The sequence below is a fragment of the Corylus avellana genome, chromosome 6 (assembly GCF_965113065.1).
Source record: "Corylus avellana chromosome 6, dhCorAvel1.hap1.2, whole genome shotgun sequence".
NCBI lineage: Eukaryota > Viridiplantae > Streptophyta > Magnoliopsida > Fagales > Betulaceae > Corylus > Corylus avellana.
In genome coordinates this window covers 28745733-28883808 of record NC_142495.1, presented here as the reverse complement: position 1 = coordinate 28883808, position 138076 = coordinate 28745733, and the positions used below count along the sequence as shown (strand labels likewise).

Here is a 138076-nt window from a genome sequence, read left to right as displayed (position 1 = left end):
CGTCCGAACGAGATCGACATGTAACAGGAGATCAAGTTTTAGTAGCCGAGCCACTCGGTTGGAATTGGTGTTCGCAGAGGGTTAGGGCGAAAGTACTTAAGTATATTAGTCTATTTCAAGTATTTCAAATCTAGCTAGCTACTCAGGTTGGAAGAATCGATCGTTTGGATATTGACCAAACGAACATGTTTGATACAGAAATATAAGAAGCCACATAATTGCTCGATCGGATGCATCAAATTTGATTGGGCATCATTTGAATGGGTTAGGGAATGAAGAAACAATATAATGAAGGAACGTATACCGCCCAGATGTCTTCAATCTCATACCTCTCTTTTATGGGAATTTCTGAGATTGAGAGCTGATCTTAAGCGGATTCTAGCTAGATATTTGTACGTGTTCTTTTTTGGGTAAGCTATGGGTTTTGAGAGGGATGGTTGATCAGTTTATGATATATTTGTGTTTTTGTTCGGGTGGTTTCTCAATGTCAAATAAAGAAACAAAGAAACAATTGGAATGGGTCTTGGGACCCTTCAAATGTTTGATGAGCACGAAGGTTCTAGGCCTCTAGCCCCTCCGTCAAGACATTCTTCCAAGCCAATTGGCACAATTGTGCAAATCCTAGTCACGTCAGTGAGATCTCTTAACAAGTGAATTTGCTTGGCATGCATTTGTGTCTGTCCAGAAAAGCCATTGGCCCTTCGATATATGTGTGGTCCTTTCGAGTTTGCATTCTGCAAAGGAACTTGGTCCATGCACTTTGGTTGGTTGGAAAGCATGCACATAGCTTTTGCTGCTGTCATCGTGCTTCCTAGCTCCTTGCTGGTCATATATCCAAAGTAACCTTCTTTCCCTTTTTTATTTTTTTTATTTTTAGCGTTACAAAATAAATAAATAAATAATATATATATATATATGCTTCTGATCCATTCCCCAAAGGGTTATATATGCAAGCTAGCAAGGAAATTTTGGAAAGTATGGATAGAGGAATCAAAGGCATGGCCAAATGCAGGAGGGGGGGCCATGTGAAGAATTCAGATCTAGAGAGGATGTTTTTTTCCTTTTAATGCTTCACTACCTAATCCTTATCTTTGAGCATAAATACTATATATCCAGAACAAATATTCCATATCTAGAGCATGATAGGAACACATGCATGCATGCTTTGTGCACCACCTAATTAATTTCACAAATTTTTTTTTTCTCTGTTAAAATATATACCACATCAGACAACTATATATTATCGCCATATTAAATATTATCACTAAACCAAGACTAAAATCATCATATTTGCCAGCTTAATAAGACCGAACACATGAAATATTTAAACTAGAGCTGCTATACATGCTTAATGCTTCCGCTAGCTCCTAGTAAGAAATTATTTCATTTGTCCTTTTCCATTTTGTTTACTTTTTTTCTTCTTTTTTTTCCAATTTGAAAAATTGATGGATGCAAGCCCTCTTCGTTTTTTGGTCTTTTATTATTATTTTTATTCTAATTATGAACATAAGGTGCAAAATCCATGGCAAGTATCAATCCATGTCCTTTTCCATGTGTTCTCCTTTGCTCTATCATCGCTAGCGATATGGGACATGCGTGTTTCTTGAGTGGCCTCTCTCATTTTCATTCTTCTATCCCTCTCATTGGGAGATGAGAATTTTATAATTTTTTTTTTTCTCAATCATAATATTGGGCATATGCCACAGGCCACCAGCAAGGCATAACACACAAGAGCTGCCGAAAAAGAGTTGAAGCTGGGGCTGAACCCGTTCCATAAAAACAAAAGGCTATGAGCATCTTTGTTGAGGAATAGGGATATAGGAAGGACGATTCCACGACTTAGTCTGGGCCTCCTACTTTAGCCAGGCTTTTTACTTAGCTTTTTATGGTCTTTCCTAGAATGAAAGGAACTCAGAATTTCATGTCTACCATGAACATAACATGTAGGTTTAGGGGACAAAGACTTGAAGAAGAAAAGCAATGACAATTAAAGAGGGTGCCATATTCCATTTAGGACCCATTTCTTTCTAAAGGAAGGTTTTCAAGGACTTGGCTTAGGCACTAAAACTTGAAATTAAATTTGGACCCTTGAAAATGTTATGGAGAGAAACACTTAGGCAGTCCACCAAAAATATATTAATATGTATACACATTGAGAGAGAAACACCTAAGGAATCGACTAAGAGTACATTAATATATATATATATATATATATTTGAACGCCACTTTAACCCAAAAGCTTAAGTTAATGAACTTGTGTCCACTTAGGTATATTAATTACTCTTTATATTTATATTTTCTTAATATGGAACACAAGACTCATACGCACACTCACAACAAAAAAACTAGAGAAGATTTCCTCCTTCTTTTAAATTTTTTTTTTTTTTTTTTTATAGCACCTAAGTTAAATCCTATCTAGAAAAAATTAATTGTGAACTAGCAATGAGAAATTGGACAAGAAGTTAAAATAAAAACAAAAAGCATTTTATAAAGAGTGATGCAACATACTACAACATCATTTCATTGTGCTAATGTGATCGTGGTGTTCTTTCTTTGGAAGGAGACGCTCTTCTAGTGGTGTTAGCTATTAATAACCCTTCTCTTTTCTCTTCTTGGAATTTTGCTAATTGTATTTCTGATATTAGTGTAGTTTTAGCTCATTTTCAAAGTTGGAATGCTTTGAAGGTTTTACGTAGTGCCAACTTTCGGGCACATGCTCTAGATAAATGGGCCGCTTCCCATCTTGTTTTTGGAAGCATTCCCACAGGATCGCCTATTCTCTCTTCCATCCGGATCAGAAATGGGAAAGATCCTCTCTTGTAGTCCTTTTCCTTCATTCAATTAAAAAAAAAAAAAAAAGTGATCGTGCCTATTTGTTTTTCTAATTATGCTCAATAGTATTCAATTCTGCTCAGTGGGCTTCTTCTTTATCCATTAGAGGCCATTGGGCTAGTAGGCAATATAATAGGAGGTGCTTTTATTGAATTTTTTTAACCTACTATCTTTATAGGGTGATGTTGCTTTTTAAATCCATGTGACACCGGTTAATAGGCCCAATTCTCAAAATGCTGACTCAATGGGCCTTTTCCCATACTGTTTAGGCAATTGAAAACCGGCCATGAGTCTTTTCTGTTCGATTCAACGGGCTTAATTACACGCAGTTTTTGTTGAAACCTAAATGGGCTTTCAGTCCAACTCCAATTCATACAACGTGGCACTTGGACCTAGCAGGCGTCAATTAAGTATGGTGTAAATTCATTGTACCAATTCCCCAAATGGATGAGGATGTTAGTTATTAGACTACTTAAATTTCTGCTTAAATTTAAGTAGCCTTAAAAATGAGGATCGTAGATCTCACCTATTATGAACACATGAATCCTGCATTATAAACTGTTTTGAACAAATGAAGTCCACAACTCCCTGATTTAGGCCGGACCAATTTTACATTCTAAACTGTTTTGAACAAATAAAGTTTACAACTCTCTGTTTTAAGGAAGAGTAATACTATTTAATAAACTGGCGATTAAAATTGTGCAAAATGGCCTACTGTCGCCTACCAACTGAGTACCAGTGGGCATTGAGGGTGTTTGGTAGCCTATTTTTTAATTTTCAATTGTTCTTAAGTCTCAACCATAAAATTTCTCTCATCTCTTCTTCTCACTCTCAGTCTCAGCTATCTCATTGCATGCAGCTCATACAATGATGATGACCTAGTACTCAGCCAAATGACGATGACCTCAACGGCTCAATTCCGCTCTTTGTCTCAGTCACTTTCACTCTCTCAAACTCACGCCATGCACACAACCCTCACTCTCACTCTCTAAGCTTTTTTTAAAGCCCATCTTGACTACCGACCGTTACTATCACCAACTTAACGATTACGAACGGAGATGCTATTATTTATTTGTTGGAAAAAAAGTCTAAAAATTAATAATTGAAATAATATTGCTTAAAAAAAAAGAAAAAGAAAAAACTAATTTTTTTATTTATAGGTCATCCCAATTATTTAAGAGTCCTAGACAACAAATTAGATAGCATTAGTCCATCCCAAATCCATAAACTTGGGAATTCTTGGAGGTGGTTTCTATGGCTTGCCTACGACACAAGTAAACTACTCCCTCAGTAAATTAGCACAATTTCTGGGGTAATAATGGAGAAGGTACATTTTTGGTCCAAATGAAGTCAACGTAGTGGGTACATCTTCCAATAAAACGACGCCGGCTCGATCTTTTCAACATTAAAGTCGTTCTGTAGAATAGGGACATGTCTGTCATTTCAAAAAAAAGAGTCCGAAACATTTGCCCATCACGACTCGGTTACAATTCGTGCCCATTTGCGGTTAGGCAGGTAGGTAGTGCCGTAGTGACAGAGTAGAGAGAGAGAGACCAAAATTGAAAACAAACCGAGCCGAACGAGACTGACAGTACCCAAAAAGCAAAACCGGCATGAGCGAAGAAGAGCAAGCCAAATGCGGCGGCGAGTCGGCGGGACCCGGAGACGGCGAGGGCGTGAGCGGGAGGGGGAAAGTGAAGGGACCGTGGTCACCGGAGGAGGACGCCGTGCTGAGTAGTCTTGTGAGGCAGTTCGGGGCCAGAAATTGGAGCCTGATCGCCCGTGGAATCCCCGGCCGCTCCGGCAAGTCGTGCCGCCTCCGATGGTGTAATCAGCTTGACCCCTGTCTCAAGCGCAAGCCCTTCACCGGTAATCGCCATTACCTATATATGTAGTATGTATATCAGTTTCCGTATTGCGGGGTTCTTGTTTATTTATTTTTGCGAAGGCGGTAAACCATATTTTGGTGTTTGGGGTTTGGAATTTGTTGAAGTTTTTCTTGGCATACAGAGTTGGGTGTTGGTTTTTCGTTGTTGTTTTGAGGTGTTTGGCATACAGTCTATACAGAAGTAGGATGCTTCGCTGTTTTGATGAGGGACTCAAGGAGTCAATTAAGGAGGTACCGTAGTGTCGATGATGGCAGTTAAATGAAACAATGGAGAATTGAAAGAAAGAAAGAACTGTTGGTGTCTGGTTAGGTTTGAGGTTGCAAGGAGAAAATTAATTGCCTTTCAATTATGGTTTGGGTTGTAGTTGTTCATGTATCTTAATGGTCAAGAGACATAATTTTATATTGGATGTCCACATGAAAAGCACATGTATATATGATGACAGTGCTGATTCGAAGTCAATGCAAGGGTGGCCTTGGTCTCCAAGCTCCGCTGTAACTTTCTAAATCAATGACGACACAGCTTCCAAAGGTGTGATCCCCATATGAACTGAATTACCCGTGTTTTAAGTATAAGTTTGTGCATAAATCCATCTTAAATGGAACTCCTAAATAAAATAGCAGACTTTGAAGTGAATGATGGTGTAATTTTTGAGTGCTATCTAGTTTAGATCAGAAGCCGAACTTTTAGTAACTGATAACTTATAGAGTCGTATCAGAACCAAAGCAAACCATGGACATTGAATTTTATTTTTTTTCTCGTGTTTGTGGAAGAACGTTGACATGGTGAAGAGGACAATTATTGGATGCAGTCAAACTAAATGCTGGATAGCAGGACAGCTTATAAATCACTTCTGCATTGGATTGTATGGATGTAACCGATATCAGATAAAAGAAAGGAATAAACTTGTATGTAATGCCTAGTAGGTCTAGAATGTTGGGTGTATACTTATGATTGTTGTTGATATTTATTCAAAATTTCAGTGTATGTTGGCATACAACATAAAGACTTCCCATTCGTGATGGTAAGAATATGACTAGGTTATATTAGGTGGTCTCAGATATAAGTTGGAGGTATAATTGGTAGGGAAAGAAGGTTATCAAGGGCCCCTCATAGTCCTTCATTCTCAATTCGCAAGATAGTTTAGTATGGTTGGACTTCACAAGATATATAGTTTGAAGGCTAGGATCTATATTTTGGAGAAATAGTTGTCAGAATGGCTCATTGTGTCCATGATCATCATGATGGCTTAACTAGCTCTGGAAATTTCAGGGTTGTTCCCAATCATTTTCAACTGTTGCAGGTCTCATGTTATTGCTTATTGTTTATTGTTTATTGTTTAATTATTTCATATATGATATAGAAGTGTCCATAAACTTTTGTACACAGGCACTCATGTTCGGGGGCACCATGTTATATATGATATGGACACTAAGTAAACTTTTGTTAGAGGCACTAATGTATTTTCATGTTTTCTGTCTGCAATAATTGATCTCATGCTCTTCTTTTTTCTAGATATTTCTCATGATTACTTATCAAAAAAAAAAAAAAAAAAAAGAAATATTTCTCATGATAGATATATGTTTATTTCATAGCATACATTGAACTATAAATCTGTAGGTGAGATAGGTGAGAATCACGAAATTATAGTTCTATAGCAGGATTTTTTCCTGGTATGGGGCATTTTCAGCTAAGTTGTTCTTGCATTCTGCTCCTCTCTTTTTAAGTCTATTGCCTTACAAAGCCTTATAACCAGAGCTTGAAGTTTGCCAACTAAGTTTACTTGCAATACCTTTAATCTAGGCATTCATGTGAAGGATGGGATTTTTTCAGGTTGATAACTGGCATTGAACCTTTAGTTAAAGCAATATCAGCAAAAACTTGTAGCCGATTCGCGATTTTTTTACTTCGTCAAAAATCATGGGTAATTAGGGTGGTTGGCCAATTTTTGAGTTCGGTTATTTGTGTTATGATATCACAAAGCATTTGTCAAAATGAGGGACACAACGGTAGAAAGGAGAAGCCAATCTTTTGTACCTCCCCTGTAATTGGTCTTTGTAGGAACAATCTCTGCAGGCTGCTGTTGAGTAACTATATCTCTTTAATTTTTTTTTTCTTTGTTTTCTTTTTATTATTATTATTTTTTGTCTTTTTTGCTCAGTCCAGCTGAATTCGATAACCACTTGTTCAGTTGCAGGCATCAAGAAGATAAAAGTTCATATAAAACAATTTATCTCAAATTGATAATGTTGTAATTTTATTCCATTTATTAGAAACTGACCAGAATATACATATTAACATAATATATGTGCCTGTGTGCGTGCGGCCGGCGGGCGGGCGGGCATGTGTGTGTTCAATATATTGATGCTACTGAGTTTTCTTTTGAGCTTTCATAATTTCATTTTTCCTAGTTTTGCAGTCCTGAATTCATATAAACCATTCTCTTACTCTGTCCTATGAAAATGCTTTTTCATATTTTCATTTTTCCTAGCTTTCGTGCGTTCTTCCATTATGCACTTATTTTGTAAAATTTTCTTTTATTTAAGGCCGTCCTACCCATTTTCCAGTTGTGCAATGTGGTTCATACCACAAACCAAAAAAGAAAAAGAAAACTCATGGTAAATGAATGTAATTTCAGTGGTAATGTTTCTGTTGAGGTGTAAGCGGTTTTTAAATCAGAAGCCAAGCTTCCCCACCCCCCCACTTCCTTTTTTTTCTTTCTTTTAAAGTCATAAAGGGGTTCAAAAAAGCAAGCTTGTTAGCACGACTGGACTTAAATGTTTAATTCGTAGAAAATAGTGTGTTATCTTTATTTTTATTGTTATATCCAATGAGTGAGTTATCTTTATTATTAGAGTAATGCTAGAAACCACATTTGTATCCCACGATTATCACACAATGTTGACATGGTAATCTCAATCAATCATTATTAAAAATAAATAAAAATAAATTCCAAGGGTTGTTAGGAATGCCACGTCAGCAATGCGTGATAATTGTGAGATAAAAATGTGATTTCTAACATTACTCTTATTATTAAGTAATATGCCATGGAAGTAAGCTTGCAGTTTTTATTATTCTTTTTGTCTTTCTTATCATAAATGTGATGCATATGTTCTGCACTTCAATGGATTCTTACGAACTTGAATGGCTGCAGATGAAGAGGATCGAATTATAGTTAAGGCCCATACGATTCATGGAAACAAATGGGCTGCAATTGCAAAGCTCCTTCCTGGTAGAACAGATAATGCAATCAAGAACCACTGGAATTCTACACTAAGGCGCAGGTGCACAGAGCTTGACAGAACAAGGGTATCTTCAGAAGAAACTGTATCAGTTGGGGTTATCGATCCATTCAATACCCCGGAAGGAAAAGATGTCCCATTGCTTGATAGACCCCAAACGTGTGGAGATAAATTTCAAACGAAGGAGGGTCATTTTGTTGGTGAAGAAAGAGAGAATCAAGGAAGAGATATCCCAATGGTGGATACACCCCACTCATGTGGAGAAAAATTTCAAACAAAGGAGGGTCATTTTGTTGGTGAAGCGAGAGAGCGTCCTACTCTTCCTCGTCCAGTGGCACGCGTTAGCGCGTTCAGTATTTATAACCCTCCTAGTGGGCCAACCCATTCTGTGTTTTCAAGGACAGTTCCAGCTCAAGGGCCATTGGTCCAAGCTTCCAAACCAGAGTTTGGGATCTCCAAATTCCTTGAAGATGTTTATGGTGAGCCAATGGTTCCTTCGCAATGCGGCCATGGCTGCTGTGCAGATGCTAGTGCTGGGGGTCATTCTCATAGCTCGTTGTTGGGGCCTGAGTTTGTTGAATATGTAGAGGCTCCATCTTTTTCTAGTCATGAGTTGATCTCCATAGCTACAGATTTGAACAATATTGCATGGATTAAGAGTGGCCTTGAGAATAATGGCGCCAGAATGCCAGACATCACGGCAAGCCAGAGAGTGTCTGAAATGGCGGCTGCAGCCCCTCAGACAGGAACATTTGAACAGAGTACAAAGAATGACCATGTGTGTGTCGAAGAGGGACGGAACAAGTTAATAGGCATGATGACAGAAATGCTATCCACCCAGATGCCTAGGCAAACATTTGCAGTTCCAGCCGAAGTTGAGGGCTTGAGCTAAAACTCATGGCCAGCTGTCTTTGTCTTTTTGCACTATTATCAAATTAGTGAGTTGTGACAATTATAGATGGCGGGGGAATCAGTTTTGTGAAGAGGTTTCCTCATTCCAGGTGAAGAGATGAATACATTTTGGTTGACAAAAATTCTGACATGTTTCTGAAAATATATTCCTCCTTGATCCACTAAAGAAATGAAACCCGTATATAGCAGTTACTGAAATGTTTATGCTTTGTTATATATATATATATATATATATATATATATATATATATATGAAACTCTAGTCTAATATATATTATGTTGGAGGTTTCTCCTACCGCGGTCCAACGGACTCCATAGCTCTGTTTCTTTTCTCTTCAGCCGTGGGGACTTCTAAAGTCTATATACAGTGGCGGATCCAGACAATTCATATTGGGGGTGCCGCTAAAATTTTTTTGGCGTCTTAAAAATTTTTTTCACCCTAAAAATTTTGTAATTTACACAATATATGCATCACAAAAAAAATATATACATAAAAATTCATAAATATGTGCTCAAATTGATATATTAGAAATGTAACATGTCGGCACTATATCAAAAAGACAGAAATACAAAAAAAAAAAAAAAAAAAAAAAAAGTGTCTAGAATTGCACTTTACGTTCTCTTAAAAGTACAAAATCATCAAGTATCGAATTTAAATCAAAGCTCTCAGCAATTTCCCTTTCAATATAGAGAAATGAACTATTTGCAAGAAAATCATCCTCAATTTTGTTGCAAAGTCAAAGTTGTGTTTTAACAATTTTTATTGCTGAAAATGCTAGTTCGGTAATTACTAAGATATATTCTTCTCTTAATTTGATCAAAGCCTAAAGAGGCTAAACAATATCATAACACAAATATAACACTTCCAGAATAAAAAAAGTAAGCAGATTCTTACACCCTAAAACACAAAAATCTATACTTTGCAGTTCATGACCACCCACGAAATGATAAAAAAAAAATGCAAAACTCTACTTCTCTCCCAGTTGTGTTCACCATCAGTCTCCTAGCAGCAACTTGTATTCATATATATATATATATATATATATATATGAAGGTTTTATTATTGAGTTCTTCTTCTACTAACTATTTCTTCTTATTTTCTTGGTGTGTATATAAGATCAGAGCGCCAACATGCAAGTGGCCACAGAGCAGGGAAAAGGAAAATTTTTTTAAAAAAAAATCGTTGGCACCCCCAACCACCAACGTGGCTCCGCCACTGTCTATATATATATATATTACCCGGGCATTCATAGATGGTTCTGAATGACATAATGCTAGATAATATATTTTTATTTTAAATTTTTTTAAGATTATTTATATACCACGTCATTCTTGTTTAATGAAATAATAATAAATAGTTAGGCCTTGTCTGGGAAGCAAGATTTTCCACCTCAATCTCAAATTTTTTCTAAATTCAAGTTTGGCAATTTTTAAAACTCAATTCAACTCAACTCAAAAAATTTCCACTTAACTCAAAAATTTTCAACCCAATTAATAAAAATTATAAATAAAGATTGAAAAAATAAATAAATAAAATAAATAAATAAATTTAGGGTAGCCGAAACACCCCAGGTGGTGGCTGGGCCACCCCAAGCCCAACTGGGGTAGTCCGACCACCCCTTAATATTTTATTATTTTTTAAAACTTCTTATTATTATTATTTTTAATTAAATTTAAAATATATGTAATATTTTATTATTATTTCTATCAATGGGACATATGTTTCATTTATGACCTTAAGATCTTTCTAGAGATCCTAATTATTAATTGGATATTCTCCAATCCAAAATGGATCAGAGAAAATCCTCCACCGTGTTTGACCCACATTCCTTCGTGGGCCATAGGTCGAATAATGAAGGTTGTTGATAGAGGACAATTTTCAATCATATTTGCTTTAACAAAAGGAACATATATAGCAATTCTGACATCATATGGGGACATAATTAATGGCGTTGGAAAGCTCATTTAGAGGGTTACAAAGTCATATTTCATTAAGTTTTTCTAATTCAAATGTTTACTGAGTTAAAATAGACCGTAAAAAGAAAATTGAAAAGCCGTACAAAATTGCTCGTATGTTGTTTATGTTTGAACAAGCTTTAAAACGAGTTGACAAAATAGCTCGTTCAATAACTCATATGAAGTTGGGTTCAAATGAGTTATTCATAGATGCACTCGTTTAAAGTTGGGTTAGAACGAGCTGCTGTGTGAATTGAGAATTCATGTAAGAATACGAGGAAACCATAGTTAGGTTCAAAAAAGCCTCTTACATGTTCAGGCAAGCTCCAATAAATTTTTGTAAACAAACTTTTATTTGAGCGTTTTCTTAGGTTCAGGAGTCTAGGTAGTATAAATATATGTAATGGCTATCTATAGCCTTAATTTATTATGTTATTTTGACCAGTTATCAATGAAAAACACTTTTAAGAGTGGTTTTCTTTTCTATCCACATTAAATCCTTGATATATTTGCCGATAGTTAAGAGTAGTAATTACTAACGTTCCTGCTCTGCTATAACGCGCTTTGGACGAATTTTTTTGTTGTTTAGCCCACAAGATCTCCATCAACAATTAAATAATTGATGCAGTGCAACTTGACTTTGATATCAATTAATGCAGCGTGTCGTGATTAGTTTGCCAAGACAAACAAGATAAGAATCACAACTCTTCTTAAAACTAATAATCAATCAAGGATTTAATGTGGATAGAAAAGAAAACCACTCTTAAAAGTGTTTTTCATTGATAACTGGTCAAAATAACATAATAAATTAAGGCTATAGATAGCTATTACATATATTTATACTACCTAGACTCCTGAACCTAAGAAAACGCTCAAATAAAAGTTTGTTTACAAAAATTTATTGGAGCTTGTCTGAACGTGTAAGAGGCTCTTTCGAACCTAACTATGGTTTCCTCGTATTCTTACATGAATTCTCAATTCACACAGCAGCTCGTTCTAACCCAACTTTAAACGAGTGCATCTATGAATAACTCATTCGAACCCAACTTCATATGAGTTATTGAACGAGCTATTTTGTCAACTCGTTTTAAAGCTTGTTCAAACATAAACAACAGACGAGCAATTTTGTATGGCTTTTCAATTTTCTTTTTACGGTTTATTTTAACTTAGTAAACATTTGAATTAGAAAAACTTAATGAAATATGACTTTGTAACCCTCTAAATGAGCTTTCCAACACCATTAATTATGTCGCCATATGATGTCAGAATCGCTATATATGTCCCTTTTGTTAAAGCAAATATGATTGAAAATTGTCCTCTATCAACAACCTTCATTATTCGACCTATGGCCCACGAAGGAATGTGGGTCAAACACGGTAGAGGATTTTCTCCCGTCCATTTTGGATTGGAGAATATCCAATTAATAATTAGGATCTCTCTAGAGAGATCCTAAGGCTATAAATGAAACATATGTCCCATTGATAGAAATAATAATAAAATATTCTATATATTTTAAATTTAATTAAAAAATAATAATAAGAAGTTTAAAAAAATAATAAAATATTAAGGGGTGGTCGGACCACCCCAGTTGGGCTTGGGGTGGCCCAGCCACCACCTGAGGTGTTTCGACTACCCTAAATTTATTTATTTATTTTTTCAATCTTTATTTATAATTTTTATTAATTGGGATGAAAATTTTTGAGTTAAGTTCAAATTTTTTGAGTTGAGTTGAATTGAGTTTAAAAAATTGCCAAACATGAATTTAGAAAAAATTTCAGTTTGAGTTGGAAAATCTTTCTTCCCAAACAAGGCCTTAATATTTCTCTTCCTTGTAATAACCAAGGTATTGCACTAGGATAAAGCAGCCCGTATAAGAGTTTGCTTTATGTTTTACCTACTCAAATAAATATTTGGACAGCCCAAAAAACTCGGGCCGGACAAACTTTTCACACGGGGCTGCCAATAGGAAAGTCATATTGGACGGGATCCAAATATGTCCTTGCACGTGATCTAAATACTCCATACTATATGTATTGTGACCTTTGCCCCTTTTATTTTTTATTTTTAGTTGTGACCTTTGGCTTGTTTCTCTTGGTAATTGAACAATTAAGTTGTTGATCTGTCTAACGCCACTGTGTTATATGGCAGTGACTACTGACGAGAATGTATAAATTAGGATTTTTTTTTTTTTTTTTTTCCTTATAAATTAGGAGGTAAATTAGTCATTGTACACCTCTGCAACATGCAAATTGAAGAAGTCAAAATTACCCTCCATATATTATTTCGCATGGGCAAGATTAACCTTTCACAACGTACAGTAGGCAGCTTACATCAATAAGATCACTTAAATCGGGAACCATAGGATGGATGACGTAATCACAAACAAAAAGCACTGAGGAAGACAGAAAAATCTGCTTTTGACACCTAATTTAGACCTGTGCTGTCTGAGTCGCTGAGAAAAACGAACAGTGTTTTAGAGTCATCTCGATCAAGCATTTCGCTAATACCCACATTCTTTTTCTGCTTTTTATTCTATCCTCACGATGATTTAGCAGCCCCTCAATCATTATGCCCAAAAAGAAGAACAAACAAAGGTTAAAAAATTAAAAAGAAAGAGCAGCCATGTTGTCTTTACTGTTTAAAAAAATGGAAAAATAAAGGAAAAGAAAAGCTTCAAGAACATAAAAATTCTCAAAAAAAAAAGAAAAAAAAAAAAAAAGGTTCTCTGTCTTTCCTAAACTCTCTGCAATTTTATTTTATTTATTTATTTATTTATTTTTTACGTTCCAGTACTGTGTCTGCATAATAGTGCACTATTTTCTCTATAAGATCTTTCTTGATCTTTTTTGTTTGTTTGTTTTTTTTTTTTTTTCTGTCTACTTCTTCCAAGTCCTGTCCAGGACTGACACACAACACAGAGAGAGAGAGAGAGATTACCTACCACAAATCCAGGAAAGAGTACCCCAGTTGTTGTAAACCCGACAAAATCACCTCAGTTTTGCTTACTGAGGTGAAGAGAAACTCAAAGAGAGCTTCTTTTTCAACCTCTGCAATTGTGGGCATTAATGATCTCAGTCTCAGATACCCATTACATGAAGATTCTATTTCTGGGTCTTGACAATGGCAACCGTAGAGAAATCCCATGTTGTTGATGTAGAGGAAAGTGGTCGCCGGACATCCGGTTCCGGCGGCTGTGACCTGTACTCCGATTTCGGCGATCGGTCCGATGAGGAGCAGAGGTGTTCGAGCGGGTCCGGGAACGAGATTGTGGGGGTGTCTGATAAGGAAAGCGGATCCTCTGTGTCAGAGTGTTCTGCGGAGGTGGATCTGGAATGTGGGGTACCAGAGATTAAGCTACATTTGGCAAAAGTTGAGAGGGATTGTAGAATTTGTCATCTGAGCTTGGATGCAACCAATCAGGAATCTGGGTTTCCCATGGAGTTGGGATGTTCTTGTAAGGATGATTTGGCTGCCGCCCACAAGCAGTGTGCTGAGGCTTGGTTCAAGATCAAGGGAAACAAGTAAGTTGCTATAGTCGAAAGAGAGACAAAAAAAAAATAAAAAAAATAGAAAACGAACATTGTCATATATGTTTTGAAGATGTTGGTTCTTGGTAATTTTTGAATTCTCTCGTTTCTTCTGGATATGATCAGAAAACGTGCTATCTTTCGTATTATTAGTTTATTCTGGGTATTGTGAATTTTTAGAATTGTTTTGTACCTTGGGGTTCTTAGTGTTTTGTTAGTTTCTGCAATTTGGTTGTTGAAATGAGATGTGGATGTGCTTATACTGAAATTGTACTTAAATTTGTTATTTTTACTTGGGGATTTTTTTCATATTTGGGAGCCGTGCTCTCGTTGGAGACAGTGTTTGTGTAAAGTTGTGATATTTGGAGTGTCTTGACTTAGATATTATTGGTGAACTTCTCATCAAAATTGGGCGAATATTTGGGGCTAATGCAGGCAAAGGGCCATGCTTAATGCTAGGAACATGATAATGGGAAACCTAATTAGAATGAAATCTCGTCTTTTGAAGATTAAAGCAAAAGTTAATGGTAGATTATGCTGCGCAGAGAGAATCAAATTAATAAAGCAAAAGTAGAAAGTGCATGGTCGTCCTGTTCCTAGCCGTGGAAATGATTCTTCACTGTTCTTTGTCCTCATAGTATTTACATTAGCAGACATATTGCATCTCTCTCACTCCTTTTCCATCTCTTTATTTCCACTGGACAAGTTGGAGAATGTTGATTTTCCTGATAGATTGGCTACGTCATTCTGATTCCTGGTTTTCTCTTTGTCAAACTTGAACTATTAAGTATGTGCCCAGCACAAAGAATTTTATGATGCATGCCCGCCCCTTTTTTTCCCAACTGTAGGCAGGCACTATCAATTGTCCGCCTTTTGATATCGATGTTGTTCAATAACTTCTGTGAAGAAGGATCACCCAAACAAAGTGGGTTGTCCAGAAGTTCTAGTTTAATAACCTGGGCTGGTTGTTGGCATGCCAGTATGGAAATGCTCAGTATTTAGCCTATATGATGCAGTCTTTATATAGTATTTTCTAATTTGACCTTTCAGAAACAGTGATGATAGCTTCCTGCTCGGCAGCATTATTTTAGCTCTGCTCCAATTTTGGAAACTCGAGACATAAATTGACACAGACTTTTCTCCTGGTGTTGTAAAGCATCAAGAGCTAAAATGTCACGTGTTTTCTTAGGTTTATCCTACTGAGTTCCCATTTGGTAATTCAAATTTGTTATGGTCATGATTTAGTAATTCACCTTTTGTTTTCCGATCATGAAAAAGTAAGTACTAGCCATGATCTTATGAACTTTCATCTATATTTGTGAGTAGTGGAATGCAGTCTATGGTATCTTAATGACCTCATTGATTGCTTTTTTGGCGTCTTTGCTTGTGTGTGGTTGTTTTTTTTTTTTTGGTGAAAATATTTTGCAGAACCTATGTTCAATTTGACTGGGTTGGTAAAACGCAAACACGCTAAAGTGTTGAGGTGTTCGATACCCAATTAAAAGAAACTTTTTTTTCATGGGTTGGGTTGGTTCAAGATGTTTGAGTTTTTCTAAGATGTTACTTTTGAGATTGCAACGTATTTTATGGGTTTATTTGTTATATAAATGTTCTTACCGAGTTTTGAGTACGAAAATATCAGATTTTCTGGTACCTATGTTTATATTGTTTTCCTTCTTAGAAGAAAGGAGTGGTGCTTATTTGTGTGGATGGGAGACAGGGGATTGACCATGCTTATGGATATGATTGGACCTAAATTCTCTAGTGATTTCTGAAAATGGTTTTCCTTTGAAACAAATGTAACACTATGAGAAAATTCTGTGGGTCATGGAGAACATCTCAGGAGGCTTGTTGAATTGGTGGTTGGTGTTGTATCCTACTGCTTTGTTTTGCATTGTTTTCAGAAAGTAGAAACTCTTACCCTCGTAATTGTTTCAGATTGGTCTACCTACAGCATCATGTTTCAAAACAAAATGTGAAGATGTTATACCTTCTTCTTCTTCTTTTGGAATAACCTCTGTATATTCTATTTCTCTCTAACCGTATACTAATCTTCTTTCTAATATATAATTGCAGGACCTGTGAGATCTGTGGATCAGTTGCACGCAATGTTGCTGGTGCAAATGAGGCTGAGTTGATGGAGCAGTGGAACGAGACAAATGACGCAGCAGCAGCAGTAGCAGCAGCACCCGTGAACCCAACAGAGACTCGAAACTTCTGGCAGGGTCACCGGTTTCTGAATTTTCTGCTTGCTTGTATGGTCTTTGCCTTTGTAATCTCTTGGCTCTTTCACTTCAATGTACCCTCATGAAATCCCGCGACCAAAAAAAAAAAAAAAAACCTGCATTTCTCTCGGGTCGATGATTGAGAAGCAGCAAGCAAAAGCCTATTGCTCTTCCCACTTGCACAGGTACCCGCATCTCCGTACTTGGAGTTAGTATCTCTCTATCTGCTTGATGTTTATACTAGTAGCAGAGCTTCTTCAGACTGTTGTGTAATTTATGTTGTGTTATCCAAAACTGTATCATGTTACAGTTGTACCTTATTTGCTTTGTTATATTTGTATCACAATGTAGTCTTCTCAGTCTCTTCTGTGATCTAGAATTTGTATTGGGTAAACCAGCTGGATGGTTGCATCAATTACGTTTTGTTCAACTAGATTAATACGCGTCTATGAATATCGTGCTCTTGGTATACTCAAGTTGAAGAGACTAAGCAAGCAAATGTTCTTGAGACTTTTTCCGGCCCTTAAAATTTCTGCACCTTAGCATTAGCTAATGTTCTTATTACAGGGCATCTGGACCACCAACTTGGAAAAACTTATAATTGAGTCGAGGTTGCAATGGCTTGGCATTGAAGAATTCCAAATAAGCTCATTTACTCACGAAGAACGTTAGGATTACATACAAATTTAACAAAAAAAAATTTTACAACATAATTGAAAATGAGACAAATTCAACTTTTGAGTAACCCAATTATATTGTGTCACTTCATGTTGTAAGCCTAACATTTTTCTTAGTTCTAATGGGCTTTTCCTAGATTGTTAGAAACATAGTTTACAAGAAAAAACAAAAATACAGACATGACTCACATGGTTAAGGGTGGCAAAGTAAGATTAGGTGACATTAAAGAGAAACACCATAAGTCTCTGTATCATGGTCTGAGTAGATTATATGTGCTCCTCAGCTCATGTTTGGTCGTTGCACGAGTGGCTACCGAAGAACATGCCGCGATTTGCGGTCTTCATACTGATCTTCCAGATCCAGAGACAGCTCGTGATGGGTATTTCAGGTTAGTCATTCATCTAACTTGACTATAAAGTAGAAATCAATGATTTATTAGGAATAGAGTTAAATGTTTTATATACTCAATATTTATACGAAACAATTCTGATGGTTATTTCTGTAGCTAGTGAAATATATTAGTTACTAAATATTTAATATTGTATTATTGTCAATATCATTCCCTTTGCTGGTTAGTGGGTGATCACTCATAAAATGTCCCTCAGAAAAAGTAAATTAATTAATTAAATTAGTAAAAAAAAAATTCGTAGATAACTCATTTGTCATTATCATATTGACCATTGATGGAGGCGCGTGCTTTGCTCATGAATGGCATACAAAAAGAAACTTATTCTATGATAACTTCTTTGTTTTTTCCCCCCTTTAATCTTCACTATTCCAATTGTGTACTTACTAATTTGGTATGATTACAAGAATAGTGGCAATTATCAACTTAATAAAAAATGTTTCACTATTACAACATTTACCACAATTTATAAATAGATGTGATAATGTCACGTCAATTACAATCAAATTTAATTATTTAATAGCCGTTATAATAAGTATTATATGGATAATCTACTTGAAATTGTCATAATCAAAATCAAAACTAATTATTTAATAAATTACATAGTAAATTGTCATATAAGTTTGTAAAATATTTGCAATTACACTGTATTCACTTAAAACCTAGCTATCAACCAAAAATAACTTAAAAATATTAAGTTGGAGTACTATTAGAACTACTATAACTTTTACTATAAGTTTCTTCCAAACTAATGTGGCAGTTCATGTTGCTCTTACGGTGTCAACCACTAAAAATATCAAATTTTTCTATTAAATTTTGTTACTTAATTTATTTACGGTTAAGGTATTGCCACGTAAATTTATTAAAAAAAAAGAATGATAACAAAAGCTGTAGTAACTCATATGTTTTTCATAATAAAATTCTAGAAGTGTCTTTGGTTTAACACTAACTTATTTATTTGTCATATCTTACTTTATTTATCATATCTTACTTTTCATGGCTTTTAGACTGTTATTTATTCTACTTCTTACTCATTGATTATTGAATTTTTAAAAACAGAATAATAATGTTGGGGTCCAATGGCACAAATCGTCCAGCTTTGGGTTGGCACTAACCTTTATGTGAAACATTATAAATCTAGATTTGCAAGAGTGGCAAAGATAGCATTGCAATATCTTGTCCCGGGAATCGCATGTAACAACAGATCTAGCTATTACATCCCACCGCTTTACACTTCTGTTGGAAGTACTGATTTTTGTATTCAACTTCTAACGAATTGAGGTTGCTGTTCACATGATAGTTGTTAACATCCGTAACTTAGCAATTTATATTTCACTTAACAACTTCTAACAAATTGACATGATAGCCTACTTAATGCTTAACTGCTTACCATGTTGGGATAATTCACGTAATACTCATTTCTCAAAAAAAAAAAAAAAAAAGGATTGCCAATTTTTAAGGATTTGCAATAAAAGTTATAAAAGAAAAAAAATGTTATACACGACACTTTTATCTTTTTTTGCTAATGTAACATTATCAGTTGTATTATTGAGAATGCAACATCACCTTGGTAGAATAAAAGTAAGATAATTAAAAATGTTATTTATAGCCTTACTCAAAAATTATAATACCGATAGAAATGACTTCAGCCTCCTTCTTTTTTTTTTGTTTTTTTTTTTAAAAAAAAAATTAAAAAGGTTGGAGGGGGAGGCTAATTGTAGCTATCATACTTGGACGTAACTATAGTAGCACTAACCCACGAGGCGCTGCTCAGGATAGACTTAGACGGTGAGAACCGCAAACACTTCCTTAAGACTAACCGAGATAAGTTAAGGAATTTCTATTGCGGGAGTCGAACCCAACTCTAATGTATCTCCAAACTCATGTAGATTTTCTTCAAACCATTGAACTACCACCTTTGGTGGTAAATGACTTCGGCCTTCGAATTAATATATATTAAGAAAAATAAATCTAAAAAAATCTAATGGGCAGAAGTTTATAGCATGAGAACGTGCTGGACATGATTGGAAACGATGATTAAAGGCGGTAGGTTCTCTTCTCTGTTGTGGCTCCATTAGATACGTGGCAGAACCCGAAGACGTCGTTCAATTATATTAGGGGAATGAATTAAGAAGCACCAGCTAATGCGGCACGGCAATTGCAAAGCAATCAGATCGAGTGTCGTCCTTCTAACCACCATGCCTTGCAACCTCAATTAAAATGTCGGTTACCATGCTCCGGCAATCGGACATGTATCGCCGACATTTTCAATGTTAAATCAAAGGTTGTATTCTTCTTATCCATTAAATGCGTGAGAGTTTGCGTTAGATTTTGCTGCTGTCAAAGTAGCAAAGTGCCACCCACAACCGTAGGAGACACATTTACCAAAAAGAATATATGGAGGGGAACATATATGTCCCTCCGTAACTGAGCCCTCTTTTGCTTTTATCCTTTCCCCTTTTTCTATAATAAATAAAAAATAAAGATGCTTCATTTGCCATAACAAAAAATTAATATTGAAAAATAAAATGATTAAATGAGTATTCAAGTTATTTTGTCACCGTACGTAATCTGTAAGGTGAGCCATTTAAATCCATCGTTTAAAAGTCTACCCAACAAGCGTTAATCTTGGAATTTGTTAGGAGCTTGAAAATTCAACAACAAATGGAAGATAAAGCCAAATCTTGATAAAGATAGAATTAGTTTTTCAAACATGTACTCAAATCAACAAGAAGAGTACTAATCACATGTGAGTTTAGCATTTCTTTTATAAAAGAAACCAGAGACACCCACATGATTTAAGGGCAGAAAATACAAGATAATGGGAGTGATTAATTAAGTGTCTGTAAAAGAATTAAATCAATCATAGTCATTATCATTGAAAAATTGTTATTACAATTAAATAAATAACGAAAGTTAATGGTATGGTGGGGGGTTGAGAGAAACCTTACTTTAAATTACGAAAAATAATTTTAATATGTGTTAAATCTTTTAATGAAATCTAATGAGCCAATTTTATATATAATTTTCTAAAGAGAGAGAGAGAGAGAATGAGAGAGCGTGCAAACACGACATAGACAAAGCGTACCACGTTTACATAGGGGGCCATGGTCGGTTGGTGATTTGCACCAGCTGAAGACCCATCCTCTCTCCGATCCCTTTGAATCTAAGACTCTCTCTCTCTCTCTCTCTCTATAGCATTCACCAGTAGTATAGCTAGCTGCTCCCAAGCAAAACCCACATCACATTTTCTTTGAAACTCTGCGATCGATCGATGAGGAAGCTCTGCCCCAACTATGATCGTGAAGATGGGCTGGATACGGTTCTGGAGGTCCCAATCCCAGAAGAAATGTTCTCCAACAAGAGCACCAACAGGTCATGGCAAAACATGAAGTCGTGGATGAAGCCAAACACTGAAAAATCGCACCATTCCATGACAACCGTCTTCGGAAGCCGGAACGCCGAGATCCAGCTCTTGCTTGGAGTCGTCGGAGCCCCATTAATCCCTCTTCCTATCCGCTGCGATCACCAGCCCATCAACCGCAACATCAAAGACCATCCTATTGTAAGCACAAGATTATACATTATGTTAAAGTAAAGTTATTTTACAGATTTTAATACAAAATTTAATGGGGTGGGCTTGGGCTTAATTATGATATTATGCAGGAGGCTTCGATGGCGAAATATATAGTGCAACAGTACATAGCCGCAGTAGGGGGAGAGAAGGCGATAAGTTCGATAGAGAGCATGTACGCGATAGGGAAGGTGAGAATGGCGGCATCGGAGTTCTGCGCAGGAGAAGGGAGCTTGAACAACAGTAAGGTGGTGAAGGTGAAGAGCGTGAGACATGGGGGTGGAGAGATGGGAGCTTTTGTACTGTGGCAGAAACGGCCGGAGCTTTGGTGCTTGGAGCTCGTCGTCTCCGGGTGCAAGATTAGCGCCGGGAGTGACGGCAAGGTGGCTTGGAGGCAGACCCCTTGGCACCACTCTCACGCCTCCCGTGGCCCACCTAGGCCTCTTCGCCGTTTCTTACAGGTAACCCCACCCACCTCTTTCTTTCTTTCTTTCTTTTTTTATTTATTTTATTTTATAATTTTAACAGATTAAAATTAAGGCGTATATCCATTTAATTAAATTAAATTAAAATTAATTGGGAAAACATTTTAACGAATTCGCGTGGTCGTGTGCTTTCATTGGCTATCTGGGCTAATAGGCTTAGCTGGATGGTACAGTCAAACTTTCAAAGCTGACAAAGTTGAAATGGCCTGCCAATAACCAATTCCACGTTCAGGCGTTGTAATTGGGGAGGATTAATCTCTTTTTTTTTGGGTCGGAGTTCCATGTTCCTCGTTCGCGCCAACCAATCAACTTTTCCACGTTGTATGGCCCACTTCAAAGTGGGGCCTAGCCCACCAAAGATTATAATGTTGTTCACTCGATCTCCACCTACATGTGCTATCTTTCTCCAATTGTATTCTTCGCCCAAGTTCTCAATTTTTTTTTTTTTTAAGTTGAATCCCTTAGAGTCAACAAAACAATCTTAATCAATGTTTAACTTATTAGGAAAAAATAATAAGCAAAAAGTCCAACAGCATAGTTTTTTCTTTAATAGCCTAAAAAGGAGAAATGAGAAACAAAGAAGTCCACGGTGGTTGGTCTATCATTCCGTTAAAAGTCTTCTTAAAGGGTCAGATGGTGGCCTATATGGATTAGTATTCTTTGAGCTGGCAAATTTTAGTTTGATCACTTACCTGTATTCAAATTTTCTTATATAATTTTATACTTAGATTGTGCTAAGTGAGTTTAATAACTCTCTTTTTCAAGCTGTCAGAATTTTTGTTAAATCATCCTCCAAGTAAATTTGAGGATACTTTTTAAGGTTTGGTTTGAGTGCTGGCCCATTTAGGCAACAACAGGCTGTATCAATAGCACGGGCCTATTGGACCCTACAATTTGGCCCAGATTTATTTCAAGTTTCTAAGATCTACCACTCTCACCTACATGCTTTGATGCTGTCATACCCACCATTCTTTTCTTGAATTTTTTTTTTTTTTTTGTGATAGAATTGTTATTCTCTCGTACAAATTACTCATATATGCGTGACACTCAACAGGGTCTTGATCCAATGTTCACAGCAAATTTATTCTCCAATTCTGTCTGCATTGGCGAGAAGGCAATCAACGATGAAGACTGTTTCATTCTAAAACTTGATGCTAAATCCTCAACACTAAAAGCAAGAAGCAGCAGCAACGTGGAAATATTGAGGCACACGGTTTGGGGCTACTTCAGCCAAAGAACAGGCCTCTTGGTCCAACTAGAAGACTCTCACCTCCTCAGAATCAAAGCCACTGGAAATGACAGCATCTATTGGGAGACCACCATGGAGTCATTCATCCAAGACTACCGAACCATCGACGGCGTCAACATCGCACACGCCGGCAAGACCTCGGTTTCTCTGTTCCGGTTCGGTGAGAGCCCGGAAAGTCATTCTAGGACCCGCATGGAAGAGGCTTGGAGCATTGAAGAAGTCGATTTTAACATAAAGGGTTTGTCCATAGATTGCTTCTTGCCTCCTGCTGACCTAAAGAAAGAGGAGGAAGGATGTGGTGTGACGACTAATACAAGGTTGCCATTAAAGATTCGATCAGCTTCTTCTAAGATTAGTTCCTCTAAGGTAGTTGCTCTCAATGTTGAAGACTCGGACAACATTTACAGTGATCTGCACGAAGAGTCATGAATATGTTTCCATTTTGTAAATACACCATCACATGATACATGGCGCAATTTAGTTGTTATGTATAGGTTTATTGTTGAGGATTTAACATGAGAGACCATCAAGGTATTGGTGTACCATGAGATCACATACCCATCATGACATGCATGGTGGTATATATGTGCAACTGCATCTATGGTTTTTGATCATTCCAAAAAATCAAGATTATGATGTTTTCATGATCTCATGTCGATAATGTAAGAGCTATTATATAATATAAGAAATACCTTCATTATGAAGAAATGTGTTCAATTTCATTCTTGCTAATTATTCTTTTATTTATGGGGAGAGGAAAGCAGAAAAGATATATGTGAATTAGAATCCCTAGTTGGCTTACAAATATTGGTTTGGTTTCAATTGCTTGATCAAAATTATTTGTTGTATTTGGTAAAAATCCATCAAAGAGTAAGGAAAGCATATACAACTTATTGAACATAATTCCAAAGAAATGAGGATTTCCTACAATTAAATGTTTGAATTTCAATAACATTCAAACGATTCACAAAAATAGTTGCAGCTATGTAACATGTGGGTCACCCATTCAAAACAAGTAAGGCCATGATTTTAATATATGAATATAGTACCAGCATATTATGATTTATAGCAATTTGCACTAACAATTTGCATTGTAATTGTGAGAGAATTTATTTAAAAACGAATCATCTTTATTTTATTTGAAATAGAGATGATTGAATCCTTATCCGGTCTACCTATTTGAATAGGTGATTAGACACCTCAAAAACTTATTTGGACAAATTAATTAGTTCCATATTAATTTATCTTAAGTGTTACCAAAATTCATAACAATTTTGACGGCAAATTACTAGAAACTGCTGTCGATATACACTAGAAAAACCCAATGTAGCTTCTCGAAATTTCAGGAAACTAATGGGAATTTCTGGTATTAATCACAACCGTCGGATGGGCACCTCAGCTTCTCGAAAGTTCCAGAACGAATCCCGTAGAATTATCTGGAACCATCACTCCAAGTATAAGAAAGTTCCCCTTCGCAACCCGAACCGTCGAATCAAATTGCAAAGAAACCGCTTTCCCAATCCAAGATAATTCTCAATTAACAATGTCGCTGGTTCCATCGATCTTCGGCCGCCGATCCAACGTGTTCGACCCGTTCTCACTGGAGGTTTGGGATCCATTCGAGGGCGGCTTCCCCTTTTCTTTCCCTCAGCGCTCCGATTTCCCCTCCCTCTCCGCCAACGAGACGTCGTCGTTCGCGCACGCGAAGGTGGACTGGAAGGAGACCCCGACGGCGCACGTGTTCAAGGCGGACGTGCCGGGGCTGAAGAAGGAGGAGGTGAAGGTGGAGGTGGAGGACGGTCGGGTGCTCCAGATCAGCGGCGAGCGGAGCAGCGAGCGCGAAGATCAGACGGACACCTGGCACCGCGTCGAGCGCAGCAGTGGGCGGTTCTCGAGGAGGTTCAGGTTGCCGGAGAACGCCAAGGTGGAGGAGGTCAAGGCCGCCATGGAGGACGGGGTGCTCACCGTGACCGTTCCCAAGGTGGAGACCAAGAGTCATGATGTCAGGTCCATTAACATTTCTGGCTAGTCTATACTGTGTGCCGAGTGCGGTTGTCAGGGCTTGGGTTAATGGTAAATAACGGTTGGTTTGGTGGGTTTTATGTAATCGTCGACTGTGTTGTGAAAATCGAAGTCTGGTTTGTGATGTAAAATTTCTTCTATCATATTAATACATATGCTTGTGTTGTGTTCGAATTTTAGTATACTTTATTATGTGAAGAATGAATTCCTTTCCAAGATTAATTGATTAAAATGAAGGAGCTAAATTATTAACAATGGCGGAATGATGGGTCAAATAAGAGGAGAGAGTCAATCCACTGTAATTCTCTGCCTAGTTTAAGGGTGATTTAGCGAAGGCACTCCTGCAAAACGTATTTCAAATACTTCAATACTTGCATATAATTGACGGGATAGACAAATCTCAGCATTGCGATGTGTACTTCTGATGCAATGTGAATGTACTACGCACTTGAAGAAGATCTGCAATTCTGCTTTTCTATGCCACTTGATGCCTCCCACCACTCTCCGCTCTTAAGCCATCTGTTCACCATTATCGGCCTCTGCTACACCCATCGCTATCCCCGCTCGCCTTCTGCTCGTAGATGTTTGTAATTGGATTGTATGTTTTGTAAGCAAATTTTGTGGCCGATGGAATCAAGGGCTTGTTGACAGCATGAAGATGAAGTTATCTTTGTTAGGAGAGTAGCTTTTGGAATCAGCTTACCTTTGTTGTATGCTTGTATTCCTATTGCAATTCAATTCCAAATTACCTCCATTTTCCTATTTTCATTATTATTCCGAATTAGAGCTTTACAATTCAGAGGCATCGATCTGCCCCGCGAGGTACACACCAATCACCAATTTAAAAACTATCATTATTAAATTTGGCTTTAAGAGAACTCTAAAAAAGACTCTTAACAGGACTTATAGGCTCTGTTTGCTAATGCCCAAAAAAAAAAAAAAAAAAGGGGCCTTATATTATTTTACATTAAAAATTATAGTTCCATACCACTTCCTTACAGTTACTCCCCTAACTCAGGTTCCCAAGAGATAGCTCAATCCGCTGGAGACCACGTCTTATGAAGTGGAGGTCACTAGTTCAAATTTCTGAACATGTAAAAAAAAAAAAAAAAAAAAAAAATACCCCCCTAACTCAGGGCAAACATAGCCGTAGAGTTACTCCCCTAGCTCACCCAACTTCGCTCCTCTTCAGCGGCTTTGCGGCCGAATCCACCAGACACCCAGTGGTTCTCAAGTTTGCGCAGAGTTGGTTCAATGACTGGCACTGCCGCACTGCGCTCGGTATTATTCTAAGCAAATCGCCCTCTCAAATTGTAGGGAGCAGATCCCGCTCTAAATTACCCCTACAAACAGCTCAAGTCGTCCTTTTCTTGATCGGTGGGCCAAGGCCCAAACATCCCAAAGACGCCCATTCTCTAAAAAATATTTCTGAAGACTTTTTTTTTTTTTTTGCAATTTATTGGTGGAGTCCTGTTTTTTTTTTTTTATATAAGCTATTGGTGGAGTCCTGTTATAGGCTATCAAGAGTATGCAAAAGTATGATGTGACTTTATTAAAAAAAAAAAAATTGTAAAAAAATCTCTCATCCTAATTCTGTAGATTTTGTTTTCCCTTTTTTTAAAAAAAAAAATTTAATGAGTTAATATTTAGTTTCCAATGTCTCAAAATTTATTTTTATTAAAAAAAAAAATTGTAGAAAAATCTCTCATCCTAATTCTGTAGATTTTGTTTTCGTTTTTTTTTTTTAAAAAAAAATTTAATGAGTTAATATTTAGTTTCTAATGCCTCAAAATTTATTTTTAAATTTAAAACTAAAACTTAAATGTGGAAGATTAACCATTTAGGGATGGTATCACTTAAAATGAATTTTATTATCATAAATTTAGCACTAATATCTCAAATTTAATGTTAATACTTCAAATTTGATCTCAAATTTAGTATAAATACTTCAAATTTGAATCTTTCTTTAATATCTCTCTTGAAAAAAAAAAAAATTAATTCTTTCTTTAATATCTCTCTTGAAAAAAAAAATAAAGAGGTGTCTGACACTTGCTGCCGAAAATCTCAATTCTTATTGGTGATACTGATTCCTGTGCCCCACTTTTCTTTTCTTTTTTTGTCTTCTTTTTTTTTTTTTTTTCTTTAATGTAATTTTTCCCCTTCCTTGTTTCCTTGGACTTGCTGTTAAAATAAAAATAAAAACTAATTTTTTTTTGGTTTTGAGATGGGGTGTAAAAAGAAATTAGTACTCGCATATATTTATATATTAAAAAAAAAAAAAAACCATTACAATACGGAGAGGAAATGAAACTTGGTGATACATAGAGTGCACCTTACACACATACACAGACAGTCGATGCTTGCTTCACATACAAAACACGCCCACATATAGTCTTCCTTTATTTAAGATAGAAAAAGCTCAAAACAGAACCAGATCGAGGCACCAAGAGAACATACACCATCATGCATGCCTTGTATAGTCTAGCCCGAGATCTCAATAGACTTGACCTCAGGCTTCTTCTCCTCCCCCTTAGGCACCACCACTGTGAGCACGCCATTCTCCATGGTAGCCTTCACCTGGTCAATCTTGGTATTCTCCGGCAACCTGAACCTCCTCACGAACTTTCCTGTGACCCTCTCAACCCTGTGCCACTTGTCGTTCTTCTCCTCCTGCTCTTTGTGCCTCTCCCCGCTTATCTTCAGCACCCCACCGTCGTCGACCTCCACCTTCACCTCTTCCTTCCTCAGCCCTGGAAGATCGGCCTTGATAATGTGCGCTTCCGGGGTTTCTTTCCAGTCGATGCGAACGTTGGCAAGAGCAGAGGCTTCCCGCGACGCGGAGGAAGCGTTGCTCACGAAAGGGATGCCCTCAAAGGGATCCCAGACGTCTAGAGAGAAGGGGTCGAAGACGTTGCTTCGCCGGCCGCCACCGAAAAGGCTGAGCGCCATCTTTTTAATTAACTCACTCTTAACGGATTCTGTTGATATTGTTTAGAGAATATTTGAGCTTAAACGCAGTTGGTGATGGTGATGGGCAAGGCAGAAGGAAGTATATATACAGCTCTTGAAATCAGATTCTGGTACATTCCCGGTGGAAGTGGAAATTTGGAAAAGAGTTCTGTAAGCTTCTAACACCTTCTCCAAATCTACGTGTCTGTCCCACGTGTCAGTCACTCAATATGTCAAACATAGCCTACTACCACGTGCACGACCAATTGCCCAATTGTCTTCAAGGGCTCGGCCCAAGCAGGACATTGATGGGCTGTGTAGACCATAAACATTAATTATATTTGTTACGGACCAACGGTAACACCTTGCAAATTAACACCGCAGTTCACAATAATGAAATGAACCAACTAATTTGTTAAATTAATAAGTCGTGTTTTTTACTTAATATTTTATTAATTAGAGATAATTTTACTTAAAACTCTTGAACTACCGGTCTATCACGCATTTTAAGAAGACTCCATAAATTTAAAAAATTCTCAATTTCACCATCTGAACTTTTAATTTGATGCAATTGATCCCTCCGTCAATTTTTGTGGTTAAACCCTAACAAAAGTCATTAAAAAGATCAAATAACCCTTTAATTTTGTTTATTTTTTTTATTTGAAATTTTATAAAAGTATCAAGTGTATAACGGTCAATCATTTCATCAATTTCAACATCAAATTAAGAGGTTTTAAAATTTGGGAGGGTCTTTTTAAATCGCATAGTGATTTAGTGGTCATTTGTGAAGTTTTTCCTATTAATTATTAACTGCCATATCATTTTATAATGAAACTCCTAACAACATTCATTAGATTTTTTGTTATAAGTTTATTATATATATATATATATATATGAAGTAATTACCTTTTGCCCACATAAACTATGTACAGCGCCTTGACACTTTTCTCCCATGAATTACTAACTATGACACTTGACCCCATCAACCTACCGTCTTATGACAAAAAAACCCTATTCCGTTAGTCAAATGGGTTAAAATTGACGGTCAACGGTCATGTGCAAGTCATATGCCATTTTAAATTTTTTTCTTCCACTTTTGCCCTCACTTCAAACAAATAAAGTTAATATGTTAATTTAGAGGGTATAAGCGTCATTTTCTTGATCTGAAGTGAGGGCAAAAGTGAAAAAATAAAATAAAATTAAATGGCATATAGCTTGCACATGACCGTTGACTATCAATTTTAACCTTTTTAACTAACGGAATGAGGCTTTTTGTCATAAGATGGTAGTTTGATGGGATCAGGTATCATAATTAATAGTTCATGGGGAGAAAGTGTCAAGGTACTGTAGTTCATGAGAACAAAAGGTAATTACCCCTATATATATATATAGTTTATGTGTTACTTGCCTTCAACACTAAAATGTAGACAGTCACTTAGCTATTAAGTGACACTCAATTTCATAAAATGCAGATGATTACGTGACTTTGTAAAGAGTTACAGTAAGAACTGATGGTACGCAAACAATTTTTAATTCCAATTAAATGGGTTTTATCCAATTGGTGAGCAACATCAAATTTCGATCATTTCGATTCTTTTAATGTTGGAAATGGTACGTAGTATTGATTTAAAGTTTTCAAGTCATGCAAAATACATGGATCTACGAATCCGCAAGTTTTCCTGCTTGCTGCATGCTGCTCATGAACATCGTATGTAGATCGCATTTCCTTCAAATTCAAGTAGAATTAGTTTTTCTTTCTTGATCAGGTTTAAATAGCTCACTTTGATAAGATAATTAATGGAGCCTGGAATTGAAACTTGAAAGCATACATAACTGGGAGTTTAATTTCCATGGATCACAACCCTGCTGAACCACATGTACATGTACTCGTCTTCCCCTTCCCAGCCCAGAGCCACGTAAGCAGCATGCTCAAATTCGCAGAGCTTCTCTGTTTAGCAAACCTCAAGGTCACCTTCCTCAACTCCCATTATATTCACGATCGCCTCTTCCGTTGCACTGACGTTGAAGCTCGTTTTGCAAACTATCCCGGATTAATCCGCTTCAAAACTATACCCGATGGGTTACCAGAAGACCACCCACGCTGCGGTCATGACCGAGTTAGAGAGATGTTTGAATCGACAAGAGCTGTGACAAAGCCACTCTTCAGAGAGATGATGGTCTCTGGCGAACTGAGCTTGGGAAGTAGTACTTGGTCGCCGGTGACCTGCATTGTGGCTGACGGAGTAATGAGTTTTGCTATTGATGTGGCCAAGGATATCGGAATTATGAGCGTCGCTTTTCGTACCATTAGTGCTTCTTGCTACCGGGCTTATTTTAGTATTCCTCGACTCATTGAAGCAGGCGAGCTGCCCTTCCAAGGTATATATGTTGGTAGAGTTCCACTCCCAATATATATATATATATATATATATATATATATATATAGAATTTGGGAAAACTTCATTTAGAACTTTTAAATTACCAAGCATTTTGAGAAGAATTTTCTGAATTTTAAAAATTCTTAATTTCATTTATGAGCTTTCAATTTTATGCAATGTACTCCATCAATCAATTTTTTGCGTTAAACATGATTAAATTACATTTATAGTCATGATTTTTTTTTAATAAAATTTCAAATTTACCCTTGTGAAAATTTAGGGTATTTTGGTATTTTTTGTTAAAGTTAACGTTGCAAATTGACGGAATGGGGTATATTGCATCAAATTGAAAGCTCATAAGTGAAATTGAGAGTTTTTAAAATTTGAAAGAGTCTTCTCAAAATAGATAGTAGTTTAAGGGTGGCATAGGCCATAGCCCCCTCAATTCCTATGAACAAAAAGTTTTTAAAGTAAAAAATAAAATAAAATTATAAGGTACTGGCCCTTAGGAGCAAATTTTTATGGCCCCTGGCTCCCTACCCATAATAATTTTTAACTCGGTTCCGGCTATCGGCCCTTCAATCTTGTTAATTGGGAGATTAATAACTAATATCTTTGAAGAGTCTTTTTGTGAGCTCATAATATAACATGCGAATGCGAAGACATTATACAACCCAAAAGTTTAAACCTATATTAAGTGCTTATAGTTATTATTTCCAACGTAAAATTCTAATGTTTTTTCGCGCTCACACGTATACCCGACAAATCTTTCTGCTAAGAAAAGCATGAACAATTAATTGTAGGAAACGTGGACATGGATATGCCAATAGAGCACGTGCCCGGTATGGAGGGCTTTCTACGGCGCCGAGACCTCCCAGGATTCTGCCGGAGCAGCAACCTGGCCGACCCGATTCTCCAATTTGTTATTAGTGAGAGCCAGCATAACGCCAGAGCCGACGCGCTCATAGTCAACACGTTTGAAGACTTGGAAGCTCCTGCACTCGCCCACATACGCACCCACATCATCCCAAACACCTACGCTATCGGACCGCTCCACTCGCATTTACAAACAAGACTCGGAGGCAAAACGGCTGTCTCTTTATATACTCTTTGGGAAGCGGACAAAAACTGCCTGACGTGGCTGGACACGCAGCCCTCCAAATCAGTCGTTTACGTAAGCTTTGGAAGCGCTGTTGTGATGACGAGGGACCAGCTCTTGGAGTTTTGGTATGGTTTGGTTAATAGCAAGAAACGGTTCTTGTGGGTCATGCGGCCAGACTTGGTGACCGGAAAAGACGAAACGCCGATTCCGGCGGAGCTGCTGGAGAGGACGAGTGGGGTAGGGTGCTTGGTGGACTGGGCCCCGCAAGAGGAGGTACTGGGCCACCGAGCTATTGGCGGGTTTTTGACCCACAGTGGGTGGAACTCAACCTTAGAGAGCATAGTGGCTGGAGTGCCTATGATTTGCTGGCCTTACTTTGCGGATCAAATGGTGAACAGTAGGTTTGTGAGCGAGGCGTGGAAGCTTGGGGTGGACATGAAAGATTTGTGTAATAGAGGGATTGTGGAGAAGATGGTGAATGACCTGATGGTAGAGAGGAGGGAAGAGTTTGTAAGATCAGCGAATGAGATGGCTAGGTTGGCAAGAGAGAGTGTGAGCCGAGGTGGGTCCTCGTTTTGTAAATTGGACCGTCTGATCAAGGATATCAGGATCAATAGCCAGCGAGCCTCTAAGACAAGCATCATATTTGATGTTAATTACCCTTTCAATCTTAATCGATCATAAATAAAAGCAGGTCTTTGTTGTAATTAATCATTTGGAAGTTTCTAATATGTGCTTTTATGCTCAATATATAGCAACTCCAAGGCCAAAAAAAAAAAAAAAAAAAAAAAACAATTACTAATTTTTATTAAAAAAATAACACAAAATATTTTAGAAAGTTCAAGATTTAATTACAAAAACAAAGGATTTGTCATCCACTTACCATAAGTACATCACTCCCTCATACCACAAGTGTCTTTAATTACCAGGACATGATGTGCTTGATCAGACGGTTCAAAGTACATCACTCCCTCATGATGCGCTTCCCATTGACATGAAGAGTTAAGCAGGTTTTTTGCATCCTCCACTAAATGACCATAGCTTCCTTTGTATAAAGCCACATTCCAAAGAGCATTTACGATCTCGAGGGAATCGCCTTCAACCATAACCTTACGAAGCCCTAGCCTTGAGATAAATTCAGCCATCTTCCATGCCGCAAAAGCTTCTGCATACGTTGGATCCAGTGTTGCATATAAAACACAGCTAAGGGCCCCTATCACCTTGCCTTCATGATCACAGACAACAGTACTCATTCCTACATATGATGACCCAGCATCATAATTTATCTTGAGCATGCCTATAGCGCGCTGGCGGCTTCCATATGATGACCTCCAGGCCTCTGGGCTTGAACAACTGGTCTCTGCTACTCTAGTCTGCCAAATTTTAATATACCATATTAGGGTCAAAAATTTACATCAAAGTGGGAGAAAGAAATTTCCACTAAAATAATTTATAAAATCTATCATGTATTTTTTTGAATATGCGAGAAATATATGCTTAATTATATAATAGTTCTATTAAAAAAATTATTTATTTCTCATATGCTAATTAAAAAATCAAATATTTTTCACGCACTAAAAAATACAGGGCAAATCTATAGACCCAATTGAAGAAAATTCCTCCGATCCTATTTTAAGAAAATTCCTGTCCACATATATTGTTGTTATAAAACAACAAAAACATATCAAATAAATTAAATAAAATAAACAAGGCAAGATGGAGAGAAATTCTTAGCCACAGGATGCACCTACCGGCTACCACATAAGAGTTTATGCGGTGGTGCAATTGGTTCAACTGACAGTAATGGGTAGATTCTTCTTCTCTTCCACCCTTCCCATTAAAGATCGAACATCATCATTATCCATAGATATAAATTCTCCCACGTGTACTGACAACTAACATTGTCTTATACAAGCTGGAGTAGCATAAAAAAAATGAGGGTCTTGGGCCTAAGTCCAGTTGAAAGTGGACCCTTGGGAATGGTCCCGTTTAGTTTTAACTAGAATGGGTCCCAAACCTTATCTTAAAAAAAACGGAGCCTTATCTCGAAACTATCAAGTCTTTTTATAACATTATTATTTATCTTATTTATTTGGAAAAAGTTCACGTACCATCTTTAAACTATGATTCAATTGACAATATCTTCTATAAATTTTTAATCGTGGTAATGTCTCCTCAAATAACAAAAAATTGTCAATATTCCCCCAATAACGAAACGACCCTTAATAAATTAAAAACAAAACATATTAAAACTTCTAAAAAAAACCTAAAACTTAAAACAAAAAAAAAAAAACAAAAACAAAAACAAAAACAAAAAACAAAGAGTGGCAAATTTAAAATTAAAAAAAAAAATCCTTTGTATAAGAATAAAATTAAGAAATTTCGATTTTTTTGTTGTAAAAATTGATTTTTTTTTTGTTTTTTGTTTTATAACTTTTTAAAATAAAAATTTCCATTTAAAAAAAAAATAACAATTTTAGTTTAATAAATTTAAATTTTTCGTTTTCTAAATTTTTTTTAATTTTTTTTTTAAAAAAAATCGTTTTAAACAAAATAATTGTTTAAAAAAGAAATTGTTTTTTTTCTTAAAATATCGTTCTTTTTAAATTAAAATTTTTCGTTTTCTAATTTTTTTTAAATGTTTTTTTTTTTTTAAAAAAAAAAATCGTTTTAAACAAAATAATTGTTTAAAAAAGAATTTTTTTTTTTTTTTTTTAAATATCGTTCTTTTTAAATTAAAATTTTGGTTTTTTTTTAAAAAAATTTCTTTAAAATTTATAAGGATATTTTTGTTTTATTGCAAAGATATAGGGGCATTTTTATATGTCTTTTTCCTAGCCTTGGAGAGACATTGACAATGTTTTAGTAGTTTGTGAGATATATTGTCACAATTGAAAGTTTGGTAAGGACATTATCAATTAGATGGTAGTTTGAAGAGTGTATGTGGACTTTACCTATTTATTTATGTTTATCTTGAATAAGTAGGTGGTCTATAATTAATATTGATGTACTCTAGCAGGTTACTTGAGATTACTCTTGTGTTGAGATATCATTTTTATTGGTTAATATTAAATTATTTATTAAATAATTAAATTTATATCTTTTTATCCATTTAAGTTTTTAGAATAAGTGGTAATTTAACCAATAATTAGCTTTAACTTTAGAATACATTACCTTGCGAAATGGACCACTTCCAGTCATATCTTAGGAAGCATCCCCATTAATTACTTATCCTTTTTTATTCTCGATATGTAAATAAACAACAAAAGCCACAAAAATTTCCTAAAAATAATTGAGAATGAATCAAATAAATAATACGGCCTATCAAGCAAATCGATACGGCCAATAAAGGTTGTTAAATATGGCAATGTACAGTAAATAGAACAAAACCCTAAATGGTTGCCAATACTATCATCAATAGTCCGTAAAGAAAGAAAACACTCTGTCAAAAAAGGAAAAAGGAGGCCAACACAAAAAACTAACCAAAAAATAAAACACAAAGAACAAAAAAATACAGAGACAGCAAATAAAAAAACGGAACAGCAACACCGACGGTAATTATAAACAAGGCGGCATGTCCCAGTGCATGGAAGCCACTCCCCAGCGCATGAGGACCACGATTATTATTCTGTTTTGTGAGATAAAGTCTTCCCATCAAGTAGATTAATAAACTACGACAAGGGATGTAACAACCCCAGTACTTGTATCCTAATGCTTGTATGGTAGGTGATAACAAAGGTTAGATTCAAGACTTGACTTGATTGAAACTTAAATGACCACGTTTTGCCTATTTTCGAAAACGACGTTTTGGACGGAATATGATCTCTATATTTCAAATGAAATTGAAATTGAAAGTAGACAATGACACACTTGAATGCATCCGAATTTTGCCTATTTTCGGTGTGACAGCACCTACTTTTAAAAGGAGGATTCATGATTACAAACTCACACATGAAGCCTCAGATCGCTCATATGGAACAAGGCCTAAATGCGCCGCCGCCGCCGCCCCATGTTCTCATTTTTCCCTTCCCGGCTCAGGGACATGTCAACTCCATGCTCAAGCTAGCCGAGCTTCTTGCCCTTGCCGGCATCCACGTCACCTTCCTCAACACAGATCACAACCACGATCGCCTCGTGCGTTACACCAACGTCCTAGCCCGTTTCGCATGCTTTCCTGGATTTCAATTCAAGACCATCCCCGACGGCCTTCCGGCCGAAAACCCACGAGCCGGCGACCACTTCATGGAGATGTTTGGTACCTTAAAATCGGTAACTAAGCCTATATTTAGAAAGATACTGTCTTCGGGTCAATCAAATTCAAATACTAGTAGACGGCCAGTGAGTTGCATCATAGCTGATGGGATCTTGAGCTTTCCTATTGACGTCGGCGACGAACTTGGCATTCCCGTCATTCATTTCCGTACCATCAGTGCTTGCTCCTTCTGGGCTTACTTTCGCATTCCAGATATAATTGACGCCGGCGAGCTTCCTATCAGAGGTATATCCGCTCTTACATTTGAGAAAATGCTACGCATGTTAAATTTTTTTCTCAAAAGTTAATTTTTAAATGATATTTCACAATCTCATGAAATTTATTTTTTTGAAAAATGTGTCACCAACTCATGAAATAGTGACACATCATTTAAGAACTAACTTTTAAAAAGAAAATTTGAAATGTGTAACAGTACTTTCTCCTTACATTTTAACATTTTTTATTTTTTTTATCACAAAATTCAAACTTTTTTTTTTTTTTTTGAGGGAAAATCAATCTGATGTCATTAATAGTGGTAAAGAGCATAAAAGCTCAATCACAGAACATACAGTTCTACAAGATCATAGCCGAAGCTAAAAGATCACACATCAAAAAATCGAAAACATAACAAATCTTACAATAAAAAACCAATTTATGACGTCAAACATCCGCTATCCTAGCCCGATCTTCAAATTATAGAACCGATCTGCTAACGCAGAGTCTTTCTAGGAGCACAGGAAGCAATTTCTCAGGTATGAGCAAAATACTCACACCTAAACCATTTCCTTTTCAACCCGAAAGCCAGAAGCATTATTCACGTCCTTAGCCCAACGACTAGGACCATAAAATAAGAACAACAACAACAACAAACAAACAAACAACAACAAAAAACAAAAACAAAAACCCCCACAAGCAGCAGTAGAGAAACACGACATCGTAGACATCAATTCGGAAGACACGCCTTGGCTGAAGAAAACGATCAAATCTAAGTTTGAAAAGACTAGATCTGAATTTAGATCTAGATCTATAAACTAGATCTAAAACAACTCGCCAGAAACGGAAACCAGTAGAGCCTACAGAGAAGACGCCGAACACTGCTACTATGAAAGGGAAGGAAAGAAGATTTAAATCTAAATCTAGATCTCCCATCCTCTTAAAGTTATTTTTAGTGTTGTTTAGATAAAAAGAGTGAAAAGGCAGTTTTGCACAAAAATGTCTTGACATAATGACAAATGACAAATGCTAGTGAAAATAATTCACAAAATTCAACCTATCAAAGTATTAGAGTAAAGTGGGGTGAGGGTAAATCACGTAGCATAGTAAATAGTAATCACGTACGTAGTTGAATATGTGCTGCTAGCTAGTAGAGAAATACATTAAAGTTGAATATTTATTTAATATATAAAAATTAAAATTAGTATCTAGCTATTCACTATAAACAAAAATATTTCACTTATGTCAATGTTTTAAGATTTGTTTAGGAAAATTTTCAAAAACTGAGATATTATTAGAGTTTGGCAAATGATGCTTCCCGATTCGCCAATATTGATTTAATTTTTTCTTTTCTTACTGTTTGTTGGTTCTCTGGATTTTCTTTGTCTCAATTTTTTTTTTTTTTTTTACATATTCATACAAAGGGAGAGGGTGAGATTTGATCTAGTAACCTACACTTTATGAGACGTGATTTTTGGCCGATTGAATTATTATTATTTTATATTATGAAATCATTTGTCTTATAGATCATAGAAATGTTATAGTGTAATAAAAAGACTATTTTTGGATCATAAAAGTCTTAAGTGACAAGAAGTCATAGGCCACATCCTTGGTTGCTGTGGCTCTACCCACTGATGGGCCTATGACCTCTTGCACTTAAGACTTTTATGGGCAAAAAATAGTCTTTTTATTGCACTACAACATAACTTTATTGATTATTATTATTATTATTATTATTATTATTTTGCTAGTATTTGCCTTATCGACTTAAGATTCGGCCAATAGGCCAATTTGGGATATGTGTTGTATTATGCGGTCAATTTGGGTTCTTCGGTGTTTGACTCAGATTAGAGACTTGCCAATCGGCCAACAGGCCAAGTTTTTTAATGATAGGGCCAACCCTTTTAATGGGTTGGGCCTGGTTGTTTAATATGTAGGGGCCGAATAATTAAAGTTTGGCCCAAGCACAATATACTTTTAATGTGAGATTTCCAAAAGATCAGGAGATCGAGAGCATGGCACATATATTATATATACCAACCTCATTAATTCTCTGGCCGAAACGTAATAATGTGAGCTCCTACAGGACAGGGTATTACAATTTTTATTATAAGGTTATTTATATAAATTATTGTGATAGTTTATAATTTGTAAAATTATTAAGTAAAATATTTTTTAATTAATTAGTGCTGAGTTGTCAACTATATACTTCTAATCATTTTAATAATTATAATCGTGCAGTCTCATATTTATATTGTTCGTAAAAACATTATAGTAAAAGCTATAATATCCAAAATTGTCCTTCAAATAATTAGAACTTAACCAAATCCTGATCAGAATTATAAGTTTTGGTAGAAATAGTTCTCATCTGAAGCTTTGTTTTTTTTTTTTTGATCTCCCTACATGTACACCCCCTCATTTTGGATACGGCGAAGATACATAATATACATAATATACGAAATTTGATGAGCTAGGCTCAAATCAAATCAGAAAGCTATCATCTTTGACGAAAACCTCCTGATTTTCTTATCATTTTGAATATATATATATATATATATATATATATATATATTAGCTAACTCAGACAAATATTCAGAGCTTTTTACGGTCGAACAATCGTTTATATATAAGTTTCTCAGCAACCAAACGTGGAGTGAAATCTGTTACTAACTGGGTCTTTGTTAATCTCTCCAGGAAATGGAGACATGGATCGCCTTATAACCAGCGTGCCAGATATGGAAACTTTTCTCCGGTGCCGAGACCTCCCGAGTTATTGCCGAGTCAGCGACCTGGCAGACCCGAATCTCCAACTCGCTGCTGATGAGACCAGACAATCCCCCAGAGCCCGTGCTCTTATACTCAACACGTTTGAAGAACTCGAAGGACCTGTACTCTCCCATATACGCACTCACTGTCCCAAAATATATACCCTTGGACCCCTCCATTTACTCTTGAAACTCAAACTTGGATACAAAACGACCACGTTGCACTCTCAGTCCTCGAACAGCCTCTTCGAAGTGGACAGAAGCTGCATGACGTGGCTTGACGCTCAACCATTGAACTCTGTAATCTACGTCAGCTTTGGAAGCATTACAAAAATGACAAAGAAGGAGCTGATGGAGTTTTGGTATGGTTTGGTTAATAGCAAAAAGCGGTTCTTGTGGGTAATACGGCCGGACATGGTGGACGGAAAAGATGGGGACGGTCAGACTCCGGCGGAGCTGGTGGAGGGGACGAAGGAGAGGGGGTACATGGTGGGTTGGGCCCCACAAGAGGAGGTCCTGGCCCACCCGGCCGTTGGTGGGTTTTTCACCCACAGTGGGTGGAACTCAACCTTGGAAAGTATAGTGGCTGGGGTGCCCATGATTTGCTGGCCTTACTTTGCGGATCAGCAAGTGAATAGCAGGTTTGTGAGTGAGGTTTGGAAGCTTGGGATGGACATGAAGGATGTCTGCGACAGAGTTACTGTGGAAAAGATGGTGAATAATCTGACGGTGGAGAAGAGGGAGGAGTTTCTAAAATCAACGGTTAAGATGTCTAGGTTGGCCAGAGAAAGTGTGAGTGAGAGTGGATCCTCGTATTGCAATTTCGAGCGTTTGATTGAGGATATAAGGTTGATGCGCCAGGGTGCTAAATAATATCTTCAACCAATAAAAACAGCAAAGGCTTGACATAGTTTGGGCGTTGGTTAGTTCTCCAATAAGCTAGTTTAGCATATCGAATAATGTTATAAGTTTTTTTTTTATTATTTTTGTGCCTCTTTAAGAATAAAGAATGTTTGTGATTGATCATTCTTGGAAGGACACAAAAATAATATAAGAGAAACTTGTAAAATTACTCATGGTATCCTAATCCACAAATAAATAAATAACACTGCTTCTAAGTTTTCAGGATCATTTTGCATTTTTAGTTTTAGGTGTAATTTCATTAAGTAATTTTTAAAAACTCATCGGGAGGGCTTGGCTATAATAGTTAGTCATTATAATATTAGTTTGTTGTATTTGTTAGGCCCATTTCAATTATAAGAGTTGTTGCTTTGTTTGCTAGCTTAGGGGCTATGTGTATATATATAAGGCCCATGAGGCCATGAGTATGGTTGTGGAGATATTTGATTAGTGAAAAGTTTATTTTGTAAATCGGAGACGAGTCCTTCGAAATGCTTTAAGGACATGTTTGAGATTGTGTTTGAGAGTTTTAGAAGTATTTTTAATCGTTTGAAGAAAAAAGTATTCGTTTGGTAAAAAAATTAAAAGCGCTTTTTAGAGTCTAAAAAGTTTAAAAATGACCAAAACACACTTTTGACAAAAGTTTACGACTTAGAAGCTCTATTATTTCTCAAATGTAATCCCAAACAGGCTCTAACAGTTTACTCTTTTTTTTCTTTTTTCTTTTTTCTTTTTAACATGTCCACATACTAGGAAAATGAGATTTGAACTAGTGACCTCCGCTTCATAAGATGTAATCTCTAACCAATTGAGCTACCTCTTGCATACAATAGTTTACTTTTTTAAAATAATTTGTTTTTACTATTCTAATTTCGACCGAAAAAGTTTACAACAAACTGTCCAAGGTGACGTCAGGCATTTTCATATCTAGATTTTGATACTGTGAGAATATTTTAGATACTTTATTTTTATTGGTCCAATTACTCCAATATCATAAGTATAACCAGATCGATACTCCAATTACTCTAATGCCCATGTCTTTATCTATGAGTCAGAATGATGCATATTTCTAATAATTCCACGAATTTGCGACAAATTAAAAAGGCAAGCTTGGATTATTGTGTAATCATTCACCATATGGTCCATATCTAATCATTCAGCGTAAGGTAGCGCAATAAATCAGCTTTTTTATTTTATAATTATTTTTTAATGTTGATATGATTATTTCAATTTTTTTTTTTTAAATAAAACACTAATCTAAAATTTTATTCAGTCTGTCAAAACATTACAATATTTTTTTTTTCAACTACTACGTATTCTATACAAACTTATATTATAGTACTCTTTATTTTACTTAAATATTATTTTTAATAGTTTTCTTTTCTTTCTGACTTTCTCCCTCTAACCGCAGGCTACCAACCCCCATCGCAGCAGTGTTTCCTCCCATACAATTAATTAAGGAGCCTTGTAGCGAGAAAGCAGACCTTTTAGATCTCAACATGGAGGAACGGCCAAAAGCTCCTCCGCATGTCCTAATCTTTCCCCTTCCAGCACAGGGACATGTCAACTCCATGCTCAAGCTAGCCGAGCTTCTTTCCCTTGTCGGCATCCATGTTACCTTCCTCAACACAGATCACAACCACGATCGCCTCCTCCGTTACACCAACGTCCTAGACCGTTTCGCACGTTTTCCTGGATTCCAATTCAAGACCATCCCTGACGGCCTTCCTGCCGACCACCCACGAACCGGCGACCACTTCATGGAGTTGTTTGATACCTTAAATTCTGTAACTATGCCTATATTTAGAAAGATGATGTTTTCGGGTCAGTTAAATTCAAATAGTAGTAGACTGCCCGTGAGTTGCATCATAGCGGATGGGATCTTTAGCTTTCCTATGGATGTCGGCGACGAACTTGGCATTCCCGTCATTCATTTCCGTACCATCAGTGCTTGCTCCTTCTGGGCTTACTTTCGTATCCTAGATATAATTGAGGCCGGCGAGCTTCCCATTAGAGGTATTTACTCTTTCCCACATTATCATTTTCCAGTATTCTCACATGGATGTCACTTATATGTACAAAAATGATTAGGGGCCATAGTAATTTTTGGACATAGCAAGAACGTTATCATCTTAAAAATATTAGCAAATTTAAGACAAATATTGTGAGCTTTTGTGGGTTGTACATTCGTTTAGTTTCTCAAGAACCAAACTTGGAGTGAAATATATAACAATACCACGATGTAGACTACAATGCCTGGGAGTATATGAGAAAGCTTCGAATGGATAAAGGTGTGAAGACGCCCCGGAAGATGGTGACACGATCCCAAACTTGTCCAGCAAAAGAGGCAGTCCCTAGAAATGCGATCAATTGCACCTTGACTGCGATTGAGCGCAGTTTCCCAATTTTGGACAAGGAAGTCCCTGGAACTACGACCGATACCCAATTTTCTGCGATCGAGCGCACAAGTCCCTAGTAGTGCGATCGATCACACTATATCTGCAAGACTGCAATCGAGCGCACTCGGGGCCTTCTATGTTATTTTTCCTCTGTTATTTGTTTTAAACCAACTTAGTTTACTTGTTTTATTAAGATTAGAGTTGTGGGAGCCCTAATTCCATTCTTTATTAGTATTAAGGGTCTTGGGGCTATAAATAAATGATTATAGCCTTTTGAAAAGACAGTTTATGTTATTTGATCAGTTTTTTTCAATAAGAATTATTCAGAGGAGTTTTCTTCATATTTTTCTCCGGTGCCGAGATCTACCCAGTTTCTGCCGAGTCAGCAACCTGGCAGACCCGAATCTCCAACTCGTTATGAACAAGACCAGACAATCCCCTAGAGCCAGTGCACTCATTCTCAACACTTTTGAAGAACTAGAAGGACCTGTACTCTCCCATATACGCACTCACTGTCCCCAAATCTACACCATTGGACCCGTCCATGCACTCCTCAAAGTCAAACTTGGATCCGAAACGACCATGTTGCACTCTCAGTCTTCCACCAGCCTCTTTGAAGTGGACAGAAGCTGCATGACGTGGCTCGGCGCTCAACCTTTCAAGTCTGTAATCTACGTCAGCTTCGGAAGCATTACTACAATGACAAAGGACGCGCTCATGGAGTTTTGGCATGGTTTGGTCAATAGCAAGAAGCGGTTCTTGTGGGCCATACGGCCCGACTTAGTGGACGGAAAAGGTGGCAACGGTCATACTCCGGCGGAGCTGGTGGAGGGGACGAAGGAGAGGGGGTACATGGTGGGTTGGGCCCCACAAGAGGAGGTTCTGGCCCACCCAGCCGTTGGTGGGTTTGTCACCCACAGTGGGTGGAACTCGACCTTGGAGAGTATAGTGGCTGGGGTGCCCATGATTTGCTTGCCTTACTTTGCGGGTCAGCAAGTGAATAGCAGGTTTGTGAGTGAGGTTTGGAAGCTTGGGATGGACATGAAGGATGTCTGTGTTAGAGTCATTGTGGAAAAGATGATGAATGATCTGATGGTTGAGAAGGAGAAGGAGTTTCTGAAATCAACGGTTGAGATGTCTAGGTTGGCAAGAGAAAGTGTGAGCGAAGGCGGGTCCTCTTACAGTAATTTGGACCGTCTGATCCAGGATATAAGGTTGATGAACGTGGGTGCAAAATGCTAATATCCCACAAATTAAAGTCAACAATCACTTGATTTCCTCTTTATGTTCATGCTTACTCTATATTTTATTTTATGAATATGGGATGTGTTTCTACTTATTAGTCTATATATTATCTTTTCTTGTAACTATGGAAATCACTTAATAGAGATATAATTCTCTGTGTTCTCTTCTTCTTCCCTTTACAAAACTTTCATCCCCTTTTTTATATTTTACATATTGCAGCCAACCAATGGTATTGGAACGCTGTTGAAAAAAAAAAAAAAAAAAAAAGCTTTGAGAGTGAATATAAGATCAGTCACTTGCTCAAAATTCTGGGAAAATTACAGTTTACCCCCCTAAAGTTGATAGCGTTTTTTAATTCAAACACTAAAGTTTCAATTTTTGCAATTCACTCCCCCAAAGTTCCAAATTTTTGCAATTTGACCAATTTTATCCAAAACTTCTCATATTGCCCAAAATTTTTATTTTTTATAAAAAAAATTTAAAAAAATTCGTGGTGGACGTAGCCACCCCTTTGATCATCTGGTCATTTTTGCACCCTCAAATTTGTTTTCGTTTTCATAAAAAAAAAAAAAAAAATCATGGGCAATATGAGAATTTTGTGATGATATTGGTCGAATTGAAAAAAATTGAAACTTTAGGAGGGTGAATTGCAAAAATTGAAACTTTGAAGGTGGAATTACAAATCACTGACAACTTTTGGGGGGGGGAGGGGGGTAAATTGTAATTTTCCCCAAAATTCTAAAAGCTGCCTAATTATTTGAATCAGCAACTAGAGATGAAAATTTAGAATGATGAAAAAATGGCCTAAATAGCGTATAATCAAAAGATATGGAAAGAGGGACAAAGAATGTGTGAGACCTAGCTAGAGCAGTTTACATACTCCTTAATTTCTAAAAAATTACAAATTACATCTTGTATATTGAGTAATATTAAAAAGAGGACTAAAATTTTTCTTGTGTGATTTTAAAATCACAATTGAATTCAACTTGTATATCATAAGAACTTTTTTTTTTTTGCATGAACTAAATTCAAGATATCTCCAAAGAAGCAAAAAAAAGCACAAAATAAATCAATCACAAAAGACACCAAAATTAATTAAGTAGTGATTCGACTGATGGAATACTCAAAATTTAAAATCTCAATAGAATCAAATTTCACCCTCACCCAACCAAAAAAAAAAAAAAAAGACGAAAAAGAAAAATAAAGAAAAATAAAGAAAGAAAAGTGCCTTTCAGCACAATAAAATGAAAAAACACTAGTGAGAGTGAGATGACACAAACACTCTTCGTTATTGTGCTATTGCCCAAAGGCTGAACAAATTCTCTAAATGTGCAGAGTCGGCCAAAACTTCTCGTAAATTGAGAAGTAAAATGACAAAACAAAACCTAGTGGATGGGCCGATGCTGACTTGACTTGACCAATCAAAACCATACACCAACAGTACTTTTTAAGGAGCATTGGCTGGCAATTTTAACACGACCTGATACGAAATTAGCGGGTTTTGGTTTATATTAAACGGGTTTGGGTCATAAACGGGTCGGCCCATTTATGACCCGTTTATGAGGGTCTGACGGGTCATGTCGCGGGTGACCCACCAGACCCCCCCTTTTTTTTTTAACCCTAGAACTAATAGTGAAAAGGTAGAAAAAAGCATAAAGTGAAAACAAGAACACTCGTCTTCCAGACTCTTCCTCCAACTTCAGATCTAAAAAAAAATCTCCATTCCTCCCTCTCGTTCCCACTCATCACCGGACTTCACGCCACGCCACCGCCCACGCCCACACCACGGCCATGCCACCGCCGCTCCTCCACTGCCGGTCTCTCTCTCTCTCCCCGCTCCTCACCTCCTCTACTGCCGCTCTCTCTCTTCCGCTGATGTCGCATTCAGTATGTATCTCTCTCTTCAATTTCTTGCTCTCTTAAGTCTCATGCTCTGATTTTGTGGGATTTGCTTGGCTTGGTAGATGATTGTTGTTTGCACATGATTTTGTGAAATTTGCTTGGTATGTAGTTGTTGTTAGAAGACTCTCTCTCACTGGTCACTCTCTTTTAGAAGACCTTTTTTTTTTTTTTTTTTTTTTTCAAACTCTCTCTCTCGAACCAGATGAAATATCTTGTTGTTCACCTCAATTCTCAACAAATAATTTTGCAGGTTTACGTCACTTGGTCTTATCTCAAGGTTCCTTTAATTCTTTCAATCCTTTGTCTTTGTGGCTTAAATGCATTGTTAATTTGTTAGTTTGTTAGATATATAGTTTTTATTCATCAATATATTTTTTGTTAAATTTTTGTGGCTTAAATACATTGTTAATTTGTTAATTTGTAGTCTTGCAAATTGCAAGTTTCAATGTTGCAGAGGGAGTGGGCGTGGAGTGTGAACTTAGTGGCCAAGTGTCCCAAGTGTGAAGTGTCAAGTGAGTGTGTGTTAGTGGCTTAGTGAATTAGAAAAAAAATTAAATTAAATAACGGCCTAGACTGCTTAGTTAATAATTATTAGTTGGTGTGGGTTGTATGGCTTAGTTGTTAAAGATTAAAACTATCATTTTAACTTAAAACTAATTTTTAAGATTTCATGGGATTAAAAATTGGATTATTTTTATTATTGTAGGCTGCTGCATTGTTTTGGCTTGTCTTAGAATCTCAATATTATTGTTGTTGGGAGCTTTAGGAAATTAGGAGAAACATTTCATACAATTTTTCTTGAACTATATAGATTGTGCTTAGTTTATATTGCTAATAATTTATGCTATCGTGTGTTTTGATGCCATAAGATTAAGATTTTGAATAAGTAATTACTGTATTTTGATGTAGAAAAATTATACAAGTTTTGTTTTTAGCTTTCATTGTTGTTTTTCTTGAACAAGCTTTAATGAGGGTGGATAACGAAGAAGAGGATGTTCTGACATTGGATAGTATCAATTCTTGTGAGATTCTAAGTTCATATGGAGTATGTTAAAATGAGCATATTTGTAGATCATTCAACTATTCAAGAGTGAACAACAGGTGGCAAAAAATGAAAACCCAATTTGTATTTGTAAATTTGTAAATTGTGATGTAGTTTTTTTTTTTTTTCTTTCTTTTTGGTTTTTTTGTTATTTGATTAGACAATTAAGCCTATTAACTTATAACTATTAACTGATTTGGTGTGGCTAGCCTGCTAGGAGTTCAATTTCAAGAGATAATTGCGAAAAATATTATTATTTAAAAAATATATATATATATATTTTTTAAGTTAAACGGGTAAACGGGTCGTGTCGACCCGGCAAGACCCGTTATTTTAAACAAGTCTTACGGGTCATGTCGGGTGACCGGTGAAATACCCGGGTTCGTGTCGTGTCGGGGAGTCCGACCCGTTTAATAAACAGTTCGTGTTTGGGTTTTAGTTAAACGGGTCGCGGGTACCCGCGGGTCATAAACGAGTTGACCCGCAGACCCGTTTTGCGAGACCTGCATTATGCATCATTCATTAAAAAATCAGACCAATTGCAAAAATAAAATAAATAAATAAATAAATCAGACAATACAATACAATACAATACAATACAATACAAACAAAAAAAAAAAAAAAAAAAAAAAAATCAGACCTCTTTGATCAGCTTCAACATGGAAGCTGAAGGGCCAAAAGCTTCTCCACATGTTCTGATATTTCCAGCTCCGGCACAAGAACATGTCAACTCCATGCTCAAGCTAGCCGAGCTTCTTGCCTTTGCCGCCTTGCCGGCGTCCATGTGACCTTCGTCAACAGCGAGTACAATCACGATCGCCTTGTCCGTTACACCAATATCCTAGCTCGTTTCGCATGCTTTCCTGGATTCCAATTCAAGACCATCCCTGACGGCCTCCCAGCCGAGCACCCACGATCCGGTTCCTCCGTCATGGATTTGTTCGATAGCTTAAATTCGGTCACCAAGCCACTCTTTAGAGAGATGCTTTTCTCGGGTCAGTTTAATTCAGTCGGTAGTAGGAGCTCCGTGAGTTGCATCATAGCGGATGGGATCTTGAGCTTTACCATTGACGTCGGCGACGAAATTGGCATTCCCGTCCTTCATTTCCGTACCATCAGTGCTTGCTGCTTCTGGGCTTACTTTTCTATTCCATATGTATTTGAGGCGGGTGAACTTCCCATTCAAGGTACTTTCGAATTTCTGGCATCTTCCATTGCTCAGTACTCTTTTCCTTTCTACCAAACCTAAATTTGATACCTACTACCAATTGAAAAAAGAGAAAAAGACACAGTGCCCTAAATGGAAATTCATCATTGAGAAAGATCATAATAGTTTTTGTTTTTGCTTGGAAGTATTGTAATTCCGATTCATCATTTTCAGTATTCTCATGCACATGGACGGCCAGAATTCTACGTTGGTGGTTGGGGGTGTTTTTGGCAATTTTTCATATGGTAGTCCCAACACAACACTAATTGACTTTTTTATTCCCTAAATTTGTACAACTTGTCTGCTTTTATGTTAAAAAAATATGATAACAATTTTTTGAAAATAGCTAGAATCTTATCGTATTGAAAATATTAGCCAATTTAAGACAATTATTGCGAACTTAATTTTGTGGGTATGTTGAACATTCGTTTAGGAGAAAGTGTTGCACAACCCAAATTTTCTTTTTAAAAATAGGTTTACAAATAATGTATCATCATTTCATGAGATTTTAAAAAATGTGTTACCAACTAATAGAATTGTGACACATCATTTGAGAATCAATTTTTAGAACAAAAATTTTAAATGTTTAACATTTCTTTTTGTATAGTTGCTCAGCAACCAAACATTGAAACATGGAGTGAAATCTAAGTGGGTCTATTTATATATATGTTAATCATTCTAGGAAATGAAGATATGGATCGCGTTATAAGTGGTGTACCGGATTGGTCTTGGGTCTAACTCAACTCAAAAGCTAGCTCAAGAGTTGAGGTTTCCCCTCAACTTATAAATGACCAATCTCCTTAATACCCAAGCAATGTGGGACTTCCAACATGCCCCGCCCCCTCACGTGTAGGGGGAAGACATCCAAGCCAACACGTGCGACAATGGGTGACGGTGGGCCACAGCCAATTGGATTAGGCTCTGATACCATGTTAAAAATGGGGCTTGGGCCTAACTCAACCCAAAAGCTAGCTCAAAAGTTAAGGTTTTTCCTCAACTTATAAATGACTCATCCCCTTAATACACAGACAATGTGGGACTTCCAACAGAAACTTTTCTCCGGTGTCGAGATCTACCCAGTTTTTGCCGAGTCAGCAACCCGGCAGAGCCGAGTTATCTCCAACTCTTCGTGGAGGAGACCAGACAATCCCCTAGAGCACGTGCACTCATTCTCAACACGTTCGAAGAACTAGAAGGACCTATGCTCTCCCATATACGCACTCACTGTCCCCAAATCTATACCATTGGACCCCTCCATGCACTCCTCAAACTCAAACTTGGATCCGAAACGACCGCGTTGCACTCTCAGTCTTCCAACAGCCTCTTCGAAGTGGACAGAAGCTGCATGACGTGGCTTGACGCTCAACCTTTGAAGTCTGTAATCTACGCGAGCTTTGGAAGCATTACTACAATGACAAAGGACGTGCTTCTGGAGTTTTGGCACGGTTTGGTCAATAGCAAGAAGCGGTTCTTGTGGGTCATACGGCCAGGCTTAGTGTACGGAAATGATGCCGATCGTCAGACTCCGGCGGAGCTGGTGGAGGGGACAAAAGAGAGGGGGTACATGGTGGGTTGGGCCCCACAAGAGGAGGTCCTGGCCCACCCGGCCATTGGTGGGTTTCTGACTCACAGTGGTTGGAACTTAACCATAGAGAGCATAGCGGCTGGGATACCCATGATTTGCTGGCCTTATTTAGCCGATCAGCAAGTGAATAGTCGGTTTGTGATTGAGGTTTGGAAGCTTGGGATGGACATGAAGGATGTCTGTGATAGGGTTATCGTGGAAAAGATGGTGAATAATCTGATGGTTGAGCAGAGGGAGGAGTTTCTGAAATCATCGGTGGAGATGTCTAGGTTGGCAAGTGAAAGTGTGAGCGAAGGTGGGTCCTCTTACAGTAATTTGGACCGTTTGATCCAGGATATAAGAATATTGATGAACGTGGGTGCAAAATGCTAATTTTTCTTTTGTTGATTTGTTCTGAACATGGAAGATATGGATCTTTAGACCTAATTTATAATATTAATAAATTTGTAATTTATAATTTTCTATAAACTCAAATTTTGGGGTTAATTGATGATTGAATAATAGTAGAAGTCTGAATTCGAGTTCCAAGAGGTAGCTCAATTAGTTGAGATCATGTCTTATAAAGCAGAGATCACTAGTTCGAACCCTCCTCCGCGAATATGTCAAAAAAAAAAACAAAAAAAAAGTCTGAATTCAAAATAGTTTTACAATTTATCTTTAATTTTACTTAAATATTTTAAGTGGTAGACTTTACTTATTAATCGGTAGTTTAAATTCACATGTAAAAAGTATACAATTATAATTAAATGAATAAATTTATTGTTTTTTATAAATTTAAATTCTTAGGATACTCGGTAATTTACCCACCTCCATATATATATATATACATATTTTCTCGTGCAGGCAATTGACAAACGTATTATTAAAAATAAGAAAAGTTTTGACAAAAAAAAAAAAAACATATGAGAGGAAAAATGGGAAAAAGAAAATATGCAGAGAATAAGTAGAAAAAGATTTGGAAAAAAAAAAAAAAAAAGGTGAGAAATAATGAAAAATAAAATAACTCCCTTGAAAAGTGCTGCTACATTTAGCTTTTTTTTATAGCTCTTCCAATCAAATAACTATTTTATATTTTTTTCTTTTTGTTAATTCAATGTAGGAGTTTTTTTAAACATTTAAAGAGCTATTTTAAATAAAAGTAACATTTGGCTCTTCCACTGAAAATGCTCTTAGGATTCTCCGTAATTTTCCAACATCCATATATACATATTTTATCGTGCAGGCAATTGAGAAGCGTAGTTAGGCGCATTGATATGGCTCAATTTTTTCGGCAAGCATACATGATTGTTTGTATTTTTCATTAATTAGAATATGTGACCGAAGTAATGTTTGAAATGACAATTCATAATTAATAAAAAAATTAAATAAAAAAATATAACGAATATAACTTTAATCGTTTCATCTATTATCAAATGTCACGTTAATTTGTTTGGAGATTATAAAATCTATAGTAGTTCGATTATTATCCTTTTTAACATATTGATAGAGATCTGAAAAATGCTCGACCAATATGACACATTAATGTATTAGGAGGGTCCCGATTAGGGGTGTGCAGATTAATCGGTAAAATTATTTTTTATCGGTTAATCAATTACCTGATAAGAAATTTTTGTACTCGGTATAATTATTATTTTATTGGTTAACCGATAAGAATTTTTTTTTTTTTAGTTGAACATATGTATAGTGGACTCTTATTGTGTTAAATAATTGGCCCATTTTTTTATTAAAAAAAAAAAAAGTCCAATAAGCTATTTTAGTCCAAAAAAAATAATTTTGGCCCCAAAACAATCAATTTTTAGCCCAATTTTTTTTTTAAAAAAAACTCACTGTTAACTGAACTATTATTAACTGATTAACTATTTTAACCAAAATTTTCGGAATGATTTCTTATCGAAATGTTATCGGTTAATTAACTAACTGAATTAACTCATAATTTTAGTTAATTATCAAAAATAGGTTTATCAATATCGTTATAATTATAATCGATACTCACCCCTAATCTCCGTCATCAATGACTGTTGAGTAATTCTAGAAAGCTTACTTATGTCGTACTAAGAATAATGTGGCTATTAAACTCACCCTTTAATCAAAATTCAATAATGATCAATCACAAGCTTAACGGTGATTTTAATAGTCACATCATTCTTGGTAAGACACAAGTAGGCCTTCTAGAATTATTCATAACTGGTCCCTTTAAACATTATAGCGAGAAACCACGAGTAATTTTTTGTGTCCTACTTGTGTCATACAAAAAATAATGTGACTATTAAAATCATCATTAGGCTTGTGATTGATCATTATTAAATTTTGATCAAAGAGTAATTTTAATAGCTGTATCATTCTTACTAAGACACAAATAAACCTTTTAGAATTACCCGAGAAACCATCTATCAAAGTTGTGGCACTGGGTGAAACCAACCATTAATTAAAGTTGGAAGTTCCATTTGTTGCAATTTATTTGGGGGGTCCCGACCATCAATGACTGGTCCCTCTATGGCTTTATGAATGATGGCTAACCTGACGCATAAAGACTCGTTCGTTGGATACTTGGATGTTTTAATTCACCCAGACAATACACTTACAATTTTCCTGTATTTTATTTTTTATTTTTTTGTAACAAACAATTTTCCTGTCTGAGTTGTAGGGATTTTCTGCAATTATAGAAGAGCCTTTATAATTATAGGTCTACCTATTCAAATAAGTGCTCACATGCTTGGTAGATAAATGTTGCAGATCATATAATTGTAGAAGTTATTTATCCCATGTGATACACGTACAAATTTAGGGTTTAAATTCTTGAAAATGATTCGAAAATGATTCAGCTATCCCCTCTAACCTATTTGGAGCTATCCAACGACTTACTATAGTTTTTTTCTTTTATATATATATATATATATATATATATATATATATATATATATATAATTTTCTTTTTATATTTTTTTAACATGGGTATATGTTGTAATATTATTATTGCTGTGGCATTCCGTGAGTTTTGGATCAAAATTTTACTAAAATTCAGCTACTATATTTTTATTCTACATTTATCTTATGAAGTAATCCTAATTAAACTGAATTTTTTTTTTTTTTTAACAATGACAGCATGTCCAGCAGCATTATGTATTTTACCTAGTAAAAAAGTACAATTCTTTACTTTAGCTATTGTTTTTTCACTACACACTCCAATAGATTCTCTATTTCATTATCTATTTGCTTAAAAATAGTATTTCTCATTTTTTTTATTATATTATTGCCAACACTTAATTAAAGGGAAAAAAACAAACACATATATAGAAATCATTCATAAAAACAAAAATAAATACATATGAGGAACATTCATCTCACATGCAAGTACAAATTCTTAAAATTAATAACATAAATAAATTTTTTCATCCAACTGCAATTGATTTGTTTTCATTTTTGTTTCTATGCAATAATTTTTTGTTCGCATTAAATTTTTTCATCCAATTGCAATTGATTTGTTTTCATATGTGTGTTTCCATGAAATAAATTTTTTCTACATTCAATTTTTTATCCAACTATGTGAAGAAATTTTGTGAGCGAGATAGATACATTTTGTCTGAAGAAATTTTGTGTTTGAGAGAGAGACGTATTAGATGTGAAGAGGTGTTTAGAATAAATAAAATATGTTTGGTGAAAAGAGGTGAAATAAAGAAATAATAAACAAAATAAAAATAAAAAATATTTTATTCATTTAAGGCGCTATAGTGAATAGCTCCAAATTGCTATTTACTATAGTTTGTCATTAGTTAGAATAGCTACATTGCTAACAGAGTAGCTTGCCATTAGTTAAAATAGCTACATTGTTACAATGAATAGCTAGCAATTTGGAGCTATTTACTGTAGCAATGTAGCTATTACAACTAATGGCAAGCTATTTTGTTGGAGGTTAAAAAAGAACAATAATAGCTAAATATAGTTAATATTGATCTTTTAGGTAAGCTGCTAGAAATGCTTTAAGGATTGATTGAAACTATCACCTCGTCAACATTGTGAGATATTTATGCGATAAAAATATAATACTCAAATTTTAAATTGAAGTTTGAGGTGAGGAGTTATTAATTTGTCATTTATGCTAATTAATACATGGAGTTTAAGTCGCTTTTTAAACCCTATAATATGAAGCTTATCGTACAATTTAGATTGGTTTTACTTCTTTCATGGTGACGGAAGCAACTACTTCTTTCATGAAGTAAAACAAAAGAGACAAAACCGCAACACATAGCAGCCTAGGGTTGTAAACGAGCCGAGCTTGAGCGAGCCAGGGCTGTCCAAGCTCGGCTCATTTAAAAATTTCACAAGCTCGAGCTCGAGCCGAGCTCATGCCGAGCTCCAAAATTTAAGCTTGGCTCGGCTCACTAAGGAAAATTCCTTGTGCGAGCCGAGTCGAGCCGAGTTGGCTCAACTAATACAAACTTTTTTAAAAAATAAATAAATAAATAACTTAAATGACTCATCTTCCCAATGAGACAAATTATATTAGTACAAACGTTTTACTTCCCAACCAACAAATTGAGGGCAACTTCGATAAAAAAACCGTTTATTATATATACAAATTATCTAACATTTTTTTTTTTTTTTTTTATATTGACCAATTAGCTCTCTATATATATAACTAAACCAATCAACTAATTAGTTAACTTAGCTTAATACACACAATACACTAGTTAACTATAAATAGTTATAAATTATATGACTACATTATTAATATTTTAACTATATATATTTAGTATTTATGCTACATACTATATAAGCATAAATACTATTTATAATATATAAACTATTTAATAAGTTATATATATATATATATATATATATATATATATATATATATATATATATATACGAGTCGCGCTAATAAGCGAGTCGAGCCCCTATACGAGTATGTTCACGAACTTTAAACGAGTGAGCCGGGTTTTATACGAGTATGTATTGTTTAATAATCGAGTCGGGCACGAGCCGAACTTTATCGAGCCGATCCTGAGCGAGCTCACGGGTGGCTTTGTTCGTTTACAGCACTATAGCAGCCAATAAAGTAACATAAATGGGCCCACGTAAGACTTGATAAGAACAAGTCACTTCCCAACAAATATGATGTTGTTTTAAAATTATAATTGAATATTTTATCTCAATAAAATAGAAAATAAATCAATCATATAAGATATTAAGATGAAGTGGTTCGACAGATGAAAAATACAAAAGAATAAGAAGAAAACTATTCAAAACTCAAAATTTCAATATATTCAAATTAAATAAAAATATATATAATTTTAATAATTTCATCGATTATAAAATGTCATGTTAATTTGTTTGAAAATTATAAAAGTAATTGTAGATTCAGTTATTTTCCTTTTTGACATATTTATCGAGATCTGAAAAACGCTTGACCAGTATGGCACAGTGACTGGTCCCTTCAAACTTTCTAGCGAGAATAAAACCACCAATCTGTACATCGAACAAAGTTGTGGGTGGCACTGCGTGAAACCAACCATTAAAGCTGGAACTTGAAAGTTTCCATTTGTAGCAACTTATTTGGAGGGTTCCAACCATCAATGAGGGTTTGGCTTCTATACGGTAATTGAAACTGCTGCTTCTGGTAGTATGGAAGCCAAATCCCTTTTATTTTGAATGAATTATTTTGATTAAAGTAGAGTTCGAGATACCAATCAATTTTATTAATAAAGGTAATACAAAATTTCACTTTGTTCTCTTAAACTTTCATCCGATTTTACAAACCCCTCCTGAACTTTCAAATTTTTCACTTTGGATTCCTGAACTTTGAATTGCTCTCAATTATGACCCTTCTGTCAATTTTAGAATTTAAAATTACAAAAAAAGACCAAAATATCCCTGATTTTCATTTTTAAAAAATAAAAACGTTTTGGAAGTTTTTAATATTATACAAAAGTCAGGGGTATAAACGTCATGTAATGTTTAAAATCTGACAGAGGGGTCCTCATTGAGAGAAATTTAAAGTTCAAGAGTCCAAAGTGAGAGATTTAGAAGTTTATGAAAAGTTTGTAAAATCGGGTGAAAGTTCAGGGAGCCAAAGTGAAGTTTCCCTAAAAATAATTATGATTAGAAGGAAGATATGTAATTAATCAAGCTCTCTTGGGCTTGATGTGAAGAACCCCCTTGCCTCAGAGAATGATCCACCTTTTCCATCAAATGCATAATCCTCTGTCTCATCTCCTCTCCTTCAGTCTCCACCATTAGCTTTCTAATTGCCTTATATCTCTCCTCTCCATCCTATTCTCCAAATGCACCCCAATTTTCCAAACATGGCTCACGTATGTTGCATTCACCTTTTGGTCCCCGAAACAAGGTGAACAAATCATGGGAAACCCTTCGCATATAATCTCCAATGTCGAATCAAGTGCAACCCAGCTCGCGAAATCCCCTGACATTGGGTGCATGTTGAGGACCTTGATGGCGTTTGAGTCATGGGGGTTGAGACTTGAGGGGCTCATGGACCAGACCCACCATGCCCCGAGTAGTATTGGATTCCCACTATGTTGGCGATCATAAAGCCAACCATGTAGGTCTCAGCGGGAGATTGGGGTTGTGAGCCTTGGGGGAGTGAAAGTTCGTTTGGGCCGGTGGGGGGGCGTAGTTGGGGTTATGCTATCGTTTTGAATGCAAATAAATCGGTTGGGTGCGGAAGCTCTGTTTTTTTATAATGCACTAACTAATCGTTTTAATGAAGGAGCCTTGTATAGCGAGAAAGCAGACCATTTAGACCTCAACATGGAGGAAGTCCGAAAAGCTCCTCCGCATGTCCTAATCATTCCCCTTCCAGCACAGGGACATGTCAACTCCATGCTCCTCCGCATGTCCTAATCTTTCCCAAAAGCAGACCATTTTGCATTTTTAGTTTTAGGTGTAATTTTAATGTAATTTTTAAAAACTCAGCGGGCGGGCTTGGCTATAATAGTTAGTATGGAATGGCCTATTTATTGTATTACATGATTCCATTCCATTCAATTATTGTATTTCATTTCTTTTAGGGCCTCATTCAACTATAAATAGGTCATTCCATAGTTTACTCCCCAAGCTTGGGAATGCAAAGGCTGCTTGGGAGTTTTTAGCAAAACAATACAATAATTACAAAATAATACAATAATTACAAAATAAATTAACTTGCAAGAAAACAATCTCTATAAGGAAATTAACTTGGCAACCAAGCCAAGAGTAGGGACCAAGTAACTTGGCAACCAAGGCAGAGCAGGGACCAAGCAAATATTCATAATATTCTAACACTGACTTTCTCCCTCTAACAGCAGGCTACCAACCCCCATCGCAGCAGTGTTTCCTGCCATACAATTAGTTAAGGAGCCTAGTAGCGAGAAAGCAGACCTTTTAGATCTCAACATGGAGGAACGGCAAAAAGCTCCTCCGCATGTCCTAATCTTTCCCCTTCCAGCACAGGGACATGTCAACTCCATGCTCAAGCTAGCCGAGCTTCTTTCCCTTGCCGGCATCCATGTTACCTTCCTCAACACAGATCACAACCACGATCGCCTACTCCGTTACACCAACGTCCTAGACCGTTTCGCACGTTTTCCTGGATTCCAATTCAAGACCATCCCTGATGGACTTCCTGCCGATCACCCACGAACCGGCGACCACTTCATGGAGTTGTTTGATACCTTAAATTCTGTAACTATGCCTATATTTAGAAAGATGCTGTTTTCGGGTCAATTAAATTCAAATAGTAGTAGACTGCCAGTGAGTTGCATCATAGCGGATGGGATCTTAAGCTTTCCTATTGATGTCGGCGACGAACTTGGCATTCCCGTCATTCATTTCCGTACCATCAGTGCTTGCTGCTTCTGGGCTTACTTTTCTATTCCATTTGTAATTGAGGCGGGTGAGCTTCCCATTCAAGGTACTTTCGAATTTCTGGCATCCTCCATTGCTCAGTACTTTTTTGCTTTCTACCAAACCTAAATTTGATACCTACTACCAATTGAAAAAAGCGAAAAAGATACAGTGCCCTAAATGGAAATTCATCATTGAGAAATTCATCATCTTCCGTTGTTTTTCCATCATTTTCAGTATTCACATGCACATGTCATGGACGGCCAGAAATATTCTACGGTGGTGGTTGGGGTGTTTTTGGCAATTTTTTATATGGTAGTCCCAACACAACACTAATTGACTTTTTTATTCCCTAAATTTGTGCAACTTGTCTGCTTTTATGTTACAAAAAAAAAAATATGATAACAATTTTTTGAACATAGCAAGAATCTTATCATATTGAAAATATTAGCCAATTTAAGACAATTATTGGGTGCTTAATTTTGTGGGTATGTTGAACATTCGATTCGGTTAGGCCAGGAGAAGTGTGTACAACCCAATTTTTCTTTCTAAAAGTAGGTTTATAAATAATATATCACTATTTTATGAGAATTTGAAAAATGTGTTACCAACTAATAGAATTGTGACACATTATTTGAGAACCAATTTTTAGAACAAAAATTTAGAATGTGTAACTTTTCTTTTCGTATAGTTGCTAAGCAACCAAACATTGAAACATGGAGTGAAATCTAAGTGGGTCTATATATATATATATCACTCTAGGAAATGAAGATATGGATCGCGTTATAAGCAGTGTACCGGGCATGGAAACTTTTCTCCGGTGCCGAGATCTACCTAGTTTATGCCGAGTCAGCAACCCGGCAGAGCCGAATTATCTCCAACTCTTTGTGGAGGAGACCAGACAATCCCCTAGAGCACGTGCACTCATTCTCAACACGTTTGAAGAACTAGAAGGACCTATGCTCTCCCATATACGCACTCACTGTCCCCAAATCTATACCATTGGACCCCTCCATGCACTCCTCAAACTCAAACTTGGATCCAAAACGACCGCGTTGCACTCTCAGTCTTCCAACAGCCTCTTCCAAGTGGACAGAAGCTGCATGACGTGGCTTGACGCTCAACCTTTGAAGTCTGTAATCTACGTGAGCTTTGGAAGCATTACTACAATGACAAAGGACGTGCTTATGGAGTGTTGGCACGGTTTGGTCAATAGCAAGAAGCGATTCTTGTGGGTCATACGGCCAGGCTTAGTGGACGGAAATGATGCCGATCATCAGACTCCGGCAGAGCTGGTGGAGGGGACAAAGGAGAGGGGGTACATGGTGGGTTGGGCCCCACAAGAGGAGGTCTTGGCCCACCCGGCCATTGGTGGGTTTCTGACTCACAGTGGTTGGAACTCAACCATAGAGAGCATAGCGGCTGGGATACCCATGATTTGCTGGCCTTATTTAGCCGATCAGCAAGTGAATAGTCGGTTTGTGAGTAAGGTTTGGAAGCTTGGGATGGACATGAAGGATGTCTGTGATAGGGTTATCGTGGAAAAGATGGTGAATGATCTGATGGTTGAGAAGAGGGAGGAGTTTCTGAAATCATCGGTGGAGATGTCTAGGTTGGCAAGAGAAAGTGTGAGCGAAGGTGGGTCCTCTTACAGTAATTTGGACCGTTTGATCGACGATATAAGATTGATGAACATGGGTGCAAAATGATGATTTTTCTTTTGTTGATTTGTTCTGAAAACGGAAGATATCGATCTTTAGACCTTATGTTATAATATTAATAAATTTGTAATTTATAATTTTCTATAAACTCAACTTTTGGGGTTAATTGATGATTTAATAATAGTAGAAGTCTGAATTCGAGTCCCAAGAGGTAGCTCAATTAGCTGGAACCATGTCTCATAAAGTGGAAGTCACTAGTTTGAATCCTCTTCTCTCTCTTATGCGGACATGTTAAAAAAAAAAAAAAAGTCTGAATTCAAAATAGATTTACAATTTATCTTTATTTTTACTTAAATATTTTAAGTGGTAGACTTTACGTACTTATTAAGCGATAGTTTAAATTCACATGTAAAAAGTATACAATTATAATTAAATGAATAAATTTAGTGTTTTTTATAAATTTAAATTCTTAGGATACTCGGTAATTTACCCACATCCATATATACATATTTTCTCGCGCAGGCAATTGACAAGCATAGTTAGGTGCATTGATATGGCTTCAATTTTTTCGGCAGTGGTTTTTTCCTTTAGCTTAAAGTTTGGCAAGCATACATGATTGTTTGTATTTTTTATTAATTAGAATATGTGACCAAAGTAATGTTTGAAATGACAATTCATAATTAATAAAAATAATTAAATAAAAAATATAACTTGTCACGAATATAATTTTAATCGTTTCATCTATTATCAAATGTCACGTTAATTTGTTTGGAGATTATGAAATCTATAGTAGTTCGATTATTATCCTTTTTAACATATTGATCGAGATCTGAAAAATGCTCGTCCAATATGACACATTAATGTATTAGGAGGGTCCCGATTAGGGGTGTGCAGATTAATCGGTATAATTATTTTTTTACCGGTTAATCGATTAACTGATAAGAAATTTTTTTATTCGGTATAATTATTATTTTATCGGTTAACGGATAAGAATTTCTTTTTTTTGTAGAACATATGTATGGTGAACTCTTATTGTATTCAATAATTGGCCCATTTTTTTATTAAAAGAAAAAATTGTTCAATAAGCTATTTTAGCCCAAAACATTCAATTTTTAGCCCAATGAAAAAAAACTCACAGTTAATTGAACCGTTATTAACCGATTAACTATTTTAACCGAAATTTTCGGAATGATTTCTTATTGAAATGTTATTGGTTAATTAACTAACCGAATGAACTCATAATTTTAGTTAATTATCAAAAATAGGTTTATCAGTACCATTATAATTATAATCGATACCCACCCCTAATTCCCGTCATTAATGATGGGTGAGCAATTCTAGAAGGCTTACTTGTGTCTTACTAAGAATGATGTGGCTATTAAACTCACCCTTTAATCAAAATTCAATAATAATCAATCACAAACTCAATGGTAATTTTAATAGCCACAAGTAGGCCTTCTAGAATTACTCATAACTAATCCCTTTAAACTTTATAGCGAGAAACCACGAGTAATTTTTTGTGTCCTACTTGTGTCATACTAAGAATAATGTGATTATTAAAATTATTATTAGACTTGTGATTGATCATTATTAAATTTTGATTAAAGAGTAATTTTAATAGTTACATCATTCTTAATAAAACATAAATAAACCTTTTAGAATTACTCGAAAAACCAAGCATCTGTACATCAAACAAAGTTGTGGCACTGCGTGAAACCAATCATTAAAGATTGGAAGTTCCATTTGTTGCAATTTTTTTGGGGGGTCCCGACCATCAATGACTGGTCCCTCTATGGCTTTATGAATGATGGCTAACCTGACGCATAAAGACTGGTTCGTTGGATATGTACTTGGATGTTTTAATTCACCCAGACAATACACTTACAATTTTCCTCTTTTTTTTTTTTAACAAACAATTTTCCTGTCTGACTTGTAGGGATCTTCTGCAATTATAGAAGAGCCTTTATAGGTCCACCTATTCAAATAAGTGCTCACATGCTTAGTAGATAAATGTTGCCAACCATATAGTACTAGAAGGGGTAATGAAGTACTGCACGATGAGCGTGCATTTTTTTAAAAAAAAAAATTAAAAAAAAAATTTACTCCCGGCATGCATCAGTGTTGATGCACGCCGGGCGTGCAGTATATCACTACCTTGTAGAAGATATTTATCCCCTGTGATACACGTACAAATTCTTGAAAATGATTCAACTACCCTTCTAACCTATTTGGAGCTATCCAACGACTTACTATATTTTTTTTCTTTATATATATATTCTTGAAAATGATTTAGCTACCCCTCTAACCTATTTGGAGCCGCCCAACGACTTACTATATTTTTTTTCTTTATATATATATATATATATATATAATATTTTTTAGCATGGGTATATGTTGTATTACTATTATTGCCATGTGCCATTCCGTGGGTTTTGGATCAAAATTTTACTAAAATTTAAATACAATATTTTTATTCCACAATTATCTTACAAGGCAAACCTAATTAAACTGGATTTTTTTTTTTTTTTTTAAAACAATGACAGCATGTCCAGCAATATTAGGTATTTTACCTAGTGAAAAAGTACAATTATTTACTTTAGCTATTTTTTTTTATTACATACTCTAACAGATTCTCTATTTAATTCTCTATTTGCTTTAAAATATTATTTTTCATTCTTTTTTATTATATTATTGCCAACACTTAATTAAAGGGAAAAACAAACACATATATAAAAATCATTCGTAAAAACAAAAATAAACACATATGAAGAACATTCATCTCACATGCATGTACTAATTCTTAAAATTAATAACATAAATAATTTTTTTTCATTCAACTATAATTGATTTGTTTCCATCTGTATATTTCTATGCAATAATTTTTTGTTTGCGTTAAATTTTTTTATCGAACTGCAATTGATTTGTTTTTATCTGTGTTTCCATGAAATAAATTTTTTTTGCATTCAATTTTTTCATCCAATTGTGTGAAGAAATTTTGTGAGCGAGAGAGATAAATTTTGTGTGAAGAAATTTTGTGTTTGAGAAAAAGACGTATCAGATCTGAAGAGGTGTTTAGAAGAAATAAAAGATATTGGATGAAAAGAGGTAAAATAAAGAAATAATAAACAAAATAAAAATAAATAATATTTTATTCATTTAGTGTGCTACAATGAATAACTCCAAATTGCTATTCATTGTAGAAATGTAATTATTCTAACTAATGTAATTGCTATTCATTGTTTGCGTTTTAATGAAGGAGCCTTGTATAGCGAGAAAGCAGACCATTTAGATCTCACAACATGGAGGAAGTCCGAAAAGCTCCTCCGCATGTCCTAATCATTCCCCTTCCAGCACAGGGACATGTCAACTCCATGCTCCTCCGCATGTCCTAATCTTTCCCAAAAGCAGACCATTTTGCATTTTTAGTTTTAGGTGTAATTTTAAAGTAATTTTTTAAAACTCAGCGGGCGGGCTTGGCTATAATAGTTAGTGATATTAGTTTGCTTTAGGCCCATTTCAATTGTAAGAGTTGTCGCTTTGTTTGCTAGCTTAGGGGCTATGTGTATGTAAGGCTCATGTGGACATGAGTATGGTTCTGGAGATATTTGATTAGAGAAAAGTTTATTTTGTAAATTGGAGATGAGTCCTTCGAAATGCTCTAAGGGCTTGTGTGAAATTGTATTTGAGAGTCTTCAAAGTGTTCTTAACAATTTGAAGAAAAAATGACTCGTTTGGTAAAAAAATTAAAAACGCTTTTAAGGGTTCAGAAAGTTTAAAAATGACCAAAACGCACTTTAAACAAAAACTTATGTCTTAAAAGTTCTATTTCTTAAACGCAATTCTAAATAAGCTCTAAGAGTTTGCTTTTTTTTTTTTTTTTTTTTAATATGTCCACACAAGAAGGGGGAGAGATTCAAACTAATAATTTCCGCTTTATGAGGCGTGATCACTAGCCGATTGAGCTATCTCGCATACAAGAGTTTACTTTTTTAAAATAATTTGTTTTTACTATTCTAATTTCTACCAAAAAGGTTTACAACAAACTGTCCAAGGTGACGTCAGGCATTTTCTTATCTACATTTTGATACTGTGAGAATATTTTAGATACTTTATTTTGGACCAATTACTCCAATATCATAAGTATAAGTTGTATAACCAGATCGATACTCCAAGACTCTAGTGCTCATGTCTTTATCTATGAGTCAGAATGATGCATATTTCTAATAATTCCACGAATTTCCGACAAATTAAAACGGCAAGCTTGGATTGTTCTGTAATCATTCACCATATGGTCCATATATATCTAATCATTCTGCGTAAGGTAGCGCTATAAATCAACTTTTTTTATTTTATAATTATTTTTTAATGTTGATATGATTATTTCAATTAATTTTTAATTTAAATAAAAGACTAATCTAAAATTTTATTCGATCTGCCAAAACATTACAATTTTTTTTTTTTTTCAACTACTACGTATTCTATACAAACTTATATTATAGTACTCTTTATTTTACTTAAATATTATTTTTGATAGTTTTCTTTTCTTTCTGACTTTCTCCCTCTAACCGCAGGCTACCAACCCCCATCGCAGCAGTGTTTCCTGCCATACAATTAGTTAAGGAGCCTTGTAGCGAGAAAGCAGACCTTTTAGATCTCAACATGGAGGAACGGCCAAAAGCTCCTCCGCATGTCCTAATCTTTCCCCTTCCAGCACAGGGACATGTCAACTCCATGCTCAAGCTAGCCGAGCTTCTTTCCCTTGCCGGCATCCATGTTACCTTCCTCAACACAGATCACAACCACGATCGCCTACTCCGTTACACCAACGTCCTAGACCGTTTCGCACGTTTTCCTGGATTCCAATTCAAGACCATCCCTGATGGACTTCCTGCCGACCACCCACGAACCGGCGACCACTTCATGGAGTTGTTTGATACCTTAAATTCTGTAACTATGCCTATATTTAGAAAGATGCTGTTTTCGGGTCAATTAAATTCAAATAGTAGTAGACTGCAAGTGAGTTGCATCATAGCGGATGGGATCTTTAGCTTTCCTATTGATGTCGGCGACGAACTTGGCATTCCCGTCATTCATTTCCGTACCATCAGTGCTTGCTCCTTCTGGGCTTACTTTCGTATCCTAGATATAATTGGGGCCGGCGAGCTTCCCATTAGAGGTATCTGCTCTTTCAATTCCCACATTATCATTTTCCAGTATTCTCACATGGATGTCACTTATATATACAAAAATGATTAGGGGCCTTAGTAATTTTGTACATAGCAAGAATTAATGTTATCATCTTGAAAATATTAGCAAATTTAAGACAAATATTGTGAGCTTTTGTGGGTTGTACATTCGTTTAGTTTCTCAACAACCAAACATGGAGTGAAATCTGTAACAATACTAAGTGGGTCTATAAATGTTAATTAATCACTCTAGGAAACGAAGATATGGATCGCGTTATAAGTAGTGTGCCAGGCATGGAAACTTTTCTCCGGTGCCGAGATCTACCCAGTTTCTGCCGAGTCAGCAACCTGGCAGACCCGAATCTCCAACTCGTTATGAACAAGACCAGACAATCCCCTAGAGCCAGTGCACTCATTCTCAACACGTTTGAAGAACTAGAAGGACCTGTACTCTCCCATATACGCACTCACTGTCCCCAAATCTACACCATTGGACCCCTCCACGCACTCCTCAAACTCAAACTTGGATCCGAAACGACCACCTTGCACTCTCAGTCTTCCAACAGCCTCTTCGATGTGGACAGAAGCTGCATGACGTGGCTCGACGCTCAACCTTTCAAGTCTGTAATCTACGTCAGCTTCGGAAGCATTACCTCAATGACAAAGGACGCGCTCATGGAGTTTTGGCATGGTTTGGTCAATAGCAAGAAGCGGTTCTTGTGGGCCATACGGCCCGACTTAGTGGACGGAAAAGGTGGCGACGGTCAGACTCCGGCGGAGCTGGTGGAGGGGACGAAGGAGAGGGGGTACATGGTGGGTTGGGCCCCACAAGAGGAGGTGCTGGCCCACCCAGCCGTTGGTGGGTTTTTCACCCACAGTGGGTGGAACTCGACCTTGGAGAGTATAGTGGCTGGGGTGCCCATGATTTGCTGGCCTTACTTTGCGGATCAGCAAGTGAATAGCAGGTTTGTGAGTGAGGTTTGGAAGCTTGGGATGGACATGAAGGATGTCTGTGATAGAGTTATTGTGGAAAAAATGGTGACTGATCTGATGGTTGAGAAGGAGGAGGAGTTTCTGAAATCAACGGTTGAGATGTCTAGGTTGGCAAGAGAAAGTGTAAGCGAAGGCGGGTCCTCTTACAGTCATTTGGACCGTCTAATCGACGATATAAGGTTGATGAACGTGGGTGCAAAATGCTGATTTTTCGTTTCTTTTTTTATATGTTTTTGTAGTTGGTACTTTTTTTTTTTTTTCGTTTTTTTGAACATGGAAGACATGGATCTTTAGACCTATGTTATAATTTAATTAAATTTGTAATTTATAATTTTTATAAACTCAAGTTTTAGAAATAATTGATGATTTAACGTAGTATCAAAATAGAAATTGACTGCCATATTTGGATTATTATCAAGCGCTTTCTTGTTTATAGAATTTCTAGACGTGTTTATTAATCTTTGTTGATTATTTTCCTTCATGTCTATGGAGTATTTTATTCATTCTAAACTCCTTAAATGCTTTCTCTTTGCTAATCATTTGTTGGGATTAAGTTTACAAACTAATACCCAAATATACGGACACTCAGAAAATAGAAAGAACAAAAAACAAGATGAAAATAATACTTCAATATTGAAGAGAAATATCAAGCTTCCCACTTGTTTCTTTCTTGATTGCTTGATTTCCTTACTTAATCTAACGTACACAATATCCTTATATAAGGATTTCGTACATGTGAACACAAATATTACTTAACATTCGAAAGTCAATAAAAGTTGCTCTAATAATTATAGTACTCAAGAGCTAATTAAAACTAAAAATCACAAAGTCTACTTAAGTTGTCGCCTAATAAATATTCTTTTGACTTCTAAAGCATGTATAATTTACTAAGCTAATTAAAGTAAAAGAAAGCTGTGCCGAAATGCTAGAATTAATTAGAAGGAAACGCGTACAACCTTCTTGCATGCTTTTTTTGACTTTATATTTTTATTTGCATTTCCAACAAGTATAACAAAAAGCTTTGTCCTACATAAACATTACACTAAACGACTACTTTCATATTAAGTGGCCAATTTAAGCATATACAGTAGGGATAAGGAGACAAATAACCTTTTTTAAATAATGAAAGCAAGTCTAACAAATTTTCTTAAATATACTACTACATAAAATAGGTTGCACAAGCCATTTGGGTACGTACGTAGTATGGAGAGGTGAGAGAATGTGTAGTACTCTTTGACGCATGCAGTAAATTATCTTCGATTTGTGACAGTTCAAGGATCATGATTTATTGGAATTCTTAAGAAATTTTAGTTTTTGAAATTTCGAATTCAAGCTATCAATTTTTTTTTAATAGTCATTGTTCTGTTGTCACGTATCCTATTACTAATAAAATAATAAATATTTATTATTTTATTATTTTATTAGTAATGTGACACATGATAGAAAAATAACCCTTTAAAGAAAAATAGATGACTTATATTTGAAATTTCAGAAACTAAAATTTATTTAAGAATTTCACTAGATCTAGATCCCAGTTCAAACATGCATTCATAGTAAAGCTAACTAACAAATTCGACATACTACATAAAATAATTGAGAAAGCCAATTGCAGATCTTTGTCCATGGACAAAAAAATAAAAAGTTTCATTCTGTTCATCTCAAATTTAACTTTAATATTGTTATTTTTTGTATCACATCAATCACATTTTACTACTAATCAACAAAAAAAAAAAAAAAAAAAAAACTCTACAAAACAATTTTTTTATTTTTTTTTTTCATATCACACATTCATATTTTTTTTCACACATCAATCAAAGATTCCAACAGGTTGCAGGCCACTTTCTTTTTTCAAGCCAATGGCAAACATCCCCATTGAAATTTTGTACTTGTAAAGTTGCAGGAGATGACAATGAATAGGTCAATCGCTTGTATTGTTCACTTGAAATAAGGATTCTTTCTAGTTTAAATGAAAAAATAAAAAATAAAAAAATAAAAAATCAAGTTAATTATATTTGTAAGACATTTTTGTCTTTCAAAAAGTGAAAAAGACAAAACTATACTTCAAATATAATTAATAGAATACTTTCCAATTCATTTAAGCTGAAAAGAATCTTGTTCCGTCCGCTTATTTTTGAATGGCAGGAAATGGCAGTGAATATTACATTTGACGTACACCACCATTATAATTTTTTTTTTTTTTTTTTTTTTACACAGATCCAACCTCCTGTAAAAATTGTCATGTCTCTCAAAAAATCAATAAAAAAAATATAATTGAAGAAGGTGGAGACTTGGACGGATATATATACTTTGTTTTCTTTTTTCTTTTTTTTTTAATTGTTTAAGGGAAGTTTATTACAGCCAAAAAACCAAAAAAAGCTTTGAGAGTGATCAGCCACTTGCTCAAGATTCTAAAAACTGCCTAATTATTTGAATCAGCAACCAGAGATGAAAATTTAGAACGACGGAAAAAATGGCCTAAATAGCACGTGATAAAGCATGATTGAATCTAAAATTTTGGAGGAAGAACCAGTGTGACATATACCAAGTCTACTACCATTACGTACTGCTACGGTTTCAGTACCCTTTTAAGGCTACTACATGGTCAGATTTTCTAAACCAGCCATAATGTGGGTGTTGGCTCCACTGTTTGATAACTAGTGATCTTCATCCACTACAAAAATATTAGGGTGTAGTGACGTGGCAACTGTTCATACGAATGGTGCCACGTCACTATATTGTAACGTGTCAAAAGATAACACGTTACCATAATTTATAGTAACGTGGTATTTTTTACACGTTACAATATAGTGACGTGCAAAAATAGCACGTTACCATAATAGTAACGTGGCAAAATGCCACGTTACCATATTGTAACGTGGTAAAATGCCACGTTACCATATGCTAACGTGGCATTTTACCACGTTACCATATTGTAACGTGGTATTTTACCACGTTACAATATGGTAACGTGGTATTTTACCACGTTACAATATGGTAACGTGGTAAAATGCCACGTTACAATTTGTCCAAAAATTATTACTATAGTTGTAATTGTAATTATTTGTCCAAAAAATAATTTTACCACGTTATCTTGATAAAAAAATTATTTATTTACCAAGATAAATATTAATAATAATTTGTCCAAAAAATTATTTAAAAAAATATTAATAATAATTTTGATTAAAAAAATATTGGGGCTTACAACTTTGTGATAATTGCCCTAGAAAGATCTCATGCTAAATATTAATATTGTGAGTCCCCAGAGAAAGATCAAAACTTAAAAAATATATAGCTAAGATATGCCTCTACAACAGAATATGCATTAGTGGTTGTGTTTTACAACACTAAATGCATCATTACTACTTCTTATGTGTCAAGCATGGTAGACGCTATCAGTTCTATAATATTAACACTATGCTTTATTTCATAGGATATGCAGTAATTGATAAGATTAACCCTATCAATTAATTAACCAAATTAAGGAATTGGCAAATGTATATCAATCCCTTAATTAAGCATGGTGAAAATATATATATATATCAATTTGATTATGTGTAATCAAGTTGATAATTATCAATTAATTAACTTAAAATAAATTTAGTTTAATTTCATAATTGCAAGTATTATGTAATATGAAGTTTAAATATATCAAGAACTATGATTATATATTAAGCTTGATTAGTAATTTGCAAGTATATATATTAATATAAATTACAGGTTTATATCAAATAATTATATATATATATATATATATATATATATATATATATATATATATATATATTAAGAGTTATAATATATATATATATATATATTAAGCTTAATTATCAACTTAATATCATATATTTATATCAATTAATTATATATATATATATATATATATATATATATATATAATATATATTAAGAGTTATAATATATATATATTAAGCTTAATTATCAACTTAATATCATATATTTATATCAATTAATTATATATATATATATATATATATATATATATATATATATATATATATATATATATATAATATATATTAAGAGTTATAATATATATATATTAAGCTTAATTATCAACTTAATATCATATATTTATATCAATTAATTATATATATATATATATAATATATATTAAGAGTTATAATATATATATATTAAGCTTAATTATATCAACTTAATATCATATATTTAAATCAATTAATTATATATATATATATAATATATATTAAGAGTTATAATATATATATATTAAGCTTAATTATATCAACTTAATATCATATATTTAAATCAATTAATTATATATGTATATATATATATATATCTATTATTAATATATATATATATAATTTTAGTAACGTGCCACATAGGCACGTTACAATTTGGTAACGTGCTTATGTGGCACGTTACCATTTGGTAACGTGTCTATGTGACACGTTACCATTGTTTCATCGGGACCATGCGCTTGCCTGCAGCTGTTTCAATTTTTTTTTCTTTTTTCCCTGCGCGCCCCTCTTTCTTCTTCTCCTTCTCTGGTTTTGTTCTTCTTTTCTCTGGTTTTTTTCTTCTTCTCTCCTTCTCCTTCTCTGCGCAGCTTCCTCCTCTTTCTTCTTCTCACATTTTCCAGCCACCTTCTCCTGAATATTTCTCTCACATTTTCGACCTTGTTTCTAACTTCCTCGGATTTGTAGCCGGCAGCCACTCATCACCTCACGCCACCGTCTTCTAGCTCTCTCCGCCGGCGAACTCCGCTCCGGCCGCCAACTCATCTCTCACTTGTTTTTCGCCCATCATCAGGTATATATATATATATATATATATATATATATATATATATATATATATATATATATATATTTAAGTAGTATATATATATTGATGTGTAGTTTAGAATATTTTTCTCTGCAGTAATTAATTAAGGGAATGGAAAAATTCATTATTGTAATGTATGGGTGTATAGAAATATTGTATATGTGTATGTTAATGCTTTTTTTGTTAGCTAGTCAACTTATTAATTTGGTTGAAATAGATTAGTTTTAGTGTCCTATGTTTGTACGTACGTAGAAATGTAATATTGTTTAATATGGGCATGCATGCAAAATATTTATAGACACGTAGGTCTTTAGTTAGATAGTTTGAAATTAGCTAATTAAATGTTTTTACATTGTGTATGTTTTACAAACCTATATATTATATAAATGATCACTTATATGTGACATAAAATATAGATAATAGATTATATAAATCATTTATATAAATGATTACAAAAATACATAATAAAAAATACATAATTCTATCAAATAATTTTTTTTTTTTTAAAAAAAAAAACTACCTCGGCAACTAGTTACATGAATTTTATTTAGGGTCCCCATATGAAATTAAAATTACGTAACTTTATTTTTTTCAATAAAGTGAGACAAAAACATAACTTAAATTTGTTTTATTTAGGGCCTCGTAACAAATTACAATCTTTTATTGAGTTGTTTAATATAAGTTGGTTTAGGTTTTGCAACTTTATATTAGAGTACATGTTATTAAATAAACAACGAACGTATAAATTCTTTTCCAGTACGGTACCCATGACAATGGTATATAATTTTGTATTATAATGTGGTTTAGGGTTTGAAATACCGCATTACTTCAAGTCATGTAAACTTTTAGTAGAAAAAACAACAAATCAGAATGAAATAAAAGAATAACAATAAAGTAGTTAACAACAATTTACTTATTCACTGTTAGGGTTCCAATGGGCCATAGTTATGCATTTATGTTTACGTTTAGCTTAATTCTTATATATTTATGTTTCTAATGTACGTAGTAACGATATGGACAAGAGTTGGATGAAGAAATCAAGGGGTACGACGGAATACAGAGAAGGATGTAGAGCGTTTGTAGAATTCGCAGTTAGGAACTGTGACACTCCCGACAAACTTATTTTGTGCCCCTGTAAGACGTGTCGCTGCAATAGGAGACACCCCCCATGTTTGGTATACGACCACTTGACAGGAGGGAAAGGAATGTGGCCCCAATACACATTCTGGATTTATCATGGCGAGAGGCCTGTTCGAGCTCCCGTAGATGGCTCGAATTCATCACATCCGGCAACAGCTGCGGGTGCAAGTTCTGAACAGGGTGGCAATATGCATGCCATGTTGCGTGATGCATTCGGCATGCACGAAGTTAGAGTTGACGATAGGGAGCCTCGGGTTGAGGTGCATGGAGAGGAAGAAGACATTGTGGATGACGAAGCCGATGGAGGTGACGTACGAAAGTACGAGGAATTGCTTAAAAAGGCAGACAAACCGCTTCATGATAAGACCAAACATAGCAAGCTGAGTGCTACTGTACATCTGTACAATTTGAAGTGCATGGGTGGAGTTAGTAATACGATATTCTCGTGTTTCCTCGATCTAATCAATCAGTTGGTTCCTGTAGATGATGGAGCCTTGCCAGTTAATACATATGAGGCGAAACGGTTTCTTAGGGACATGGGACTCGGGTATGAGAAGATTCCAGCTTGTCGCAATAATTGTATGTTGTTCTGGAAGGGCAATAACGATTTAGATTCATGTGTTAAATGTGGAGAATCTAAGTGGAAGGACGAAATTAATTTCGACGAGGATGGCCACCCTATAACGTCGAGTAAGAGACGTCCAGTCAAGGTTTTGCGGTGGTTTCCCATCATACCACGACTACAGAGGCTTTTTATGTCAGAGCATACTGCACCCTATATGAGGTGGCATGCAGAAGGCCGCACTAAGGACGGCGTTTTGAGGCATCCTGCCGATGGCGAAGCATGGAAGTCATTCGACAATTTATATCCGGACTTCTCATCAGACAGTAGGAATGTAAGACTTGGCCTAACCTCAGATGGATTTAATCATTTTGGGAACATGACCACATCTCACAGTACTTGGCCTGTAATGCTTGTACCGTACAACCTGCCTCCTTGGATGTGCATGAAACAAACGTCTTTCATATTATCCTTGATTATTCCAGGTCCAAGTTCACCTGGAATGGATATAGATGTGTACATGCAACCGTTAATTGAGGAATTGCAGCAACTATGGAGTGTGGGGGTACGAACATTTGATGTCTCATTGAAAAAGAATTTCATGCTCCGAGCGCAGTTGATGTGGACAATTAATGACTTTCCGGCATACGCGGACTTGTCTGGGTGGCCTACAAGGGGTGGAAAGGCATGCCCTTGCTGTATGCATGCAACAAGGTCTAGACGGTTAAAACACGGACATAAGTTTTGCTTTATGGGGCATAGGCGATACCTGCCCATGGATCATCCGTGGAGGCGAAAAAAAAATACATTTGACGGTAACCGAGAACTTGAATGTGCCCCTGATGTTCCAGATGGAGATGAAATCCTAAAACAGTTAGAAGGGATAGCATTTGGGGATGAGAGCGCCGGTAAGTCAGTTAATATTGATACTTCACATGCAAAGAGAAAGAGAACTGATAATATCTTGTGGAAGAAAAAAAGTATTTTCTTTCGTTTGCCGTACTGGAAGGATAATTTATTGCGGCATAACCTTGATGTCATGCACATAGAGAAAAATGTGATGGACAATATACTTGGCACAATTCTAGACATTAAGGGAAAAACGAAGGACAACCTTCAAGCACGAAAAGACTTGCAAGAAATGGGTTTGAGACAAGCACTGCATCCTTTCACAAATGATGATGGAAGAATCTATATGCCTCATGCTTGCCACACAATGTCTAAAGAGGATAAAGCTAGTTTCCTAAAAGTGCTTCGAAATATAAGGGTGCCAGACGGATATGCCTCGAACATTTCCCGATGTGTAAAACTTAAGGACCGGACGATCTCGGGTTTAAAGAGTCATGACAATCATGTATTGATGCAACAGCTTCTCCCAATTGCATTGCGTGGATCACTGCCCGGTAACGTAGTTAGACCGCTAGTTGAAATTTCTGCATTCTTCAGGGGCATATGTTCAACTGCGTTGACCCAAGAGGATCTGACCCGACTTGAGGATGGGATGTATACGACTATGTGCAAGATGGAACAGATATTCCCCCCCAGTTTTTTCACAAGTATGGTTCATGTTGTGGTGCACCTTGCCCGTGAATGCCGTCTTGGTGGACCGGTACAGTATAGGTGGATGTATCCGGCAGAGAGGTAACATTTACTGAAAAAAAATTAAAACTAAAATTTTGTTGCCATTTATTTATTTTAAAACAATGATTAGATGTAATAATTAGTTAGTTTTGATATGTAGGAGCCTCGGGGTGTTCAAATCAAGTGTGCGAAATAAAGCGGCTCCTGAGGGTTGCATTGCGGAGGGCTACATAGCAACTGAGTTGGTGGCATTTTGTTCGATGTATTTAGAGAACGCACCGACATTCCACAATAGGCCGCAACGAAACCCGGATGGGCCTAAAGGAGCTGGAACCCGAGTCGTTCTCAACCGTCTCACGTTGACACAGATTCACCGTTACATCCTATTTAACTCAGATGACTTCCTCCAATTGCGGACGTTAGTATTGTGTAATGAATATATGCATGCTCATATCATGCAACAACGTTAGTTGTGAATTAAATTTAATTGATTTTATTTCAAAATGTAGGCTACATAAGGATTCGATAAGACAAAGTGCAAACAGGGGGCGAACGATTACGGATGATCATTTGGAAACCCTACATTTTGAGCAATTCTGCGATTGGTACCGTGACTACGTAAGACTAATGTCACCCCTTATAAATTTCATAATGTTTCATCAATGCACTAACAAAACTTCATCATTATTGTATATGACTCGTAGGTCGATAGTTCGGACGATCGACTTCGGAAGGATATGGGTGCCAAACTAGTAATGCATTGTAGAGGTCCGATGGTCTCAGCAGTCCAATATAATAGATATGTGGTAAACGGCAAGTTCTTTCGAACTGTCGCACATGATGTGGGAAAAAGGTCTCAGAATAGTGGCGTGTGCGTGCCGACTGTTGATGGCGAAACATACTACGGGAAAGTAACTCAAATACTTGAAGTGGAGTATTACGACAGGACAAAATATGTTGTGTTCAAGTGTGACTGGGCGGACACCACAAGGGACAGGGGATACAGGGTGGACGAGTATGGCATAACGCTTGTCAACTTCAAAAACCTTGTCCATAAGGGGGACCTGATTAGTGATGAGCCGTATGTACTAGTTTCCCAAGTGGAACAAGTTTTTTACGTCGGAGATGAAAGGAATCCAGATTGGGCTTGCGCGGTGAGGACGAAACCTAGAAACATATACGACGTTGGTCAGGGTCAAACGCCTGATGATCCTCATGCCAACTATCACGAGATCGAGAGTGAGCCACTCACTTTAAACAATAATCAGTTGTACGATCCGCACGATGACATCCAATATGTCCGACCCGGCTTTGCACCAATCGAGGCGTATGGCATTTCATATGAAATAAATATTTTACATTTATTGATTTGTTGTTACTTATTAATTTGTTCATTTATTAATTTTTGCGTCATATATGCAATGAATATTTTTCACACTATACACATAACTAATTGGGTGCGTGCTGTATTTCACAGGGTCCTATGAGTACTCGGGGGAAGTCAAGAGGACGGCGGGGAGCCGCTTCTACATCGAGATCACACCATGTCCTGACAGATAGTGAGGCACAGGAAGTTGTTATGCTTATGCAGCAGCAATCAGGGTATCGACCTATACTTCCGGATAATGTAGACGAGCAGTTACATGCCAGAGACGATCATGCCTGTACCCTAGTCTCCACATCTCAGCTAGCTGAGATATCCCAAATACTCGCGGAGGCAAGAGGCCCGACAGGCCTTACACAGTTTGGGTATCGATATGAGCCTAGTCCTTACGAGCCTGGCGCCTCCATGCGTATGCCATCCCCGCCACCCCCATTGCCGCATGGCTTTTTCGATCAGCAGCCAAACAGCGGCGCACCTATGGATAATAGTGAGACACAGCCTGGTGAAGACATGGATGATGGGATAGGTGAGCAGCACGATGAGCATGATGATGACCTTGATTGGCCAGCATTGACTATTGACGAGGTTCGCACGATAGGTATGTATGTATGATATTCCGAACCATAAATGTGTACATATTTATGCATGATGGTACATATAGTTAATTAGTACATAAATTCAAATAATGTATGTCTAACCATTTGTGTGCTAATATATACTTCATCATTGCAGATAGGGCGGGTAACTTTGAGGTGTTGATCGTAAAAGACTCACACAAGTTGTGGGACATTCCTGATGGAAAAAGGGTGGTCATGGAGTATAATGGCGCGTGGCAGCCCGTAGGACAAAGCGGCAAAAAATTTAGACGGATGATAGGGAAGACGTGCAAGACCGGGACTTTTATCAAGCTATCCGACCCCTGGAAGCATGTACCAGAACAAAGCAAGGAAGATTTATTTGAGTCATTGATGGTAAGTGTAGTTTAGATGTTTGTACTTTATGATTTGTACCAGTCTAAAATTAAATAATTTGTGAAACAACAAACGCTTTAATTAGAGCCTCGTTAATTGATGCAGAATTACTTCTATATCATGCCTGGGTCGGATATGGCGGCAATTAAAAAAGATGCTTTTAGAGACATGGGGGAGAAGCAAAAGCTTTTGAGGCACAAGTTGAGGCAGAAGCTCATGATTCAGAGCGACGACACTCCTGGGACAGTGTCGGCAAGGATGGCTCACACCATTTCAAAGTACAACCCAAGAGATGTGGAAATATTGTTGGGAAAATGGTGTACTCCCGATTATCAAGTAGGTTATGACTTCGAACTATTTGACTTTTGACTTTTGTTAGCGATTAATTATGTCTACATATTGGATTCGTAGGCTTATTGCCAGCACATGAAAGACATACGCAAACAGAATGAAATACCGCATTACACAGGCTCGAAGAGCTTAGCAAGAGTCGCACATGAGGAGGTACTATACTACTCTTACTTACCATGACTATACATATTTGTGATATATTGCGTAGTATATATCATAAATATTTAATTGATGCTTTCAATTTATTGCAGTTTATTAGTTCAGGCAAGACTCCTACACGAGCGGTCACGTATATCAAGTCCCATACAAAGTCAGATGGTAGCCGTCCAAATCCGGTGGCCGCAGAGAGAATCGTAAGTGTATTAACTTATTGTCGTGAATCTATTGTTATGTATTAACTTATTGAGTCTTATTTTATTGTATGTAAATGTGAATGCTCATGTATAGGCTCGGATGGAAGAGTTATTGCCAAATGACCCTGCGGAGCAGGTAGAAGGGCCCCAAGGCACAATTAGGTGGACACCGGATGATGCTTATGCTCAGGCGCACAACAATAAGCCAGAGTATGCGGGTCGTGTCCGTGGAGTCAGTAAGAATATCTTGCCCGCACCTGGCACTAGCTACTCATACTATACACCGTCCCAAACACGGTCGCAGAACCGGGGCGGCCCGATGATATCGCGCGAAGAATTTGAAAGAGCCATGCAATCAGAGAGGGAGAAGCATCGTCACGAAATGGATGAGCGGCTGACGCAGCAGAGTGAGGAAATTACTGCTTCGGTGACTGCGGCGGTGTCTGCACGGGTTGCTGAGCTGGTGGCTGCTCAGATGGCTACTCAGATGGCTGCTCAGATGGCAGCGTATGAGGCCCGGATTCGCAGCCTTGAGGGGTCGAGACGTATGGGCTCCGATTTGGAGGTGACGACTACCCGGAATCCGCAAGATGCGGAGTCCCCAGCCCGAGTGATTGTGAGATCCTCAGTTGATAGCAGATCAGGTAACAATATATTTTTATTGTTTTTATTTGATTAACACAGTTATCTTATGAGTCAAATAAACTTTGTTCGCATTTAACACAATTGCAACGTAATATGTGTAGATGACGTAAGAGTAGAAGCTGAGGACGATCATAATGACACCACACTTCAGACGCCGGTTGGTCAAAAGTCTCGTTTGTCAATACATTATACCCGTCGTTCAGGCACCCCGTAAGTATATATATATATATATATATAGATATATATGTGCATGGAGCATGAAGCTTTGTATAGTTACCATATTTGTTGAAGTTGTCTCATTGAATAAACATGTATTGTTCGTACAGTTAATATGTGTTTGTGCTTTGTATAATTAATATGTGTTTGTGCATACATAGTTAATATGTATGTCGAGGTTGTATATGCATGTGATAATTATTTATTAGGAGTTTAAAGTTACAAATGTTCACTAATTAGCTAATTGATTATTCGTTTTATCTTTTTGCAGTTAATGCGGCGCAGATGATTGATCACGATGATTTGTGTATTATGATGTTGTATTGATCACGTTAGTTGTATTGTATTTTACTTTTTATTACAAATTTGTACGTTAGTTGTTTGTATACAGTTATTATTACTTAGTTACACGATGTTAGTTATGATTATGCATGGGTTGATTATTGATGTTGGATGTGGGTTATATATGTTGGATGTTGGGTCGTTGGTTGGATGCAGGAGAGTAGAAATGTATGCTGGTTGGTTGGATTTTTGGTTGGTTGGATGCAGGAGAGTAAAAATGTATGCTGGAGAAAAATTACAAAAAAAAAAAAATTTTCTTCCCTGTAAATTTTAGTGACGTGGCATACATGCCACGTCACAAAAGATTGTAACGTGGCAGATTTCCCACGTTACAACTGGTGGTAACGTGGCTGCATGTGCCACGTTACTACCAGTAGTAACGTGGCACATGCAGCCACGTTACCACCAGTTGTAACGTGGGAAATCTGCCACGTTACAACCAGTAGTAACGTGGCACATGTGCCACGTTACAACCAGTAGTAACGTGGCACATGTGCCACGTTACTACTAGTGGTAACGTGGCTGCATGTGCCACGTTACTACTGGTTGTAACGTGGCATTTTTCCCACGTTACTACTCGTAGTAACGTGGCATTAACCACGTTATAACCAGTAGTAACGTGTAATTTTACTAAACGTTACCAAATAGTAACGTGTTGTTTCTGACACGTTACAAAATTTCATTTTGTTACGTCCAATTTCACTACGCCCCAGACACGTTACAAACAACACGTTACAATACTTTAGTAACGTGGTAACCCCATATACACGTTACTACTTGTCCGTAACTAAAAAAATAAATTTTTGTAGTGATCTTGGACATCATTGGCTTGGGCTACCATGGTAGCAAGATCTAATGGTGGATGGCACCCTGGAAAGCATAGTCCATTCGATGGAAGTAATCATGGAAAGAGGAAGGAGTCTAGGGGTATAAACGAGCCGAGCTTGAGCAAGCTTTCCTTGTTCAAGCTTGGCTCGTTTAAATTTTACTCGAGCTCAAGGGCGAGCCAAAAAAATCGAGCTCGAGTTAATAATAAGTCGAGCCGAGAGCTGGCTCTTATATTTAATGTTTTTATTTTTAAAAAAAAATTTAACTTCAAGTACTCTTAAACAGCTTAAGAAGTTAGTTTGCATATGAGTATTTACTTAGCCTGGCTAGTCGAGTATGGAGCCTGAGTCAATACAGCAAGGCATTTGGTTTCAAAGACAGAGGATATGCATCCTTTTATAGATAAGCAAACTTGGAAATTGATGTTTTCTTAACAATGTGGGACAAGTTAACAGGTTGCATTCAGACTGCATTGAGACAATGCCCCCTACAAAAAAATATTTTTTTAACGTATCTCTCTCAATCCCTCTCACCAGTCACAACGGATCTTCCACCTGAACTCTCATTTCCCACTCTCTCACTCTCACTCACCAGACATGCAGTGATAGTGTTTGGGTCTGTTTGATTCATCAATAGTTTATGCCTTTCGCAATCTCCCTCAATAGTTTCTGCTTGATTCTTCTTCCTTTCGTTTGGATCTGCTCTAATTGAATCAAGGTCTTTTTAATGATTGCTCTCTCTCTCTTTCATCACGAAGGGTCTAGAATTTTTCATTCTCTAACACTTAAATATAAATGCAATTTTAAGGTTTTAATAATTATGAGATTTATAATTAATTATCTATTACTTAGTTTATATATATATATATATATACACACACACACTCGAGCTTATACGAGCTGTTCACGAGCTTAGCCGAGTCGAGCCGAGCTTACTTCGTTTAATATTCGAGCCAGGATTTGTGTTCATGAAGTGCTTCATTTAATATTCGAGTCGAGCACGAGCCGAGCCCGAGCTTGCTCGTGAGACGCTTCACTCACTTAACAGCCCTAGGAAGGACAAAGAATGTGTGAGACCTAGCTACAGCAGTTTACATACTCCTTAATTTCTACAAACTTACATACTATATATCGAGTAATATTAAAAACAGGACTAAAATTTTTCTTGTGTGATTTTAAAATTACAATTGAATTCAACTTTCTTTTTCTTTTTTCTTTTTTTCCAACATAGTAAAGTATTTGTTGTACATGAATTAAATTCAAGATATCCAAAGAAGCAAAAATAGCATAAAATAAATCAATCATAAAAGACACCAAAATTAATTGAGTAGTGATTCGACTGATGGAATACAAAAGAGTTTTTTTTTTTTTTTTTTTTAAAAAAAAACAACAACCTCAAAGTTTAAAATCTCAGTATATTCAAATTTCACCCTCACCTGCCAAAAAAATAAAAAAAGAGAAAAGAAACAAAGAAACGTGCCTTTCAGCACAATAAAATTAAAAAACACCAGCGAGATAACACAAACTCTCTTTGTTATTGTGTTAGGATTCGGCTTACATGCTATAGTTAAATTAACGGTCAAGATTAAATTTTTAAAATTTTATTTTTATTTTTTTTTCTTGTTAAATTTTTTTTTAAAATAATTTAACTTTAAGATTCAATCTTTATTTTTAATTAAACTACGTCTGATATTTTAAAATACCAGTTTATAAGTCGGACCCATATTGCCCAAAGGCTGAACAGATTCTCTAAATGTGCATAGTCGGCCAAAACTTCTCCTAAATTGAGAAGTAAAAGGACAAAACAAAACCTAGTGGATGGGCCGATGCTGACTTGACTTGACCAATCAAAACCATACACTGACAGTACTTTTTAAGGAGCATTATGCATCATTCATTAAAAAATCAGACCAATAAATATAAAATAAATAAATAAAAATCAGACCAATACAAAAGAAAAAAAAAAAAAAAAAAAAAAAATCAGACCTCTTAGATCAGTCAACATGGAAGCTGAAGGGCCAAAAGCTTCTCCTCATGTTCTGATATTTCCAGCTCCGGCACAAGGACATGTCAACTCCATGCTCAAGCTAGCCGAGCTTCTTGCCTTTGCCGGCGTCCATGTGACCTTCGTCAACAGTGAGTACAATCACGATCGCCTTGTCCGTTACACCAATATCCTAGCTCGTTTCGCATGCTTTCCTGGATTCCAATTCAAGACCATCCCTGACGGCCTTCCACCGGAGCACCCACGATCCGGTTCCCGCGTCATGGATTTGGTCGACAGCTTAAAATCGGTCACTAAGCCACTCTTTAGAGAGATGCTCTTCTCGGGTCAGTTTAATTCAGTCAGTAGTAGGAGCTCCGTGAGTTGCATCATAGCGGATGGGATCTTGAGCTTTACCATTGACGTCGGCGACGAACTTGGCATTCCCGTCATTCATTTCCGTACCATCAGTGCTTGCTGCTTCTGGGCTTACTTTTCTATTCCATTTGTAATTGAGGCGGGTGAGCTTCCCATTCAAGGTACTTTCGAATTTCTGGCATCCTCCATTGCTCAGTACTTTTTTGCTTTCTACCAAACCTAAATTTGATACCTACTACCAATTGAAAAAAGCGAAAAAGATACAGTGCCCTAAATGGAAATTCATCATTGAGAAATTCATCATCTTCCGTTGTTTTTCCATCATTTTCAGTATTCACATGCACATGTCATGGACGGCCAGAAATATTCTACGGTGGTGCTTGGGGTGTTTTTGGCATTTTTTTTTATGGTAGTCCCAACACAACACTAATTGACTTTTTTATTCCCTAAATTTGTGCAACTTGTCTGCTTTTATGTTACAAAAAAAAATATATATATGATAACAATTTTTTGAACATAGCAAGAATCTTATCATATTGAAAATATTAGCCAATTTAAGACAATTATTGGGAGCTTAATTTTGTGGGTATGTTGAACATTCGATTCGGTTAGGCCAGGAGAAGTGTGTACAACCCAATTTTTCTTTCTAAAAGTAGGTTTATAAATAATATATCACTATTTTATGAGAATTTGAAAAATGTGTTACCAACTAATAGAATTGTGACACATTATTTGAGAACCAATTTTTAAAACAAAAATTTAAAATGTGTAACATTTCTTTTCGTATAGTTATTAAGCAACCAAACATTGAAACATGGAGTGAAATCTAAGTGGGTCTATATATATATATATCACTCTAGGAAATGAAGATATGGATCGCGTTATAAGCAGTGTACCGGGCATGGAAACTTTTCTCCGGTGCCGAGATCTACCTAGTTTTTGCCGAGTCAGCAACCCGGCAGAGCCGAATTATCTCCAACTCTTTGTGGAGGAGACCAGACAATCCCCTAGAGCACGTGCACTCATTCTCAACACGTTTGAAGAACTAGAAGGACCTATGCTCTCCCATATACGCACTCACTGTCCCCAAATCTATACCATTGGACCCCTCCATGCACTCCTCAAACTCAAACTTGGATCCAAAACGACCGCGTTGCACTCTCAGTCTTCCAACAGCCTCTTCCAAGTGGACAGAAGCTGCATGACGTGGCTTGACGCTCAACCTTTGAAGTCTGTAATCTACGTGAGCTATGGAAGCATTACTACAATGACAAAGGACGTGCTTATGGAGTTTTGGCACGGTTTGGTCAATAGCAAGAAGCGATTCTTGTGGGTCATACGGCCAGGCTTAGTGGACGGAAATGATGCCGATCGTCAGACTCCGGCAGAGCTGGTGGAGGGGACAAAGGAGAGGGGGTACATGGTGGGTTGGGCCCCACAAGAGGAGGTCTTGGCCCACCCGGCCATTGGTGGGTTTCTGACTCACAGTGGTTGGAACTCAACCATAGAGAGCATAGCGGCTGGGATACCCATGATTTGTTGGCCTTATTTAGCCGATCAGCAAGTGAATAGTCGGTTTGTGAGTAAGGTTTGGAAGCTTGGGATGGACATGAAGGATGTCTGTGATAGGGTTATCGTGGAAAAGATGGTGAATGATCTGATGGTTGAGAAGAGGGAGGAGTTTCTGAAATCATCGGTGGAGATGTCTAGGTTGGCAAGAGAAAGTGTGAGCGAAGGTGGGTCCTCTTACAGTAATTTGGACCGTTTGATCGACGATATAAGATTGATGAACGTGGGTGCAAAATGATGATTTTTCTTTTGTTGATTTGTTCTGAAAACGGAAGATATTGATCTTTAGACCTTATGTTATAATATTAATAAATTTGTAATTTATAATTTTCTATAAACTCAACTTTTGGGGTTAATTGATGATTTAATAATAGTAGAAGTCTGAATTCGAGTCCCAAGAGGTAGCTCAATTAGCTGGGACCATGTCTCATAAAGTGGAAGTCACTAATTTGAATCATCTTCTCCCTCTTATGCGGACATGTAAAAAAAAAAAAAAAAGTCTGAATTCAAAATAGTTTTACAATTTATCTTTATTTTTACTTAAATATTTTAAGTGGTAGACTTTACTTATTAAGCGATAGTTTAAATTCACATGTAAAAAGTATACAATTATAATTAAATGAATAAATTTAGTGTTTTTTATAAATTTAAATTCTTAGGATACTCGGTAATTTACCCACATCCATATATACATATTTTCTCGTGCAGGCAATTGACAAGCATAGTTAGGTGCATTGATATGGCTCAATTTTTTCGGCAGTGGTTTTTTCCTTTAGCTTTAAGTTTGGCAAGCATACATGATTGTTTGTATTTTTCATTAATTAGAATATGTGACCGAAGTAATGTTTGAAATGACAATTCATAATTAATAAAAATAATTAAATAAAAAAATATAACTTGTCACGAATATAATTTTAATCATTTCATCGATTATCAAATGTCACGTTAATTTGTTTGGAGATTATAAAATCTATAGTAGTTCGATTATTATCCTTTTTAACATATTGATCGAGATCTGAAAAATGCTCGACTAATATGACACATTAATGTATTAGGAGGGTCCCAATTATGGGTGTGTAGATTAATCGGTATAATTATTTTTTTATTGGTTAATCAAGTAATTGATAAGAAATTTTTTTACTCAGTATAATTATTATTTTATCGGTTAACCGATTAGAAATTTTTTTTTGGTAGAACATATGTATGGTGAACTCTTATTGTATTAAATAATTGGCCCATTTTTTTATTAAAAGAAAAAATTGTTCAATAAGCTACTTTAGCCCAAAACATTCAATTTTTAGCCCAATGAAAAAAAACTCACCGTTAATTGAACCGTTATTAACCGATTAACTATTTTAACCGAAATTTTTGGAATAATTTCTTATCGAAATGTTATCGGTTAATTAACTAACCGAATTAACTCATAATTTTAGTTAAGTATCAAAAATAGGTTTATCAGTACCATTATAATTATAATCGATACCCACCCCTAATCCCCGTCAACGGGTGAGTAATTCTAGAAAGCTTACTTGTGTCATACTAAGAATGATGTGGCTATTAAACTCACCCTTTAATCAAAATCCAATAATGATCAATCACAACCTCAATGGTGATTTTAATAGCCATATCATTCTTAGTAGAATACAAGTAGGCTTCTTAGAATTACTCATAACCAGTCCCTTTAAACTTTACAGCGTGAAATCACGAGTAATTTTTTGTATCCTACTTGTGTCATACTAAGAATAATGTGATAACTAAAATTATTATTAAGCTTGTAATTGATCATTATTGAATTTTGATCAAAAAGTGATTTTAATAATCATATCATTCTTAATAAAATACAAATAAATCTTTTATAATTAGTCGAAAAACCACGGATCTGTACATCGAACAAAGTTGTGACACTGCGTGAAACCAACCAATAAAGATGGAAGTTCCGTTTGTTGCAATTTTTTTGGAGGGTCCCGACCATCAATGACCGGTCCCTTTATGGCTTTATGAATGATGGCTAACCTGACGCATAAAGACTGGTTCGTTGGATACTTGGATGTTTTAATTCACCCAGACAATACACTTACAATTTTCCTGGTTTTTTTTTTAAACAAACAATTTTCCTGTCTGCTTGTAGGGATCTTCTGCAATTATAGAAGAGCCTTTATAGGTCCACCTATTTAAATAAGTGCTCACATGCTTGGTAGATAAATGTTGCCAACCATATAATTGTAGAAGATATTTATCCCGTGTGATACACGGACAAATTCTTGAAAATGATTCAACTACCCCTCTAACCTATTTGGAGCTGTCCAACGACTTACTATATTTTTTTTCTTTATATATATATATAATATTTTTTTAGCATGGGTATATGTATAATATTTTTTTAGCATGGGTATATGTTGTATTACTATTATTGCTATGTGCCATTCCGTGGGTTTTGGATCAAAATTTTACTAAAATTTAAATACAATATTTTTATTCCACAATTATCTTATAAGGCAACCCTAATTAAACTGATTTTTTTTTTTTTTTTTTTTTTTTAACAATGACAGCATGTCCAGCAATATTAGGTATTTTACCTAGTAAAAAAGTACAATTATTTACTTTAACTATTTTTTTTTATTACATACTCTAACATATTCTCTATTTAATTATCTATTTGCTTTAAAATATTATTTCTCATTTTTTTTTAATTATATTATTGCCAACACTTAATTTAAGGCAAAAACAAATACATATATAAAAATCATTCGTAAAAACAAAAATAAACACATATGAGGAACATTCTTCTCACATGCATGTACTAATTCTTAAAATTAATAACATAAATAAATTTTTTTCATCCAACTACAATTTATTTGTTTCCATCTGTATGTTTCTATGCAATAATTTTTTGTTTGCATTAAATTTTTTTATCAAACTGCAATCGATTTGTTTCCATGAAATAATTTTTTTTGCATTCAATTTTTTCATTCAATTGTGTGAAGAAATTTTGTGAGCGAGAGAGATAAATTTTGTGTGAAAAAATTTTGTGTTTGAGAGAGAGACGTATCAGATGTGAAGAAGTGTTTAGAATAAATAAAAGATGTTGGATGAAAAGAGGTGAAATGAAGAAATAATAAACAAAATAAAAATAAACAATATTTTATTCATTTAGTGTGCTACAATGAATAGCTCTAAATTGCTATTCATTGTAGCAATGTAGCTATTCTAGCTAATGGCAAGCTACTCTGTTAAAGCTAAAAAAATAACAATAATAGTTAAATATAGCTAATATTGATCTTTTAGCTAAGCTGCTAAAGATGCTCTAAGGATTAATTAAAACTATCACATCGTCAACATTGTGAGATATTTATGTGATAAAAATATAATACTCAAATTTTAAATTGAAGTTTGAGGTGAGGAGTTATTAATTTGTCATTTATGCTAATTAATACATGGAGTTTAAGTCGCTTTTTAAACCCTATAATATGAAGCCTATCGTACAATTTAGATTGGTTTTACTTAAAAAAAATAATGAAACTAATTTAGCAAATTAAATTTCGAGCTCATGATACAGTTTGGTTTTGGGCGTGACAACCTATTCAACAAATAAAAATCCTTAATTTCTTAATTGATAATATGTACGAAATGAAGTAGAATCAGATATACTTCTATTCCAAATGAACTATTTTAAAGTACAGCACAAAGATACCAATCAATTTTAATGTAGCTATGTACGCTATATATTAAGTAGAGGAATGTTAAGGATACTGACGTGGCATCAGCCAAGTTGCAGGAGAAAGAAAAAAATATCAAAATAAAAGAAGTTTCTATCTTCAAGCTCAATTGGTTGGACCATACTTAATAAAGTGAAGGTCACTACTTTAAAATTCTATTTTCTTTTACATAGACATGGACATGTAAAAAAAAAAAAAAAGAGCTCAATCAGTTAGACCATACTTAATAAAGTGAAGATCACTAGTTTGAATTCTATCTTCTTCTTATATAGATATGGACGTGTAAAAAAATTAAAAATGAAAAAAAAAAAAAAAAAAAAAAAAAAAGCTTCTCTCTCCTTCGGCTCACATTCCCCTAACCACAAGAATGCCTTTCCCTCTCCCGCTCTCCCTCCCTCGCTCACCCTCCACCGGCGAACTCCGTGCAAGGGTTCCAGCCACCGGCGAAAAATAAACGGGTTTTGCTCTCGCTCCTATCTCTCTCACTCCGGCGCAAAAAATCTCTGGCCACCAGCCAAGGCTCTCTCTCTCCATGCGTGAATCTGGAAGCGTCTTTGGCCTCCAGCACGTACACACAGAGCCTGGAGCTGCTTTCTAGCGAAAAAGCTGACCTTTTAGATCTCAACATGGAGGAAGGGCCAAAAGCTCCTCCGCATGTTCTAATCTTTCCCCTTCCAGCACAGGGACATGTCAACTCCATGCTCAAGCTAGCCGAGCTTCTTTCCCTTGCCAGCATCCATGTCACCTTCCTCAACAGCGAGTACAATCACGATCGCCTCCTCCGTTACACCAACGTCCTAACTCGTTTCGCATGCTTTCCTGGATTCCAATTCAAGACCATCCCTGACGGCCTCCCAGCCGAGCACCCACGATCCGGTTCCTCCGTCATGGATTTGTTCGATAGCTTAAATTCGGTCACCAAGCCACTCTTTAGAGAGATGCTCTTCTCGGGTCAGTTTAATTCAGTCGGTAGTAGGAGCTCCGTGAGTTGCATCATCTCGGATGGGATCTTGAGCTTTACCATTGACGTCGGCGACGAAATTGGCATTCCCGTCATTCATTTCCGTACCATCAGTGCTTGCTCCTTCTGGGCTTACTTTTCTATTCCATATGTAATTGAGGCGGGTGAGCTTCCCATTAGAGGTATCTACTTATTCATTTTAGTATAGTAATTCCATCATTTTCCAGTAATATTCTCACATGACATGGATGTCACTTATTTATACAAAAATGATTTGGGGCCATAATAATTTTTGGACATCTTGAAAATATTGAGAGCTTTTGTGGGTTGTTACATTCGTTTAGTTTCTCGATCAGCAACCAAACATGGAGTGAAATCTCAAATCTGTAGCTACTAAGTGGGTCTATATATGTTAATTAATCACTCTAGGAAATGAAGATATGGATCGCCTTATAAGCAGTGTGCCAGGCATGGAAACTTTTCTCCGGTGCCGAGATCTACCCAGTTTCTGCCGAGTCAGCAACCTGGCAGACCCGGATCTCCAACTCGTTATGAACAAGACCAGACAGTCCACTAGAGCCCGTGCACTCATTCTCAACACGTTTGAAGAACTAGAAGGACTTGTACTCTCCCATATACGCACTCACTGTCCACAAATCTATACCCTTGGACCCCTCCATTTACTCTTGAAACTCAAACTTGGATACAAAACGACCACGTTGCACTCTCAGCCATCGAATAGCCTCTTCGAAGTGGACAAAAGCTGCATGACGTGGCTTGACGCTCAACCATTGAAGTCTGTAATCTACGTCAGCTTTGGAAGCATTGCAAAAATGACAAAGGAGGAGCTGATGGAGTTTTGGTATGGTTTGGTTAATAGCAAAAAGCGGTTCTTGTGGGCCATACGGCCGGACATGGTGGACGGAAAAGATGGGGACGGTCAGACTCCGGCAGAGCTGGTGGAGGGGACGAAGGAGAGGGGGTACATGGTGGGTTGGGCCCCACAAGACGAGGTCCTGGCCCATCCGGCCGTTGGTGGGTTTTTCACCCACAGTGGGTGGAACTCAACCTTGGAGAGTATAGTGGCTGGGGTGCCCATGATTTGCTGGCCTTACTTTGCGGATCAGCAAGTGAATAGCAGGTTTGTGAGTGAGATTTGGAAGCTTGGGATGGACATGAAGGATGTCTGCGATAGAGTTACTGTGGAAAAGATGGTGAATGATCTGATGGTTGAGAAGGAGGAGGAGTTTCTGAAATTAACGGTTGAGATGTCTAGGTTGGCAAGAGAAAGTGTGAGCGAAGGTGGGTCCTCTTACAGTAATTTGGACCGTTTGATCGAGGATATAAGGCTGATGAACGTGGGTGCAAAATGCTAATTTTTCCTTTTTTTATTTTTTTTTTATATATATATATTTTTTTGTAGTTGGAAAGGTTTTTTTTTTTTTTTTTTTTTTAATCATGGAAGACATGGATCTTTTTAGACCTATGTTATAATATAATTAAATTTGTAATTTATAATTTTTATAAACTCAAGTTTTAAAGATAATTGATGATTTAAGGTCAAAGTAGAAATTGACCGTCATATTTGAATTATTATCAAGCGCTTTCTTGTTTATAGAATTTTGAGACGTGTTTATTAATCTTTGTTGATTATTTTCCTTCATGTCCAAATAAGAAATTTTTAGATTGTGAGAAATATGATAAAAACTTATGTTGGTGACAATGAAATCGGTTATCCTCATGAAGTGCTTGCTAATGATTTTAGCCATCCTCAACTCCCACTTTATTACCAACCATCACTTACCCTTTCCAACTTGATAATAAGAAAATGACCTATAATATACATGTCTCTCACAAAATCTTAAAAAAATAAAATAAAATAAAAATAAATAAATAAATTAGTTTAAGGTGGAAAGTGGAGACTTGGTCGGGATACACATACTTTATTTTCTCTTTCTCTCTTTTTTTCTTTTTTTTTTTTTTTTAAAGCGAAGTTTATTGCAGCCAAGCAATAGAGGCACGCTGTTGGGAAAAAAAAAAAAAAAACAAACAAAATAAAACAAAAAAGAAAAAAGAAAAAAGAAAAAGCATTGAGAGTGAATATAAGATTAGTTACTTGCTCAAGATTCTAAAAGCTGCCTAATTATTTGAATCAGCAACCAGAGATGAAAATTTAGAATGAAGAAAAAATAGCCTTAATAGCGCAAGAGAAGATATGGAAAGAGAAGGAGGACAAATAAAAATGTGTGAGACCTAGCAGTTTACATACTTCTTTCTACAAACTCACGTGTTTAAAGGAGGACTAAAAATTTTCTTGTGTCTTCTAAGTTTGTTGATATAAAATAATTTTAGTATCCCAATATAAAGCAGAAAAATAGCAAAAAAAGAAAATAATAATTAGTCATATAAGATACTAAAATTTAAGTGATTCAACTTAATAAGTTTATATTTACGGCCAGAGACAATCAAGAAAAAATTTACTAAGAAAAATCAAAATATAAAAGAGTAGTACAAACAAAATCACTCAAATCAAAAAGCTTCGATTCAATACCCTAGCTCATAAAGACAAAAAAAAAAAAAAAAAAAAAAAAAACAAAGAACTAAAGTACAAAAAAAAGAAAATTATCTCTTAATTCTCTAACAGCGTGATCTCTTACATTTTTCTCTATTTTTGTCTCACGTACGGAGCTACTAGCCTACTACCCAGCTCACTTTTTCTCCCCTGCCTTTTACAATATATATATATATATATATATATATATATATATATATAAAGGCTTCATGGTGAAGGAAGCAACTACTTCTTCATGAAGTAAAACAAAAGAGACAAAACAGCAACACATAGCAGCCAATAAATGGGCCCACGTAAGACTTGATAAAACAAAAGAGACAAAACTGCAACACATAGCAGCCAATAAATGGGCCCACGTAAGACTTGATAAGATCAAGTCACTTTCCAACAAATACGATATTCTTTTAAAATTATAATTGAATTTCCTACCACAAAAAAGTAGAAAATAAATCATGAAGTGGTTTGACTAATGAAAAATATAAAAGAGTAGAAAGCTCAAAATTCCGATATATTCAAATTAAATAAAACAATATAATATATATATATATATATATATATATATAATTTTCTTTTTATACTTTTTTAGCATGGGGATATGTTGTATTACTATTATTGCTATGTGGCATTCCGTGGATTTTGGATCAAAATTTTATTAAAATCTAGACACTATATTTTTATTCACAATTACCATACGAGGCCAACTAACCTTTTTTTTTAAAAAAAAAAAATTAATTTAAGAATTAGTTGAGATTCTTATGTTGTCAGCATTGTGAAATAAAAATATAATACTCAAATTTTAATTTGAAGTGATCAGGAGTTATTAATTTGTCATTTATGCTAATTAATAGCAGGATTGGAACCTATGGAGCTTATCGTGACTCTGTACAGGCTCATGACTCATGAGACAAGTTTGGTTTAATTAGGGCGTGACACCATATTCAACAAATAAAAATCCTTAATTTCTTAATTGGTAATCTGTTCGGAATGAAGTGGAATCAGATACTTCTATTTCGAATGAACAATTTTGATCAAAGTAGAGCTCAGTGATACCAATCAATTTTATTAATAAAAATAATTATGACTAGAAGGAAGATATGTAATTAATCAAGCTCTCTAGGGCTTGATGTGAAGAACCCCCTTGCCTCAGAGAATGATCCACCTTTTCCATCAAATGCATAATCCTCTGTCTCATCTCCTCTCCTTCAGTCTCCACCATTAGCTTTCTAATTGCCTTATATCTCCCCTCTCTCCATCCTATTCTCCAAATGCACCCCAATTTTCCAAACATGGCTCACGTATTTTGCATTCACCTTTTGGTCCCCGAAACAAGGCAAACAGATCATGGGAACCCCTTCGCATATACTCTCCAATGTCGAATCAAGTGCAACCCAGCTCGCGAAATCACCTGGCATTGGGTGCATGTTGAGGACCTTGACGGCGTTTGAGTCATGGGGGTTGAGACTTGAGGGGCTCATGGACCAGACCCACCATGCCCCGAGTAGTATTGGATTCCCACTATGTTGGTGATCATAAAGCCAACCATGTAGGACGTCTCAGCAGGAGATTGGGGTTGTGAGGGGGGTGAAAGTTCGTTTGGGTCGGTGAGGGGGTGTAGTTGGGGTTATGCTGTCGTTTTGAATGCAAACAAATCGGTTGGGTGCGGAAGCTCTGTTTTTTTATAGGGTTAAATAGTTCAGACTCTCCTGGAGTTTCACAATTTTATTTTTTCTTTCTTAGGGTTTCATTTTTATCACAAGAAGTCCCTGTAGTTTTGATAATAGACCAAGTTAGTCCTCCATCAGTTGACTTAATGAAATTCTACGTAAACCAATCAAATATTGACACGTGACACCTGCTTAATTTTTTAAAAAAAAGTATTTTCTAAAAAAAAAAAAAAAAAGATTGTGTGTGGCTCGGCCACCCTTTGGCCATTTGGGGGTGGCTCGGCCACCCCCTTTGGCCATGGGGTGGCCTGGCCACCCCCATCTGGCCAAATGGGGGTGGCCGAAACCACCTCCAATGGGTACTGAGGGTGGTTTCGGCCACCCCCTTGGGCTCCAAAGGGGTGGCTGAGCCACCGCTTTGGTTCCTGGGGGTAATGGCCACCCCCAACTTTTTTCTTTTTTTTTTTTAGTTTTTTTTTTTTTTAGAAAATACTTTTTTTTAAAAAAAAAAAATAAAAAAATTAAGTAGGTTCCATATGTCAACATTTAATTGGTCTATGTGAAATTTCGTTAAGTCAACTAACGGTCAACTGATGGAGGATTAACTTGGTCTATTATCAAAACCATAGAGACCTTGTAACATCCCAGATTTTTAAAGTCTTATTTTAGAGATATTTATTTGATGATATATTATTCATATTAGGTAATGATATTTATTCTTGAGGAATTGATTAGATCATATGAATATTATATGAATGAATATTGATTTGAGGTTATTATATTATGATGTTGATTTTATATGAGAGATTATATCTTGATTATTTTATTGGGAGATTTAAGAGATTTGATAATTGATGATTGATTAATATAATTGAGAGTATGACTGTAATAATTGGTGATTGATTTAATGAGATTTTATCAGTTGAGGAAATCGTGGGATTATTAATGGAAATTAGGTATTGGAGATCTTATTGGTTTATTTTAATGAATTTGAGTGATTGGCCTAAACCACTGTCACACCAACTTTCCCTAGCACCACTAAGTATTCTTTCAATTTTATTATTTCTCTTACTTTCCCACTATACCGACAATGCTTTTTCCTTCTTTGTTTCTTTACTTATTTGTTCTCATCCCTTTGAACCAAAGCAAACGAGAGAGGTAGACTTGAGAGAATGAGAGTTTGGGTGAGAGAGAGAAAAAGAGCTAGTGAATAGGAAATTTCTGGATAAGGATCAATTGCAGCCGAATGAGTTTCAACAAATAATTACTTTTAATGATCCATTCCTACAATTAGAGTAAGTATTCTTACTTACTGAGTATGATATTGATATCCAGTAATACAGATTTTTGTAGTTTTATAACTTGTTTGTCATTTTGATATATATGATTCAACAATGATTTATATTGTCGGAAATCAATTGACTCACTACTTCACAGTTTTTGTAGTGCTTACAGGAATGAAAAATCAAGGTAATTATGCAATTGTGATTAGAGATTCATATTGAGATATACAAAGATTCCAAGTTGGTTAAGTTTTGTCTAAAGTTTAGACTATCGAATAGATTTGTATAAATGCCTTGTACGATATAGCTTTGGGTATTTTTGTATAAAGAAAAGTATTTTAACGGTATTGTTTTGTATTCAAAATTTCAGTTTTTCTGCTATATGAAATTATTTTAGTGTAGCATTCGAATATATTTAGAAGATAAAAGAAGATAAATATCGGGATGTTATAGACCTCCTCTAATAAAAATGAAACACCAGAAAAAAAAAAAAAAAAAATTGTGAAACCCTAAGGATTAATTTAGTATTTAACCTTTTTTTTATAATGCACTAACTAATCTTTTTTTTATTTTTTAAAGAAAAAGGTACATCTCATATTTATAAAAAAAAAATAATAATAAAATTAAAAATTAAAAAAAAAATTAAAAAAATTAAAAAAATTGCCTTTAAAGCAACTAGGCTATATATTAATGAAGGAGCCTTTAGCGAGAAAGCAGACCATTTAGATCTCAACATGGAGGAAGGCCCAAAATCTCCTCCGCATGTCCTAATCTTTCCCCTTCCAGCACAGGGACCTGTCAACTCCATGCTCAAGCTAGCCGAGCTTCTTTCCCTTGCCGGCATCCATGTTACCTTCCTCAACACAGATCACAACCACGATCGCCTCCTCCGTTACACCAACGTCCTAGAGCGTTTCGCACGTTTTCCTGGATTCCAATTCAAGACCATCCCTGACGGCCTTCCCGCCGACAACCCACGAACCGGCGACCACTTCATGGAGTTGTTTGATACCTTAAATTCGGTAACTATGCCTATCTTTAGAAAGATGCTGTTTTCGGGTCAATTAAATTCAAATAGTGGTAGACTGCCAGTGAGTTGCATCATAGCGGATGGGATCTTTAGCTTTCCTATTGATGTCGGCGACGAACTTGGCATTCCCGTCATTCATTTCCGTACCATCAGTGCTTGCTCCTTCTGGGCTTTCTTTCGTATCCTAGATATAATTGAGGCCGGCGAGCTTCCCATTAGAGGTATCTGCTCTTTCCCACATTATCATTTTCCAGTATTCTCACATGGATGTCACTTATATATACAAAAATGATTAGGGGCCATAGTAATTTTTGGACATAGCAAGAATTAATGTTATCATCTTGAAAATATTAGCAAATTTAAAACAAATATAGTGAGCTTTTGTGGGTTGTACATTCGTTTGGATTTGGCTTACATGCTATTATGTATGTTGTAGTTTAATCAACGGTCAAGATTGATTTTTTTAAAAAATCTCTTTATTTTCTTTTTCCTATTAAATGCTTTTAAAAGTAAGTCAACTTTAAGATTCAATCTTAACCATTGATTAAACTACAACATACATGCTGCATGTTATCTTAATAACAACATGTAAGCCAAATCTCATTCGTTTAGTTTCTCAACAACCAAACATGGAGTGAAATCTGTAACAATACTAAGTGGGTCTATAAATGTTAATTAATCACTCTAGGAAATGAAGATATGGACCGCCTCATAAGCAGTGTGCCAGGAATGGAAACTTTTCTCCGGTGCCGAGATCTACCCAGTTTCTGCCGAGTCAGCAACCTGGCAGACCCGAATCTCCAACTCGTTATGAACAAGACCAGACAATCCCCTAGAGCCAGTGCACTCATTCTCAACACTTTTGAAGAACTAGAAGGACCTGTACTCTCCCATATACGCACTCACTGTCCCCAAATCTACACCATTGGGCCCCTCCATGAACTCCTCAAACTGAAACTTGGATCCGAAACGACCACGTTGCACTCTCATTCTTCCACCAGCCTCTTCGAAGTGGACAGAAGCTGCATGACGTGGCTCGACGCTCAACCTTTAAAGTCTGTAATCTACGTCAGCTTCGGAAGCATTACTACAATGACAAAGGACGCGCTCATGGAGTTTTGGCATGGTTTGGTCAATAGCAAGAAGCGGTTCTTGTGGGCCATACGGCCCGACTTAGTGGACGGAAAAGGTGGCGATGGTCATACTCCGGCGGAGCTGGTGGAGGGGACGAAGGAGAGGGGGTACATGGTGGGTTGGGCCCCACAAGAGGAGGTGCTGGCCCACCCATCCGTTGGTGGGTTTTTCACCCACAGTGGGTGGAACTCGACCTTGGAGAGTATAGCGGCTGGGGTGCCCATGATTTGCTGGCCTTACTTTGCGGGTCAGCAAGTGAATAGCAGGTTTGTGAGTGAGGTTTGGAAGCTTGGGATGGACATGAAGGATGTCTGTGATAGAATTATTGTGGAAAAGATGGTGAATGATCTGATGTTTGAGAAGAGGGAGGAGTTTCTGAAATCATCTGTGGAGATGTCTAGGTTGGCAACAGAAAGTGTGAGCGAAGGTGGGTCCTCTTACAGTAATTTGGACCGTTTGATCGAGGATATAAGATTGATGGACGTGGGTGCAAAATTCTGATTTTTCTTTTGTTGACTTGTTCTGAACATGGAAGACATGGATCTTTAGACCACCTATGTTATAATATTAATAAATTTATAATTTATAATTTTCTATAAACTCAAATTTTGGGGTTAATGGATGATTTAATAATAGTAAATGTCTGAATTCGAGTCCCATTAGCTGGGACCATGTCTCATAAAACGGAGGTCATTAGTTCGAATCCTTCTCATCCTCTTGTGCAAACATGTAAAAAAAAAAAAGTTTGAATTCGAAATAGTTTTACAATTTATCCTTATTTTTACTTAAATATTTTAAGTGGTAGACTTTACTTATTAATCGATAGTTTAAATTCACATGTAAAAAGTATACAATTATAATTAAATGAATAGATTTATTGTTTTTTATAAATTTAAATTCTTAGGATACTCGGTAATTTACCCACATCCATATATACATATTTTCTCGTGCAGGCAATTGACCAGCATAGTTTTTTTTTTTTTTTTTTTTGATAAGAATTGATATCCTTTATTAATGCATAATAAGTGCTTCCTCTAGGACAATGTCCTGCATACATAATGGAAAATTCGCACGCCATATCTGTTCTACACCTACTGACAGTGCCAATTTGGCTAAAGTGTGGGCTGCCACATTAGCCCCCCTTCTAACATGTGTCACCTGCCATGTGTGGAAATTGTTGAGCATCATCTTCACATCATTCAACATTTGTCCGTTCCTCCCCCAATAGTTATCCGGTTGCTGTATAGCCTCCACCACCTCTTTGGCATCACCCTCAAGCTCCAAATGAGTTAACCCCAGTTCGGATCCCAGGACCACCGCATGCCATGCAGCTACCGTTTCTGCTGTGAGGGGATCGGAAATGAATTTCCTGGTGGAGCATTGCATAGCTAGGACACGCCCCTCATGGTCCCTTGCTATTATGCCAACTCCCATTCTTTCGGCACTGATATCCAAAGCAGCGTCCCAGTTTAATTTGACAAAACCAAGACAGGGCACCTTCCACCGCTCTGCACTCCTGTTACAATTGATCTCAGGAATGGGTGATATATTTTTCTGTCATTGAGCTGCTTGATCATATAGTTCGATTTGGGAGCGTGCTGCACTGAGTATATCTCGAGGGGAAACAAACTCGCCCTTGAATACTACACTGTTGCGCCGGAACCAAATATGTCGGGCTACACACATCATCAACCTGAGCTCACTGTCAGACAATCTCTCTATAAGCATTTGGAAGATATTCGAGAACTCATCAACAACACTAGAGCACTTCTGTAACTTCGGGGTGCACTCCAGCCATACGTCTTTGGCTGCCGGGCAGCTCCAAAGGCTATGACCCATTGTTTCGTTCTCCAATTGGCAAATGGGACACAGAGCCTCAGTAGTGATTCCTCGTTTTAGCAGATTCTCTTTGGTGGGCAATATATTATTACAGGCCTTCCAGGTAAACAGTTGCACCACACGTGGGCACTTCATCTTCCATATTGTCTGCCACATCCTCTTCCTTATTCCTTCAGTGGAGCATCCCCCTTGCTCTGCCATTATGAGCTCCTGTGCGAGGTGATACGCACTACGTACCGTAAAAATACCCTTCTTCGTACCCGCCCAAACAAGTTGGTCCTTTTGACGTCGGGGACTGACAACCATACTGCATATGCGCTTAGCGTCATCCTCTGTAAATATTTCCCTGATCAACTCAAAATTCCACCACTGTGTGGATTCATCTATAAGGGCTCTCACCTTGGCATTTTCACTCAAAATTCGCACAGGGGTTTGGATTAGGCCCGAGCTGGTAGAATCAATCCATTTGTCGCCCCATATGCGTATCGTGCTTCCATCCCCAACACGCCAAAGCTTACCAGCATAGTTAGGTGCATTGATATGGCTCAATTTTTTCGGCAGTGGTTTTTTCCTTTAGCTTAAAGTTTGGCAAGCATACATGATTGTTTGTATTTTTCATTAATTAGAATATGTGACCGAAGTAATGTTTGAAATGACAATTCATAATTAATAAAAATAATTAAATAAAAAAATATAACTTGTCACGAATATAATTTTAATCGTTTCATCTATTATCATATGTCACATTAATTTGTTTGGAGATTATAAAATCTACTGTAGTTCAATTATTATCTTTTTAACATATTGATCGAGATCTGAAAAACACTCAGCTAATATGACAGATTAATGAATTAGGAGGGTCCCGATTAGGAGTGTGCAGATTAATCGGTATAATTATTTTTATATCAGTTAATCAATTAACTTATAAGAAATTTTCTTACTAGGTATAATTATTTTTTTATCGATTAACCGATTAACCAATAAGAATTTTTTTTTGGGTAAAACATATGTATGGTAGACTCTTATTGTGTTAATTAATTGGCTCATTAAAAAAAAAGTTCAATAAGCTATTTTAGCCCAAAAAAGCAATTTGAACCCCAAAACAATCAATTTTTATTCAAATTAAAAAAACTCACGGTTAACTAAACTGTTATTAACCGATTAACTGTTTTAATCGAAATTTTCAGAATAATTTTTTATCAAAATATTATCGGTTAATTAACTAACTGAATTAACCAATAATTTTAGTTAATTATCAAAAATAAATTTACCGATACCGTTATAATCGATAATCACCCCTAGTCATCATCGTCAATGACTGGTCCCTTTGAATTTTATAGCCAGAAACCACCGATACACATCGATCAAAGTTGTGGCACTGCGTGAAACCAACCATTAAAGTTGGAAGTTCCATTTGTTGCAATTTGTTTTTGGGTCCCGACCATCAATGACTGGTCCCTTTATGGCTTTATGAATGTTGTAGGGATTTTCTGCAATTATAGAAGAGCCTTTATAGGTCCACCTATTCAAATAATTGCTCACATGCTTGGTCGATAAATGTTGCCAAGCATATAATTGTAGACATGACTGGTCCCTCTATGGTTTTATGAATGTTGTAGGGTTTTTCTGCAATTATAGAAGAGCCTTTATAGGTCCACCTATTCAAATAATTGCTCACATGCTTGGTCCGAGCATACAAATTATACAATTGTAGACGATCTTTAACCCATGTGATACACGTACAAATTCTTGAAAATGATTCAGCGTCCTCTAACCTATTTGGAGCTGTCCAACAATTTACTATAATAGTTTTTTTTTTTTTTTTTTTTTTTTTTTTTTTTAACAATGACTTATCTAAGAATTGATTGAAACTATTACATCGTCAACATTATAAAATATTTATAAGATAAAAATATAATTATCAAATTTTAAATTGAAGTTTGAGGTGATGAGTTATTAATTAATTTATTTGTCATTTATGCTAATTAATACATGGAGTTTAAGTCGCTTTTTAAACCCTATAATATCACTACAAAAATGGTGATAATTTTTTACCAGGAGTTTTTGATGTATGGTTTTTGATGTTTATCAATGGTCAAAAGGGTGGGTGTCAAAAATCCCAGATTTTTGACATGTCTACAGTGACACGTCAAAAACTTTTGACGTGTCGGGAGTAACACGTCAAAAAAAATATTTTTGACGTGGTAGTGTTGCCACGTCAAAAACATTTTTGATGTGGCAAAACTGACACGTCAAAAAATTTTGACGTGGCATTTTTAGCACGTCAAAAACTTTGTTGACGTGCTAGAAATGCCACGTCAAAAACATTTTTGACGTGGCAAAATTTTAATTAAAAATTAAAATTTTAATTAAAAAATTTTGGCCCTTTTTTTTTAATTAAAAAATTTATTAATTTTTCAATTAAAATAATATATATATATATACACGCTGGTCAGCTCCCCCCCCCCCCCCCCCCCCAACCCATTTTCGTTACCCCCCAGCTCTCTCCCTCTGTTCTTTTCTCCATTTTCTTACTCTCTCTCTTCTTTCTTCTTTTCTCTTTTCTCCATTTTCATTACTCCCCCCCCCCCCCCCCCGCTCTCTCCCTCTCTTCTTTTCTCCATTTTCTTACTCTCTCTCTTTCTTCTTCTCTTTTCTCCATTTTCGTTACCCCCCCCCCCCCCCCCACCCAGCTCTCTCCCTCTCTTCTTTTCTCAATTTTCTTACTCTCTCTCTTCTTTCCTTCATTTTCAAAAACTCAAAACCAAAAAATTCAAAAATAAAAAAATCAACCTGAAAAATCAAAAACCCAAACCAAATAATTAGAACTAGATTGATATATGCATGATAATATTATGTTCAAATTAATATTAATGAAATTGTTGAATTAGATGCATGCATGTGATAATTATATTAATTGGCATACAATATATAAAATGAGCATGCATATATACAACAAACACACACACACACACACACATATATGTATATATATACATGTGATATTAATTGGCATGCATGTGATATATATATACGTACGTATACATATATACCAAGTAATTTATACTAATTAATATGATAAACTTAATTTTCCTATCCAATCAAATTTAATTTTTTATGCCAATTAAAATTAATTATTTTTAATACATATTTTTGATATCAATTATTACCAAATTATTTACAACTAAACAATTTTTTTTTTTTTGACGTGTTGGTTAAACACATCAAAAACTTTTGACGTGTTAAAATACAACACGTCAACAATATTTTTTTTTACGTGGCAAACATAAGTTACTGTTTGCCACGTCAAAAAACATCTATTTTTTTTTTGTAGTGTATGAAGTTTGGTTTAGGGCCTGACACCATATTCAACAAATAAAAATCCTTAATTTTTTAATTGATAATCTGTACGGAATGAAGTAGAATCAGATACTTCTATTTCGAATGAACAATTTTGATCAAAGTAGAGCTCAGTGATACCAATCAATTTTATTAATAAAAATAATTATGACTAGAAGGAAGATATGTAATTAATCAAGCTCTCTAGGGCTTGATGTGAAGAACCCCCTTGCCTCAGAGAAAGATCCACCTTTTCCTTCAAATGCATAATCCTCTGTCTCATCTCCTCTCCTTCAGTCTCCACGAATAGCTTTTTAATTCCCTTATCTATCTCCACTCGCTCCATCCTATTCTCCAAATGCACCCCAATTTTCCAAACATGACTCACGTATCTTGCATTCACCTTTTGGTCACCGAAACAAGGAGAACAAATCATGGGAAGCCCTTCGCAAATACTCTCCAATGTCGAATTCCATCCATTGTGAGTCCAAAATCCTCCGGTGGCAGGGTGAGCCAGCACTTCCTGCTGTGGAGCCCATTTGACAATGTGGCCCCTCTCACCGACCATCTCTAGGAACCCATCTGGCAATGTTTCGAGCCATTCTGAGCCTCGGGCTAACCCTGGTCGGATCACCCACAAGAAGTGCTGGTTGCTGTTGGCTAGCCCCCAAGCTATCTCCTTAAACTCTGTTTCATTGAATTTCGCAAGGCTCCCAAAGCTCACGTAGAGTACGGATTTTGGTGCTCGTGTGTTTAGCCAGGAAAGGCAACTTTGGTCTTGTGTTAGTAAGCTACTTGACGAGGCTGGAAAGTAGCTGTGAAATGGGCCTATTGTAAACAATGGGATGGGAAAATCCTGGCCGAGTTTGATCATTTCTGATTGCTCAAGCTCTTCAACTGAATTCCAAATAAGCCCCGAGGAGCCCTTGATTTCTTTTACCATACTGGATATTAGTCCATAAAAATCCTCCGGATTGCGCGTGTCAATCACCGCAATGTCTTTGACTTTAAGCGGAGGAAGATTTGGTACAGCTTCTTCTAATCGAGACTCTTTTAAGAATTAGAGACAAAGAAAAATCAGCCATGTTTTGAAGAAGAGAAAAGAAATATATATATATATACCTTGTATGGGGAGGTAACCCTGTTCCCGAAGAAATGAAAGGCCGGCGAAAACAAGAAATGAAGAGACGTTACTGGTGCGTAGAACGATCCTTGGGAGGTTAAAGGTGTCGGCAACAGCTTGGGTGAAGTGCCAGACAGCGTCGGTAATTATGCAAGCAATGGGTTGGTCCTCCTGGGGAGAATCGGACAACAACTTAGCCAGGCAATCGCGGAAGGGCGAGACGCAGTTGACGTTAAGAAGTGTGAGGAAGGCTAAGATATCATCGGTGGAGGCTTCACTTTCCGACAGGCCGTCGGGGATTGAATGGAAGGTGAAGTTGGAGTGGTTGGAAGAGATTGGGGAATTGAAGTGAGTGTGAAGAATGGTTATGGAAAAGCCTTTGGAGTAGAGGAGGTTTGCAAGCTGAAGCATGGGGTTTATGTGGCCTTGAAGAGGCAGTGGGAAAAGAACAACTCCACGGCCCTTCCTTCTCCTTCGTTGAACAGCAACGTTGGCTCTTGGGTTCTCCATGGGGCTTCTTTTTTCTGCGCTTTGAACCTCTAAAACTCCCCACTTCAATGTCTACATTCTTTTTCTCTTTCTTTATATGCTAGCAGCTCACTCTTTTCCAACCCAAATTCACTTGAACATATGGGCACCTTCAATTTGCAAAGGTGACGTAATCGCTTATGCACTCATCAAACTTCACAGTGAGCCGCCCGCTCGTTTGGCAGCTAGCACAAGATCCCATCAAGGCATCAACAAAGTGGATCCGGATCGGGAAATTGGAGTCAATTTTGGACATTCAATATTATCCGATGGCTCGGAGCATATCACGTGTCTCATTAAAATTTAAATAATAAAATAATGTTTAACTTAAAAAAAAACAAAAAATTAAAATTAAAAAAAATTAAAATTAAAATAAACTAATAAAAAGTATGGTGTGGTCGGCCATCCCAAATGAGCCATTAGGGTGGCCGAAGCCATCTCATAGTCTCAGGGAGTGGTTCGTCCACCTCTTAGGCCAAACCCAAAAAAAGTGAAATTTATAGGTTTAGCCCCAGGTGGTGGCCCGGTCATCCCTCGGGCCAAACTCATAAATTTTATTTTTTTAGGTTTGGCCTAAGGGTGGTTGGACCACCTCCATCATTGGGAGTGGCTGGCTCATAAGTGGTGATCCGCCATCACATATTTTTTATTAGTTTATTTTTATTTTTTATTATTTTTATTTTTTTAAAAAATTAAATAACATTTTATTATTTAGATTTTAGTGGAACACTTGGCATGCTTGAGCCATTAGATAAGATTGAATGGCCAGGGATCCGGATCGCAACAAAGTATACCCCCTTCCCATCCAAATCTTCTTGAAACCTATTTGGCAATGGTTCGAGCCATTCTTAGCCACGATTTTAACCATGTTCCAATGGCCCGCAAGAAGGGCTGCTTACTGTTGGCTAGGCCGGAACCCCAACCACTTGGGAAAATGGGCCTATTGGAAAGAATGGGATGGGGGTAAAAGGCCCTGGTAATTTCTTTAGATTTGACTTAAGTGTTGTAAAATAATTATAGAAGATTTTTTTTGTTGTCGTTATTAGCTGTCCAAACTTCGGTCTAAATTTTATTATGAAAAAGAGGAAAAGAGAGTAAAACTAATTCTGGACTGTAAAAAAACTACAAAAATCTCAAGTAATTATTTTTACAGTTCCTAGCCAAATTCGGTTTCCTTAACCATTAGAGACAGTAGTTGATAAGCCTGACGTGGTCGGGGTACGTACTCGAAAGTCCAATCGAGCTATATAGCATGTAGACAAACATGATAAAGATGTTTCAGATTCACGTGGGAAACCATGTGATCTTGAAGACCCAAATTGGAAGTTCCAAAGCATATTGGACAAATCAATTATAATCTTCATGTCGTATATCACTATATCTTATCTCTTTTCTATAAAAGGGAGACTAAGCTTTGTAGTTTGTACACCCCCCACCCACACACACACACATATATATATATATATATATATATATGGGGCAAGACTGGGAAATATATTAGTTGGGATAAGATTGAAGTGGTGCAAAAGTATAAAGTTTTCTTTAAATTGAATTGAAAAAATAAAATATTATAGTATAGTCTATTAAATTGAGAATGTCTCTTTAGTATATAATTCTCACATATTTTTTTAATCAGATTAATAAAATATGTGACATTCGTCTTTGGAGCATGTGGTTCTCACATACATTTTTTAAATGCATATAAGAATCACATATTCTAAGAACATATGTCAATTTAATTACTAGAGTAGAACAATTTATCTGTCTAACACGCCTTTTGCAGTGCTATATTTACATTTCACTATTCTTGTAAGCTTTATAATTGTACAAATCTAAAATAAAAAAACATTATATAGAGGGAATAAAGATGTCTTTCCTTGTCAAAAGTTTACAATTCTATCATGCATATTGAGATTACATTAGAATGAAATTTGTTCATAAATGCCAATACAAATGCCAAAAATGCCAATACTTATTTATATTTTTTGTAATATAAATGTCAATACTTATAAGCATATTAATTAATATAAGACCACGAAGTGCTACTCTATATAACTAAGCCTAATAAGCCCTTAAAAGGCCTCAACTATACGACAAAATTTCCTCCAAACTCTCTTCAAAAAAGTTGCTTAGCATATAAAAAGGTTTTTTAATAGCATTAATAGAGTTAAAGAAAATTCTATTTAAAAATTTTTTTTTTTTTAAATTTAAAAAAAAAAAAAAAAAAAGTATTTCTCACATGTTTAGCGAGTATAAATAGGATATATTTCTCCAATTTCGTTTGAAGAGAGGGTTGTCAATGAGATTTGAAGGTGAATGATTCTAATTTAGATATGTGAGTAACCAAGCTATCCAAGGATTCGCGTGAGGTGCCACCTTGTTGCAAGCAAAGATTTGCCTTCTCCTTTAACTCTGAAATTCTGTCTCTAATTTCCTCCCCTTCTTTCTCCACCATTAGTCTTCTAATAGTCTTCTCTATGGCCTCCCTCTTCACCCCACTCTCTAGCTGCAGCCCAACCTTCCAAACATGGCTAACGTACTTAGAATTCACCTTTTGGTCACCGAAACAAGGCATACAAATCATGGGAACCCCCTCACAAATACTCTCCAATGTTGAATTCCAACCATTGTGAGTCCAAAATGCACCCAAAGCAGGATGAGCTAGCACATCCTGCTGTGGAGCCCATTTGATAATGTGGCCCCTTCCATTCAAAGTCTCTAGGAACCCACTTGGCAGTGGTTCGAGCCATTCCGAGCCACGGACTAATCCAGGTCGAACCACCCACAAGAAGGGCTGCTTGCTATTGGCTAGGCCCCAAGCAATCTCCAAAAACTCGGCTTCATTCAAGGCTGCTATGCTCCCAAAGCTTGCATAGATTACAGATTTTGGTGCTTGGTTGTCTAGCCAGGAAATGGAACTCTGGTCTTGGGTTAATAAGCTACTTGAAGAAGAGGCTGAAGAGTATTTGTGAAATGGGCCTATTGGGAAGATTGGAATGGGAAATTCTTGTCGAAGAGTGACCAGTGCAGACTGTTCAAGGTCCTCATAGGAGTTCCAAATGACTCCTGAAGAGGCCTTTGTTTCATTGACCAGGCCAGCTACAATTTCATAAAATGCCTCTGGGTCATCGGTATTGACCACAGGAAGATCTTTCACTTTGAGAGGTGGAAGCTCTTCCACTCGCTTTTCTAATTGAGAATCTGATTTCAAATATATATATATATTTTTTTTTAAAAAAAAAATTACATATGTAAGCAATGATCCGCATTGAGGTAATTTACATATACATTACTAACAAGATTAACAATCTCAAAGGTCTCACCTATATGCTCCTACATATATCAAGAATTTCACAAAATTAAAGAAAAAAAGCAGAAGAAACAGAGAAAATGGAGACAAAACATACCTTGAATGGGGAGGTATCCCCTATCCCTGAGAAGTGGAAATGCTGCAAAAACAACAAAGGAGGAAACACCACCAGTCCTTAAAACAATCCTTGGGAGCTTAAGGGTGTCAGCTACAGCTCGTGTGAAGTAAAAGATAGCATCTGAGATTAAGCAAGAAATAAGGTCCTCTGAGGCATCGGATAAGAGCTTAACCGATGGTTCGTCCCACTCTTAATTAGTGACCGACCTTCATTAATTGTTTTTTTTGTCTTAGATAAGGTGGAATCCGACCCGATCTTGTTTCAATTGTGTGGGATCCGAGTAAACCTTGCATATCTATTTTTAAAGGATAAATTGTCATTTCACATTTTTAAAACAATTGTACCGACACCGTCAAATATAATGGACCGCTCCTCTCCATATTAATCCTTTTCTGCATGTTCCCTAGGAATATATAACTCAATCCACTGAAAATTACTGCTAATGAAGATGAAGAGAAAATAACTGGATCAAATTTTCCTCTATTTTCTCCTTGCGTGAAGGTGTCACCAAAAAAAAAAAAAAAAAATCCCTTTCCGCATACCTGCCCTCTCCTAACCCACCTTCATAAATGCTCTGTACGACTCTTCTTTTTACCATATGCTTCTCCACCTCCTCAAGCATCAACCAAAGTTAGCAGAAGAGTCAAAAGACCTGATTGTTTTCCTATAAATACCTCCCTCAACACACCATGCAAAAAGCACAAGCAAGCAAGCAAACACATCGAAGCTCCCGAACTTGCAACCTTTGATCTCTTTCTTTCATCTCCAACAAAAATGTCTCTCACTCCCCACGGCAACTTTGGCCGAAGGAACAACATCGTCGACCCCATTCAGACTGTTAACAATGCCATGTCAACCATGAATTCTAGGATGGAAGCCATGCAGTCTGAGTTTGCAGCTGAACCGGCGGCGTTCGCCAACATCAGCATAGACGAGAAGCAGACCCGAGACGCGTACATTTACACCGCCCACCTTCCGGGGCTGAGAGAAGAGGAGTTGAAGGTGGAGGTATATGGTCAGAATCTAAAGATAAGCGGGGTGAGGAGCATAGTGGAGCAGCAGGAGGATGAGACAGGGTACAGGTCTATGAGAAGCAGTAGCAGCTCCTTCTCCAGGCAGTTCAACCTCCCCGGGAACGCGGCGGCGGACCAGGTCACCTACGGAATCAATAATGGGGTGCTCACTGTCACAGTGCCCAAGGCATGGAGGTGAATTGCTGGAGTCGGCGATAAATCTTTATAATTAACTACCTGCATTCCAGCTTCTTTATGTGTCTGTGTATATATTATAAGAAATCTTAAAGAGCCAAATAAATAAATGTTGAAAATTTTTAAATTGGCGTGGTAAAAGTTTTTAAATTAAAAAGAAAAATGCAATTTTCTTTTGTCTATCATTTACGATCTGTCACGTCGATTTGAAAATTTTTCTTAATTCATTTATTTGGCTCCCTAGCACTTTTCATATATATATATATATATATATATATATATGCTATCCTACGTTTGTAATCCTTTTAGTTATCGTTATCTTCATCAATAAGCAGGTAGTGATTATTCAATGATGTATTCCAGCTATTTCTAAATAAATAAAATGGAATTAGTGTCAATTTAATTCCTCTAGCTACTAGATGATCACTTGTGAGATGAGACGACTGATGTTCAGGCCGGTGAGATCTCTGGGTGATCGAGGCTGAGCTCTTCATTATATATGAGCCAATGAATGAGCTCATCATCTCATGTGTATGAAGGAGGAGGTGTTGGGTTTGATGGTACGGGTATGGGAATGTTGTGTGTTACTATTTGGATTGTGGCCCGGTCGTATAAATGTTGCTCAAACTTAATTCCTAATGATTTTTACATATTAATTAATAAAACAAAATAAGAAATAGCTCATAAAATGGCCCAATCCTCTCAATAATGGCCGATAAAAGCGGTTTAAGCATAGGGAAATGACCGTATCAAGACATTTTAACTCTACCAATTCTCAAAAGAAATATCCTCGGACCATTTGTTTTCTTGCAATAAATAAATTTTAATAAAAAATTATTTCTTCTGTTTAGCAATAAACATTCACTTTAATAATTTTTTTTTTTTTTTTTAAAAAAAAAATCTTCTTAAAATGTCTTAAGATAAGTGTTGATTTTTTTATATATAAAAAAATATCAATCAAATATGAAAATATATAAATTTTAAGTCAAATTTAAGGGTAATAAAGAAAATAAATGAATTCATATTTTTTAGGGGTTGAAGGGGGGCAAACTTGTTGAAATTTCCTTAACCAAACCAAACATCAATTATTTTGAAAATATATATAATATAGCCTCGATTTTTTATAGTACGTAATCAGGACTTTGCTGGGGGTGGGGTGGGCCGAAACCTCAATTTTTTTATATTATCATTAGACTTCGCTGGGCTAGGCCGAACACTCGAGAAAGATCGCCCCATTCACATGCCTTTATCAATTTTCTGGAAGACTCTTCTCTGTACCAGATAGATACTTCTCCATCCTCCTCATCAACCATCAACCAAACTTACCAGTGAATACCAGAAGAATCGAAGGCGCCATTACTTTCCTATAAATACCTCCCTCATCAAGCCCTGCAAAAACGCAAGAAAGCAAACAATCACAGCAAAGCTCACTAACGTGCAACCTTTGATCCCTTTCTTTCATTTTCAACGCCATGTCTCTCATTCCGAGCCGCTTCTTTGGCCGAAGGACCAACATCTTCGACCCATTCTCGCTGGACATCTGGGACCCATTCCAGGACTTTCCGTTTGGCTCTGAGTTCGCAGCTGAAACGGCGGCGTTCGCCAACACCCGCATTGACTGGAAGGAGACCCCAGAAGCTCACGTTTTCAAGGCGGACCTTCCTGGGCTGAAAAAAGAGGAGGTGAAGGTGGAGATAGAGGAGGGTCGGGTGCTACAGATAAGCGGGGAGAGGAGGAAAGAGGAGGAGAAGAAGGAGGAGACGTGGCACCGGGTTGAGAGGAGCAGCGGCAAGTTCTTGAGGCGGTTCAGGCTGCCTGAGAATGCGAGGGTTGACCAGGTCAACGCCAGCATGGAGAATGGGGTGCTTACTGTGACCGTGCCCAAGGTGGAGGTGAAGCAGCCTCTTGTTAAGACCGTTGAGATCTCTGGCTGAATGCTCAACGACTCTTCATCTATGTATGTCGAGCGAGTCATGTTATGTTATGTATGTGCAAATAAATGACTTCATGTCATGTGCATCAAGCCATGAAGAAGGAGTTGAGTGTTCTGTGTGTTTCTTAGAGTTTGGGGTTTCTATTTGGATAGTGGAACGTATAAATCTTGCTCAAGTAATGATTTTACGTAGTAATAAAAACGTGAACGTAAACTTTTTCTATATAAATTAATTCTAATTTGACTTATTTTATTGTTAAAATATTTCAATTTTAACTCGTTAATTTTGTATTGAGTTCGTTTTAGATTTGCAAGTTATAAAAAAATTGTTAGTTTTAAATGTTATGTGTAAAGTTTAGATTATATCCAAAATATGAATGTAAGATTATATATGTCAATCTTACTCTAATTTATTTAATTAAACAAATCAAATTTTTTTAATCTTAATTCATTCATGTTAAGTTATTGGGTAGTAGCAAAATGGTAATATAACTCTAAAGTGGAGCTTAGTGAAGATACAAATCGCAATTCAAATTGTCTAATTGTTGCATAATCCGAGTCCTTCATGCTGAACTCAAAAACATGACCTGCACGGGATTCAGGCCGAATTCTGTCCCAACTCCTAAAGGAAAATTGTATATAAAAAAAAAAATTATATATATATATATATATATATATATATCTTTGAAGCCCGAAGAACGATGGATAGAAATCCTTTCAATCCCTGTAGAGATCTCATGCAATAGCGAGAGGCTTATTCACCTATTTCAAGAAAGATATGGGCAGGGCTGGGCTGGCTCAAAGAAATGCGAGCAATTCTGCATTGGGTATGTTAGCTCAGTTACAAAACTATTGGGCCTAAATCATGTTGAGCCCAGATAGATAGAGTGCTAGATTTCGGGCTAACTAGATTGGGTTGAAGCATCAAAAAAAGGTCCAGAGCTTGTTTCATGTAGCTTGAAAATTATTTTACCCTTCACTTTTGATATCGAATCTGAAAGCTACTTAATTACTATAATTTAGTCATGTTGAATTAAAATTAATCATATCATAAAAGAGTAAAGAAAGAAATAAGCAAAACAGCAAACAATTTCTCCTATTACTTCCATCATTGACATCATTATTTACAGTAGACAAAGCCACCAACAATCCAACATGATTACTACGAGCACGCCATCACAATGGCGAGTATCATAGACGGCACCAACATGTATCAATGAGTTGCCCTTTTTGGTTGGTTTATCGTTATCCGATTGCCTCTAATCAATTTAATAATACGATACCACTATTTCATTAATTACTATCCTGTGTGGCCTTGCCAATTCATCATTGATTTTTTAAAAAGAAAGAAAAAAAAAAATTAACAATGACGGATTTAATGGTAAATTAACAATATCATGTCCGCATAGTGAGGCAGTTGTGTGGTATGTAACACTACTCTAAATTTAATACAAGTGTGATGCTAGAAAGTAAAAAACTACACTTTTATCCTCTCACTATCAATCTATCATGCTAACATAGTAGTACCAATCAACTTTTTGATCAGCCCATGTTTAAAAAAAAAAAAGAAGAAAAGATTACACTGCATTGCCACGTCAGCAGAATGAAATAATGGTGGAATCAAAATGTAGTGTCTAATATTACTCTTATCCAATATTAAAAGTATTACAATTATAAAGTATGACAACAAGTTTAGTTCATGATAATATCAAATTCCAGACTAATGCCCTCAAATAAAATAAATAAATAAATAAAAAGAGAGTAGGGGATGATGATAATTAATCATATGCACAAACAGTATCAGATATGAATAAAGCAAAAAGAAAGATTTGATTAAGAGTTTTGTTAGGATTATTATAATTATAAGTCTTTTAGTAACTGACGTGACAATTTACATCGCGCATATATGGATTGGCACGGAAAGTTCGTTTCCTTGATTTAATGTTAGATATAGTTGACCTCAAAGATGAGACATAAATCTTTACCGTACAATTAATAGGCAAAGTTGGGCATGTTTGTGTGCAATTGAAGATATGAAACGCTAATAACAACTAAGAAAACAAAATCTATGAACCGAAAATCAGTGCACCAAAAACGCAAAGTGGAAAATCCGGGAGGGGGAGCACATAATTTACCGAGAGAACCGAGTCGGAGGGGACCCAAGAGAACGTGATTGACGGCTGGATATGGGCCTGAAATCAAGAAAGTCTCACCCCCAACCAACTGATGCTGTCGTGTGTTTCTTCTCAATCTCAAGGTTACTTTTTCCATCACGTGCTGACAGCTCCTCCACCTCCTCCTATTCCACGTATATTCTATCTGCTTGCTTTTTGCACTCTCGCTTGCTTGCAAACCAATTTCTCACAAAAAATGATCAGTTTCTTCACTACTAGATAACCCTCATCCATTTACTACAACCCAACGGTGCGTTGCTCTAAAGAAGATATTACAACATGGGAGCGCAATGAATCCTCATTTGTGAATAGACCAAGTTTTCTTCTAAATCGGCTACGTAAATTTTCTCTCATCTACTCTATTAAATTGGCACCAATTCAAAATACACGTAAGAATTGAGAGGTGTTTTTTTAGTTTTGAGTTGAAAAACTATTTTGATGTCGCAAATATGAACATTGTATTTCTTAGAGTGTGTTATGTTTAGGTCGTTTGTTAATGTCTTTAGTTTTTCTCATATTTCTCCCTCCCCCTTCTCATACATTCCCTTTGATCTCATCGTCCATTGTCTCATATCATCCATTATCCTTGATCTCAAATGAAATACGGATGGTTTATTTTGTAGCATCTAAGTGTATATATGTGTCACGTCATACAAAATTTTAAATGATGTGACAATATATTCATCATTAAATCTATAAACTATAATTTAGACTATAGAATAGATCATTTTTTATTTCACGTGACGTAGACTTTTTTATTATTAAAAAATATTTTCAAACTCTTAATAAAAAAACAAACAGTAACCCTAGACCCTAAACAAAGAATAAGAAAAAAAAAATAACAATTTTATTTAATATCAATATTTAAGTTGTAAAGCAGAGGGAGCCTGTTCCCTTGTTTTATACCACAAGGTCACCCCATTAAGAGGACAATGATTAACTTTAGAAGGCAAAATAATTGTCTTCAACCACCTCCACCGGTCTCAACATGTCATATGTACTTCCACTGTTTCCACATCTATTTAATTAAAAATGAACATCAAACAGAAACATCACCAGTTAAACACTTCACTGTACCAATCAACCCTCAGTTAAGGCACAATTAGGCCATGCACAAAAAAAAAAGTACGAAGCCTTGGAACCGATTAAGAGAGACGGGTTATTAAGAGAGACGGGTTATGGAGCGTACTTGTTTCAAGTTTATCCCACAAATTAAGCGGCCCTAAGCTTATGGGCTCTCAATCTGCTTGAATTTTTATAAAATTCAGACAGTTTAATAACGAGATCTTCACTTAATGTATAAATGATAAATGTTATATATTATATTTTTGTTGATCCAAATGCATGGCCATGGCCATCGTCTAAGAATGATGGGGGAATCCAATCTCATCATCTGCTGCTTCTATCTATCTGAGAGTGTCAGGTCGGCCCATTTGTGTTTTCTTTATAAAGTTAAAGTTGAAAATGAAAGTCGTGTACATTTCAAACACCAACTGACCTAAACTACGCTACACCTAATGCATGTCATCTCAAGGGGAATAGTTTCTCGAGAGTTTAGAAAAATAGCTCAAAGTAGTTGACTAAAATGTCTGATATAAAAAAGTATTTTCAACCTTTTTTTATTTATTTATTTAAATACTACTTATACTAGGCCTCTCACTTGGAAATTCCTTTTATTCTACTACATTGATTTTGGGCACTTTTTAGCATCAAGGGTCGAGATCTTGTATGCCTAGTTTTGATTTCGGTCATTCATTTTAATTGAACCATCCAAATTTTATCACAAAAAATTAAAATTCGGTGTCTTTCCATCGTTATTGCCATCCTCATCGCTACATAGGGTATGCCCTTCCGTTCCCTATAGCTATTTTAAGGGTACTGGCCACCCTTGTAGAGAAGGGATGCCCTCCGGCCCCTCCCCAAATGAGGGTGATAATGAGAGAGATTGGAAGCTATGGAGTGGCGATAAGAGAGATAGATAATTGGGAGACAGATGTGAGATTTGCACCGTTGGATAAGACATTAGGAAAGAGAAGAGAGTTGATTGAGTCAACGTTGCACTGCGTGAATAGCACCATATCACAACTACCAAAGCTGTCTCCCGACTCTCCACCCCGTTACTTTTTTAAGATGAGAAGAAAAAATAAAAAAAAATAAAAAAAGCGGGAAACGCAACGGGAGCTGTTCTATGAAAGGGAAGGGACCCAAAACTTGGCGATCTTAGTGGCCCCACACAAAATCACTCAGAACCGTACGGCCAATATCATCATCCTCTTCATCTGTATCCATCACCGTCCATTGCTATCCACCATCGATCCCCCATCTCCCAATGCTTCACGCTTAAGGAATTCCCACCATTCCCCCAAAACTTTCTTTTCTCCTTTTAACTTTATTTGTTTGATGGAAAATCCTTCTTCTCCCCATTCACTTTCTAATGTTATTTGAAGAAAAATGTTGTTTGAAATACTTTTGAAGTCATTTGCAAATTAATGTGAAAGTTTATAATTAGTAAAATAATTAGAGCAGTGTGTAAGATAGAAAGGAAGAAATGAAGCCGCATATAGAAGTTAGACAGAACTTAGAGCTTTCTTATTACTAAACTTTTAACCGATCATTACAAGAGGTTTGTGGATTACACCCCATCTACAACCTCATTTCACCCACAGTAAAAAGTAAAAACCTCCCCCAAAATTACACATTGCCCCCCCCCCCACACACTCTTTTCCGCCCACAAACCCACCAAAGAAATTTACCCACCACTTATTAAACCCATCTTCACCACCACTGCTAATTCCTTCTGTTCTTTACTAACTTCACCTAAAGCTTGGTAGTTCATAAAAGCTGGCAACCTCCTCAAAAATCTGGATCTTTTTTATTGCAACAAAAACAACTACACTCCCCATTCTTGAATTCCTTGCTTGTAATTAAACCAAAATACCATATCCTATCACAAACTCCTACATCTATACTGCTTTTCTGTGTCCAACCAAAACAAACACAGCACCCATTGCAGGCTTAATATGTCCATTCCTGAGGCAGGCGTATCTCGTGGTTCAGAGCCCCCTCCGGCCGTAAACTTCGCCTTTGCTGCATCAAGATCGCATTCGCCCGCGCCACAACAGCATCTGTGAAATACATAACCCAGATTTTAAGACAACAGAAAACTAAAAGATCTGTGAAGAAAATTTGGCCCAATCTCCAAAAAATTAGCCTACCGTGGTCAGAGGCATAGCCAGTATTGAAGCGTGGCTGAGCGTGCCCGCCCATGTCATCGAAATTCAAGTTCAGAGCCTGAACAACCTTGGCCGGAACGATGACTGTGGGACAAGCTGCCAAAGAAAGAAAAAATATTAATGTCACTAACACTCCAGGTAAAATCCAAAGAACGAAAAGAAAAAAGTAGTCCAAATTTGAAACGCCAGAAAGATACCCAAAACCTGTTTTAGGTGTACCTGTTTTCTTGCAACATTCCGGCGCACTATTGTATCTGCGAGGCAAGAATACTCCAGTTCCAGCGCTCTCCCTTTTCACACCAGATCCACCGAGATAACCAGCTCGCGTGCCCGAACCATGGTGGCGTGGGAGTTGATTTTGTTGCTGAGCTTGCAGTGAAGGCCATGCAGATTGGGGCAAACCCATAGGCTTTCCACATCTTCCACTCTCGTACCCTGTAGTGTTTCTCACCCTGTTCTGGATCTGTTGCTCTTGCTGGTGCGGCTGAGTTGACCACCCCACCTTCACTTCCTGTTGTCTCTCCCAGACTGGAACCCGCTGTGACTTTAGCACCTGGTCCTGCCTCAGATGCTGAAACTGCAAACACAACAAACAAAAAAATCGCTAAGATTCCCATTTTCCCGGAAACCGTTTCTCAATTTTCTCGGAAGCCAAACAGGGGGTAACTTGAAGAACCACCAAGTTAGCTCACCTGAGTCGTCTGTGGGAGATTGTGAGTGAGACTCTGGTTGGAGTACAACCCAAAGCTACAGCTCTTAGCCGCGGAGGTTGGATTTGTAGTCTTCGGAGGAGCGAGCAGTCCTCTGCTCTGGTAGTTGTATTTGGGCGACTCACCGCCCATCTTCAGCCTCGCAACTTGCCCAGCCGCTGCGTAGATGAGATCCCAGGTGTCATTCTTAGCACCAAACGGCGTCGTCGGAGGAGACGGAAACTGAGAGGGACCGTTTGGGCTTCCATTGCTCGATACAGCACTGCGACCGGACCAGCTCCCGATTCCGCTCAGAGTCGACTGGGGCGACCCGGCCATGACCCACTGAGTCAAGAAAATTGCCAGTGTCATAACTCGGTTCACGAAAGCAAAGAGATAAGATAAAAGAGAAAGTGAAAGATTCTTTTAGGAAAAAAAGAAGTTACCTCTGGTTTGTTCTGAGGGAGACTCGGCTTAACGGCGAGTTTCTGAGTTTCGTGAAGCGTGAACTGAGTCAGGCGGCGAGTTAACCCGGCGAAGAATTCCTCCTCGTCGCTGCCCTCGGTCTCGGTGGAACCCGCAACGGACTCAACGGGCGAGTTGACGGACGAGTTTGGACCTAACGAGTCGAACTCGTATGGAAACTCGGTGGGAAAACTGAAACCGGGTGCGAAACCAGCGTTGACACCCCTTTTGTTGAAGTTTTCCTTGTCCATGAGTGGGTCGTCGTTAGTGAGAAACTGCGAGTGATACCAGACCTTCGCGTCTCCTACAGACTCCCCCATGCAAAGCCCCAAGAAATACAAGAGAGAGAGAGAGAGAGAGAGAGAGATGGGGCTTATGGTGGTGAAGGGAAATGAGATGGGTATGAGGGAGTTGCTGGCTGGGGAAGATTTAATAATGACCCAGCCGAGTTTGCTGGGTTTGCAGGCCGAGGGACCCAACAAAAGGAGAAAAAGTTAAAGGAAGAAGAGGGAAGTGTGCGTTAGAGAGAGAGAGAGAGAGAGAGAAGGGGTGCGGAATAGGGAATGTTGAAGACAAGCTGCTTTTATTAAGGTTTCAGGGTCTCGTTGAGACAAATTTCAAAAAAAAAAAAAAAATGAGAGAGAGAGAGAGAGAGAGATAGAGAGGGGGCACAATGGGCCAATGGTTGGAAACATTTGTCCTTGTATGCAACCCACCTGCCACCTGTCTAAATTTGCCTAATTCTGCAGCAAATTAAAAACTTATAATTAATAATGAGTAATGTACAGAAACACATAATTATATATGATTGGGACTGTGGTCTATGAGATTTTTACTGGTTAATACACTGTTACTTGGTTTCAAATTATCTACCACCAATGAAGTTTTACTGCCTCAAACCTTTTGTCTCTTTATCCACTTTCAGTGCTTCTTTAAAAAACATAAAAAAATAAATCAGACTTCTTTTTAGGGCTTGTCCAGACATGCTGTGGACATGGCCAAGCAGTGTGTATTAAATTGATTTTTTTTTTTAATTTTCAAACACAAAATTACAAATATATTTATCTTCATGGGCCAACAAAAAAATTATCATTTTTCCAATCCATCGCATGGATTCAATTTTGCCGTTTTAAATATTCACAGTGATTTGTGATTATGATGCCCATTTCCCTACAACAACCATTTAAAAATGATTGGTTTGTTTTGCATTGAAATAGTGTAAACGACATAGTATGAGACAATCTAGAATTCATAGGACGTCTTAACATGCCCTTTTTTTGCCAATTTAATCTCAACTTGGATGTTAACACTCTTACACTCTGTCCAAATCCAAAGTTTGCAATTTTTTACTTAAGAGAAACTATACAAACCACATTTTATTCCAATCTTATTCTACTTATATTATATAGTAATGTTAATCAGTCCTTTTTTCTAATTAATGCTAATCTACGAACTAATTGATACAGCACTCCCCTCACCGATTGATTTATGGTGAGCTAATTTCTTAAAACTCTACAATTCTCAAGAAGAACAATTTATCAACTCGATTTATTAAACAAATAGGCCACCAGAATGGACATCCATTAATTGTCTCACTATATATATATATATCAAGCAAGATTAAATCAGTTTGGAGTTAATTATATCACTTTGTGAAACAATTTAAAGACCTGAATGTTATTATATTTAGGATAAAGTTATTTTTTTAAAAATTGAGCTTAAAAAAATTCTTCTAATTCAATTTATTAAATTAAAATATGTTCATCTTTATTAAAAATACATAAGAGAAACACATATTTTAAAGATAAATGTTAATTTAATATACTAAATTTGAGAAATTTCCTTGGAATGAAAACTTTTTTCCTTGTATTTTATGATGGCATTCAAATTATTTTTTATCTATTCCATTGCCCCCAACTTTTATAAGTTCGTAGCATGATGCTAATAGATATGCATTGTCGAGTGAGAATTAGCCGCTTAACCTTACATTAAAGGCATAGTTGTACTTGCATTTTTTGGCCATGCTATATACTATAATTTTATCTCATATTCATGTTAATATGGCTAGGGAGTAACCATTTATTTTATTTTATTTTTAACAATGATTAATCAAAGGGTTACTATACAATATACCTTATCGTGTCAATATTTACAAGATAAATGCGTAGTATATAACATTTATCTTTTGAGTAACGGTTAGTCTCACACAGAAGGCGTAATTGGCACAAAATAAGAATTATGGATTATGTTGATACAATTACCACACATGTCAAACGTCTGGTGTAGCAAACATGCAAAAAAGGCCAAGGGTTAGAGTGGCTCACTAGCGACGACGATAAAACCATCTATGATGATAAAGTTAGCGGTAATGAATTTTGATAGGGTGTATGAACAAAATAAAAGCAAGAAATGTGAAATTGCTTGTCTACATGTGACGTAGACCACTTCATATTTTAGAGATCTTTCATCTTTAGTTGGCAAGTGAGCTCAATTAGCATATATCGAACACTAATGGGACCCTTATGGAATGTTGTGCATCCTCGTAATTTTCATTTCATTTCATTTTGAATGTTAATTTCAACGGCTTTACTCCCTTGCGAAGTGGGTTCGAAAAGGCAAGGCATTTAAGACTCGTAACTTGCTTTCCATCGAGGGAGTACCATGTCCAACGGCTCCTTTTCTTAATGTACAAGTCTTAGACAAGTAAGTTAATAATAAGGTGAATATTATTCCTCATAGGACTTGTAACCGTTTCGGGCGTATGTAAGGGAGATGATTTTAGCGTATCGTGCGCGTATGCTGCTTGGTGAACTCGAGCCTTAGGCTTAGGTTGGGGTTGCCTTCAAGTCTACGGGTCCTCTAAACCTTTTTCTACATTTGGGTACACCAAACAAGCTTGTACTTGGCCCACCTCCGATCCACAACCTTGTTCGAGAGCAAAACCACGACGCACTCAACTCAGAACAACCAATTGTGTATCAGCATAAACTTCAGTTTTCCCAAAATACCAATTCTTGGTAATAATCGTAATGCTAACAACTACTATGGACCATTATCCAAGTACGGAAGCAACAACGATGGGTTAAGTGTGCAACAAAACTCTCAATTAAGCGATGGGTTATGTGCAAATTTTTGTGTGAGGGGGTAGACCCCACGAAACCATATGAAACATTGGTTAAGCAATGTTTGATAAACTAGCAATGGCAATGTGAGTGTATATGAAACATTGGTTAAGCAATGTTTGATAAACTAGTAATGGTAATGTGAATGTGATACACATGGTGCAACTTAATTGGAGCAATTGGCATTAAATAGTGTTTGGGCGTGGCATGTTGTTTGTTAAACAACATGTGTGGGAGGGGGGAGCAAATGACCTATTAACTGAAGTTCATAAAAGGAGTAATTTTACACACGAAAAACTCTAAAATTAATTTTATCACTTTTAAAAATATAAAGACTTTTTTTGATACACACCAAAATACATGAACCAACTTGTTATTCAAAAAAAAAAAAATCTCCACAAAATTTAAAACCCACGTAGATTATCCGTTTAGTCAATTTACGAGGGAACTAGCTAGACATAGGTGCATGCTCAAACCCTTAAGCAAACAACACTACATAATTTATTGCCTGCCGGCTCTAGAAAAAAAAAAAAATCATGTGTTTTTTTGGGTGTCTTTTTTTTTTTTTTTAAATGATGTGCCGTGAGAGGTAAAAATTATTATTTTTGCTTTAAGGGGTATTTTAGATTTTAAGCTATTTATTAATTTTTTTTTTTTTGAAAATTAAAAAAATAAAGAAAGTCAGAAAATAAAGATTTTAAGCTATTTAATTTGATTATTGTAATTGATTAAAAATTTCATAAATCTTAATCGGCCAAATCCAGCTTGCATTGGACGTTAAACCAAGGTACCTTTTTTGTTTTTTCAATTTACAGATGTAGATTAAGGTGATTTAGTAGTGGAACCCACCTTGTATTTTCTCACATGAGCATCACAATTATCTGTCTCTTTTAATCAACCCCACCCTGTGCCACTAATTAAAGTATCCAAACATAATCATTACTTCATTACATCATCCTTAATTCTCTATCAACATCTGTTATTACGACTCCCATTCATTATTAATTAATGTGTCCTTTTGCTCCGCTTTAGTCCTTCACATGGTCAAAACAACCAAGATTCACAGTTTTATCCACGCCGTTCACCTGCTTCCGAGCGCGTGCTCGTCTGTCTGCTGCGCAGCAAACGCGATTTCTCAAATACACGCGCTACGGAGACGTGCGGGCATTGAATCCGTTGCTATTTGTCAATGTTTGGTAATTGGGACTTAACCCTTTTCGGCTCAATCCAATACATTTGGCCATTTGTGCTCTTAAATTTCCAATCCAATGTCTCATCTCATTCCTGTAAACGGTTGAAATGAGAACCTTTTTTTTTTTTTTTTTTTTTTTAATCGAAAAATGCTATTTTCTGTATGAGATCTAATTCTGAATATGAAAAAAAAAATAAAAGATAAAAGATAGAAAATATTTTTTGTTTTTTTGTTTGTCTTTTTGTAATATCATCAAAGCTACATCGGTTACTTAAAACAGGTTCTTATGAATCAATGGCCATTTGATTGGATGCCTTTTACTTGGATAAATTGATACTTTTTACTGTGAGGTTACTTGTGAGTTTGAATTTCACATTGCAAAAATATAAAGAAAAAATGTAGTTAAAATACATAAATGAACTCAAGCTCATTAGCTTAGTCTTTTGAACTAGAGTGATATTCAAATATGTATATGTATGGACATAAATTTTCTCTAAATCAGTCTTAAGAAATATTCTTCAACCATGTAAAATAGTGCCAAGAGTCTATAAACATTTAAAATGCACATTAAATTCTTAACCTTAGTAATAACAGTTTACTAACTTTGACTAAATTTAATGTATCTTTTAAATGTTTATAAACACTTGACACTATTTTACATGGTTTAGAGGATATTTCCCTCAGACTAGTTTGAAGGAAATTTCTGTCCTTAATGTATTATTGGTAAAAACTCTCAAATAGTTTATCTCTCCAACAAATGGTATAAGAACCATGATTAGCTTACTAAGATGGGTGTTCGTGTGTTTGGGTGCGTCGGGTTTGGAATTGTATTTGCTTCCGCAACTCTTGACAGGTGACACTCTTGAAAATGTAAAAAGACTTTCAAGTGATGAAGAGTTGGGTCAATGTGACTAGACTCACCACTCACAAGTGAGAAAAAAAATGTTATGAGTGCACTTGTCAGTGTTGAATCTCACATTCATAAAGTATAAAGAAAAAAAGTAATTAATAAACATAAGCAGATCAACAGGGACGGAGCCAGCCTTGAGAATGAGCAGGGGCCATAGCTGAAAAAATTTAATGGGCAAGGGCCCATTAGCAAAGAAAAAAATTAACCATAAAAAAATTGTTTTTACCTTGAAAAAAAAAAAAAAAAATTGTCATTTGAGGGGGGGCCTTGGCCCGTGCCAGTCCCCCCTTCCTTCGTCCCTGCGGATCAAATTCCATTAGCTTAAGCTTTCGGGTTAAAGTGATGTTCAACTATGTATATTAATATACTCTTGCTAAAAACTTTATAACCGTTTATATTCCCAACACTTCCAAACGTATGGAGCACTAGTATAATTTATTTTTCCATTTTAGTTACTAAGTTTTCAAAAACATTATATATTTTAATCTTTAAATATTTAATTTCTTTTATCAATTTTTTATTAATAATTTTATATTTCAACAAATTTATCTCTTGACGCACCGGTAATGGCCATTTGTTTTTTTTTTTTACAAGCTTCAGTGAAGCCGGTCTGTTTTGTGACCGTTCACAACCTTTTCATCCTCACCCAAATCTCAACCTTCGCACCACAACTTCTTTGTGCAACCCAAACCCAAGTCTCCATACCTTATATATAAAAAAAATAAAATAAATATATGAATTTAAAAAATGTTATATTAACTATTTATTTGTATAATTACCTTTCATTATGAGATGTATTCCAACAAATTAACATATTAAAAATTTGTAAGTTCCACTACTATTTTGTTTAATAATCTTCTTAAATCCAAAGATCGCATTTTATTTTTTAACTAATAACCATAAGAAATATATATATGAACAAATAAATGTGCTTGAACAAATAAATTTTACAAAAATTTGGACCCATTTGATAATTTTGATTTGTGGAATAGACCCATGGAATGGAATGACTATTTTCATGGAATAATCATTTTTTTGTTTGGTAAGAGTCTATTCCTGAGAATAGTTATTTTTATAGGAATGACTAATCCCATTCACACAGGAATATATACTCCTCTAAAAAATAAAAGGAATAGCTATTCCATATGAGAATGACAATGTTTTTTTTAAAAAAAAAACATTTGTTTTTCTCTCAAACTTAAAAATAATAATAATAATAATAATAAAGAAATAAATCATATGAATGGCTGACCACCCCAATGACCACCCACGATGTTGTGCCACCCCCAATGCATGCTGTGGTGGCCGGCCACTCATGGCCTTTTCTTTTATTTATTTATTTTTTAAAATTTAAGATTTGAAAAAATTAGAAATCAAATGGGCGTCTTAGTAATTTTAGTTTAATTTCAATTATGAAATATATGTTGCTATCAAAGTAGAGAATTTGAATAATTATTCAATTTTAACTTTTTCCATTCTCAGTAATAATTATTCTGTTATCCAGTAGAATTAGGCCTGGGTATCGGTCAAAACGGTCCGGTTAAGGACCTTATCGGTTATTAACCGATAATTTTCGGTTAAACGGTTTATTAACCGATACCGAACCAATAAGAATTTTAACCGATAATTTCGGTTAAAACGGTACACGGTTAAACGGTCCGGTTAAACCGGTTAACCGATTTAACCGAGAGCTTTATATTGATTTATTTTGTTGAGCCAAAAACCAAAAATGAGTTTTTTTAACTTTTGAGAGCCCAAATACTTTTTGTTGGGCTAAAATAATTTATTAAAAATAAGTTGTTTTAGGGATCAAATACTTTTTGTTGGGACCCAAATATTTGTTTTTTGAGCTAAAAATTGAAGCTTTTTTATATTGATCATCCACTTCAACTTTTTTTTTTTTTTTTAATATTATAAAATACATTTTTCCAAAGCAAATGGACTAATTAACATAATGAATGCTAATTAGACTAGCAAAACTAGTTAATGAAAAATGCTTTTACCAAAGGCAAAGAAATCTCATCAAATGCCATCACTTAAAAAAAAAACATCAAACCTACCCAAACCCAAATTAAAATAAAATTCATTAATGAATAATAAACAAAGTATTAACTAATTAAAGTCACTTAGCAAAAGGAAAATAAGTCATGGGCAACACCATTACACAAATTCAGAAACCTGTGTCACTTGTGGGAATTTGGAAACCTCTCTAAAAGACTAAACGGCGCCGTTTTAGGACTAGGACTTAAAAAAAAAAATAAATAAATAAAAAAAAAATTCCGGTTTCTTATCGGTTAACCGGTTAACCGATAAGAACCGCTTAACCGGACCGGACCGGACCGGACCGAATTCCGGTATACTTTTTTTAACCGATAAGGATATCGGCATATCGGCTACGGTTTATATCGGTTCGGTCGAAGCTGGTAGACGGCCGGTTAAACGGTAACGGTTAATTTGCCTACCCCTAAGTAGAATACGCATTCTGCGAACTAAACCAGATTGTCCTAATTATTAAATATTGAGACAACTAAATTGTTGAGTATTTATTTCTATCATCCAAGATTGGCAGGAAAGAAAGACATGTAGCTTCTACTTGGGACAAAAACGTATTGGTGCAAGGAGCAAAACGTAGAGTAATATGTGGGAAAGCACAGTTGTTGCCGGGCCGAATGGCGGACTGTTCAGCTCACAGAGAACCCGTGAATTACCCGGTGATCAGACCATTACTTGATCTACAATATCTTTTGCCTCCACGGGGAATCTGAATCTTGTTTGACGTGGCACTCGTACAGATTCGTTGGCTTAACTGTCATATGTCATCAGTGTCTCCGTCTCTTCTAACGGGGCTCCCCACCCATCGTTAACGTGCCGGCGTGTCTTTTTATGAATACCTATCTCACGTCGTTATAAAAGCCACAGTGGATGCCGGACTCAAAACTTCCCATCAATTAGAATTTAATAAATTTCCCGCCAATAGAGAAAATATTGCTTCCTTCTTTTCTTTTCTTTTTTTAATTTTTAATTTTTAATTTTGTTATTTAGAAATATAATAAAGAAAAAAACAACAAAAGTGTAAGCTGTGGGCCGAGGCTTACCTGCCGAAAAGGACTGCTCCTCGTTAGTCAAATTAGCGGGAATATATCATTTTTACTTTTTTGAAAAATTTAGGACAAGTAGGATAAGCAAGAATACACATAGAAATTAGAATAGATATCGGTATTTGGTTATGCTATAATTATTCCTTTAAAAAAATTAGGAAATTACCATTCCCCTAAGATTGGAATTTTAAAAATAATTGTATAATTTAAAAAAAAAAAAAAAAGTATTTGATGTTTCTTCTATCCCAACAAAATCTTTAGAGTGGTCGCAATCACATTGATAGCGTATGAGAGGGTAGTTGCGATTATTATGAAAGTTACTTTGATTGTTTAGCTACACATGAAGAATCTTTAACATATACTCTTAACATATGAAATAAAGTTTCTTATGAAAATGACTGTTTAAAGGTTATTACATCTAACATTTTTTTATTCCCAAAAAAAATTATTTATTTTACGGTTAAATAGCTACTTTGCATTATCAAATGTAACCTTAATATACTAGTAGCGATACTAACTTAGCAACAAAAATGGGGCAAGCCTGTAGGGAAGAGAGAAGCTTGAGCAGCATATGGAGGCTATAGGTGAAACTCTATCTTGTAGACGACAATTAGGCCCCCTTGAGATCGACAGCAAATAAGGTGCCCCAAGAGGTTGATTGTTTCATGTTATAGATACATTTTATAATCTCATTGATGCTTACATCGTATTTATCTAATTTTTTAAAACACTTAAAAAAAAAAAGAAAGTTGACTGCAAAGGCCTATTTGTTATTTTTATAAATAATAAAAAGTTCTCAAAACATTTTTATACCATGTAAAACTTATTATAAATCCATATAAAAGAATTAATTCTAATTTTTCCCTTTATGTACTCATTTTTATTGTTTGATAATAAATCATTCTTATATACTGAAGGTACCATCATCATTATTATTATTATTATTTTCTCTTATGAAAATAATAAAAATTATTTTGATGTGTAGCGGTTTGCAATCACTTTGGTTTGATATTGGAATTATGAGTTTTGAAGAGGGCATAGTTGTCTTTTGGAGGGAGGCCAATTTGCAGTACGAGAGCGGCTAGTCAAATTGGCGGTAAAGGCGAATAATTGTGCCACTCACAATCAATAAGGCGTGGGTGTCACGCTCGGAAACACTTTAATAAGATCAAAGATTTTGAATACAAATTTGATGGATAAGAAGGAATTTTCCCTTTCGGAAGATTATGTTTATGGCGGCTCTAAAGTACTAGTTTGCCATCTCTATCTTCAATGCAATTTGCACCTCATTATGCGACACACGTGACTCTCAATGTCCATGAAACTAAAACCCTAATCCCAAAACAAAACAAAAATTTATTTAATCAAGTTTGACCTTTTATTTCTGAAGATTATATAAATTGCATGATTATATATATATATATATAAAGAATAAGTTAACGTCTAGCTCTATAAAAGGAGTAATAATATAAGTAGGACTAGAGTCTTTTTAAAGTCATTTAATGTGATGTAGCATTTAACATTACCAACCGACCAAAATTCAATAATAATCATTTCAAATTCAATGGTAATTTTTAATGCTATATTACATTTGAGATGACTCTAAGAGGTCTTTAGTCCTGCTTATATCATTAAGCCTATAAAAGTTAAGCACATATTTTGTTAAAATATTGATGCAGCGTAGGATAGTGGTGAACAAGAAAACAACAAGTAAAAGGGATAAATATTCCTAAGATTGTGAGATTATCACAAGAATCAAATAAATCTTCTCAAAACAATAGAGACTATCTATGATTTAAGGAAAAATAATGAAAAACTCAACTCTGAGTATTCTTATTGAGAAAACCAAATAAATAATCAAAACTCCATTCTCATGGCTCTAAGCATCTATTTATAGCTCCAAGACTCCTAGTCCTAAGATAATAGTGAAATAAAATCAATTAAGAAGTCTACGAAATATAACTAAACCAAATAAAAGACTAACAAAGAAACCCAGTTCAAATAAAGACTAAAAGATAAGATAGAATAAAAGACTAACAAAGAAACCTAACAAAAGACTGAAAGATAAGATAGACCATCCCGATTTACATCTACGGAAAATTAACATAAATGCCCTGTGCACGGGCTATCGATCGCAATATCAGAGAAGGGTGCGCTCGAATGCAATTACAGGGGGGAATCGATCGCACTACCAAACTCTTTTCAGGTAGTCTTCTGACTATCATCTACTCGGGTTTTCCTCATATACTCCCAAGCATTCTGGCCTACGTCAAATATTCATACCATTAAGTAAGAATACAACTCGAGAAATATTGTGTATTTTAAGTTGATCATCATACTTATGAGATAGAGATATAGCATATAATATTGCTCTAAAAATAATAATCTAAGACATGAATAGGTCCTCCACCGTCACTGCTACTCTCTGTCGCTCCTCCCAATCACCCCCATTGGTCTCGCCGCTCCTTGCTGACATCGCCATAGTCCAGTTTTGGCCACCTTGTGCTGGCGCATGGAGTTCACGCAATGGAGCTTAGTTTGCATGCCACGAACGACCTGCCAGTATCTGCCAGTCTCCGCCCACCCCCTCTAGCTCATACCCTCTTCTTGTATGCTGCTTGTATGGCTTCATGTGGCCCAATCCATGGCTTTTGTTCAAAGAATAGAGGACCAAAAAATTATTGACTCTAAAAGAGTTGATAAAACACTAATTTCCTATTTGATGTTTGGTTTTTTTATTTTCCATTTTCATATTGTTGTTTTTACTATGGCTTTGTTGTTGGGAACTCATTTTTGGGAACTTTTGTTTATTGTAACCCATATTTTGTTTAATGTATTGAAGTATTAAAAAAAAAAAAAAAGACCTGAATATTATTTTTACAGAATAATGTAAAATATGGATTAATAAAATGAAATTGAGACTATGATGTGTAATCACACTGGTAGCGCGTGGTAATGCATAATGCCGTATGCACAGAACACAGTGACAGACAGACAATTGGGTGGTGGGGGCTGTTTGCCGGCCAGCCAGCCAGCACTAACTACTTCCTGTTGAATAGTTTCACATCATTTCACTATTATTAATCATATTTATAGCAATATATGTGTATATATATATATAAAATTAGTATGCGGCTTTGCTTCTTGTGCCCGCAAAAGATCTTTTGAATTTCCCGCCGAAAGCCCGAGTGAGACCCAGCCCAACTCAACCGTCGCTTTCAAATAATATCTAAAGACCAGGAAGGAAGGACACAGATGTCATACAAATAAAATATTTGGATTTTATGATCATCTTTTTTTCTCGTCGTTCGAAATTTGAACTCAACGGTCAGATTTGTTTTGCAGCTATCTCCCACTAGCTGGGGGCGGCCGAAGCTTCATGCCGATAAGGCTTCTCTTTTTCGTTTTTGTTTGTTAGTCGGTACAAAGAGCCATTTGGGACACTTCGTTTGTTTTCTTTTTCTTTTTAAGTTATGTGACGTTTATGGGATGAACATATATATAATTTACGTCCCATCTCACTTTGTAAATTGGGGTGTTATTTTTGGTCCTTGAAAATTTCACTAGAACAACAATATCTCATGGTGTTGTTGGATGTGGTAAACAACATCTTTGTACAATGGGGGTTTATAATCACAAAGCTTTGAATTGGATTGGCTACAAAAGATTTGGAATCATTCAATATAATTTGCTTATCAGAGTAGTTGGTAGATTGAATGAATTACAATCCAAAACAACTAATTACAAGAGATTACGATCCTTAAACATGCCCGTGATTATTACTAGTTTCCGAGAAGATAAAAGGACATGCATATCATTAAAACATGTTTATTTTTTGCTTTACTACCAATTATATGTAAGGATTCTGTTTCATGTACTTCTCATAATTCAATTAGGCCCACAATTTGAATAAGATCAATATTACTTCGAAATTCAAAATTCTCCCCGGCTCTTAATATTATAATTTATATGTCAACTTCCTATTATATTAGATTTTTGGACTTACTGTGCCGTTTTGATGATAATTCTTATTCACATCACATGAGATGTAATACCATACTTCAAAAGGATATAATATCAGCTTCTTAACCATTATAATCCTGTACCATTTTAAATACAATTTTTTTTCTTCGTCCAGTTTTTAGAGCATTGCAAAATATATATTTATTATTTAGAGAATACTCACTTTTGGATTTCCTAAACCATCCCAATCCTTTTAAAAATATATATATATTTTTTACAAAATTTCATAGTCTTGTTTAACTGACCAACTATAGTCAAAATAAAGTGGACTAACTAGGATTCTTATTGTAAGTAATTCTGTCAACTTTGGCATTGACAAAGGAATTATAGGTCCCCCCCCCCCCCCCCCCCCCCAACCTAGGCTAGTCATCATAGGAAATGAGACCCTTAATAGTTAGTTTTATTCTTATTTAATTCGTAATTTGTCAAATAAGATTAATCTACTTTTTTAAAGTCACAACACAAGAATGGATATATAATGATTGCACGAGTAGATAGGACGTGCACGAGAGAGAAAAAAAAAATAAAAAATTCAAAACAAGCATAGGCTAGTTTATAATTTTAATTTTTTAATTTTTGAATAAAATAAAAAACAGGAGAAGTTAAAATGTTTTTCTAAATTTTGAATAGCAATATAATTTTCCCGCTGCAGCGAATGGAAATTACGAAATTTGCTGTTGGTCTTCTTATTCATAAAAATAAATAAATTTACACGTAAAGTAAAATATTATAATATTAATTAAATAATTAAGAGGTACACCTAGTTTTCTGAGTAGGGCCAAGGGGGAAGGTGAATGCAGTGTCCTATATTATTAGGGGCACCTACCCCACAACCCCACAACCCACAAGATCGAGTAAATCTTAAGCTTCTTTCGTGTCAGAATGCTCAACAACCTTGATCGTGCTCCACGTGTCCTCTGTGCTGGCAAATTTTTATAGGGCGGGCTGTGCTCTCACATGCCACACCCAACTAATAACTTTATATAGAACTGTCGTACTCTAATGTTCCTACTTCCTAGGTTTTCTTCTAATTCAGTGGACCCACGTAAATACGAAAATGATCACAACCTTATGATCCGTCTAAGAAGATTGAATGATTTTCAAAATTTGAACGTAGTGGCGTAGGTCCCACTATCACATGCATGTGGAATAGGATTAGGTTCAAAGATTTATTTGAATATGATAAAAAAAAAAAAAAAACCACATTAATATGTACATATTAATTTACCTTTGTCAAATTAATGGGGGTCACATGGGCAACATATAAATGGTCAGCTGAGGAAGTGCACGTGTGGGCTGATTCTTGGCGCTTGGGTGGACTACTAAAATTTTCAAAGGCTATATGGCGGTCGTATCATCACATGCTCCAACACCCCTCCTCCCTCCTGTCCAAAGAATAAAAGGTGGACAGAACAATTGTTAAGAGTTAATTGGATTTTGGATGGGTCCCACCACACAAGGGCGGTTGTGGGGTCTACTTGTTTAAAATTGTTTTATTTCAATTAGAGATTTTGAGCCTTAAGAGCAAAGTAACATTGAATTGGAAGGTAATTTATTTTCCTTTGGCTTAAGAACCCCAATTCCAATAGTTTAGGGGTAGAAATTTAGGATCTATATGCTCTCCAAACTAATTAACCAGCCACATGATAAAAAAAACAAGTTTCCAAATCATATGCATAATTGGAAAATGATATTTCTCCTGCCAACATTCTCACTTTTAGTATTTCTTGTCTCTGGTATTGGTGATATACTTCTATCTACTTTCCTATTTCTTGTTTTTTGTATTGGTGATATACCCCTACTGATTTTTCTTTGACATATTATTATTTATAAAAAAGAAAAAAAAGATATACCCCTTTTTGTATAAGCATATTATTTCATTATTGTACAGGATGATTTTTATTTCGGGTGTTGAGAATCTTTTTTTGGTTTTCTTGTCTAAAGAAAGCATTCGAAGAAACTAGAGAATATTTTCAAGGACTTAAATTCATCTTCTATCAGCCTTCAGAAAAGACAAGTTGGATGCCTATGCATAAATAAAAAGATGACCTAGTTGGGTATGCTTGCAGAATTAGTTTTTTTTTTTTTTTTTTAGAAAGGGTATGTTTGCGTAATCCCATCACCTTCTTCGAAGCCTTGCTAAAATTATTTGGTCTCTTCGTAATATTAGAAGGCATCTTGGGTGAAATTTGAATTTTTTTTCTTGAATAAATTTTAATAAACCAACATGAACCATTGAATTTGGCTTTGCCATAGAGCTTGCATATCCAAAACTTGTCTCTAGCTCAGCACACCGCTTGATAGGATTTTAATAGTTTTTCTAATTTAGCCAAAAAGACAAATAAACAAGGGATCGGGAATAATAATTATCCAAAAATAGAAGGGATTGGGAATACAAACAATTTGCTAGTTGCTTACATTGAATTGGGACCTCATCTTACACCCATTTTCTTTGATGGTAGACTGAATGTGTATAAGATTGCGACGAGACAGTGGGATGCAAACAATGAGGGAGATGTCGATGTCCTAACCTTTGTAACATGGGCTTTTGTGCTTCCTCGTCATCACAACATGCATAATTTATATTATAGTTGATATGTCTTGTACTCATGCGCAGCTGGGGACAAGGAATGGTTGCACATGCTCCTTTGTTTTTTGGACGGGCTCAGTTGTAACCTGTAGGCACATTCTCTGTGCCCAAAAATCTGATACAATATGGGACATAGTGGGATACTTGGATAGATGTTCACAACAATTGTGAGAGAGTTTTTATAGAACTCACCTCATCGAATAAGTTTCAGGCAATTCTCTCCCCTGCTCAGATAAGTGAACCCCATAATCCTTATCTCATGTTTGCTACCCAGATTACTTGCAATATGGCCTACAAGCTCTTAGACAAATGGACCCCGTAACCGCTCTCTTACATTTGCTGACAAGATCTAGTAATCCAGCCAACAAATTGCTGGAGGATTTGGGGTACTTAGAAAGTATACCTAACACTGTCAGTTCTATAGATAAAGATGAGTTTACAACAAATGGATCTGCTATATTTATCATCTGCCAAATTATTGTGTGCAAAGGGAATAAAAGAGGGAAATTCGACTTCATGAGAAGTTGGAAAGATTTGAGAGAGCTCCGAGAGGGAGAGAGAACAAGCCTCAAAACAGCCCAAGTTGCCGAAATAAAGTTTCGAAAGAATTTATAGCTTCTTCAAAATGACGACATTTTATAACTCTTTAACTCCACTTTTGTCGAAAAATTTGAAGCCAAATCTAACCTTGCCTCTACTGCCGTAAGAAGCTGACTCATGCGGGTCAAATCGGGTTGAAAACAAAGTCAGTGGTTGGAAACTTGGTGGTGTGCACTGCCCTAAAGCCCATGTCCAGTTGTCCACACAACATTCTAAATCTTTCTCCTAAGATGAGTAAGCCACCTCATTAGAATCATGGTCACCATATATTTTTGATCTCTAAATTATGTTTTAGATTTCAATTTCGCCAATGAACTATCTATTGTTTTAATCTAGTCTTCTAAATTTTAAAAACACCTTAAAAAATTGCTTTTCTCTGTCATACAATCATTATTAATATAAGTTTATTCGATTAGTAATTTTATTCTTCACACATTTTATATCGGTTGACGTGATATGTTTAAGTAGTTTTCAATGTCAGCCACTTAAAACACATTATGTCAACTCATGTCAAATGACTTTAAAGAGTAGCATTACTCCATCCCTATACAAGAGTTCTAAGCCCTGATGCTCAGGCATGAGGGGAACTTAACTTCTTGGAGGTTAAAACAGTAAAATATGGACGGTTAGCTGTCTTTCATGAATGAACCCAGTACTAATGTGACTCGGAGAAAAAAGAGAGAGAGAGAGAGAGAGAGATAAACTAGAGCTCAGGCTAATAATGTAATCAATAAGAGCACAAATTTATGGGGTCTGTTTCCCATTGTTCTAGGAAAAGTGGTAGTATGTGGGGAGGACTGTTTTGGGAGTTTTTGGAAAAATGTCTTCAATTATCAATAAGATTGCTAATTTGACCAAACTTCCATCACCCATCTCCTGTGGCCTTGACCAATATCGTGCCCATCCAATTTAATAGCAACAATAATTACTTTACTACTAATATGCAACAACGCTTCCACCCTGAATAATATTGCATTAAACAATAGGATTCCTACATTTGACTGACGCAACCCACAATTTTCAAGACCAAGTGCAAGTTCAATGAAATGTAAACAACTGAAAAGGGAATGAGTAGAGCCCTAAAATGTGGAGGGACAGCCCCAAAACAAGGGCCGAACCTGCTTTTGGGATCTCTCTCTCACTCTTTCTCTCTCTCTCTCTCTCTCTCACGGGCACGCGCATGGGCGCACATACACACAAGTATTCAACTGGCCACATACGGATGCATAAAACTATTAAAACATGCATGCTTTTAGGCCAAACATAGACTTCCAGGTTGGCACAAGGCCACCAAGCTTCAAGCTGAGCGATAGAGTGACAACCTTTAATACTTCACGAGAAACTCATGAATTAGATAATGCTTGTCGTGAAAATAATTGCTACATGACCAAAACATGCATGTATTTAAGTAGTGAAAGGTACCTGCAATTCCTTCCCGCATCTATTTTTTGCAAAATATCGCCACTTTGATCATACATGCTAATCTAATCGCATAGATGCTGTTTCAGCCTTCGAGCATCAAACATAAAAATTAGATGAATAATGGAATATAGGCACAAGCCGCACAAGGAACAAACAATAGTGATTAATGGGCGCACACACACACACACACACAGAGGAATGATACTTGATCATGATGTACCACATAAAGAATACTTCCGAGACAAACTATTACACAAAAAATGACCAAAAGGAAGAAAATACAGCCAGTTGTGAAAATATAAATGGATCGATCTTAATTAATTCATGTTTAGTACTAAACTTGAGCTTTCATAATCTACAGGAAGGCAATACAATTTGCCATTTTCCAGCATTTTGGGAGGCAAATACACAGTTTACAATAAAAATCAGTAAATATAACATGCTATTATACATTTCATATTTGATTGGTATAAATATTGTACAGAGGATCGATATATGCAATCCCGAGTGGATACCATATGTGGTGAATACTGTGATACTCAAGCCATTATTCCTTAATGTACATACTATACACAAACAAGTTGTCATATATGCAAAGAATTGATTCAATAAGCTAAGGAGATCCAAGGAAAAAAATCATAAATCTATATTGACTTCTGAAGGAAGTTGCACTGAAGGGCTGTTTTGTTTTTCACTCTTCTCCAAAGATATCTGCATAGACAACCATACCATAAATGTGATAATCAGTACAGTTGAAATTTTATATAAAGCATAGATTTCTCTTTTATTTTCTTCCGGTTTTTTTTACAAGTCAAAGCTCCATTGAACTAATTTATTTGGTCAGATCTGCGCTTAACCCACATAAAAAATAAATGCAGCCCTAGCACCCAAGATAAAAAAGAATACTTAACATCAAAGGAAATCCTGGCCTCACCTAATGAATAGGCTGAATTCAAAATCTTAACACCACTTACTAATTTTTACTTTTCTTCTTTTCTTTTTTTGGAAAGCAAAATTTGTTGATGATTTTCATTTACTTTCTTCTTTAGACCCCCAGTTAAAGGGTTTGAGGCTGTACCGTTGAGATAAAAATAGGGGGATGCACGGACCCATTACTAATACATTTACAAGTGGTTCCATATTGTTAATACTTAATAGGTATATATGTACGGGTTTACATGTCCATATGTCAACGCCAAATATTGAAGGCAAATCCTTACAATAAATACTTCCTACATTACAAGGTAAGGTATTATACAACAGAAAAGGCAGAAAAGAAAACGTTCACTGACCAAAAGAAGATCCTCATCAGTACCAAAGCATTTCCGTGCTTCTTCTAGGCACTTCGACGAGACTCTCTTATGTTTGCTGCAAAATATGCACAATATTTTAAGTGAATATTTCCATTACACTGAACAAAGTTTGAAACTTAATTTCATGAGCTTGAAACTTTATGCAAGCAAATTCACTAAAAAAATCATATTGTATCAAATCTGGATGGACACTGACTTGACTTTTTGAGCACTATCAGATTTATTACAGCACAAGAGGAAGTTATAAAGATGTTCAGTGCACCATCCTGAAGTAACAGGTTTAGCTTAAAATATGAACCTTTTTTTATGTATGCATACAGATAGTAACCCTGATATACACCTATACGGATGCTTAAACTCACTGTAATAGCAAAATGATGCTGCAATTTCAGCAAGTTGTGCACATGTATGTGTGCTACTGCACAACAGTTTTTAATTAATCTCGCCATATAATCACCATGTATGATATAAGTGATCAATGTAAATGGTCATAATTTGTGATCAACTTTTAACAGTACAAAACAGGAACTGACAGCAAGAAAATTAATAACCTTCTTGAGCTTCAAATACTTGGCCCATTATATACAACCTACGAAGGTTTATGACTCCTAAGAAGAGGTGTTATAAGATAGAGGAGAGTACAATTCAACCATTGCCCAACTAACACTTGGAAACTTCAAAAAATAACAACAAAACTAGGAAGCACTTTATAGAACCCACATGAATATGTCTTTTTTCCCCACTTTAGTTTTCGGTGCTGGAACAAAGCACATGGTCCAAAATGCTCAAAGATCAAGAAACTTATGGACAGTACATATATAGTAAAAATGATTATAAAGAGAGATGCATTGAAGGAAACCTGATTGTATCATTGTAACTCCTTGTTTAAGTTAACTTATTGGTCTGCTCATGATTTTTCTTATGTTGTCATCTTGTTTGGGGTAGTGGATCCGTTTGTCTATTTTGTGTATAATGACAGAATGGTACATGAATTTAAAAGATTTCACTTCCAAATAGCTCTCTAACACTGAGTTTGTCATCATGCTCTCAAAAGTGAGATACTTAACAACATCAAACTAAAGGCACCCATTAAGATGGTAATCATAACAGCTTTGTCTTCTTCTAACAAAGAAAATATTCCTTTTCCACTGAGATCAGTATGAAGGGGAAGGTATTTAGAAACGAGGAATAAAGATAATACCTGGAACTTGCAGGATCTCTAATCTCGAACTCATCTGCATCAGTGTCATAGCCACAAATCACGACATAATGACCTATAAAAGATGTTAAGTAGTCAGTAAAGAACTCATATATGGCATGCACGAGAGACTCCAATAAACAAACTTAATGAGACACAATTGTTGAGAAAATGACAAAAAGCAGAAATGATTAACCAGGACATAAAGAGATGAGATATTAAAAGGGCAGAGTTTTAACATCTCAGCAAGGGAGCATGAGTTCTGAATTACAATTCTATTAATGTAGTGCGATGTGTTTAACGTGGTATCTTTGGCGTGAGAGGAATGCTTGGCACTTTGAAGACGTAGAGACATCAATGATGGAGTTGGGGAAAAATTGTGTTTAACATGTTACATCTTTGGATATTTGCATATCATAGCTTGCTTGTTTCTAATTTGCAGATTTTTTAAAAAAATTTGTTCTTATTTTTCTTCATATAAGGGGTTCGGGGGTTCTCTTGTATACTCTATGTGTACTAGGGTTGCGCCCCTCTATGCTTTATTTATGATATGCAATTACTTATCAAAAAAAAATTAATGTAGTGCGAGATTGCAATTCCCGAGAATGATTGCTATAATATACCAAGATAATTGTAATCATCAAATATACATAATTAACAAATTAGAAAAAAAGAAAAGAACCACTCACCAGTGTAGCCAGAGTTGCTGGCAAATAAGTCAGGAAAACTTAAATTCTCAGGCCAAGACTGACTGCAAAGAGAAATATTTGGCAGAAGCATTTAACATTAGGTCATTTTCTCAGATGTACATTTGTTTAAACTAAAAAATCGTTTCGATGAAAGAAGATGCAAAGCCTTCAGTTTAATACACAAGCATATTCAGGAGAACATACAAAGCAAAGATAATAAACAAAGTGAAAACTTTGGCTACATGAAGCACAGATAAACTTGGTCATAATGACAAAAAAATTATAAGACATAGATATCAAAAAATAACTGCAACTGCATTGATTAAAGGAGAATCACATTTAAGAAGAAAAAAATAGAATGAAGCAATTACATGAATCCCATACCTCAACTTGTATTGGTCGACTAATGCAATTGCAATATACTTCCCAGACAAAATCAAGAATGAAATTTCTTCACCACTGATTGACCTGCACTGTAAAAGATAAGGTTCATTGGCTGGTTCCAAATAGATTGTCAAACAATACCTGAATAAAGAATGTGTTGATTTAGGAAAAGAAGATAAGCGTGACCAAGGTTTTAGGTCTTTTAATGGGTTTATTCCAACTAATCTGCCCCTAGAATAAAAATTTTTATGGCCCCAATGGGAGCAAAGATACTTTCAAGTTTTCAGGTACTTCAAGTGATTCTCAAAGAAGTCCAAATAAAATACAAAGATGAAGAAAATGAATCCATTTACTTGTATACAAAGCCCCAAAGGTTACTTTGATTATATAACTAACCAGCATAGCCCTCCTATTCACATTTTTTAGCTATGAGATAAATTTGTTAAAATGAAGTCTACAAAAGGAAAATAAGTTAACCATGTAAAAATGCTATATATGATGGTTTCATAATGCACACTCGGATGAATAGATTATACCTGTATTTTAATCCCAGCTTCCAGTGCCTTTTGAAATAGCATATCCACTCGCACCAGATCATTAGGTAACTGCTCCTGCACAATATCCAAACTGTAACTTTATGAGTATCAGAGTGACAGCAAGACAAACTAACTCGTATATCAATTAAAAACAGTTCCCCAATATATATCTATACCATGGATGAGTTGATTAAATATGAGTCCAAAAATATGTTACAAGTATAGAAATACTTAATATCTAGTCATTTACAAATTGGACAGAAATTTTCTTCAAACTAATCTGGAGGAAATATTCTCCAACCCATTTAAAATAGTGCCAAGTGTCTATAAACATTTAAAACATATATTAAATTCATAACGTCATTAATAACAGTTTACTAACTTAGACTAAATTTAATGTGCCTCTTAAATGTTTATAGATACTTAGTACTATTTTAAATGGGTTAGAGGATATTTCCTTCAGACTGGTTTGGAGAAAATTTTTGTCCTCACAAATTTATGTAATATATATATACTTAGAGAGCTCCTATAAGTTACTTTATATTTACAAAAGTAACTTATATGTATCCTTAGATACGGTATTTATTTATTATTTTTTTTTCATTTGACAATTACTTCACCTTCACAAGCATGCATGGCAACATTGAATTTTGCCATATTAAAACTAAAATTTTAAAAATAATAGAATGCATGTTTGGCGTATAATATTACATCTTATAAATTTTGGAAAACCCTAATAGAACATTATATATTACACCTTATATAATACGTATGTATTATATATGTATGAATTTGCTATATGATTGCAAAATATATATTATCCACATTAGTGTTCACGCCATTAACATGCAAGTTTTCTCCATACTGACATGCAAACCTCGTGATCTGACATGTTCTAGCATCACTCACAACCACTTCCTTTCATCTTGTAAGATAATTTGTAACCCTCACTGTAGACTAATACATGTGTGTCAAGAATAAAACTCCCTAATCATAAATTTGTAATCTCCAGAAACAACCAAGATAGCAAAATATTTTCTTTTTGTTCTTTTTCTGGGTAAGAAACCAGATAACAATAAACTACTAAGCCTTTAAGAAAAATCCACAAATGTGATAGGAAATCACCTGGTAAAATGTTTCAACAGAATAGCTTGGATTTGCTCCAACAGTTACTGTGAAGAAGGAAAACTTAACAAGATACTTATGCAATAGATATGCGAGATCAACGGTCCAAATGCTGCAAACAAAGTATTGACAAGGAGACATATTAGAAATCTTCCACATCAGCTTATTGATTCTGTGACTCATATATCATGTATGAAATCAGACAAATCCTTTGGCCAAGATGAAGTAGCAAGCAATCATATGATAATCTATATCCATTTCAACATTAACCATTAAGCTTATCAATCAGTACAAAATCAAAGCACTAGGTCATTCAATGAGTCAAGATGACAAGCTCTACCTGTTGTGCAAAACTTTAATTGCACTGATAAGCTATGGCATAACCTCTACATTGAACATGATACTATTCAACACCATTGAACGATTGCAACACACTAATCACCAAGAACCAGACACAGATCCAAAGACAAAGTCAAGTAACTCAAGAACGAGATTCTACGAGATCAATAAATTATTGTTGCCATACAATAGCATACCTCCCATCAAAATGAAACATAGCGATTGAACTAAATTGGTAAACCGCACAAGGAATTGAAGTTCTAAATTCTTGTTAAGAAGAAAATCACCTCGTTGTGCAGCATAGCTCTGCCAACGCCTGAAAATTGCAGGAGCTAATGCCAAGAGTTCTCAAAACCATCAGAACACAAGCAAGGCCACAATCCCAAGAATGCTGCTGGTTTATGTGAGGGACCTATATGCACCAACCGACTGACCTTAATAAAAATTCAAACAAAACGAATCCAAACAGTAACATCAATGACCACTAGACTTATATTTATTGGCAGAATCACAATGTACTACTCACTTCAACAAAGTAAGAGCGCGGCAAGCTCGCATTGTGGTGTAATTCTACCAAACTCAAACGATCTCCATCCGATACTTGTGGTTCTTCTTCGTCGATCTTAAGAATCTTGTTGAATAGAAAATACAACGGCCACATGATAATGGCCTAATTAACAATGAATCTCTCGGCACAGCGCTAAAACTCGTACATACAAATAAATATTCCTGAGCATGAATACAAAACAATAACATTTCCCGCATATGAGAAAAAACTTAAGACTGAAAGTTTTCTTTTGCTACAATTTCTTATTCACGTGATCAAACCGATTCCAACCAATAATTGTCAACAAATTCACAGACTAATCAAGAAGAAATTGCTCGTAAACAAAGAACACAAGCTATTGATGGACAATTCAGCTATCGAATTTTGGGAAAAGATTAAAGAAAAAAAAAAAAATTCTGAAAAATCGTAGACGGAATTATACCTTACGCTTCGTCCGGGAAGGAGAAAAGGGGTTTTTCGCTCTTTTTGTGTACACTTTATGCAGAAATACGCTCTTTCCTATATGGTCTTTCTCGATTCTTTGATGCCCTCTGGTCTTCAAGATTCTTGCCAAAATGGTCAAAACAGTTCGGTGCTATGGATAACTTACTTTCGTTTTCCTTTTTGGTTTGAGGATTTTTTTTACTTTCCTTTCCTTTTTTGGGTCTTGATTTGGGCTTAAGGGAGTCATGAAAATGTCGCAATGGGCTGGGCTCTTAAATTTATCACTTCCTTTAATTTTCGAACACTTTTGATTGCAACACAAATGTTTTTTTTTTTTTTTTTTTTAAATCTAAATTGAGTTGGAGTGTCTATTAAATTGTTAGAAAGAGCACATGATTCTCAATATATTTTTAAAATGTACGTGAGAATTCATGCAATACTTTAATCTTATTAAGAATGCACGCAAGAATCATATATTCTAAAGATATATGACTG

At 35.9% G+C, this 138076-nt stretch overlaps 21 protein-coding genes and 2 pseudogenes across 26 annotated transcripts; 17 read left to right on the top strand and 6 right to left on the bottom strand.

Moving 5' to 3' along the window:
- Window positions 1-4350: 4350 nt before the first annotated feature.
- LOC132187420 (transcription factor MYB25) lies at window positions 4351-9067 on the top strand. Its single transcript, XM_059601725.2, has 2 exons — window positions 4351-4701; window positions 7876-9067. Exons 1-2 carry the CDS (start codon window positions 4446-4448, stop codon window positions 8853-8855), a joined length of 1236 nt encoding a protein of 411 aa, XP_059457708.2. The 5' UTR covers window positions 4351-4445; the 3' UTR covers window positions 8856-9067.
- Window positions 9068-13753: 4686 nt separating this feature from the next.
- LOC132188815 (RING/FYVE/PHD zinc finger superfamily protein) lies at window positions 13754-17054 on the top strand. The gene is made up of 2 exons (XM_059603370.2): window positions 13754-14352; window positions 16435-17054. Exons 1-2 carry the CDS (start codon window positions 13952-13954, stop codon window positions 16667-16669), a joined length of 636 nt encoding a protein of 211 aa, XP_059459353.1. The 5' UTR covers window positions 13754-13951; the 3' UTR covers window positions 16670-17054.
- A 3691-nt stretch (window positions 17055-20745) lies between these two features.
- LOC132187571 (uncharacterized) lies at window positions 20746-23641 on the top strand. Its single transcript, XM_059601921.2, has 3 exons — window positions 20746-21232; window positions 21334-21702; window positions 22781-23641. The coding sequence occupies exons 1-3, from the start codon at window positions 20942-20944 to the stop codon at window positions 23402-23404; spliced, it is 1284 nt and encodes a 427-aa protein (XP_059457904.2). The 5' UTR covers window positions 20746-20941; the 3' UTR covers window positions 23405-23641.
- A 774-nt stretch (window positions 23642-24415) lies between these two features.
- On the top strand, window positions 24416-25181 carry LOC132187620 (17.4 kDa class I heat shock protein). Its single transcript, XM_059601988.2, has one exon. The coding sequence runs from the start codon at window positions 24519-24521 to the stop codon at window positions 25002-25004; it is 486 nt and encodes a 161-aa protein (XP_059457971.2). The 5' UTR covers window positions 24416-24518; the 3' UTR covers window positions 25005-25181.
- Window positions 25182-27229: 2048 nt separating this feature from the next.
- Window positions 27230-28047, bottom strand: LOC132187059 (18.1 kDa class I heat shock protein-like). Its single transcript, XM_059601212.2, has one exon. The coding sequence runs from the start codon at window positions 27944-27946 to the stop codon at window positions 27479-27481; it is 468 nt and encodes a 155-aa protein (XP_059457195.1). The 5' UTR covers window positions 27947-28047; the 3' UTR covers window positions 27230-27478.
- Window positions 28048-29796: 1749 nt separating this feature from the next.
- On the top strand, window positions 29797-32110 carry LOC132188114 (7-deoxyloganetic acid glucosyltransferase pseudogene; annotated as a pseudogene).
- Window positions 32111-35377: 3267 nt separating this feature from the next.
- Window positions 35378-39628, top strand: LOC132188219 (7-deoxyloganetic acid glucosyl transferase-like). Its single transcript, XM_059602628.2, has 2 exons — window positions 35378-35924; window positions 38586-39628. The coding sequence occupies exons 1-2, from the start codon at window positions 35378-35380 to the stop codon at window positions 39527-39529; spliced, it is 1491 nt and encodes a 496-aa protein (XP_059458611.2). The 3' UTR covers window positions 39530-39628.
- A 1393-nt stretch (window positions 39629-41021) lies between these two features.
- Window positions 41022-43228, top strand: LOC132188375 (7-deoxyloganetic acid glucosyl transferase-like). The gene is made up of 2 exons (XM_088517815.1): window positions 41022-41604; window positions 42283-43228. The coding sequence occupies exons 1-2, from the start codon at window positions 41056-41058 to the stop codon at window positions 43195-43197; spliced, it is 1464 nt and encodes a 487-aa protein (XP_088373941.1). The 5' UTR covers window positions 41022-41055; the 3' UTR covers window positions 43198-43228.
- A 3535-nt stretch (window positions 43229-46763) lies between these two features.
- LOC132188113 (7-deoxyloganetic acid glucosyltransferase-like) lies at window positions 46764-49398 on the top strand (annotated as a pseudogene). The gene is made up of 3 exons (XR_015912749.1): window positions 46764-47331; window positions 48034-48063; window positions 48380-49398. The product of XR_015912749.1 is annotated as a 7-deoxyloganetic acid glucosyltransferase-like (transcript).
- Window positions 49399-56314: 6916 nt separating this feature from the next.
- LOC132188465 (7-deoxyloganetic acid glucosyl transferase-like) lies at window positions 56315-58592 on the top strand. Of its 2 annotated transcripts, none has more exons than XM_059602920.2 (2): window positions 56315-56845; window positions 57541-58592. In XM_059602920.2, the coding sequence occupies exons 1-2, from the start codon at window positions 56329-56331 to the stop codon at window positions 58485-58487; spliced, it is 1464 nt and encodes a 487-aa protein (XP_059458903.2). In that variant the 5' UTR covers window positions 56315-56328; the 3' UTR covers window positions 58488-58592. The 2 variants fall into 2 exon arrangements, with proteins under 2 accessions (XP_059458903.2, XP_088373915.1); XM_088517789.1 differs by having other exon boundaries at window positions 56315-56879; window positions 57512-58592.
- Window positions 58593-63013: 4421 nt separating this feature from the next.
- LOC132188464 (7-deoxyloganetic acid glucosyl transferase) lies at window positions 63014-64855 on the top strand. Its single transcript, XM_059602919.2, has 2 exons — window positions 63014-63615; window positions 63879-64855. The coding sequence occupies exons 1-2, from the start codon at window positions 63099-63101 to the stop codon at window positions 64823-64825; spliced, it is 1464 nt and encodes a 487-aa protein (XP_059458902.2). The 5' UTR covers window positions 63014-63098; the 3' UTR covers window positions 64826-64855.
- Window positions 64856-70890: 6035 nt separating this feature from the next.
- LOC148585163 (uncharacterized) lies at window positions 70891-74706 on the top strand. The gene is made up of 5 exons (XM_088517722.1): window positions 70891-72770; window positions 72871-73128; window positions 73220-73328; window positions 73415-74008; window positions 74188-74706. The coding sequence occupies exons 1-5, from the start codon at window positions 70984-70986 to the stop codon at window positions 74704-74706; spliced, it is 3267 nt and encodes a 1088-aa protein (XP_088373848.1). The 5' UTR covers window positions 70891-70983.
- A 257-nt stretch (window positions 74707-74963) lies between these two features.
- LOC148585162 (uncharacterized) lies at window positions 74964-76919 on the top strand. Its single transcript, XM_088517721.1, has 6 exons — window positions 74964-75065; window positions 75171-75401; window positions 75477-75569; window positions 75668-75769; window positions 75864-76385; window positions 76902-76919. The coding sequence occupies exons 1-6, from the start codon at window positions 74964-74966 to the stop codon at window positions 76917-76919; spliced, it is 1068 nt and encodes a 355-aa protein (XP_088373847.1).
- Window positions 76920-79802: 2883 nt separating this feature from the next.
- Window positions 79803-82073, top strand: LOC148585161 (7-deoxyloganetic acid glucosyltransferase-like). The gene is made up of 2 exons (XM_088517830.1): window positions 79803-80322; window positions 81022-82073. Exons 1-2 carry the CDS (start codon window positions 79803-79805, stop codon window positions 81966-81968), a joined length of 1467 nt encoding a protein of 488 aa, XP_088373956.1. The 3' UTR covers window positions 81969-82073.
- A 3692-nt stretch (window positions 82074-85765) lies between these two features.
- Window positions 85766-87802, top strand: LOC132187396 (7-deoxyloganetic acid glucosyl transferase-like). The gene is made up of 2 exons (XM_088517425.1): window positions 85766-86589; window positions 86837-87802. The coding sequence occupies exons 1-2, from the start codon at window positions 86073-86075 to the stop codon at window positions 87781-87783; spliced, it is 1464 nt and encodes a 487-aa protein (XP_088373551.1). The 5' UTR covers window positions 85766-86072; the 3' UTR covers window positions 87784-87802.
- Window positions 87803-92638: 4836 nt separating this feature from the next.
- LOC132187395 (7-deoxyloganetic acid glucosyl transferase-like) lies at window positions 92639-94761 on the top strand. The gene is made up of 2 exons (XM_059601691.2): window positions 92639-93177; window positions 93645-94761. The coding sequence occupies exons 1-2, from the start codon at window positions 92661-92663 to the stop codon at window positions 94589-94591; spliced, it is 1464 nt and encodes a 487-aa protein (XP_059457674.2). The 5' UTR covers window positions 92639-92660; the 3' UTR covers window positions 94592-94761.
- A 340-nt stretch (window positions 94762-95101) lies between these two features.
- Window positions 95102-96130, bottom strand: LOC148585160 (uncharacterized). The gene is made up of 2 exons (XM_088517720.1): window positions 95784-96130; window positions 95102-95606 (listed from the first exon to the last, which is right to left on the bottom strand). The coding sequence occupies exons 1-2, from the start codon at window positions 96128-96130 to the stop codon at window positions 95102-95104; spliced, it is 852 nt and encodes a 283-aa protein (XP_088373846.1).
- Window positions 96131-99403: 3273 nt separating this feature from the next.
- Window positions 99404-101030, bottom strand: LOC132187209 (UDP-glycosyltransferase 76B1). The gene is made up of 2 exons (XM_059601444.2): window positions 100391-101030; window positions 99404-100318 (listed from the first exon to the last, which is right to left on the bottom strand). Exons 1-2 carry the CDS (start codon window positions 100899-100901, stop codon window positions 99441-99443), a joined length of 1389 nt encoding a protein of 462 aa, XP_059457427.2. The 5' UTR covers window positions 100902-101030; the 3' UTR covers window positions 99404-99440.
- Window positions 101031-103158: 2128 nt separating this feature from the next.
- Window positions 103159-105069, bottom strand: LOC132188152 (UDP-glycosyltransferase 76F1). The gene is made up of 3 exons (XM_059602554.2): window positions 105022-105069; window positions 104327-104513; window positions 103159-104120 (listed from the first exon to the last, which is right to left on the bottom strand). Exons 1-3 carry the CDS (start codon window positions 105067-105069, stop codon window positions 103216-103218), a joined length of 1140 nt encoding a protein of 379 aa, XP_059458537.2. The 3' UTR covers window positions 103159-103215.
- A 52-nt stretch (window positions 105070-105121) lies between these two features.
- On the top strand, window positions 105122-105559 carry LOC132188112 (18.3 kDa class I heat shock protein). The gene has a single exon (XM_059602516.1). It carries the CDS (start codon window positions 105122-105124, stop codon window positions 105557-105559), a length of 438 nt encoding a protein of 145 aa, XP_059458499.1.
- A 1154-nt stretch (window positions 105560-106713) lies between these two features.
- Window positions 106714-107711, top strand: LOC132188538 (17.8 kDa class I heat shock protein). The gene has a single exon (XM_059603028.2). The coding sequence runs from the start codon at window positions 107028-107030 to the stop codon at window positions 107487-107489; it is 462 nt and encodes a 153-aa protein (XP_059459011.2). The 5' UTR covers window positions 106714-107027; the 3' UTR covers window positions 107490-107711.
- Window positions 107712-112229: 4518 nt separating this feature from the next.
- On the bottom strand, window positions 112230-114607 carry LOC132186957 (uncharacterized). The gene is made up of 5 exons (XM_059601087.2): window positions 114031-114607; window positions 113588-113929; window positions 113115-113472; window positions 112878-112991; window positions 112230-112787 (listed from the first exon to the last, which is right to left on the bottom strand). Exons 1-5 carry the CDS (start codon window positions 114367-114369, stop codon window positions 112678-112680), a joined length of 1263 nt encoding a protein of 420 aa, XP_059457070.1. The 5' UTR covers window positions 114370-114607; the 3' UTR covers window positions 112230-112677.
- Window positions 114608-131362: 16755 nt separating this feature from the next.
- On the bottom strand, window positions 131363-137748 carry LOC132187267 (guanylyl cyclase 1). Of its 4 annotated transcripts, none has more exons than XM_059601528.2 (10): window positions 137580-137748; window positions 137117-137319; window positions 136878-137002; window positions 136252-136363; window positions 135127-135201; window positions 134591-134679; window positions 134207-134268; window positions 133521-133593; window positions 132299-132374; window positions 131363-131717 (listed from the first exon to the last, which is right to left on the bottom strand). In XM_059601528.2, the coding sequence occupies exons 2-10, from the start codon at window positions 137249-137251 to the stop codon at window positions 131643-131645; spliced, it is 822 nt and encodes a 273-aa protein (XP_059457511.1). In that variant the 5' UTR covers window positions 137252-137319; window positions 137580-137748; the 3' UTR covers window positions 131363-131642. The 4 variants fall into 4 exon arrangements, with proteins under 4 accessions (XP_059457511.1, XP_059457514.1, XP_059457513.1 ...); XM_059601531.2 differs by having other exon boundaries at window positions 135127-135195; XM_059601530.2 differs by having other exon boundaries at window positions 137117-137290.
- Between the last annotated feature and the right edge of the window lie 328 nt (window positions 137749-138076).

Excerpts from the sequence above, each read along its gene's own strand:
- LOC132187059 (XM_059601212.2), bottom strand. The coding sequence starts at position 27,946 with ATGGCGCTCAGCCTTTTCGGTGGCGGCCGGCGAAGCAACGTCTTCGAC.
- LOC132188375 (XM_088517815.1), top strand. The coding sequence starts at position 41,056 with ATGGAGGAACGGCCAAAAGCTCCTCCGCATGTCCTAATCTTTCCCCTT. Across the intron at positions 41,605-42,282 it reads TCCCACATTATCATTTTCCA|AGGAGTTTTCTTCATATTTT; the intron begins GTATTCTCACAT and ends AGAATTATTCAG.
- LOC148585163 (XM_088517722.1), top strand. The coding sequence starts at position 70,984 with ATGGGTGGAGTTAGTAATACGATATTCTCGTGTTTCCTCGATCTAATC. Across the intron at positions 73,129-73,219 it reads GACTTCCTCCAATTGCGGAC|GCTACATAAGGATTCGATAA; the intron begins GTTAGTATTGTG and ends TTCAAAATGTAG. Across the intron at positions 73,329-73,414 it reads GCGATTGGTACCGTGACTAC|GTCGATAGTTCGGACGATCG; the intron begins GTAAGACTAATG and ends TATGACTCGTAG.
- LOC132188219 (XM_059602628.2), top strand. The coding sequence starts at position 35,378 with ATGAAGCCTCAGATCGCTCATATGGAACAAGGCCTAAATGCGCCGCCG. Across the intron at positions 35,925-38,585 it reads CGGCGAGCTTCCTATCAGAG|GAAATGGAGACATGGATCGC; the intron begins GTATATCCGCTC and ends TAATCTCTCCAG.
- LOC132187396 (XM_088517425.1), top strand. The coding sequence starts at position 86,073 with ATGGAGGAAGGGCCAAAAGCTCCTCCGCATGTTCTAATCTTTCCCCTT. Across the intron at positions 86,590-86,836 it reads GGGTGAGCTTCCCATTAGAG|GAAATGAAGATATGGATCGC; the intron begins GTATCTACTTAT and ends TAATCACTCTAG.
- LOC148585162 (XM_088517721.1), top strand. The coding sequence starts at position 74,964 with ATGATAGGGAAGACGTGCAAGACCGGGACTTTTATCAAGCTATCCGAC. Across the intron at positions 75,066-75,170 it reads ATTTATTTGAGTCATTGATG|AATTACTTCTATATCATGCC; the intron begins GTAAGTGTAGTT and ends TAATTGATGCAG. Across the intron at positions 75,770-75,863 it reads CGGTGGCCGCAGAGAGAATC|GCTCGGATGGAAGAGTTATT; the intron begins GTAAGTGTATTA and ends GCTCATGTATAG.
- LOC148585160 (XM_088517720.1), bottom strand. The coding sequence starts at position 96,130 with ATGGCAGAGCAAGGGGGATGCTCCACTGAAGGAATAAGGAAGAGGATG. Across the intron at positions 95,607-95,783 it reads TTGTCTGACAGTGAGCTCAG|GAGTGCAGAGCGGTGGAAGG; the intron begins GTTGATGATGTG and ends CAATTGTAACAG.
- LOC132186957 (XM_059601087.2), bottom strand. The coding sequence starts at position 114,369 with ATGGGGGAGTCTGTAGGAGACGCGAAGGTCTGGTATCACTCGCAGTTT. Across the intron at positions 113,930-114,030 it reads TCCCTCAGAACAAACCAGAG|TGGGTCATGGCCGGGTCGCC; the intron begins GTAACTTCTTTT and ends TTCTTGACTCAG. Across the intron at positions 112,788-112,877 it reads TGGCTATGCCTCTGACCACG|ATGCTGTTGTGGCGCGGGCG; the intron begins GTAGGCTAATTT and ends TGTATTTCACAG.
- LOC132187420 (XM_059601725.2), top strand. The coding sequence starts at position 4,446 with ATGAGCGAAGAAGAGCAAGCCAAATGCGGCGGCGAGTCGGCGGGACCC. Across the intron at positions 4,702-7,875 it reads CAAGCGCAAGCCCTTCACCG|ATGAAGAGGATCGAATTATA; the intron begins GTAATCGCCATT and ends GAATGGCTGCAG.
- LOC132188538 (XM_059603028.2), top strand. The coding sequence starts at position 107,028 with ATGTCTCTCATTCCGAGCCGCTTCTTTGGCCGAAGGACCAACATCTTC.
- LOC132187620 (XM_059601988.2), top strand. The coding sequence starts at position 24,519 with ATGTCGCTGGTTCCATCGATCTTCGGCCGCCGATCCAACGTGTTCGAC.
- LOC132187267 (XM_059601528.2), bottom strand. The coding sequence starts at position 137,251 with ATGTGGCCGTTGTATTTTCTATTCAACAAGATTCTTAAGATCGACGAA. Across the intron at positions 135,202-136,251 it reads CTGTTGAAACATTTTACCAG|GAGCAGTTACCTAATGATCT; the intron begins GTGATTTCCTAT and ends GATATTGTGCAG. Across the intron at positions 133,594-134,206 it reads CAGCAACTCTGGCTACACTG|GTCATTATGTCGTGATTTGT; the intron begins GTGAGTGGTTCT and ends CATCTTTTATAG.
- LOC132188465 (XM_088517789.1), top strand. The coding sequence starts at position 56,329 with ATGGAGGAACGGCAAAAAGCTCCTCCGCATGTCCTAATCTTTCCCCTT. Across the intron at positions 56,880-57,511 it reads CTGGCATCCTCCATTGCTCA|TGGGTCTATATATATATATA; the intron begins GTACTTTTTTGC and ends GTGAAATCTAAG.
- LOC132187209 (XM_059601444.2), bottom strand. The coding sequence starts at position 100,901 with ATGGAGAACCCAAGAGCCAACGTTGCTGTTCAACGAAGGAGAAGGAAG. Across the intron at positions 100,319-100,390 it reads GGGTTACCTCCCCATACAAG|AGTCTCGATTAGAAGAAGCT; the intron begins GTATATATATAT and ends AATTCTTAAAAG.
- LOC132187395 (XM_059601691.2), top strand. The coding sequence starts at position 92,661 with ATGGAGGAAGGCCCAAAATCTCCTCCGCATGTCCTAATCTTTCCCCTT. Across the intron at positions 93,178-93,644 it reads CGGCGAGCTTCCCATTAGAG|GAAATGAAGATATGGACCGC; the intron begins GTATCTGCTCTT and ends TAATCACTCTAG.
- LOC148585161 (XM_088517830.1), top strand. The coding sequence starts at position 79,803 with ATGGAAGCTGAAGGGCCAAAAGCTTCTCCTCATGTTCTGATATTTCCA. Across the intron at positions 80,323-81,021 it reads GGGTGAGCTTCCCATTCAAG|GAAATGAAGATATGGATCGC; the intron begins GTACTTTCGAAT and ends ATATCACTCTAG.
- LOC132187571 (XM_059601921.2), top strand. The coding sequence starts at position 20,942 with ATGAGGAAGCTCTGCCCCAACTATGATCGTGAAGATGGGCTGGATACG. Across the intron at positions 21,233-21,333 it reads ACATCAAAGACCATCCTATT|GAGGCTTCGATGGCGAAATA; the intron begins GTAAGCACAAGA and ends GATATTATGCAG. Across the intron at positions 21,703-22,780 it reads CTCTTCGCCGTTTCTTACAG|GGTCTTGATCCAATGTTCAC; the intron begins GTAACCCCACCC and ends GACACTCAACAG.
- LOC132188152 (XM_059602554.2), bottom strand. The coding sequence starts at position 105,069 with ATGTGTTTGCTTGCTTGCTTGTGCTTTTTGCATGGTGTGTTGAGGGAG. Across the intron at positions 104,514-105,021 it reads TGCATGGTGTGTTGAGGGAG|CTCTTATCCGATGCCTCAGA; the intron begins GTATTTATAGGA and ends CCATCGGTTAAG. Across the intron at positions 104,121-104,326 it reads GGGATACCTCCCCATTCAAG|ATTCTCAATTAGAAAAGCGA; the intron begins GTATGTTTTGTC and ends ATTTGAAATCAG.
- LOC132188112 (XM_059602516.1), top strand. The coding sequence starts at position 105,122 with ATGTCTCTCACTCCCCACGGCAACTTTGGCCGAAGGAACAACATCGTC.
- LOC132188464 (XM_059602919.2), top strand. The coding sequence starts at position 63,099 with ATGGAGGAACGGCCAAAAGCTCCTCCGCATGTCCTAATCTTTCCCCTT. Across the intron at positions 63,616-63,878 it reads CGGCGAGCTTCCCATTAGAG|GAAACGAAGATATGGATCGC; the intron begins GTATCTGCTCTT and ends TAATCACTCTAG.
- LOC132188815 (XM_059603370.2), top strand. The coding sequence starts at position 13,952 with ATGGCAACCGTAGAGAAATCCCATGTTGTTGATGTAGAGGAAAGTGGT. Across the intron at positions 14,353-16,434 it reads TTCAAGATCAAGGGAAACAA|GACCTGTGAGATCTGTGGAT; the intron begins GTAAGTTGCTAT and ends ATATAATTGCAG.